General features: G+C 34.3%; 6 protein-coding genes across 11 annotated transcripts; 4 read left to right on the forward strand and 2 right to left on the reverse strand.

The window, feature by feature from the left end:
- Nucleotides 1–3,641: 3,641 nt before the first annotated feature.
- On the forward strand, nt 3,642–6,861 carry LOC120336770 (retinoblastoma-like protein 1). Its single transcript, XM_039404530.2, has one exon. The coding sequence runs from the start codon at nt 3,704–3,706 to the stop codon at nt 6,593–6,595; it is 2,892 nt and encodes a 963-aa protein (XP_039260464.2). The 5' UTR covers nt 3,642–3,703; the 3' UTR covers nt 6,596–6,861.
- A 12,403-nt stretch (nt 6,862–19,264) lies between these two features.
- Nucleotides 19,265–38,202, forward strand: LOC120336778 (sprouty-related, EVH1 domain-containing protein 2-like). Of its 2 annotated transcripts, none has more exons than XM_039404541.2 (7): nt 19,265–21,204; nt 25,249–25,411; nt 28,285–28,453; nt 32,337–32,401; nt 32,874–33,098; nt 34,103–34,396; nt 35,306–38,202. In XM_039404541.2, exons 1-7 carry the CDS (start codon nt 21,161–21,163, stop codon nt 36,461–36,463), a joined length of 2,118 nt encoding a protein of 705 aa, XP_039260475.2. In that variant the 5' UTR covers nt 19,265–21,160; the 3' UTR covers nt 36,464–38,202. The 2 variants fall into 2 exon arrangements, with proteins under 2 accessions (XP_039260475.2, XP_039260476.2); XM_039404542.2 differs by having other exon boundaries at nt 32,340–32,401.
- A 4,084-nt stretch (nt 38,203–42,286) lies between these two features.
- Nucleotides 42,287–57,911, forward strand: LOC120336781 (alpha-(1,6)-fucosyltransferase-like). Its single transcript, XM_039404545.2, has 10 exons — nt 42,287–42,546; nt 44,489–44,593; nt 45,079–45,224; nt 47,006–47,225; nt 49,126–49,234; nt 51,347–51,581; nt 52,478–52,724; nt 54,083–54,277; nt 55,106–55,256; nt 56,299–57,911. The coding sequence occupies exons 1-10, from the start codon at nt 42,431–42,433 to the stop codon at nt 56,647–56,649; spliced, it is 1,875 nt and encodes a 624-aa protein (XP_039260479.2). The 5' UTR covers nt 42,287–42,430; the 3' UTR covers nt 56,650–57,911.
- Nucleotides 57,912–58,237: 326 nt separating this feature from the next.
- On the reverse strand, nt 58,238–62,371 carry LOC120336802 (uncharacterized). Its single transcript, XM_039404570.2, has 3 exons — nt 61,533–62,371; nt 61,108–61,355; nt 58,238–60,476 (listed from the first exon to the last, which is right to left on the reverse strand). Exons 1-3 carry the CDS (start codon nt 62,248–62,250, stop codon nt 60,213–60,215), a joined length of 1,230 nt encoding a protein of 409 aa, XP_039260504.2. The 5' UTR covers nt 62,251–62,371; the 3' UTR covers nt 58,238–60,212.
- Nucleotides 62,372–68,120: 5,749 nt separating this feature from the next.
- On the forward strand, nt 68,121–69,923 carry LOC120336804 (uncharacterized). The gene has a single exon (XM_039404572.2). It carries the CDS (start codon nt 68,381–68,383, stop codon nt 69,476–69,478), a length of 1,098 nt encoding a protein of 365 aa, XP_039260506.2. The 5' UTR covers nt 68,121–68,380; the 3' UTR covers nt 69,479–69,923.
- Nucleotides 69,924–74,104: 4,181 nt separating this feature from the next.
- LOC120336786 (protein kinase C alpha type-like) lies at nt 74,105–110,534 on the reverse strand. Of its 5 annotated transcripts, none has more exons than XM_078109898.1 (19): nt 110,397–110,534; nt 106,650–106,813; nt 102,079–102,110; nt 99,686–99,768; nt 97,420–97,434; nt 94,272–94,383; nt 93,756–93,884; nt 92,544–92,715; nt 92,086–92,192; nt 91,353–91,480; nt 90,680–90,829; nt 90,074–90,247; nt 89,730–89,821; nt 88,392–88,454; nt 87,816–87,954; nt 86,593–86,673; nt 85,744–85,851; nt 85,090–85,230; nt 74,105–75,725 (listed from the first exon to the last, which is right to left on the reverse strand). In XM_078109898.1, exons 2-19 carry the CDS (start codon nt 106,790–106,792, stop codon nt 75,573–75,575), a joined length of 2,022 nt encoding a protein of 673 aa, XP_077966024.1. In that variant the 5' UTR covers nt 106,793–106,813; nt 110,397–110,534; the 3' UTR covers nt 74,105–75,572. The 5 variants fall into 5 exon arrangements, with proteins under 5 accessions (XP_077966024.1, XP_077966025.1, XP_077966021.1 ...); XM_078109895.1 differs by lacking the exon at nt 74,105–75,725 and adding an exon at nt 80,960–84,002; XM_078109896.1 differs by lacking the exons at nt 74,105–75,725; nt 110,397–110,534 and adding exons at nt 80,960–84,002; nt 107,893–108,008.
- Nucleotides 110,535–122,925: the final 12,391 nt, after the last annotated feature.

The following is a 122,925-nucleotide window of genomic DNA, read 5'->3' on the forward strand; positions in this document are numbered from 1 at the left end:
GATATAAAACAGTAACGGTATGTGACTCCAACATCCGCTTTGTCGAGGGGGGGGGGGTCACAAGGTAAACTAGAGCAGGACCCAGCAACAAAAACTTCAAGTGGACGCGGGAATCTTTCTTCTTTTTTTTTTTTGAATTTTTTTGCTTTCTGAATTTTTTATTTTTTTTTTCACGAGCCGCGTGTTGGGAATCACCGGCTTAGTAACCTATCAAAGTAAAATGTAGGACATACTAAGCTACCAATTATGGTGGTCGATTACCATTTGAAATTCAACGCACTAAACCTACATTAAATGGCTTGGCAAATGATGTAAATAAGATGCCATTTTTGTCTTCATTTTACACTCACTGCAGCTATAAATTTGTTCCTAATATCTTTCATCATAAATGCAGTCAACCTTATTGGCACGTTGCCTCGACTTAGGCTCAAATCATCTAATTGGCATAGTTGAGCCGTATAAAGCTTGAACATTTGCAAGATCGCAAACAATAGATTGAATCTGGTAATCACGACGTATGTGAGGCGCGAAAGAGAATAGGACAGTGGGTAAATGATTGGTAAGTCGAGGAAAGTAGGGCAGTGGGTCGAGCATGGGAAGGCTGAGTGGGATAGGGCAGTGGGTCGGGGTTAGGACGGCTGAAAGGGAAAAGGCAGTTGGTTGAGGATGGGAGGGCTGAGAAGGTTAGGGTAGTGGGTCGAGGTTAGGAAGCCTCAGAGGGAAAAGGCATTGTGTCGAGGATGGGAAGGCTGAGGCGGATAAGGCAGTGGGAGCATTCGAAGGACGAGCTGAGGGAGTTGCGGCGGTGAGTTGGCCCCGTGGTCAGTAACCTACCCGATTCCTGGACTGGAGAATTTTGTTCAAATTTGGCTTGCTGTAAACTAGGATGACCTCTACGATGAAATCGCTTTAATTCAAGAGAGTTTAATGTAACAGAACCCGTCTCATATTAGTTATTCCAAGTATTCGCACTGGGTGGTCTTGACTTGGATGATCGTATCGTCATCACCTAGTCATCTACCGAAAACTGTAATAGGTGTTGTTTTATTATTATTTTTTGTATCGTCGCTATGTTTTCTGCTTCGACGAAAAAAATGAATTCTCTCTCTCTCCTGTCGTACAGCCAAATGCTTCGATACCGAAAATCCGACAAGACAAGAATTTGACTCCGAACACTGCTATCTCATATTTTCCCGCGAAACAATGACACGGGATGTGTGGCGCAAGATTTTCAGTATTTTGCACTGGAGCATGTAGGCGTAGCGATGCTTTTATATCACAGAGGTTTTTATTTTATTGTTAGGCTTTGTTTGGTACGGTCTGACGAAATATGGACAAATTAAATTTGGCAAAAAAATAAAAAAGGTACGGTCTGACGGTAGGTTTTTGATAACGATGAAACGAGCTTGCGAAATAGAAACTAGTCTAACTTGTGTGGATGTTAAAACTTGATTGTTATATGAAAAATTGCAAGTTATTGTGGGATATCGGTACACAGGTACACATATTTTACGGTACCGTACCTGTACCAAATAAAACAAAATCCAGAAACCAGAGATCGATTACCGGTACCGGTACTAGAATAAGAAATGCCAGAATCTCGTACCGGTACTGCATTCGATTCAGGCATTGCCAGTATTTTAGGGAGGTAAAGAAAATATTAAGTCACTTAATTCCATTAATTATGTTAAAGAATACAAAATACTTAAATGGAACATTGAAACCAACAGCATTCAAGCACCAGACTGGATTCCATGGCAGAAGCACTCCCGGGGGCGCTAGCGCTCCACAAAAATGCACGCGAGCGAATTCAATTTTGCACGCCGAAAATTTGCAATTGCTCACCAATGTAAATCGGTTTAAATAGTTTTTAAATCAATAATCTAGTAATATAAAGATGCCAAAAAATTATAACTTTACAATTGTCGACTAATACTTGCTTGCAAGATTTGGCCTGATCGAAAAATGCGAAGCAAAAATCACCATATCGTGTTGAATGATAGGAATCCCGTGAGAAAAATCGCCTCCTCACCGACGCTGGCCAGTTATGGCTCTGATTCAGCGTATTTTTAATACAATAATTTTACACGGATGTACTGAACACTACCGGTATCTAAAGTCGCACAAACACTCTCAAAATTAGTGACAAGATATAGAAATGATGTTTTGGGGGTCAAAGGTCAAACGTCCATTTTTGCTATGATCCAACTTATTTTTACGCGGATGTATTGAGAGGTATCTTAGTTCGAAATCAGTTTAGCGGGCGCAGTTGTTTTGCACGCCGTGAACTATAATTGCACGCCAGAAATTCTTATTTGCACGCGGGAATTTCTGATTGCACGCCCGATTTCTCGTTCGAAAAGGCCATGAAATCCAGACTGGTTCAAGCATTACATCAATCTGAAATTAAAGATTCCGAAAAGGCTTTGGTGTAGTAGTGTAAGCATTTCTCTTAATACAACCAGATGCTTTAATACAATTGAAAGCGTTTCTATGGATGCTGCTAGATTTTTCTACCCAATTCAATCTATTTTTTTGTATACTTGGTATTATTTTTTTAAAAAAACTTTATTATTTAGATGATGGGCTCTGGGGTGAATGATTTTTCTTTTCAGGCTTTCGTAGGTGGAATACTAGATTTCCTTGACTACATTCTGATTTCAGTACAATTCTACCACACCTTAACCAGTTACCCAGTAAAACAAAAAGCAATCAATGGCACCTATACAATAAGATTCTAATCAATCATGCTTCAATGTTGACCACAAGCTGCAAACAAAACCCTTCATATTACTGTATTATGTTGGTATGGAATTGTTATCAGTGTTGTTGAGTAGTTTTTCTACATGGATTTCCATACACTAACATTGAACTGCTTCATCTGTTAACTTTCCACGGCCCAAATTCTAGATTAAAGTAGTATTTATAAATTCAGCCAATTTTGTTATATCTGGGTAAGCACTAGCAGGAACATGCTTCCCATTGCATAGTGGCTGTGATAATTGAAACTTTTATTAAATTTTATTTTGCGAAATGCTATTAACAAAGGAAATATCTAAAGTTATCACAATATATTTTTTTCATTCCGATAAAACTTCTGTATTAAATATCAGGAATGCCATTTTACTGTTCCAGGATTTAATATACAAATGACACATGTGTGTAGTGTTGATAATATGAAAACTAGAAAAATTATCAAATGTGTGTCAAAATCAGTATATCTGAACTGAAAAAATCAAAATACAGAAATATTAAATTATATTTTGGTTGAAATTAAAACCATCTTGAATTGAACTTCTGACTTTATCTTATTAAAATATGAGGCGGATGATAAAGCAACTTGATCATTTGGTGAACCTTTTGTCTGGTTCCTATTCATGTTATATACAGTATATATGGGTATAGTTGGCCTGATATTTGTTTCAGATTCACGGATTTGGTGCTAAGGGAAGCCGTAGCTGACCAGCAGTTACATGTCTAGCCTACAGTGGCAAGTACTCCGACAACCCTCTTGCATGTAATTATCTATCTCAGGATGTGAGTCCATGGAACATAATCAGAAGTGAGATGATGGTGAACTTGTTTTAATGCCTAGCAGCTAGCATCATGGGCCAATTAAACACTTCAATTTTATAATATAATAATATTCATATTTTCAGTATTGTACTTAATTTTTAATCAAGCCTGATATTGGCATTTGGCCATGTCTAGCGAGGAAGAGAATGATGCGGCCTGTGACCTCGACCAACGGTACATGGAGCTCTGCCTTGCTGTTAATATGGATAAGCCAACCATGGAGCAGGCACTTCAAGATTTTCAAAATACAAGCAAAAACTATACACTTGAGGGTGACGGTCTTCACTGGCTTGTATGTGCACTTTATGTGAAAAGTAGAGAAAGCATTGTCCCAACTGTGTCAGGAATGAATAGTAAAGGAAATTTTGTTTCGTTGAATAAGTTGCTAAAAGCTGCAGGCCTCAGTTTTGTATGCTTTTTGCGCAAAATGGAAAAGTGGTTGGAAATGAATACAAGCATCGCATCTGATTTTCGTGAGCGAATTGCTTCCCTGGAAAGAAGCTTTTGTGTCAATACGCCAATCTTCAAAAAATTTCTTCCTTTGTTCCAAACTGTGTTCTTAGATCCATTTGACCCTCAAAACACTCCAACTAAACATAAAAGTAGGAGACCTAGAAAGGTTCAATGCACTACAAGCGATATCTTCAAATTTTGTTGGACAACTTTCATTCATGCCAAAGCCACTCAATACAGAGCAATCACTGAAGACCTTGTGAGTTCTTTCCAACTTCTACTCAGTGTTATTAATTTCTGCTTTGCAAATGCCTTGCAGTGTAATCATAGGGCCAAACTTCTGAACCCTGATTTCGCTGGTTTGCCTGAGAATTGGGATAAACCAGATTTCAAACCACCCACCACACCACCTGATATTATTGGATTGTTAGTAGATAATCAAGCAGCTTCTGGTCTATCGAGAATGCAAGCTGATAACTTTTCATTTGCGGCTCGGGTAATTAACAGACATCAGTTTACTTCATATGTTCGATCCCTTCTGAATCCTGAAGGGGATGTTCTGTCAGGTGACGCAGACACATTGTCGAACTTGTTTTTGCCGCAAAATTTTGAAAAGAATAAAAAAGCAATTGACATGTGCTATGAGGAGTATATTCTAACTGAAGGAGATTTTGATGAACGTATATTTTTGTGCGATGATGTTGAGCAGGAGCTCGGAACTCCGATAAAACAAAGAAAGCTTGAATTGAAAGCACAATCAGTGGCTGTTGATAACATGTCGCCTATCAAAATTTCTTTACAAAGACCAGAAAGTGATATTACTATCAAGCCAAATACTCCCCTAACGAATAGAATGCTTTTAGCTGGTCGAGAATTAGGTAACACTACACCAGTGTCTAGAGCGGTACAAAGTGTCGCTAAACTTCAATTATTGTTGCATGGTCAAGAATTTGAGTTTTCTGCCATTTTCATCAAGGAGATCCTCCACAATTCTTCAGAGGTGTCAGATTCCATTTCTAGTCGATTGCAGGATATGGGTGTAAAATTTCTGGATGCTTATTGCAAACCTTATAAGGATCAGCCAGGTGGTGCCAGAGATTTTGGTGAGACAAGACTTCATATGATAAAAACCCTCTATTTTAAATCACTTCAAAATATTATTTGGCAAGAAAAAAAGCGCATGGAAGGAAGAAAGAATGGTGGAAGCTGTGAGCAACTACTATCACGTGATGATTTCCATTTACTTTTGTTTGGTTGTTGTGTGGAGGTTGTTCTCTTTTCTTATCATTCAACTCGAGTGTTCCCATGGGTTCTCGAGGCCACTAACACCAAAGCATATTACTTTTACAAAGTTATTGAGTTGATGATTCGTGCAGAAGAAGGTCTTTCAAGAGAAGTTGTCAAACATCTGAATCATATAGAAGAGAAAATATTAGAAAGCATGGCGTGGCAAAGTGATTCTCCTCTTTGGGAAGCAATTGAAAATTTATCTAATGTCCCATCATGTGAAGAAGTAAACTATCCCCATCAAGTAACTCCTGTTGCAGGCATCGCTGCCACAATGAAGGTTCATCCTCGTGTTCGTCAAGTAGCTGATCAAACTAACGCATTATCTAATTCCAATAAATCAGAGAGCAATTTCATATCTAATACAATGGTACATGACAGATTTAGCTCACCAGTTCCAGGGAGCGTAAAAAGATGTTTGTTCCAGTCTGATGAGGGAAATATATTAAACGCTGCTGTTCGTACTCCAACTGTAGTAGAAAATGCAGATAATCAAAAGCCGAAGCGCACTGGTTCTCTTGCCCTTTTCTTTAGAAAAGTCTATCATATGGCCGGTATCAGAGTAAAGGATTTATGTGACAAATTAAATATTCCAGTCGGATTACAAGCGAAAGTGTGGACAACATTTGAACAATCACTTATACGGTGCACTTTTCTCATGCGTAATCGTCACATGGACCAACTTATCATGTGTGCTGTATATGTGCTTGCCAAAGTCACACAACATGACCAATCGTTCCAGGAGATAATGAGGTGTTATCGTAGTCAGCCACAAGCTAGCAGTCACGTTTATCGAAATGTTCTTATTCACGAGGCAAACCCAGATGATGAAAACGGATCTGATATAGAAGTTCGGGATGATTTAATTCAATTCTACAATAAGATTTATGTTCCTGCCTTGAAAGATTTTGTTAAAAAATTTAGTACATCTTCCAATGCCAACATGGAAGCTCCTCCGCTTTCTCCAATGCCAACTTCTCGATGTGTTGTCAAATCTCCTAGAAAAGTTGTCGGGAGTTATCAAATATATATCTCCCCTCACAAGATATGTGGTGAGACATCTCTAATGTCAACAAGTCCTGCTTTGGAGTATAGCTTTCAACGAAGCCCATCAACAAATCTTCGTGATTTCAATGCAATGATAAGTCGACATAAGCCGATTCAACGCAAGCGTACTTTGGATTTCTCAAAGGTTGATGATTTTAACACCGATGCGGGAAACCACGCTCTTGCATCCAAATTGCAGAAGGTTCACGATGATCGAACAAAGCTCAAATGATGATCTACAATTATTTTAATTGATATTATGAAATTTTTTGGATTTTAAAATGACTTTTAAGCCCAAATGGCTTCCATCATGTTTTAATTAAAGGTTATAAATGGATTTTAATAAATAGATGTACATATTTTCCTCTCCCGTATTTGATGCAACATTTTTATTCCCTTTTACGAAGTGATTATTGCTCATTGTTTTTGAAGGAAAATAACTGGTTAACCTAAATTGAGTATTTTTGTCTTACGAATAGAATATTCCTTTCTGTGATAGATATTGAATCATATTGAAGTCTTTCGGAGTCCGATTGTAATCACAGAATGGGAATCAAAGTTTGCTTATTCATCAAAGCTATGATAAGTAGAAAGAAGGTATTGTGGCTCAACCTTGGCATTCAGCAGACTGTTATCAATTTTGCATGGGTGACTTTAGTTTCAGTGAACCATGAAAACATGCCCCATCAAGTTCATGCATCTGAAAACTAATAACTAGCTAACTAATCCCATACCCAGCGTGGAATGGTAACCGGACGAGAGGCTATGGTTCGCCATATGATTAGGCGATCTTATCGGCTTTCCTATCCTCTCTATGTTTGGGTCCATTTATCAAATTCAACTGGCTCGGGTCATCTGAATGAAATGAGCCGTACTCTGCTAACTGCCAGTGGGGTTAGGGACCTATAATGTTTACCCAACACTGCCGATACGGGATAATCCTTTACAATAAAAGTTAAACTGATAGAAACGCTTCATCTGGATTTTACACATTAGGCTACAGAGGTCCCAACTGGGGTTCTCAGTAATGTATTCTTATGCTTTTGGCACTAACACCTCGAGGGACATTTGAAATAATATAATAAAAACAAGTCTTTGCATAAAAACCGAATGTGATTGGCAGTGCACGACATGTCTAAATGACCTAAATTAAATCCTCTGTCCCACGTCCCCACCTCATCCAGGGTGTAATTATCTGGGTAGACTATGTCGAACCCGAAAGATTGTGGTTATTACAAATAAAAAGAAGCTTGTTACATATCATGGGACATCAGTGGGGCCTTGTTCAGAAGGCGGGAACGCGCATCTTGTAAAAAAAAATAGGCGACGCAATAATACCGCACCTCTAACTACTCTACGTGGGTTCGCAGGTTCGAATCCCATGCAGGAATGGTTATGTGCGAAAGGATTACTGGACTCCTCGCCGTCGTTGGGTGGTTCACGTAACCGCTGGTCGGTTACGGCTTCCTCCACCACCAAGTCCATGCTTCCGAAAACAAACAATGCAGTAAAACTAATCCCATACCCGACTTGGAATGGTAACCGGACGAGAGGCCGTGGTTCGCCATATGGATAAGCCGTCTTATCGGCTTTCCTCTCCCCCGGGATAAATATGTAAATCCTATCCTATACCCCTCTACAGAAGGAGCCATTGAAATATTTTTGATTTCACTTATTCGTATCCCACGTTCAAGACCCGCTTTGTTTTTGTCTCTAAGATTTCGATCGCGCCCGATTGCTCTCCGATGAAGCTCTTCAGTAGAAAAGAACTGAAATTTTAACTCTCTTCATGATCTCAAGTTCATCTTACCGAAAACACAGACCCAACTGAATTAAATTGTGGCGCATCAAGCAAAAGATGAGTTCCTCTCTATGTTTAAGCTCTCTTGATATAGACACAGGGCCGGATTATGGCCTTTAACCACTTAAGACTGTGGAGTTCTATATATAATAATAGGAATTTAACTGGTGTTCCGTGTTATTTGAAGTTGTATGAGTAAGTTTTAGTAATCATTATTGATTGAAAGACAAATTATTTAGGCTACTTAATATGATATATTTTTAAAATAGTTCTCATACTTACAAACATTTATATAGAGGTTTAAGATGATACTTGGGAAAGAAAATAAAACAAAATTCATTCCATTAAACAACGGGGCACTATTGAAATCTCGGCTATAAAAATATCTGGGGTGCCGCCTTTTCCTGGGTACCCGCAGCACGTGTTTATTTGGCTCATTCGTTATTTCAGTCTTGGCTACAACATCCTTGCATTATTATACGCCTAAAAATCCGTCCCCATAATATAGCAAGGCTAAATAGAGCTAGTCTCGCGTTGTAACCCAAACTAATACCTTCACTGAAATCGAATATTGACAGTATTAAAGTTACGGATAAATGCTAAATAATAAACGACTGACGCTTTTTAACAGTATTGGATTTACGGCAAAATGCAATTCAAACGTTAAACGGCGCCCTTTTAACATATTGTGGTTGCGGTTAAATGTCATTTAAACGGTTGAAGACTGACGCTTTTTAACAATATTGAAGTTATAGTGATATGCAATTTAAACCTTCAACGACTAGCGCCCTTTTAACAGTATTGAAGTTACGGTAAAATGCTAGTTGAAAGTTCAAAGACTGACGCATTTTAACTACGGTGAAATGCAGTTTGAATGTTAAACAACTGTCGCTTTCAAACAGTATTTGGATACTTTTATCTTATATTTTTACCTTTATCCTATCTTTTCGTCTTTATCTAGTGATCTTCATTTGTTCGGGGGTAAATCCACAAATTGAATCTGATTTATTCAATCTGTCAAAAGTTTTTACAACTTTTCCCGTTTCCTCTTTGTATGATGTCATTCTATTACCCAATTGTTTTTTGTTAAATCTTCGACAAATCGGAAATAAAACTGATATGTATGAGGTCAAAAATACATTAATATAAAAAAATACTACGCCGCGAGTAAAAAATAATACCCAATACCCCTAACAAATCGATCCTATGCCACTTACAATATTAACGATATACATATATATATATATTTTTTTTATAAATAAAAACATCACATTATCACAACACATTTATATAGACACAATAGCACAAATACAATTGCATTTTAAAAAACGAGCACATAATAGATTTCCACTTCTTGTTATGGATTGACAGTTTACCATTTTTAGTTGCAATAGTCTTTTCACAGTTTATAATATTTTTTATCACATATAAAAATTGGCAAAATTGAGGCCTTCCATTACGCAGTTTACATTTGTATATAAAATATCTGGCACATAATAAAACACAGTTTATACCCTGGTTTTGCCCTACCCTCAATAACATTTCTCTATGTGTCAAATTGAAGTTTAATCCATACTTAACGGTTAGCCAAGCGTTAACTATTTTTCAAAATTGCTGCACAACTCCACAGAGATAAAATAAATGTAACACAGTTTCAACATGCATATTACAAAATGTACATTTTGGACTTTGTGTTTTACCTACGGTTTTACTTATTTTATATAGCAGGTCCTTAGTGGGCACTGCTCGCAAGACAAATTTGACATGGAATGAACGAAGTCTGGATTCAATAGAGCAAAAAAAAACGATATATATATATGTACCCGATATTTATAATTTTAGATGTGAAATTCTCGTTCTCGTCAATGGTTGACAAAGTATTATTGCGGTATATGTTTCACACAACTTGGTTCAAGATTACTTCACAGTTCACACACCAAGATCGGCAATCGGAAAGATCAGAATTTTTGGCCGTATACTGATATTTAGGAATTCTGCAAGATAAATATTGTTTGAGCTATGTTCGATAGGTTTTGATGATATGTTCCCGGCATACAATTTTTTAGAACTTGACTTCATTACGTGTTTTTATTATATTACTCCAAAATATGTGGCCGGTCATTGGAAAGTACAGAACTTTCTAGTGTCATACAGAATACACTGAATTTTCTGCTAAAATCAGGCAATTCGTTCCAACTTTCCCCTGTCGTGCCCACTGGGCGTCTTATTATATCTATGAATTTCTGGCAACGCTCTTTTACCGTTTCAAAAATGAGACATGTCTGCTGAGAGTTAACTTTTGTTACGCCGGCGACCTGCTTGGTTTTTGAATAAGAGTTATCAGCGTTTTCGAGGGCTCAAATGTGAATTCTTAATCCGTTTTTAAGATTAATAATAGAATAAAATATGGGTGTATGTTATTGGATAAGGTACGTTCCAACTTTCCCCTGTCGTGCCCACTGGGCGTCTTATTATATCTATGAATTTCTGGCAATGATCTTTTACCGTTTCAAAAATGAGACATGTCTGCTGAGAGTTAACTTTTGTTACGCCGGCGACCTGCTTGGTTTTTGAATAAGAGTTATCAGCGTTTTCGAGGGCTCAAATGTGAATTCTTAATCCGTTTTTAAGATTAATAATAGAATAAAATATGGGTGTATGTTATTGGATAAGGTAATGGTGGCGTGTGGCTCTCTTTGGCTCTGAATTGGACAAATTAAGCTAACGGCAGAACGGTGAAAATGCAATGACTGGAAAATTCATTTGAAAAATCTAATTTTATCTTTGAATTGTAGGCTATGTAAGCGCTTGTTTGACATTTCCCAATACTGTAATATCTGAATGTATCAGCTACATCTGTACCCTTGGATAATTGCTAAATTATACTTTTTATTGTCTGGGATTGTTCATGAAAAATATAACATGGTTTGCTATAGCTGTATAGTGAGGAAATATCCAATCTGATTCTGTGATTACTCATTTATCTGTTTATGCAATTTGTTGCTGAGATTGAAAAAAGACATCTACTGCTGGTTGCCCCAACAATTTGAATGTTTATATAAACTAGGGGTCTAGAGAAGTACGCGGCAGAAGTGTGTAGATAATGGAATAACGCCAAACAAAAATGCTCTAATGTGATGTTAAATACACCCAAATACAAGTTTCTATTATTTTTAATTAGAAGTCCAGCGTTGTAGTACCCTCGCTCAGCTCGCCAAACCCTATTCGACATGGGGTATACCGGCTCAGTGTAAAATCGACTGGGTTTAATCTAATCTCAAATGAATTTGTCAGGAATTTCATTATGGGCTTTTTTGAAAAAACATAAAAATTTCACATCAGATTTCTGTTAGGCGATGATCAAGCAATATACGTCGCTAGACTACATATTATATATAATGAATGGAATAAAGTAAAAAGTTATTTCTGTCTGTTTTAAAACTTTGGTCCTGTTTTAGTGAGTTGTTGCAAATTAGGATGCATTGTTATGCATCATGATCGGCGGTACGGCGCACTCTGCTAAGCGATAGGAATGCACTCGACACTGCACCTCTGATTAAACCTACCCTGCGTGTGTTTGCAAGTTCAATCCCATGGGGGGTAATTATGTGCAAGAGGATTGCTGGACTCCTCGCCGTCGTAGGGTGGTTCACATAACCGCTGATCGGTTACCGCTTTCTCCACCCTCAAGTTCATGTGCCTGAAACAATAAATGGTGACCTAATCCCATTTCCCCACTAATCCCATTCAACATAAACTGGTGACCAGATGAGGGTTCGTGGTTCGCCATGTGATTGAGCAATCTTGTCGGTTTTACTCTCGCGTGGGATGAACATGTGAATTCTATCCTACTGGACTAATAACAGTCACTCTTGAAATCTATGATACTTTATATTTGTTCATATAGAACAAAGAAATTGCTTTCAATGTGCCACATATTTGATTATTTCAACAATTTGATTATTTGGACAATTATTTTCGTCGACTCTGTTAGTGTGTATTGGCCCTTATAATTAAACCATCTGTCAAATGGTACCTATCATTTTCATTTGTGCAACAACCTTTTCCCCTACTCTTTCTTCTACACCCATGGCTATTGCGACCTTACCCGTCCTTAAACATCTAAGTTATTGAGTGATTCAGTATGTTATATTTGTTAGAAATTTGTTTAATTGGTGGAATTCTTTCACAACAAGACTCAGCCTGTTAAGCGTGGTAGAGCACTAATTGTAAAGCTGACAATCGTCATGAGAGTATTGCTATATGAATTTAAATGGATGTCACTTTGATCCTATAGTAAAGGAATCTGTAATTCAAAGTTTTTTCTATGGTTATGTATGTTACTTTCTCAAATTTTAAAGTTTGGTCAATTGTGCATGTACATGAGGATTTCATTGAGAATCTTAAAACCAAACTTTCTTGAACATATTGATGACATAAACATGAAACACTTGATTTATCAACCACAATTCAAAGGGATTTCGTTTTAGTGCGATATGCTTTTTTCTGGAATTATTGCTTATTGAACACGAACTCGTTGTTTTTGTTGACTTATTGATTGGTGCGAAAAAAACTTGCTTTCCTCCATAACTAATAGGTCAATCGTTTTGAATTTTTAGTACTTAAGATGGAATTATTCACCAGACTTTTATGTATTATTTTTATAATTCAAGTTCCCTCTGAGCCTTATGTAATGAGGGTCTATGATCAGCTATGTCATAGCTGTCCTTCATTTTGTGAGTTCTCAGTTACATTTCAGTGTGAGGCTTTGCTGCTATTAGTTATTAAATGATTAAATCTTCATGTTAATATATATGAACACCACTCTATTGTTTGTAAGTAGAAAATAGCACAAGGATGGAAGTTTTTGTAGTTCTTTTGTATATACATAGTTATTGGGTTCTGTCATAATTGATTGAAATATTGATGAATTTTATATTAAGGATAGAAATATTGTCTAATCAATTTTTTTTCTCGTTCACATTTTATTATCAATTCTACTGGATTGTTCAAACAGTAGATTGTATTACCGTTTTAAATGTTGTTCGTACACATAGGTTTGTTAGTACACATTTCAAATATATAGGCGAAGTTTTTGTACTTATAAAGAGAGTAAGCAAAGTATATATTTAGAAAAAGTTCAATTTGCATCATGGGAATAACCTTTGAAATACTAATGTTTAAATAAATTTCATACAATAAAATTGTCAATATACAAGTTTTTTTGTTAAAACCATTCATATGTCGGTATTTATTAATGTATCAAATATTTCAAATCTAACAGCAATTTCTTGTCCACGAAATAACATACCGTATTTGTTAATTGTTTTGGACACCTGGTTTATAGTAAATTTGAACTATAGAGTTATATTTTCTGGGTTGAACTATGACATTAGATAAGCATATTTTTTCATGTATTATTATTGAACCGCCATTTTACTGTTGTTAAGGCTATGTGGCACAATGTTTGTAATCAATGAATCTTTTTTCAACTAGCAGGAAACATGTCATTGATATGATCACACGACATCCTGTAGCGTGGCACAGCATGCTGCTTGTGTTTCTTATTTTGATAGTTACATGCTAGTAGTACATGCATTGTGCTCTGTACTGTCTGTAGTAAATTATGTTTACCACATTACGATACTTTGAGATCCAATTTTCAAATGAACTACAATCAAAATATTTTTCCTCAGATCAAAGCATGTTCATATCGTTTTACAAAACAATTTAAGATTATCATTCAAAATATGTATGATTTCTGTTGCACGCTTGTCCTGATTTTTTATGAAAATTTTTTATGAAAATTGGTAAGAAGATTTTTAATTGTGTGATTACTGGAATGAATACATCAATCTGACTATGGTGGTACCGGTAAAAATCGATGCCTATATCTTGGGAAGTGATAGAGTTCAATGCATGCAGATACAGAACAGATACACCTATTCTCGAAACCTATTATATGGAATATAGGGTGATCAGCTCATGCTTGTTTCTGTTATTGGATATGATAGTAGTACGTAGTATGTGTACCAGATTAGGGTTAGGCCATAATTTTATTCCAATATCTTTATTTTAGTTCTATTACGAGTTCGGGGACTAGCCAAGTGACTCCCGTAGTTTTTGTACATGAAATCATGGCCTAACCCTAACCGGGTACACATACTAGGTACGTTCCGGTGTCCGCCATCTTGGTTTACATACTACTGGAGTACCAATGTTTTTCATAATGGATTCTGAAGAGTAACCTTTAAACCAAATAATGAAATGTATGGCTCAATAATGTTTATTTTAGGTGATCCATGAGGCACTCCATCATAAAAATGATAGTTTTGAGTATTAATTTGTCATATTTAAATCTATTTCATCCGCCAATCAAGCATTTCAATGGAAAACTCTGATTGATGCTTGTTAATAGATAATGCTATTTTTAAACATATTTTTGTTATATCTATTTCCCTTTTTATAGATACTAGTAAAAAGAACCCGGCCTAACCCTAACCTGGTACACATACTATGTTCCAGTGTCCGCCATCTTGGTTCACATACCTCAGGAGTACCCAATAGTCTGCTTTAGGGCATCTGTGTTAGCCAAGTAATATATCCCTGCCAATAGGTTTCAGTCGCTTTACACAACTTGATGTAAATCAGGCAAACAAAATTAGTTACCTCCATATTGAAACATATACTTTTGGAGCGCCGGAACTTGTACTACAGATGAAAAATGTAGTGCATTAAGGATGTGTGCTAGGAATATGGTTTAGAAACCCTTGAATGTTTTAGTAAGTTTACCGGCCTATGTTGAGATTAAAACACATACTATGGGTGCATCAAATGCATTTTTGAACGAAACAGGGGTACAACATGCATGTTTCAATCAGCATGATAGCATGTGTGGCTGCATTATCTATGTCTAATTAGTCATCAATTAACACAGAAATATAACCATTAACAAAAGTTGTATTATATTGGGAAAATATTTCTATGGGTATATAACATTGCTGGTATTGTTTTCAGATGAACTTTTTCAAGTATTCTAATTTGATTTATTGGATATGAGCCAGAATACATGTGTTGTATATTATCTAGTTTGATTTGCACCCAATTATAAAATTTTCCTCAGATTAATTTACCTAATTCTGCCGGTTTTTTCCTTGTAATATCTTTTCAAATCTGCTGTGTATTAGTGTAATTCATTATTCCAAATACTCTGCCGGAATTATTTTTTATCCAGAATATTTAATGTAATCAGAACTAGCCTAAGAGGAAAATGTCATCAATCAATATATCTCCAGGGAGATTGAATTTTAGAATGCCAAAATGTGAAAAAATGGTTTATTTACTCTTCACAATAATTTATGACCATAGTGAATGTAATACTAATGTTGTCCACAACAGTAACAGTGTCAGTTCACAGTTAGTGGGATGATACGCAAAAGTAAACAATATGATAATTGATGCTGGAGCACTTTACTGTACTACTTTCTGATATATATTTGGATATCCATTTTTTAAATCAGTGTTGAGAAAATTAAAGTATTTGCGAAATGTCTTCTTGTCATTTACTTAGAATTGCGAAATCTAATCGGCAGCAAATGACTCAATAATGAGTAATCGAAATATTTCATCACATATAAAATTTGTATTTTAATTTAACGTGGTATGTGAATGAATATTATTATGTCAGATCACTCACAATATCTTGAGGTTTCGCAGTTCACCCTTACACATATTTTAGAGCAGTAATACTTTCTTTTTAAATATCAATAATGAATTGAGCTGTCTGAGCATACTCCTTTGAAAATATGCTTGTTTTTTCGGCAGCCCAACCATATAGTTCATGGCTTTTAAGTAAAAATTGGACTGTACTAAAATTTGTAATAATGACTTATTTGGACCTCATTGAAAGGAACTTGACTAAAGTCACAAAAAAAATGATTAAACTTCATTGCATTGTAACAGTAGCCAGTGAAATCATCATTATTCTGACGTCGTTCAGGCTTTACGATGTATTTTACTGGTTATTAATGCGAGCAACAATAAAATTTGGTCGGCCTTATGTTTTGACACAAAACCGCTCGCCGTTCCGAGTGGCTGCTTCGTTACACACAATATTTTTGTGAATGAATCAGACCGAAGAAGAACGCTCTCGTATTCTCTCCGCGAATCGGAATGTATGATCAAAATCGTGCATAAAAGAACGCCTGGGCGATGTCTATTTGTTTTGTATCGGAAATGGTCCGACATTTTTTCTAAACGCGACATCCACTCTCCTTCAGCCACCGCTCGGTCGCCGCCTGTTAATAAGGGACGAACCCGCATCCTGCGTTGTGGTATTTGGAATATATTAGGCTTCCTCGATTTTGCTAAGGCATGTGTTAGTATAGCGGAAAGCCTGCCTATTTTACAATTGCCTAGGGAAGCTCTGTATTGCCGTAATGTACCACCTCGTAAAGTATTTATTATAATTATTTCCTTGAAACTTTGCGGGTCTTGGAATCGATTGTATGCTCCCATAGAGTGGGGAACTGTTAATTTCTCAGGTTTTTAAGCAGAAAACAGTACTTTAATTTAAAAATGTTTTCCAGAAGTTTATATAAAGTTGGAAATTGTAGCTTTTTTATTCCTTTGTTGGTATGCCAAGACTGTCTGTCACCCAACAGGCTCGCCGTGTGACAGATTAGGCAGGCGATGCAGCATTGTCATTATATTTTCAAATTGGTATGTTCTGAGTTGATTATATGCCAATAGCTTGCGTTTCGCCCTTTACCGTGGTGCTTAGTGTTATCTCTGTCTATGATTTACGTCGTTACATTTTCTGCCGGTTAATTCTTCATACCGCAGCTATCTTATAGAATTCACAAAATAATTATCATGCGCGCAGCACACACCTAATATATTCTATTACTTTTTCGTACCGCAAGGACAGGATGTTTATACTGTTAAAATATAAACATAATCGGCTTTTATTGTATCTTTTTCTTATCTAAAATGGGTTTATCAACGTTGTCATTGACCTACTCAATCTTGTTTTTGTTACCGTATCGTTTTTCAGCACTTGGTCTTCGAATTTAAGTCGTAGTGCTTACTTGTTTTGAGTTAAAATGTGAAAGGTCGAGTGGAACGAATCAAGCTTACTTCCTAACGAATTGAATTTCATATATCATAAGTTGAAGTCTGTACAAACCATGTAAGTTGTTGCCCGGGGGGATCCTATATGACTGTTACAATATTTCAGCCAAATCAAAATGGCGAATTTGTGGCAAGATCGTAGGCCCCAATTGCCTCTCGTTCGCTTGTGATACAGTGCTCGTCGCAACTTTTGCTAAATGTAGATTTTTGAGTTGGCGCTCAATTATCCTATAATTTTCTATGTACCGGTAATTAACCAATAAACAAATCTAGATTGCCTGACGTAAGGTACCTTTTCGATACACTGATTCGGACCTTTCCGATTACCCTAAAATTGTGAGATTTGCTTCATTTCATTATATATTTTATTGAAATGCCTTAGGAATTTGTTGTTAAGTCTTGTGTTTACGCTACTCGTCATTCCGTAGATATTTCGATCGCTGTGACTGTGAGTTGTTTCCCCAATGAAATTTTTAAAGTGGCAGCATGTCATGCCCATGAAAAATCACCATACTTCGTTTATTGTTAAGGTACAATTTATCATGAAGTCATATATGGTCGAAATAAAATATCAATACTATTATTCTATGTACTAATATAAATTTCTGTTTGTGAATGAAAAGATAAGTGCGTGTGAATACGTGTGTGTGTGTGTGCGCGAGTAAACGAACTGCACGCGAGGGCGATCGTCATCGAACGGATGGTATTCAGCCGAGGAAATGCCTTTGCTCAGTCAAGCAGTTGTTTGCCTAAGTTTTATCGTATATGTCGCACGAGACCGTTAAATAAATTTTAGGTTTGATACTAAATACATAAAACGTCCTGGTGTTTTTGGTGATATTTGCCTATTTCATTGAAAAAAAAAACTGGAACTTTATTTCTCATGTTAGTCATAGTTTATATAATACATGTTTTCTAATATCAATAATTTAGAGTTTTTTCAAACTGAAATTCGACGCTAATTACAGTCCAGTACCTTTTTAATGTTTAATTTACATACACATTCAGACTAATTCACCTTCCTTTCTAATTGGCTTCTTCCTATTGTCAGTCCGTCTGCGGCATAATGTACACAATAGCATTAGACACGGGTTGCCTTTCTCCTTTCTCGAAACGCCTTATCTAATACCTATTATACCAATCATCCTCGCGTTATTATCATAGGAAGTTTCTTTATATAGGTTGATTATATCGTATAGCAGACTGATTATCTCTTGGTGAGAAAACAGGATAATAGTTCGAAAGACAATAGGAAAACCATGCAGTGACAAAATTTGGTCAGAACTCGGAACCTCACATTAACAGGCTTTTAAAGTCTAACGTATAAAAGAGTACGGTAAAAATGTTAGCTGCTAAAATGTTAGGCAGATTAATTGTTAGATTGAAATTGACTATATCTGGTATGCCTTTTATAACGTTATGCATATTCAAGATTTTTATTAAATACAGAACAAGCCTTTTTAGATTCTCCGGTTACGCTAGGTTTTAATACTCCTTTCATGTGTTCCACTACATATTCCGTAAAATTGTCATCATTCAGTATTTATCAGGTAAAGAAATCGCAATTTTATTATAATTTAATCGTTCGACTGAATCGCAACCTCGACAGTGTGGTTAGTATTCGCAAGTCGCATTTTTTCTGAGCGGTATTTTAAGCTTAAACGGCGTTCAATTTAGTTTTCTAAAGAAACTAATAAAACTAACTTTTTTTTTCGTTTGCATGATACGGAATGTGTGATCATTATAGTCAAAATAAAATACAACCCGGGATTTGATTCTTCCGTGCTCAGATGGACCTTTTGAGCTTTGCAATGCAACATTTTTATGTATATGAATGTCTTTAAATTGTTATAATATAACAGTTGTTCGCGTTTGAATATGCTCATAATCAGTAGTAACATTTCTCAAATTCTTTGCAAATGTTCTTTATTTATCGGAGAATACCTACGTCGCCTTTTTTTAATTGAAGCACTCTAGGCCTAGTCATGCCTGGTACTATCCAATGGTTTCTAAATGTTACTTGTGAACGGAGATGTGAGAATCGATTCCACCACGCAGGAGTCAATCAAATATGGAAATATTTCTTCGAAAATTTTAAACAAAACGTTTTATGTGAAAACATCAGTATCGGTGAAAATACCACTGCCAAAGACATTTATTCAAGGGTATCTCCATAAAAAATATTTATGAACTTTATGAACAAAATGTCAAAATATATTCAATTTTTTTGGAATGAGAATCAAAATGTTTCATCTGGAACATACTTATCGAAAGAAGATAATCTCCACGGTTACTTATGAGTATAATTCACGGCAACGGATTCAAATTCTTGATTCCATTAAAATGTGATCTCAATTTTGAATCAGAGGATAAGACAGTGCATGAGAATCATCGCGTCTTTTCACCATTTATTGGTAATTTGCGATAAATTTATCGGATTGTTTCAGCCGTGTGACGTCATTTTGAGACTGGACAAAGCTCGCAAATCATATTGATTTAGAAAGATGTGTTTGATTTAATTTTTTATAGCAGACGCAAGTTAGGCCAGTGTTGCGTGCTGTATTTTTATTAAATTTGGGTACTTTCACGACGTGTCTCATTTTTTGTTGGCTGTAGATGTTTTCTTAAAGACGCATGGGAGGCAGCGGAAATGATTTAATTAGATTGTATTTGCGTTGTGAGAAACGGAGATCCATCTGATAGCGTGACGGCAACAATGGCAAAAGGCTGAGAATCGCTGCTTTATGTTGTGTAGCATCGGTACTGATACAAGTCGCACTAAATTCCTGATTGGGACGTGTTTTATGTGACAGTATGGTTATTGTAAAATAAGATAAGGTGTGTGATAATTTTAAACTGCCGACAACTTTGGCGACACCTTTTTATAATTTGTTATCTTTCATGTCAATGTTACTGTTATATTGAAATGACTGAGAAATGAAAAATAAGTCAAAATCAACGTTTTATAAGTGATTCCTCAACTGTATATCCATATAAGATGTACCGACCGATATATTATCGCCCAACAAACTGCACACTGTTGGCCAAAACCAAAACTTGCTTCGCCATATGACTGTATAAAATCAATTCTCATGGCATACCTTGGTACCAAATTTTCCTTATTCGCACCTCAACTTAAGATGATATATGAATATTTGGAATCTAATATTTTATTCCTTTACTATGGGTCTTTGATTTTGTATATGTCTGTGTCGTATTTGAGGTGAGGCATCTGTTTATATGCTATGTTTTGTAAAGGGTGTTGACTCAGCCCTCAGTTATTCCGCATGCTGCCAACATAACGGGGGTCCGTACGGTTTACCCGACTTATTCCGTAACTAAACTTTCATAAATCAGTTTTTAAAGTCAACGTAGCCATTCTCAAAACTATTTTTTAAGCAGGAATTAGGTTCACGCCAAGTGCAACTCATCAATTTTTTAACGATTTTCAAAATGACATGTACTAACGCTAAATAATCCTTCGCCATTTTCTTTTTGTGTTAGAACTTAACGCAAATTTAACTCCACTCCAACAACATCAGCGTGAAAATCGGACTTCAATTTTTCATCGAATAAAAATTCAAAGAAAACTTGCATATACAACGAACGGACTACCACAGTCATTTGGGATTTATCAGGAATTACTTTCACCATCCGTTTTCGTCCATCCTCTCGTGTAGCGGATCATTAGTATTCATGTGGACCATCACGGGAGAAAGTATCTCTTAATTTCATAAGACCTTTTTCTCTCGTTGTCCGGAAACGCTCATTCACATGCAACCACGTTTGTTCGTTTTACTGTAGTCGTATTCAACCGACGAACTGCATTAGCAACTGTGTCATGAATCTATTGCCGTTGCTGCCATGGAAAGAAAGAAAGAAGCCGATTTATGTCGCATCGATTGGTGGTGAGTTTTATTAACTTAATTTGAAATATCATTGTATTTTCTAGTACGGTATGCGGATTCACTGGGATTTGATACCACGCAATATTTCAATGATTTGATTAAACTAAAAAATAAATTTATATTTATAAGTAGTACCATTACTGTAATGACAGCAGCAGCGCTGGGACTAGCATTGGCAAACTTGGTAAAATTGGCCTTACACCCGAAGTGTTGCAGCCAAATTTCAGCTTTATTTCGGATGCGGATTTCAACTTTACAAACGTTTTTCAATCGATCATAAATTTTTTTTTATATTTTTATGACATGAAATAGTTTCAATAAGTCCCATGTAGGGTTTATATTACGCAATTCGCTCTGAGTTAGATCTATCTTTTAGTTCCGAGGTAATGTATCACTCATTAAATGATTCATCAAATTTGACAATTAAAACAGTGTCTATTTGTTACATTCTGGTTAATTTTCAATTATCAATAACCGTATACTGTTATTCGCTAAATTATGTTTTCTCGATTAAACTTTTGAACAAAGGAACGCATCCGTTATTAAGAATTCGCCATGTCACGTTTTTTTGATCAAGCAATAAACAGGTCATTTTAAAATTTTGAAAACGGAAGTTGCCCACTCTTAGACTAACAAAGGTTGTGTGATTAGCTGTTATTCTTTGACGTTGATATAAATCATTAACTCACACGCCCTCATCTCCGTGGTTAACGCCATTTTCCTCCCACAATATATGGCCAAGGATGGATAGCGCTTGGGGATGCTCTCCGCCCGCCATGATGTAACAATTCCAGGTCAATAAAATAGTGATTAAATAGATCAACTATTTAAGACAAATTCAATCGTCATTTCTTTGTTTTATTTTTTTTTTCTTATTTATGCTCACTTTGCGGTCTTGTGCGTGCGATGTTGAATGAATCAACGTGCACTTTTGAAGGGAAGGTGTTACTTACTATAAAATACAACATTCGTTGCATTGGTGTACTTTTCCAGAGGAATTACGAAAAAGCGTGATTGCAGCGAAAAATATTTGCAACCACGTTCTCTAGTCGATTACTTTACCGATCTTATGCCAGATTCTGCTATTCTGGACTTCTCCACTTTCTCCGCCTAGAATAGTATTCCTGAATTTGTTTTACTCCGGATGTCTCTGTCAGCTCTTCTTATGCAACCGCATTGATCTGAAATACACTCTAGTCCTGTTGCATTTGCTATACGCTTAGTCGACGGCGACATGACTTTGATAAATATTTGATAGCTTATTTCTAACTTTTAGATTACCGGTTCTAAACTTCGTCCTGAGTCAATACTGCTTCTAAGCATACGAATGCGACCTCGATTCGACAGAACTTTCACTAAGAAATGATTAACCCTCATTTTTTGTACAAATGCAACAGAGAAATTGACCCCAACGACTTAGTTAACAATACTATAATATCGATTTCTTTGTTCCCTTGAAATACTGTTCAAACAGTTGTCAAGTTGACCTGTTGCTTCATACTATATGACATTTTTGTTTGAAGTTTTGTGTTTTCTGTTTTTTCTAAAACAAGTTATGCAATATTTATTTCTCTTCGATTTATCGCAGTAAACTTCAGGTCCATCATTCAAGTGTTGTACACCAACGTATTGCAATTACAACATATAATCCCGCTTTGTGTCGTTTCTCATCACAATATAAAAAAAATAATTATTGTATATATGTTAGTTATGTATAGAATTATGCAACTTTGCATATTTTTAACATTTCTTTTTTGTATTTCCATTCTGTCGTATAATGACTTCGCGACTAATTTAATTTAAAAATATCTAAAATTGCATAATTTCCGTCCAATGCTTATACCACTTCCGTTTTGGTTTTGATGGTTAATACCATTTTTGAAAACCCTCACATTATATACATTTTATAACTCAATTCCATTCATTACATTTTTGTTCATATTTCATGTTATATAATGTGAGGCTTTCCAGGCCGGGAGGGTTTCCGCCCAATGGTCTCATTTAATTGATTTTGAGGAGGATAATTTACTTTGTGTATATCTAATGTTCCCCTGAATATAGAACACTAAACGGAAACAGTTTTATCGTTGTTGAGGGAGGATTGGAAAGATCCCCAAAAAAGCAATGGGAGGTATATATTGGAAAAGGTTGAGAACCACTGTTATAATATTGCTACATTGCCACTATGTTGCGTTATGCGTTATTAAAATGCCCTAATCTTGTATTTGTCGGCTTATTGAAATACGTTTTCATCCTATATTAGATTTCGAATTTTAACAAAATTATGACTTAAATTACAAACAATAATTTTGTTACCCTGGCGGCTTGTCTGCTAAATATCTATTGTATGAATGAATTTTGTTTAGTTACATTTCCGATTTAAGTCTGATTGATATGACTTGTGTGTGAACGTGGGACCTATTGGCGAGCCCTGAATAAAACATCAATCTGATTCACCCCCTTAACCGCTAGTTGACAACCTTTCGGGTGCATCGGACCATTCAGACGTGCTCATGTTTCTTAAGCTGTGCAACTGATATTCTATACCAGTGGAAAAATAACTTATTCGGAACGCTGGTTTAACGACGATGTCAACTGCAAGGTTTTGAGACTTCCTTTACCTTCTGTTACGCCTTGTGCTTGTCAATGATATTTACGATTTCCTTCTTTGGACATAAAAGGGGAATTTTGTTCCTGTTAAAATTCATGTCATTCGGCTTTGGGGCATTTATATCTCAAGCAGTTTTAATTATATCACAACTGCTAATACTCAATATGAGTCGCCTATAATAATAAAATAATGTTGGCTCGGAACCGTGCTTCTATGTCTATGACGTCGTTCTATTTTTTGAACAAAGTTTATTTGCAGTGTTTTGGGTATATCAAGAAAGTTTCCTGCAACCACCAAACTGTGGCTTATCGAGTTACCCATGTTACTCCTACATAGTGACTTAGTGTTGCCGAGGTTATGGCTCAAATATTTTCGAAAATATCCAAAATTGTCATTATGTCATGTATTATTTGTGGGCTTATTTCTCCTTCGTATTAATAGAATAATTAAATTTAAAAATTTAGACTTCAACGTAGACCTTGTTTCTTAATATATTCTGACAACCAGAAATAAGCCGAGTTGCTTTGCTGGAATTACAAACACGTAACCAGGTAATTGGCTGACAAATTTGTAGAAAGAACTTCGCGTATTATTCTCATTAAAAGTCTGCGAAAATTGACGCCCACGCGCTCTTGAATTTGGAAAATATAATTATGATCGTCGTTCACCTCACACTTCAACAAAAAGGGCGTAACAAATTTCGTCGACAATTCATACAAAAATTTATTCGGGTTGTCGAACTTTCGTTTTAGGTATTGTTCATTGCAATACAAGTGAGTTTCGAATTACTTGAAGGACATCCTCGTGCTTAATGCCGCTCTTCTCATAAATCTGCCGCGCAACAGCGATACTCGCTTATGACACTATCGCATTTCATCTTGAAAGACAAGAAAAATCCTAAAAAACAATAAAATGCAATCTGATTCTGGCGGAACTGTGTAATGATATGGTATAAATTCTAAAATTTCACGTTTTATTTTGTAAGAAAGACAAGTTGTGTGCACTGAAATAAAGTGCATTGTAACACTGTAACTGAATATTTAAAAACAACCCACTTCAAATAGTGAAAGATGCTCAGTATTGGCGTAGTTAGTGGGATTCATTGCTCCAATTTTTATTATCACTGTATTAAAATTAGCAATTGACACTCCAATTTTGTATTTGAAAAAATTGATGTTTCCGGAAACTATTATTTCAAACGATCGGCGCCGTTATGTATTTTATCACTGAAACATATCCCGTGCAAATAGAATGGACATGCAAGCCAATATGGCAGTTAGTTGGGAATCGCCTATCGCTTTCGTTTTATTTCTGTTATCTTATATTCCTTCGGCAAAATGCACGAATTAACTAAATAGCAAAACAAACAGACTATATTATATGTATTAAACTGCTGTTAAATGTGACTAATCTGTTTTCGCATTTCATTCTAGCGACAGACCAATCGTCAGAGTACTTGGTACAGTTATGACGAGAGACGACACGTTGGGCGGGTGGGTTCCATATTTGAATGGAGGTCAGAGTAAAGTAGGAATTCATGAAAGTGTAGACGGAAGAAGATATCGAATCTATGGATGGAGGGTCAACGATAAGAAGGTTTGTAACGTACTCACTTTTTTACCTTTCTTTTTAATGATTTTTAATTATTTTTCTTTATTACGGCTCTTGTACCGCTCGACTTATGAGTAACGGGGAATGTATTAAATTATCTCCAAATATCAGATAACCTTCTATTTTCATGGAAGAGAGTTGCCAAAAGACGCTAACTGTAAGTTTTTCCGACATGGATATCTCAAAAAAAGGGAATTTTCGCCTTGGCTAAAGACGTTTTCCTGTTTTTGAAGAGTTCTGTTGTTTCAGAGAGAATCGATCAATAATCAATATTCCATTTAAATTAAATTTACCAAAGGTTCCATAAACTAAAGTCCAATGCAATTTTTAGAGCAACATGATCCAAATTTTTATAAGTACCGGAATTGTTTCAAATGTCAAAACTTGAAGTTCATTACAGAGTTTTTTCATTATGTTGATTGTATTGTTGAGTTTATTTTACTTGTGAGTCAATTTTAAATTGAAATATTACACCCTGAGCAGGATGTTTCTATCTGAGTGAGTGTGTGCGGCCTTGCACCGAACAAATTTTCTTAGAAGAAAAAACATGTTATAAATTGAAATACGGACAGGATCTGAGTGAATGTACGTGGCCTCGATTTGAGCATATTCTCTAAGAAAAATAATGAATTTTGATTTGAAACATTACACCGTTAGCAGGATGTTTGTATCTGAGTAAATGCGCGTGACCGTGATTTGAGCAAATTTCTCAAACTAATCAATTTGAATTGAAACAAACACACTGAGCAGGATGTTCTTATCGGAGTGAGTGTGTGTGGCCTCGCATTGAACAAATTTTCTCAGAAGAAAAATCTATTTTGAATTGAAACATTACACCGTGAGCAGGATGTTTGTATCTGAGTGAGTGCACCTTGCTCACAGCAAATTTAAAAAATGATGTTTTTCAAACAAGCAGAAGAGTCCCCTGAGTGAATGCGCGTGACCTTGTTTTAAGCTAATTTTCCTAAAAACAAGTCAATTTTAAATTGAAACAAACACCCTGAGTCGGATGTTTCTTCTTTCGGCAGAATTGTGAATTAGGATTTCTGACAAATCAATCATAAATTGTACTGAACTACGATCATAACAGCTCTGTGGAAAAATTGTTATTTTTAATCTTTTTTAATAACCAGCGACCCAGATCGATTTGTTGACCAAAGATTTTCAAAACGAAATCTCGCGCAAAATTTTAATTATTCACAACATTTCTAGATCCTTGACGGCCGTTGCTCTAGCTTGTATTTGATACCATAGTTTTATATCTCGTTGGCTTGCATGTTAGGCCATGCATAATTCGCTCTTAACAAGTCTTTCTTATTAGTTAAGCCCCTGTTGAAAGATATATCTCTGTTCCTTAGACTTGTATTTGTTTGTTTATAATATCCCTGTCACCTTCAAATGAACTTAATTCATTTTGTCGTTATTCAATCATCAGGTTTTCATTCCAGTGCGCCTTAGAAGTATATGAAAGGTTCTGTAAGCCGGTTTTACGATATTGCTCAATGTACTCCGGCAGTGTTCCCCTAATTTAATTAGAAACGTTACAATCTTGAACTCTACTCAAACTCTTTGAGAACAAAGGATAAAAAGTAACATTGCTAAGTGAGATCATAGAATTTTGATTCGGCCTGATGCTGCCAAGACGGCCCGCACTTCCACAGGAAGAAATTAACGTTGGGAACACTGAGCCAGTTCGTTAACGTGTTATTAGGTATTTCCTGTTTGTGTTATTTGAATAGGCGACTTTCCTTTGCTGTACAACATAAATTGAGTTCGTAGGGATGACTCACCACGAAGCGGTAGTAATATTCCCAGAATAATATAATGGAATGCCGTAAATTCACAGGTAGACCACATATAAATGGTATTTTTATCTCTTCATTTGGTTCGACGGCATAGGAAATTCGATTTTTTTAATTTTGTTGAAAATGTCATACTAATCCCTAATAATTGGATACTCCTCTAAAAACAGAATAAACTTATTTATTTCTACGAAAATGGAGAAAATTTATTGAACACTTGAACTTCTGTTTGTGTATGATTGTACTCAAAAGTTTCAATAATCTTGAGCGGTTTGCACCATAAAAGTTATGTTCTCACTTGAATACGTTTCATGCGTCCTGTTTTTTGGAGTCACTCTGTACTGCTGGCCAACATATCAAACTTGGAAAATTCTCGTCCAATCTTTTTGCCCTTAATAAATGATATTCAGGATGACAAAGAATAGATCTGTGATCATCACGGTTTCTGTCGTTTCAGATACGAAATATGTAGGTTCCGTATTTGGAAAAAAAAATTTGCTGATACTATTTCCCGAAATTAAAGTTTTATTATTTTCTGATAACATGGATAGATCACCATCTGAATAAAAATTTGCCCCAAATATTGCTCATTATCTGACGAAAATTTTCTATTCCGACACGTATTATTAATGGTGATAGCAGCATCAGTGAGACGGCGTGAATGAATTTGTGCTCTTATGCTAGTCTTACCAGTACCGATCTGAATTGCCGTGGGCTTGATATGCAACAGAGTTCCACGAAAGTCACATAGGTCACTCACAGTACTGCTGTTGGATACCGTCGTGTATCGTGTCCATATATTTGACCATTGCGCTCTTGTTTGCGCAATGGATGACAATAATAGATTATAAATTATGTTTATGCCTGCTCAAGCTACGTTGTACTGGTGCTGATTTTTTCGGCCTGAATGTATGTAGCATTTTATCCCTGAAATCTCTATCAGACTTTCTATCGAATTATTGGTCATTGCGGCGAATGAATTACCGTGAATATTTATCTGTAAACTTTGCGAAAAAATTTAAGAGGAAAATATCTTTACGTTTACTTTCTTTACAGGTGACATTAGATTGTTTCATTCAACGTCATATGGTGTTCCACGAAACAATCGGAACTTTTCATCATTGGAAGATTGGTGACAGTAAAATGGGGTTGACCTTTTATACTCCTGCGGAAGCAAGGTCATTCAATAGGGGAGTTCGAGTTGCACTAGAAAAGTTGGCAAGAGGTGAGTTCATTTTCCTTATTAAAGCGCCGCGGTGTCAGCGACGAATGACAAATAAGCTTTTGAAAGTCTTAGCGGTTTCTGGCGACTTACCAAATGGGAGATAGAATTGAGAGATGTAAGGCGACTCATGTATCAGATCTGAACTTGATAACTTTATTTTGAATAATTCACTACGAAAAACCTGTCCCATTAAATACCAAGCCCTCTTTAGAAATGAATGTATGCGACACTTTCATCTATTATCGTGAAAATACATACAATTATTCATTATAATTTATCACTATTTTGGGTTTGGATTCGCGAGGAATACAAAACGTCTTAGTCTTAGTGTGTGTATATAAGTAAATAATATTAGTAATATTAAACACAAATGCAAAGTATGCAAAATTAGTCTTGACTAGGTAGTTAACATCTATAAGTCTGTCCAGACAGCTTTCCTATGATCAGCCGGATATCTCACGATACTTGTCACGCAATCGTTGTTTTATTTGTATCGCAATGACTTGTGTAATTATGAACTCCCTAGTTAATATTTCCACGCCATCGAGTCATAGATAAATATCATTCGACACTTATCTATGATTGTTTCCGCATTTCCGTCCAAACATGCAATTTACACTATCGATTGTTGTGTTCTCTCTTCTCAAGTGGCGGCTTGGTGTTGAAATCGCTCTGCATGTCGCGGACACTTTCTCATTACTCGTTTTGTGGACCAACTCGACTCGGGTTGGCGATGGTTTATCTGAATTATCGCGCGTCCTTCCGCTCTGGTTTTGTTTGCGGCGAAAGGCTGGATTAAGCCCAGAACGATTCTAGCTTAGAACGTGGTTTTTTCATTTATATATTTCATATTCACCGCAGTTACAATACTGCTGTCACGTGTTCGTAAACACTGTTTGTGAGTGTCCGTATTTAATCGAAAAAGTCGGTGTTACGCAATATACCGCCATTTTAAACTTCCCTACTTTTTACTGAGAATAATTAACATAGCTTTTGACATAATGATACCAAGGAAAAAAAATTTCAAGGTCTGAAGCCATTAAAGCCACTTATTTGATTGATTATATCCCTTGGGCATAAAAGTATTCACAATCGTGTATAAAAATGTAATCAGCTGACTTCCAAGCTATGCTTTTTTTTATTCATACTAACTATTACTAGATGTGGTGATATACACGAAAAGAATTATATGCGTTTGTGTCGCATACATCACTATACATACAGACAACTTCAAATTCCAAAGCAATTCGTTGAAATTTTCAATCCTGCGAAAGCCAGGGAGCCTAAATCTCAGTCCTTCACATTCCCGACAAAATATGGTGATTCTATTTGAGAATAACGTCATATTCAAATAGCAATATACGACGCCGTCTTGTCCCATCTGAGTTCATCGGCGCTCCCTCGCCAAATTGTAGCGGTATTTACACCAGATCAAAATCTTGCACTAATTGTAGCAGTCAGAAAAATACTTCGCGCGGTAAATTTTAGAAATCAAATTTTAAAATTCGTTCATCTGAATTGAGGGAAAATTTTATATTATTGGCCCGTGGCTTGATCGAAAGATTTTGTAAATAATGATTCTAATAACATAAAAACAAAACTCAATAAACGAGAAAGCGATCGGAATTAACATTAATCATTTGGCGATATTAGCAATTGAGTTAAAATATTTACCCGGTAACATAATGTGAGCGATTTTATACCAGAATAATCACAATGAAAGTAATGTGTTTACTAAATGTACACAATAAAACGGTAATTTTCAGATCCTTTTAAAAATAATGGGCCGCTCCGTCTATCAATAGTGTAGATATTACTATTGAGTAAATAAAAAATATTTCCGGCTGCGTCGTTTTCATTACCTTGTCCGCGTCATGGCAATATAAAGTGATCGAGCTTTGGGAGTTTCGATTTGCTTGATCAAATGTTGACGTTGTAAAGTTCACCGGAGACTTGAAAAATATAATTTATTGTGCAAACTGGTATTGAGAAATGACCGATGAAAGCACTGGTAATACGCACTTTATTTTCAGCCGGTCAGGCCTTTTTTTTTCGAAAAACTCAATCATCAATTTTTATAATCACGAAAAATAGTTGATCGATAAACACTTACTATTGCAGTTTACATGTCATAGGAAGAAATCGACAACTTTAATGACATGCACTTCAAAATGCCTAATGACCCCCAACAGCTATATTTGAATGTGAAGTCCATGTTAAAAGTTCCTTCAAAATATGAATCAAACGTTTGTGCATAACATGTGAATCACACCGTTCAAAAAAACAAAACATCTTTGCCATTGCAAACGACCGTTACAACTTGTCAACTAATCAATTTAGAATGTTTTTAATGAAAAATAAAATACGTTAACTCAATTATTTAGATTAAACCGGATGTTATCATATTTGTTTGAGGTCATTTGTCATGGAACATGGAATTGATTCAATCACTACTGAGATATGTTTTGTTATTACGAAAAAATATAACATTTGCATAAATTATGTCTGTAGTAGATTGGCACTGGTGATGTTTTTTTTCTAAAAACTTGTAATTTGCATTACAGCTGTTTCCAGGCAAGGAAATGGCTGTGCCAACTGCCAATACTGCAGTTAATTAACGTCCGAGTTTCATTCAAAGCTCATTACATTCTTTATGTAATCACAATGGTCGAATTATAAATTGATCATCATTCATCAGTAATGTACTTGTATTGCTTGTAAATTTTAAGCATTAAATATTTCTTGTGATATCATCATGATATGACAATATAAAAACTAAATTTTTATTGACGAATATACAAATTGACTGTATTGACATTTGCATAGACTGTGCTCATGTATTGATAGAATAACTTTTCTTGAACTGTATGATATATTTGAGAAGACTAGAAATTATGACTACCATCAAATTATCCATCAACGAAAATTAAACTTTGAATACTCCTATATGGGTAAAAAAAACCTGAGTTTACAAAAATTAAACAATTATTTCTTATTGATAATGGCCTGCATGGTATAAATACACACAATTTGTTATACCCTAAATCAGTGGCGCAGCCAGGGGGGATCGGGGTCGAAACCCCCCTTTTGAATTTTTTTGAAAACTGAAAAAGTCGCCGATAACGCGTGCAATTGCCTTCTGCTAAAATCGCCGATTGTTTTCATCAGCGTGGCGTGTTATTTAGGCCGTAAACGCCCCAACATTGGTGTTTATTCTCTCCAAATCACAAATTTTTCCCAAATTGTGCGACGGTAACAATGATAAATATTTTCTTTTTGTTCTCGCACGGGATTGTGAAAACTGAAAAAGTCGCCAATAACGCGTGCAATTGCCTTCTGCTAAAATTGCCGATCGTTTTTATCAGCGTGTTATTTAGGCCGTAAACGGCTTTACATTGGTTAATTATTTTATTTTTGTACTTGTACGGAATTGTGAATTCGGTGAGAGTTATTATACGTTCATCGGCGGCGAGATTAATCTGAAGTATGTTCAATCAATTCAGTCAGTGTTAAAAGTACATCCCAAATTTGTCGAATACGCAAAATAGAAAAATACTTATCAAAACAATATATTATCGGGCAATTTACCACACATTTGTATGTCCGCGGCTTGTGTTGTTCCAGAGTGGCTTTTGTTTTGTTGACGCAACCGTAGGTTAAATTGAAGACAATTAAATTAATAAAGCAAGACATTTTAAATATGCCGGTATCGGTCATAAATTGATTACTTTGCACAAGAGGAAAATCATTTTTTGTTAAAAATGTCGGCGTCATCGCGGTGACTATTATTGACGGCACTAGGAATTTCCGATTTCGAAACCCCCCCTTTTGAAAATCCTGGCTGCGCTTGCCCTAAATATTAATCGAATTAAATTTTTTTCAGTAGCTGAATACACAAACAGCAGTGCCAGTAGTACATGCAGTCGACTGTCTGATGATCATCAGTCGGTAAGTTGTTGTTCTTTCAAAAAATTTGTACCTTGGAACCTTATAGTTCAACTCCTTATTCTGTGCTCAACTCCTTTTCCCATTTTTTAATTTCTTCATTACCCCAATTGTGCATAACAACTCCGTTTCCGTTTGTTGTTCAATCTATAATGAATCATTAGGTAGTGGTATGTACAACTCGCACTCTGGATTTTTACAGTTTGAATAGTTAGAGGTAAAATTTCACCCTTCACGGTTCACGGTTGTGAAGCGCTGAGAAGGTCAGTCTTTTTTAATTGGTGATTTTTTGGTTGACTATACCCATTTACTGACTTAGAACATTTTGAAATTACTTGAACGACGCTTGATATATAATATAACACATGAATGTAAGAGAAGCTGGTAGTAATTTTGCGTTAAACGGTCCTTGGGCAATCCTGTCAAAATGTGTGTTGATGCTTTAAATTAAACTAGGAGTTTATTTTTTACTCAGTCTTGCACTTCGTCTGCTTCATCCACTGGATCGTCATCACCGTGTGAAAAATCAAATTGTACAAGAACTTCTCGGACATCTTGTGAAAGTAAAAAGAAGTTGTCCACATCATCTAATTCTTCATCCTCATCGAGACACGGAAATCGTAAGCATTCTCCGAGTGTAAAACAAGGGAGATCACGCCGTGCCACTCATAATTCAACATCATCAAATACCTCCACACAGGTAGGATAATATCAGTAATCTTTTTCTTTATTGGCATACCTTTTTTTGAGAAATTTAGTTTATTTTCTGATTATATACAGTTCGTCTAGAATATTACTCAAAGCAGCACTATAGGAGAGGAGAAAAGCTCGTTTAAACGTGAATCTGCATGAAAACACCGAAATACTAAGATATGCAGTTAAATTCCTGCTTGTGAAAACAGGCAGCATGAAACTTAAACCGATTTACGTCAACATGACCAGGAAACAATTCTCGAAAGTGAATTCAATAAAGCATTAGTTCGAAGGAACCCATAGCCATAGCCAAAGTTACTATAATAACCCTACCAACAGAATTAAGCACCCGAGAGAACATAAATTATGACCGCTACACATTGACAGCTTGTTGGTTAGGATCAGTCTCCTGTAACTGATGACATCACTGATCGTGCTCAGCCATCTGGGAAAAGACTAGTTGCCACAAAATGACAGTTATACTCATAATATAAACCAGGGTTTTGCAACATTTTTGTCGGTGGGCCATATAACCAGCTTCAGGCATCTAGTCGGGCCACACAAAAACTCAAGTTATTCCATGCATGCAACGAATTAAGCAATAATTCTTACAATGCCAAATATTATTTATTCACAATTTTAGTGGAACATTTTAAATTTTGAGTTCTTACATGATTTTTTATCGACAGTAGCATGCCAGAGCGACAAGAGCAAAAAAAACATTTTATTTTCTTACCCATGTGAGCACCTTTTTAAACATAAACTGTCGGATTAGATAGGATAATCTGAGTGTTGACAAGGGCCCACACTAAATGGCTTGGCGTTTAGTTCGCGGGCGGCCTGTTGCACACCCCCTACTATAAGCAAATTAGAATTTTTTTATATTTGAAGTATTTATACACCTTCGCTAAAAATAAGCGAATAATGTGATAACATGACTGTTATTCCAAATGCTTTGACCATTAGGCTATTATGCCCACTAAGCTTACTATAAATATTTCTCAATTTCAGAATCGTGCCATCCATACCCACCATATACCGTCAGTACCAGCCGTAGCTGCAACTCCAGCGTTGTCTTTATTGTCATTTTGTGACACCCCGTCTCCAGTTGATCTAGGACAGCCGCATTTCAGATATCCACTTCCTCAACAGCAGCCATACAAACCGAACCTGACATTTTTAAACAGGATTATTGCGAAGGATAGCTCGCATTTTGAGCTTTCTGCTCTTTCTCATTCATCACCTCAAACACCATCGAATACAACGTGCAAGGAACCTGAAGTGCCAACTATGCCGCCAAAATTGGTAAATAAATCATTTATTTGTTATTGTTCGGGGAAACACAAATTAGTTTTTTCAAGTAATATAAATTAGTAGAATTTTATGTTCTGAAACTTTGAATCTATTTGTCCAAAGATTTTGACTTGCGGGCATAGGATTTTAGTTTAAAGTGCTTGATCATTTAGGGGCGCTCCAGAAGTGTGTGTACCTATATAATGGTAACTAATTTTGTTCTCCTACTTCACATCAAGTTGTGTAAAGGGACTGAAACTTATGGGCAGGGGGTATATTCACTTTGCCAACACAAACAGTCCCCGAACTCGTAATAGAGCTAAAATGAGGAAAATCTGAATAAAATTATGGCCTAACCCTAACCTGGTAGACACACTACGGGAGTACCCATTTAGGTATTTGAAAAATTTGATTGTGTTTGATAGATATTATCTTATGGTTATTTACTCATCCTTTTTTTACTCTTAAAATTATGACATATTGTACCAAATACATGATTGTCTAAATCATTAAATTGTTCAAAATTATAAATCATATTAGATATGTATTAATGCGAGACTTCCTGATTTCCATATTTGTGTTTGCATTTCTGTTTTTTGTTTTTATTTTGTACTATTTTCCTTAACGCAAGATAGATGTTAATGTTCCATTATAACATCTTTTGAAGAACTTAATTTTATATTTGCTGCAAGAATTAAAATAGAGCCTTAAACCTGTTATGAAGATAAAAGCAAGCAAGAGTAGTTTGTTTTTGCTGTAGCACTGTTTACCACTGCCCCACCACCAATAACAATTTTGATGCCGCTCATGAATTAAAAACTGAGCATCTGATGCTTTCTATTTTTCTCAATGCCCCTTTTTCTATGCTATTAAAGTCCTTATCTTAAGAATTAGTCTATCAAAGCAAACCTTTGAATTTAGGTACATCGGTTTGGAAACGAAGATTGTGATCCTGTTGATGACCAAAGTAAGAATAACGAGAGGGCGATCTCATCAATTCACTCTCCTCCAAGTCTAAACAATCAACCTCACCAGCATGAGTCTTCTCGATCACGAAACAGACGAGTGCCTTCAAATGAAGGCCGCCAAAGGGCACACCATTATGGCAGACCCCGGCACACAAAAACACCTTATCTGGACAATGCCAATCGTTTGCGTGACTTGAAACCAACAGAGCCTAATTCCTATGTGCTTTTTTCTTCTTCTAAACCTGCCACTTCCCACAGTTCACAGCATATTACAGGTAGAAGTCTCACCACAATCGGTGCATCTTTGCCTGGTATACGTCCAGAGTACAAGGCTTTGGGACAAATGACTTTAGTTGATGGTTTTCAGTATCACCCAATTCTTTCACCGGCAACTACCAGTCCACAATTTCAGCATCCGCAAACAGGTGCACTTTCTATTATGGCATCTACAATGGATGAGGCACCATTTTATAATCGTACTGATATGTATTTCACCTCGAACATTGACAGCATAAAAGACGATGCCATTATTTATGAGCCAGGCAGTAGTCTGATTTCCAGCCCAAATAAGTCTAAAATTAAAGACTGTTATTATGATGAAAGCATGAGTGATTTTCAACCACACTCTAGCTGTTCTCTGTGCTGTTGTCCTGGTATAAAATTGAGACCAAGGCGACGTAGTAGTTCCAGTCATAATCGTATTAATGAAGACTTGGCAGAAAGATCGAGATGTACGCGCTGTCGAGAAATGTTTAATCATGAAAGCAACAAACCTGGATCGTGCAAGTACGCACCAGATAAATGCCTCGAAAACATTAATAAAGTCACTTGTATGTGCTGTGTGAGCTCTTTATTCTATCACTGTTGCCGTGATGATGAAGGCGATTATGACGAACAGCCATGCACATGCACTAGCAGAGATCGAGGTAGATCAAAAACTCTGCGACGTTGGTCAGCGCTCGCTGCTTTAAGTGTTATTTTTCCATGTCTGTGCCTTTATCCACCATTGCGAGCATGTCATAGTTGCGGCGTTGCTTTTCATTGTTGTGGCGGCAAACATCAAGCATCCTATTCAAGCACAAAAAGCACTGATAAACAGCCTAAACGATGACCGGACTCTATATCACCATATACATTGTCCTGCTCGATGGACCTGGTTGCATGCAATGCACAACTAAAGCAACCAAACTCAGGGATGCTTATTAGTTAGAATGCTCACTTTTTTCAAATTGCATAATTTTTAATGGCATGTATGGTAGAAACAATTTTTTGCGATCTTTGATTATGTATTGAGAAATTGTTGGCACATAAATCATGAAAACTTTCATTAACATTTATACTGTCGATTTTCAATGGGTTTGCTACGAGCAAAATTTAATAATTCATGTCACCTTGAAAGGAAAACCTTACATCAATGGATATGTGAAAGTTAATCTTTTATGTCACCTTTATGTAAAACTTCAAAAAGCAAATACTAAACGATTATTGTTATATTGAAGCATACATCATAATAATTAGTGAGTTAACAAATGTATTGTAATCATCATTTTTATGAAGTACTCAAAATTTGATTGTTTTTCAAATACAGAGAAGAGTGCTATAATATCTGTCAAAGTTATTTATGAAAAGGCGTGATTAGCACTATTATCATACTTTGTCTGAAATTCTTTAATGTATGGTTATAAATATATTGTGCTACCAAATATAATTTAAAATAATACATAATACAAATTTTATTTTCTCAAATTATTGTGGTTCTTGGTTTTTATTTTTTTCCTACCTAGTTTGATAAATACATCATAAACCAATTATTTATTTCTGATTTGATGAAGCTTATTTCGTCAGCCCTATCGTATGCTCACAACTTTCCAGCAGAGTAATAGCCACTGTCATTGTGCCCACATGAGATATTGTACTTTTCGAAAAGCTGCTGCCAGTTTTCAGTAAAACATTACTTATTTTGTAGCACTTTTTGTGCAACGTTCTCATTAGAATTGCTAATTTAGTTTAATTAGAAAGTGGCATAGTAAATCTTCAAATACAAAGCAGGGAATTATTGTGCCATAGGATAGAAAATAAAATTGATAGGCAATAATAGAAAATGCGAAGGAATCAACGCCACTGAATTTTTGTGTGATCAATCTTTTGTTGTGATTGATATATCAAATATAGGAAGCTACACTCGTACAGGAACTTTTTTATTTTTTCATCACAATCTTGCTGAGTTCTGGTCTAGATGTTGATTTTACTTCAAACTTTCAGTAATTTTTCTTTTTATTGGTACACCGCAACAAATATAATAAAGTGGTACTCGTTGTGATGTCAAAAGTTATATCTCAAAAGCATTTACCATTTAGCTGTATGGTACAAATATAGCCTTGTCCATTCTCTTATAATAAAGAAAAGGTGTTTTACATTGTTGCTTTCATGTGATAAGTTTCAATTTTTACTTTTTTTTTTTATATATATATCGCAGCACTAGAAATGTTTTCATTTTGTAACTACATAAGGAAAGGCTGCTCATTGCGTGATCATCACTATGTTATGTTGATTTTGTTTTATCAAGGATTTTACCTTTTTTCACTGGCTCACACATGTTCAATTTTTCTGATGCTGATGCCTATCAGCGCGTGGTTAATTACTGTTAAAACTGAAATAATATGATCCCTTTAACTGCTTTGTGGAAAGTAATCAAGTCCCTATTTATAGCTAAAACCCAACGGCATTTTCCACCTAAGTTTTTCAACGTCTAAACGTTTTACTGTTTTTATTTTCATTTTTTTTACCTTTTTCGCACCAGACTTATGGATATGTTTTATTTCATGAAAGTAAACAAAAGTGACCATCGGATTATTGGTTTTGTGTTCATTTTGTCTAGCCTCAGATAGTGTTTATTGTCGCCGGCTGTTATTGTTATGTTAGAAAAAGTCCAGAATAATTTTTCTCTTGATTCATGGTAGCGTTAGTTATTCTTCCCACACATTGCTATACTCATTTTCTCAGGGTCTGAATTTCAGACTTAATGATGGTAATCGAAAGTAAAATTTTCTGCAAAATTTTACAGTCTATTGAGGAAGGTTTTGTAATTAGAGATGTTTCGATACCACTTTTGTCACCGATATCGATCCGATACCAGCTAAAAACCCCGATACCGATATTCAAAACAGTCGATAGGCCGATATTTCGATACTATGTAATTTTTACCTCAAGTGAACATGACAGACGAGCTAAAACAATACTCTTTGAGCATTATTCATAGTGCATGTCATTTCAGATTAAAAAAGTAGATATCGGTATATCGCATAATAAGAAATTGATATTTGGGATCCAGTGCTTAATTGATTTATATGCATCTCCGTGTTCAAAACTCAGGGTTTGGCTACTTTGGGTGGTAAAATAAATTAGTGTTTACCTATCCTATCAAACTGATACATTGGATTACATGCGCAGGATTTTGTGCCAATATAAAAACATATTTTGTATTTCACACATCGGAAAAGTCCACTAATATTCGATTGCTATATTTCCTTATAATAATCAGGTAATATTAAAAATGTCAATATAAAAACTTGGCAGTAAAATATCCAAACAAGTTGATATCTGTTTGCAAAACATGCTTCGCAGTTAAAACGCATTGTGACTCAACAAACGCATTCTAAGGCAGGATGACTCTAGAAGGGGGATAGAAATTTCAATAGTATCGTATATTCGAGCATGGGAATCAGGCATCAGTTGAAATGACAAAACGAAAGTTCATCGAAAATTACATTCAGTATGGATTCACATCTTTTCCGAAAACTCTGAAGTAAAAGGACAGTGTGTTTTATGCTATTAAGTTCTTGAGCATCATTCATTGAGACCATCAAAACTCGGAATTTTATCTGAAAACAGGGTTTTCCACATCGGTGTAAATCAAAACAAAGGCTCGGAACCCACCAAAAATTATTATATTAGTTGATAATGTTCAGCAGCAAGTAACCCACTAATAGTCACTTGAATCATTCGGAAATTTCTTTTCTAGCATAAAAAAACTTAGTGGGCCGCAGAACTTTTGTGCAACAAAAAGTGGGCCATGAACGAAAAAAGGTTGAGAACCACTGTTCTAGATCATATTAAAAAGCTAAATATATCGGTCTACATTTAGCCGATACCGATATTGCCGATACATCGGTGCATCTATACCTCGTATAGGCCAAAGTTTTCGATATCAGAAGTTGTTTTTTCGGTTCAATTACTCAAACCCACGTACATTTGAACCCACGACAAACCCATGGGTTTCAGCACCCGCATATAGATCGAACCCATGGTATACACATGGGTTCAAATGTACGGTCACCGTTTTTCCTACGGAATATCAGAGCTGGAGTCGAAGTCCCAAGAGTCTGCATCAACGTGTTTTCACCCCGGTGTCAAATGTTAATTTTCCCAACCCTAGAGCCTTGCTTGGAAAAAACTAAAATGCCACACGATTTGTTTACATCAGGGGTGTGCAAACTGCGGCCCAGCCGCAAAAGAAAATTGTGCGGCTCGCAGAAAAATGCCAATTTCAAAATATGTGCCCGCAAAACGAGCTTTTAGTTTATTTAATCTGGAACGTGCGAGTAATTTTAATCTCCTTGCTTCGCGAAGCCAGAACCAGTACCTGAGTAAAACTGTCGTATCAGCGAAATAAGCTAGCAAGATCCTGTTGGAAAATACACAATGTTATAAAAGTATCATTCTCACTGAATTCGTTTAAAGTCGGCGTGACAATAAATTAAATAGCAATTTTTTTCAGAAATTTTTTGCGTTTCAAAGGATTCACAGTGGTCAAAATTGGACCAATGACCAATTGTTTAATGTCATTGATTGGACTAACGATGTAAAAATGGGCATTGGATAATATGTTTGTCTTTTGTTTTTTTTCATCAACCTTAATGTATAATTTTTCCATGCAAATGTTTATTTTCTGGAAGTGGGATCAAATCAAATTTGGATGGGAACTAATCAACTATTAATTCGATGAATTGGCATAAAAATAAACAAATAAATTATCTTGCAAATTTGTTTTAATTATCCGTATCTTGTATGGTACCAGCGGAGGTCGGAGTGTGCGTAAGCTGATATTTCATAACAGTGCAGCTGAGGGAAATTTTTCTTTTTCAATGCAATGAGCCCCGTACATTATGAAAAACCATACAGCCATATATGTGCAGATGTGGCCTCAGCTGTAGGTATAGTTCAGTTGTATATCTATCGTATGTTAGACGGAGGTTAGGAATGACATAGGCAAGACCGGGACTACACGAGACCCGAATAGTAGCATCAGAAACTGTAAAATACAAAAAATACTTGCGTTTTTCACTCAATTTCTCACTCCTGTTATGCTATTCAGTTATTTTTTGAGTAAAGCTGCAAAGGCAGAAACCTGACAGGTGATTATTCCATAATCCATTGGAGTATTTGGTTGTATTAAGAAATTTTGTTTTTGGTTGAGGTTTAGCTGTCAAGTTAACGTAATGACCAACAACTAATGTTCTGCAACGGGATTCGATTTGAAGGGGCTACTTGACCGGAATTACAATTGGAATTTACTAACTTGGGGAAAAGTCGAGCTGATAACATAACTCTTGAAGGCGTACGACAAACATCTTTTCGTGCCGGCATGTCATTCTGTATTTACTGTTGGTTTGTATCGCCTAATATCAAGATAAACAAAGCCCATCCACCAGAATTAAAAGTATTTGGATAAAAGATTGGATTTAAAGTTGAATTGTGGACGATCTGTTATGGGTGTTTTGCGAGGATTGGGTTCTTTGATGAATCTAGTTGTGGATGATAGAACAGAGCTCAGAAAATACTGCACCTGTTGGAATGATGGTTGTGCGTGGAAATTCGATATTAATGTTGCAACCGATTTAACAATCTTTTCAAGACATTTAAATTTGGCATATATATGCAGATATTCCGTATAGGATTGTATAAATTATTATTACTGTAGCTTGAGTGCTTCAAAAGTAAAACAGCCCGAAGGTTCAATACATTCGCGTATCTTTTGTTTCTTTATTTCTGGCCCAACCCTTGTTTAACTAGGTTTGTGTTTTTTGTCATTTTTTTTTTTTGTGTGTGTGTGCTGGTGGGCGGGCACTTGATATTTTTCATGTTTTAAACTTTTTTGAAGGTTTTGCTCGTTCTCCAGAATTCTCCATTTATATTTTGTATGTATTATGGAGTTTTCAAAATAAAATCTATCTATCTATCTATCTATACCCCTGGTACATGCAGACATGTGTCTGTGCTGCAGTGCAAATTAGGAAATGAATACGTAGGTACCGGTACCGAAATAAAAGCGATCAAGACTCAGAGGAAGGTGTTCAGTATAATCAGGCCCGTTTGTACAGGTTAGAGGTTACCGTACTGTATATAACTAAAAGTCCATTTCGACTCCATAATCAGCATTAAAGATGATACTGTGATAGCATAACTCTGTAACTGATGAAAACAAAGTAAATAAAACTGATTACAGAATCAAGAGAGAGAAAAAAAAAACTTAATTGAATCCAGCGGGGGAAATTAACAAGCAAGCTTCCTCCACCATCAAGTCCAAGCACAGAAGCATCTGTTACCTAAACTATTCCTACCTATCATGGACTGTAACTGCACGGGATGCTGTTGTTTGCCATATGACAGTATGATTAAGAAGTCTTATTGGTTTTCCTCTCCCCTGGGAGAAATATGAAAATCCAATCTATGTCTGTAGTAAATAAAATGTAATAGATATGTAAATAGACGGGATAAATATGTGAATCCTATCCTATCCTAGTCTGATAGTGGTGCACTTAGCATTACATCTTAACATCCTTAAACTGTGTCTAATGAGAAAAGTATCTGAATGGACAGTTTTGGATTATATACTAATATATGTCAGTATCTGCATATGATTTACAAATTATGTTACTTCATTTCATTCTAGTATCGTAGTTGAAACGCCAGTGTGGTGTTGCTCGGATATTCGAATATAGAAATATGAACTGAAAAGTTTGCCAGTCCAATAATATCAGAATATGAAACTGCACAGAAAGAGTTTTTGATTATTCCAATGCTTCTAGTTCAATGTGCAATGATGGCCTCTCCTTCAATGTATAGAGTTTTCTTTCTGTCCACTGTCGTGATTTGGATGTTTGCCACCATGTATGTACTCCGTGTTGGAACTGGGTAAATATGATCTAACTTTTTCATATATTTTCAACATAATACAGTAAATAGTATTTGTTTGTTTTTTATAAATTGAAGGTTTCTGAAGATGATTATTTTTGGAAGATATGAGTATGTCCAGCGCTGTAAACTCTAAAACATTTACACCTACTTCGTAACCATTTTGAAAACAACTCCCAATTCCTGGTTGATTGACATTGCACTTATTTTTTGTTTATTGAAAAAGGTTTAGTCGTCCTAATGCTATTTTAGTCTCCAGCTGGAATTTTGATTTCTACTTACAGAGCTGCGAATACGATACTTGACTCCGTAGCCCTAGTTATGTCAATGATCAATGCATGTGTATCATGCAATTTTGAGCTACTATATTTGCTTCGTAACCAAAAGAAACATCTGAAACATAAATGAATACAAAAAATATGATGTATGAATTGAATAGAAAAAAATTTAAACTGATTAAAAAAGGGAAAAGATTACTAAAAGGATTGCTAAGAACTGGTTTGCAAAAGCGGAATCGTAAGAGATAAAGAGTACGGTTTGATTTTGAGATTTTGATCAAGTTTTAATATAATATTGTTTTCACAAGAATGTGGTCGATATTGGACAACATTAAAAATTGTCTGATCAAAGGTCAGGACAAAATAAATATTCTCATTTTTTCTTGTTATTCTGAACTTTTCCCAGCTTATGTCAAAAAATAGCTAAAACAGAAAATTTCCAAATATACTAATTCTGGGATCACATTCAATTGACATTAATGAACCTATTTGAGTTTTTATTAAATATTGAGCAAAAAACATGACAAAAAAAATAACAAATCAATAGTGCAGACATTTTTACAAGAAATTCTAATTATGTCAAAAAATATATTGATTAGGTTACTGAAACATATCAATAAAGCTGTGAATTATAAACATTAATCTTTTGGTTGACTGCTTCTACAATTTATTTTAGTAATGGTTTTTAAAATTCACATGAATAATGTATATTCTTAGAAAATTACTCATTCAAGTCTTGTATATCTTGATATAACAGCATTATTATTTTACTTTGTCTGGTCTTTCACCTGAATTGACAACTCATTTCACAACAATCTTCAAATTTGGTTATGAAATATTGCCCACTTACTTGCAGAGATACTTCAATTGAAAAATAGTAAAATTTGACATCAATTTAATTGGCATTAGGTGGGACTTCAATAAAAATGCAAATTTCAATTCAAAGCCTAGCTGTGTTTGGTGTCGATTTTGATGAGAAAAAATTTACTCAAACAACCAAGACACTATTTCTTTGGGTTATTATTGCAAATGTTGCTGTTTTTTTAAACAAAAGATCTTGAAAAACAGTAATGCAAATGTGAAAATTCATATATTACTAAGCTACAATATCAGATATTGCAATATGATACTTAAATTCATGAATTTAAATACAATGTTTAAATAACCTCATTAAATTGATATGAACAGACCGGTCCTGTCTTCAAATGAGCTAAGATAGATATAAGAGAATCCTTGTTCATTACATATGTAATTGAAAAATTACAAGATTGGTAAACAGAACCAAGTATAAGGCCAATGTCAGTTGGCTAATGCGAATCTAATTGATGATTCAGGAAGCAATTTGTGTGCATTCTTGAAAGTTTATTTCTCAGCTAAATTGTTCGACCTGGGGTTAGAATGTTGGCTTTAACCCTATTGCAGGTCAAATTCCATGTCCATTATCTCACCCAAAGTGTAATAAATTGGGTGAACAAATTGGAAAGATTCTTGTCCCTTCAAAAAATAGTATCGGTACCTATTACGTATCATTGGTTGCTTATACAAGCCTTGTTCGGAGTAAAAGAGTGAACAGTTTTTCTATGTCAAGTAACTGTCATTATTTACCAATTACCATAGTGATTTATTGTATGTTACTTATTTTGTTTGCAATGATATGTTTTCAGAACAACTGCAATCAAAGATTCACCTAATGCTGTTGAATCGTTTGAAGTTATGGAAGAACTTGAAAAACAAAATATACAGTTGAAAGAAATTGCTGAAAAAATGAGGTTGGATTTTTATATATTGTATTTTTTTTTTTTGGCAGCTTCATTTTTCATACACGTATTTTATTTAAGCGATCTGAGCTTGGTAGAATAAACATAATATCATTTCATTCAATTCCTAGCCTATCCTGACTGTTATTTCATTTTATTTTATAGTTCAGATAACGGACATTTCACTAACTTTAATTTGATAATTTGTTTCCATTGCGTGACTGGTTGGTTCCATTGCATGAATGCATGAATAAAAAAATCACAAATGTTTTGTATCCATGTTGAAAATGCACAAAATCAAATGTATAGGCTAATGTAAGTATATTATCTGTCTGAGGATGTCTGGCTTCAGTCAGACGAAACATTACATGTATATATGCGTATAGTATGATTGTGTGATCATTCCATAATAAATTGTTTAGTACAATCTATTCTATTTTTGAAAAGCTTTGCGCAAACATTCATTTCTCCTTCCTGATCAACATTCTCTATTTCAGAGTCATTGAAATGAGAAAACTTAGTCAACCAAACTCTGAAGAAGAGGGAAATGATTTATTAGGAGTTGTCCAGTCGCAACTTATTGCTTGTAATAAGAAGAACCAAGAATTGTCCACTGAAATCAAAGCTGTACACTTGAAAAATGGTATGCTATTGCCTAATGTATTACTGATCTTCCTTTGGTCTCAGTATTTAAGAATTGTTATTACATGTGAATTTTATATGGTCACGTATGATTATCTCAACTCATTTAACAGTGGATATTTTATTAGGTGTTTTGCTTTTCTGATGAGCCATCCACTGATACATGGTGAAACTACAATTTTGGAAATCTTATGTTTGTCATATTTAATATAGTCTACCCTATTTGTTACACCCATGATGAGCATTGGACTCAAACGTAGTTAGGTTGAGATTTTTCTTTGTTAAAGATGAAAGCCTGCTTCATTTAGCCCAAGGCCCCATTTATTTTTGAGAAATTGAAATTTTGTTTCTTTCAAAATCAGCTTGTAGCTATTATGCTGCATTTTATAGCTAAAGTGTGAAACATACCTACCTATATATCTTATATAACTATTGAAAATTTAATGCGTGCGGTTAATTTTCAGGATACCTGTCGTATCCGTTTCCTATAAAATGAAAAGCGTTGGTGTTGTATTTAAAAGTTCCATACAATATATGTAATGCAATAATATTAAAAGCATAAGAACAGAGATTTTGTATCAATGTGAAACATATGCTCTAGCTAGGGAGTCAAAAGCAATGATTTCCGAAATGAATCGAATATTATTAATTTTTTAATATAATAATTCTTGAATGGAATATTTTATGATTTCTGTGCCATATCTGTTGTTTCAAAAACAAGCATTTTTAACATCTGATAACAGTAGAAAACTAAAATAGCATTTATTTTCAACTTTTATTCATCATGAAAATCGATCCCTACCAGTATTTGGCAATTTATGCAAATTACTTTGTCAACTAAGACCCAATTTGGCAAAAATCGCAATATTTGCAACAACAACTTAACGAAAAATAGTTTCACGGTTGTTTGAGTAAATTTTTTCTTAACAAAATATACCAATTCAGAACATTTCAATCAATTTATGATAGAGGATTCTCCTTCCAACATACAAGCTCAGGACTCAGGGATGGCCGAAACCAAACAATCTACCATTCCAAATACATTATGAAATTATATTTTCGAATATGGATATTGTTGGGAACTTTGGATTTGTTTTCTAGTTTACAATTTCAGAAATTAAGCTTATTTGGTCATACTTTTAGACTTAAATTGCTCAAAATTTCGATTCCTTTTCACACCGCTGATCAGACTTCATTAAAACATGACAATCCACCTATCTATTTTGTGATCTTGCAATGGCACATGTTGGTTTATATATTCAAGGTGTGACTTTAAGTGATATAGGATATAAGCTCCCATTAGTTTTCCTTTACTTTATATGGCAAATTTTAAATTATGCATAAACATAATCTTTAATGGTGAAATGTCTCAAATTCAATTTCTATTGATTATACGGTATCTCATGAATCATAGATCAAGTGGAAAATAGAAAATTTGTTGTAAATTTAGTTCAATATTTTGGCGTACCGTATCAGTAAGAAACAAAAGATAGAGATTAGCGTGAATGGAATAGTTGAGAGGGATAAGCGCTTGAGTTAAGAACAAAGGATAATGATGTGGATAAATGGAAAAATAGTTTGGCTTACTGCACCAGTAAAAAACAAAAGATTAAAAATAAAATAAAGGTTTGGTTAAAATAATTTTCATTTGGGAGTGCTTTGTATGTATTTTTAGACTAGTTGAAATTTCACAATCTCATCTTTTTCGACTTCTCGTAATATTAGGTTTAATAATACAACCAAATATTCATCGGTCTTTATTTATGTTTTTTTTATTTGTAGCAAATACAAAGTCATTGCCTGAGCGAATAGAGCAAAAATCTGACGCAAATGATGAAAAGAATTCGATTGACTCTTTGACACGTTCCACTTTTAATCAGATCACAGAACTTTGGTATTTTATTCAATCAAGTTTAAATAATTTGAAAAATGACAAATCTTTGTCAGAAGAAAGATCCAATCAAATTTCTGAAGTCATCAACGATATTAGATCACGAAAAAGGTAAAATTTTGTATTTTATTTGTTCTTTTCATATTTTTCATAATCACAGTAATTAATTATATATCTGAAGTCAATTTTCACTTATTCCAGAATATTCTAATATTGACTTTTCCCAATGCAAAAATGTCAGTGTGAGGCTATCTAGATCAGGGATGGGCAATTAGGTACTTTTCTGAGTGGGCCAGTTACAGATAATACAATTGGTTACTGGGGCGGAGCCTCAAAATGGATAGAAAACACTTTATTTACAACATCTAGTCAAATAGCTATAGGTTAAAGTTTATATAATAACAAGAAGCACAATGTAACAATCAGGGTCATTATGACGTTATTTTCATCGATATTTTCAACGAAAATCGTAGTTCAGCAGACACAAGTGGGCCGGATGAAACATTTCAGAGGGCCGTAAATGTAATTTGCCCACTCCTGATCTAGATCAACTTGAATGCTTTCAAGTTTCAACTATTTTTAAAGCTTGGAAAAATGGTTTTAGCTTAAGAACATTTGTCATTGATCTGTATTTTAAAATAGGGCAGTGGAAAATGAGATTTAATGGAAGTTAGCCAGGAAGAGTGCTAACTCAATTAGGATGGTTTTTTGTACAAAACCAATTTGCTTTTTAAAGGCTTTCACCAAACATTGTTGAATTTTTATAGATAACTTAATAGATTTGTAGCAAGCAACAGTCGTTTCCACTTTTTATGCCTTAATTGTACATACCAGTTCAGTTATCTGCAAGTCACTGCGACTATTATGGCTTTAACTAAAATATGCAAAATTTGATTGACTGACACAATTTCACAAAATGACATCAATGATGAAGTCAAATAACTTTCATAAAATGCATTTTTCATAGTTAAATAAATAAAAACAAGTCTTTTATTAGTCATAGTTTTTTAGACATTTTGAAGATGAAAATCGGGGTATTGTACAGATATTAAGCATTTGAAATTTTTACAGAAAATTGAAGTTTGATGAGATCTTTTGAAAATTTTTTGATCCTTATTTGAAAAATCAGTTTTCGACCTCATAAATATATGTGGAGCAGGAAGCATTATTAGTATATCATCATTAGAGTTTCCGATTCACGCCATATCTCTATCGTGTGACTAAGAAGAGTTGCATGGCATAGTATAGCAACATCTCCTTTGTCTATATTCTGACTACAACAATCATATTCAGGATCGACAGAATTTCTGTTCTAATGTGAATTTACCCATAATGCATGATGTGAAGTGAGATTCTGCCATTTTAACCTTAATAAGGAGTAGGCGTAGAATTTGTTTGCAATCTTTCAAGCTTTTTGTTTTCCTAACAATCTGCCTGCTGTCAATTTTATGATTATTATGCAAATTGAATTTCCTTAACATATGCTATTGACTCAACTACTGTTTGATTATACTTATAAGTAATAGTCAAATTTATTTGGACTGTGTATATATAATAATTCTTTTTGAGGTATTTATTGCCATTCTATGGTGACTGCAATATTATGGCTTTTTAATTTATTAACAGATACCATGCTAGATTATGCTAATTATCAATATTAATCAAGTATTAATTATAATCGTGAAATATTACATTGTCGAATATTGCGAAAGGTGATTGATTTTTTGTCCAATTTTATTTGACAATTTTCCAAATATTACCGTAACTTTAAAATCAATTCCAGCAATTTTTTGAATGACATTTAAATTGTTATAATCAATAGGTTAAAGTCTACCATTGTTTTTACGAGTTATCTTAAAACAGTTTTTTTTTGGAATGCTTGGTTGCAATTCTGATTATGATAATGGGATTGAACTTGGTCTCTGCGGTGTGAAAAAGGTTTGTCAACCCCTGGTGTATGTCATCATGTCTAACAGCAATTAAATTATTGATGTTGTTTTCATCACCACAGTGCTGCACTTGTTGAAGTTGAATTATTGCAAGATTTGCAGAAAGAAGTGAGAGAAAGAGAGATGCAAAAGCTCGGAGAGTTGGTGCAAAGAAGATTTCATTATTTACAGGTTAGATGAATCATGATAAAAGGCATTTACAAGTTTGGAACGAGGATAAAATATATCTAATCACAGATATTCATAGTACATTTCATTTGCTAAACTTTGTTGATATAGTTATGCTTTGAATGCTTTTGGAAGTAAAACAATCAAGATACCTTCCAAATAGAGTATAAACCAATCACTTCATTTAGTTTGCTAGAGTCAAATAGAGAAACTAAAGCAAGAATAGAAAAGTAAAAGAAATCAAAACTTAATAAAAAATACAAATATTTTGTTTGTAATATGATGCTTCAAGTGTGAGCATTTGCTTATTGCAAATATCCTTCAATCGCAAGTAACTTGATATGGCATTATATCTATTTCCTCCCAGGGGCCCTCAAATATTCACTGTAATTTATAGATCAAGCGTTTGCTATAAATCTATCTATTCCCATATACAGTACAGTGATACTTCAATAGTCAAAAAAAATGCGTTCAGGATTGGTGTTAGAGTATCGGAGCTTTTTGCCATAAGAAACAATGGTAATTATTTAAATATGTTCTATAAATTCCAAAATATTAATAAAACAAGTACCAAACAACAATAATTGCTGTCACCTGCGCAAAATTTGCTTCATCATTTAATTATCTTTCAAAATGTCGAAATGGACTTCGCCGTGCCTTACTGAAGGCGAGTTTAGAGACTCGAAACACCATTCTCATATTTTGCAATAATTTTTTTTTGCAACTCGATAGTTGTTCTCACCTCTTCCCTTTTCATTGGAGTCATTATCAATATCAAAACGGAAAGAAAAAGCAGTGAATCGCAAAAATTTCTTAACAACAAACGTTCGAGTTACAAGTCTTTTGACTACTGACTACTGAGGTATCACTGTAGTCGAAAATAATGATACCAGACTTCCCTTTCGTATTCATGAAAGTGGGATGAGATTTTCATATGCATCATATGTAAGAAATAAGACTGTTTAATCACACTGCGAACCACTTTCTCTGGTCTGGTTACCTGTCCACATCTAGTATGGAAATAGTTAAGCAGTTGTTTCAGGCTCATGGACTAGGAACACTTTGTTTAGCAAATTACAAACTGCTATGAATGCCAGTATGCCACTCAATATTACTTCTGTGCAAAAAATATATTGATTTGAAAATCTAAACACGCTGTATATGCAGCAGCCCAATAGCCCTGTATGGAGGAGGTTTTCAAATTCCAACTCTGTTTACCTATGCTTCTTTCTGCTATAGAAAATCACCATGAATTTTTGTCTTGAAATAGGCAATCTACAATTCTAGATCAGTGATGTAGAGAATCCTTGCTGTTTGTGTAGATGTATTGAAATGTTTAAATGGTAATATGCAAAAGCGTGCTTGTAGTTGGAAAATCTAACATGCTAATCTGTTTGTGCTAAATTGAATTGTATTTTACTCTAATGATACTCATAAAAAAATTAATCTTTAAAATTTTCTCTTTGGCTTTCTGAAACATATCTGGATTATATTTTTTGGGACTAATTTGTTAATTGATATATATGAGTTATGGAGACTATTTTCTCAATTTAACCCCATCTTGCATGCTCTCCGCTTGTTGGGAACTTTTTTCTGACAAAGCAATAATACAGTAGTCCATGTTAGCATGAACATTCGTGGATATGCAAAATCTTCTCTATCTTTGGCGTATGAAATTCTAAAATAACTACACTACTGGTACTTGGCATCGCAATTGTATACTACTTTCTATAGATTCATGCAAACATTACTTCATGTATCACACAGTTTTGTAATATTATAAAAAGAAGTTGTTTTAGAAAAGCAATATGCAAGTTTTGGCAGCCAAAAAGCGAAAATTGTCGAAGGTTTTCCACTTCTGCGTGTTTAGATTTCTACATCTTGGGTTTTTCTACTATTTTTTGTTTTTACAGCAGCATACTGATCATTACATTTCATAACGGTGATGTTGCCAGTAAAATTCAATCCCAGTATCTTGTTACTAGTTTAATTTAGAATATGTTTTAATGTTGTTTGAAGCGTTATTCCTTGTATTTGTCTCTCTTTAGTACAATTTTATCTCACTCATGATACTCCTATGCATCTTTGTAATTGTAATAAATGTATATATTTCAGAATCCAAAAAACTGTGACGCAGCAAAAAAACTAGTCTGTAATTTAAACAAAGGCTGTGGTTTTGGCTGTCAATTACACCATGTTACTTATTGCTTTCTCGTTGCAATCGGAACTCAACGTACTTTTGTTTTGGATTCCAAAAACTGGAGATATTCACATGAAGGCTGGGAATCTGTGTTTAAACCTCTCAGCGAAACATGCACTCGAGCATCTGGGAATCCTACTTTGTGGAATGGTTGGTGATTCTCTGAACTTTGATATGAACAAGTGATACGGAATTTTTAAAGAAAATATAATTTAAATTTGTACAATTACTGATTGTTTGGTTCAACATTATTTACAATTATTGGTCGTAAAATACTCATAGTGGGCACCATGGCCCATCGTATAAAGTAAACCTTATACTCGCTATGTTGGCTGTTGGCTAAACATCTAGGGTTCAAATCTGATACCTCCTAGGATACCTTGCTTGGATTACTAGATGTCAGTGTCCGTTTTGTAGGTGGCCCCATATCAGTTTGATGGGCAGTTTCACAAAAAAGGGAAAAACTACAAAGAAAACAAAAAATAAACATTTTCATGTTAATAAATAACGACTCATTGGCAAAAAAACAGCATCATCCATTGCCACGATAATTAAAATTGAACTATAGTGATTCAAATGAAAATAAATTTTTTATGAACTTAGTAATTTCCAATTGGTTTATGGCTCACCTGAATATGTTTCTGTGGCCCAATATTCATTGCCGCAACAATCAAAACTTAACTATGGTGACAGTGATAGGTTGGGCTAAGGTAATTAGCATTTTCATTTTTACGAAAGTGAAGTTTTTTTGTTTTTATTCTATTTTTGAGTATTTGAGCAGTTGAAGAAACTATTAATTACTGATAACAATTTTTTTCAAAATAGAAAGTATATTTGTTAGCTTTTGTTAAAACGTTGAGACAAAACAAGGTTTCATTTCAGAAACAAAGGACATACGTCATACGTCTCATTTATCACTAGTAACACTTATATATATGGATTCGAAATAGGAAGTAAACACAGAGAAAGGACTTGCTTGTAGTTTAATACACAATTTTCTGCTGCTCTGGTATTTACATGTTAATCACTGTAGGTAATTTATACAGGTGAAGAACAATCAAAAAATGTGAAAGATTTGACTTTGCCAATTGTTGATGGAATGATGAGAAGACCTCCATATTTACCTCTTAATGTACCAGAAGATCTTTATTCTAAATTGGTGCAATTTCATGGTGATCCTGCTGTCTGGTGGTTAGGTCAAGTTGTTTCTTATCTTATGAGACCTCAACAATGGCTAGAAAAGTCCATAGCAGAGTTTGAAAAAGCAATCGGATTCAGTCATCCTATTGTAGGGTAAGTTAGCAGTATGTCTCAAATTTGATTCACTATTTTATTACTTATTATTTTTTTTACTCGCCAGGTTCATTGATTGAATTAGAATATTGGAATATTGGAATTGAAATATATTGCATCTCACTAAATATACTTCTCTTAAATTGATTTTAAAGTGAAATGGAGGAGGTACATTCATATATTACAAGTTATGTGTTACACATTATTCACGCCACCCAGTGTGGAACCAGGGAGAAGCTCTGGAAAGTTGTCGAACATTGTCCCAGGGTTGCGAATTAAAGTGGCCAAGCCCACAGTTTTTTGAAAAAATTCAAAATCTGAATATTAGGCAATGAAATACTTTCAGACAGAGCTAATATAATTTATTTTATATACCTCTAATATGGCATGCCGTAGTAGTATTCAGTGGCAAACATTGCTCGCAAGAATCCTCCAAATTCCTTTTCAAAATGCATTTCTATCACATTGCTGAGAAGAAGTGATTTTGTTTTTTCCGCTTAACATTCGAAACTCGACAGCCGATACAATACAAAGCAAATTCCATTTGTTGTTGGCGTATGTACTGTTTAATTACCGTAATTTCATTTCCATCCATATGGCAATGATAGGAAGCAAAGTTTTACTGACGCAATAATTTTTATTTATGTTTGGGATTTTAATTAAAATTATTGATTCAATTAAACAAGAATATTCAATAATCAAGTGATTATTTTTAATCAATATTTTAAATTAGTTTATTCCATTCCATCAGACATTTGGTTTACTTATCATATTTTACCCATTGCTGTCACAGTGTGTTTCATACAACAGCTGACTAATTAAGGTTATCTTCACTAACCTCTTTCAAGCATAAGAGCGAAGCGAGCAATAAATCAAGCGTTTACATATGATTGTTTTACCTTCATCATTGATCTTTTTTCCTTCTCCGGATAAATATTAAAATCCTATCCTATGATTAGCTCGTATTTATAGCAAATTCAAAAAACATCATGGTTTGGTACTTGCATCTGCTTATAATGCAATTACAACATTTTGACTATGTATCATAAAGATAGGGTAGACGTTTCATGCATTGTACTCATTTGAGTAAATCTCTTGCCACTTCACCTCTGGCTTCCCTGCGTAAGTTAGTTAGTTTGAATCCTGTGGGGATAAATATTTGCCAAAGGGTTACTGGACTCCTCTCAACCACAGCTGTTCAATTACAGCTTCCTCTACTATCAAGTCCCTATGGTCAGAAACAAATAACTGGTTCAGTATTTCCATACCCGACGAGAGACTTTCCCATATGGTTAAGCCATCTTATCAACTTTTTTCTCTCACAGAGTATGAAAAACTCTATCCATTTATTAATTCAGAATTCATATACGACGGACAGATAAAGTAGGATCAGAGGCTGCGTTTCATTCTGTCGCTGAGTATATGACACATGTTGTTGACTGGTATGAAAAAATAAATATGAAACGACAGAGACAACAAAAACCACCACTTGATAATAAACTGGTCTATGTTGCCTCTGATGATACTAACGTTCTTGAGGAAGCAAGAAGGCTGTAAGTCATGTTTTGACACTCTTATTTGTGTTTTATGATACCTATATTAATTCTTTCGTTTTGGGTAGAATATTGAATAGGATGCAATTTGAGTTTAATCTTTAGTCAAACATGAATTAATGAAGTATGAAGTAATTTTATTACTCTCGCACAATTTAATACTCATTTTGTGGGCGCTCCAGAAGTATGTGTATCAATATGAAGGTAACTAATTTTGTTCGCTTACTTTACTTCAAGTTGTGTAAACAGACTGAAGCAAGCCTATGGGCAGAGAGTATATTTACTTGGCTAACACAGACAGTCCCCGAACTTGTTATAGAACTAAAATTGGAATAAAATTATGGCCCAACCCTAACCTGGTACACATACTATGGGAGTACCTACCATTTTGTGTCAGAGTCCCTTAATAAATTAATTACCAATATTAAACTTAAGTCTTGAGTAGATTTCCAAAAATCTTGAGTAAGTTTTGGGTGCTGTTTAGTGGCAGATGACAAAATAACTCGACAGGTAGTTTATACTTTTTACTAGTGGTCTCAACGAAAAAATAATTGACCTCTACTTTAATAGCTTTAAGAAAATAAGGGAAGGCTTCTCAAACCTTAATGTCTTCTCCATCCTTAATGTCTTGTCACCTGTTAGTAGAATTTACCCCCACTTCTCAAAAAGTAATGCCAGACCAGATGGTCATTTTGTAATGAGAGGGCATTCTTTTGTTAAATGGCTACATTTGATCATTACTTTCCTGCAAAAGTTCAGGTTCAAGGGAACGGTAGCTAAGATCGAGTCTGTTATTGTTAATAATTCTATAATCTTCATGTTTTTTAGATATCCTGATTTCAAGTTTCTCGGGGATACTGAGATTTCTAAGAATGCAGGAACATCATTAAGATATTCTAAAACTGGTCTTGTTGGTGTTTTAACTGATATTATTCTTTTATCAAAGTGCGATTACATTGTGGGAACTTTTTCTTCTCAGGTAAATCTGATTTTTCTATTTCATTTTATCAATAATATGAGTTTGAAAATTTCTTATTGTACATGAGGTGGACCTATAAATGGTTTTGCTGGATTGTCGTCGTTTCAAGGTACCAATTATTAGACCTTCAATTTGAATATTCTCAGTACTTGGAGGTGGAAGGAGTCACAAGAAGGCTTCTCTCCTCTCTGAGCCCGATATTTCACCCTAAACTTTACTGATATTATCATAATTACGGGCACATTTTCATATGACATTCAGCATACCATCATATGACATTCTCTACAATTCATTCAACAGTTATTGCAATTGTGGATGCAATATTCGACCTCATGTTCGTATATTTGAACATTGTTTCCTTTTTTTATCTTCAACCAATAGTAGACCTTTCATGTAAGATGCTTGTCTTGTGCCTTGCTCAAAGTGCAGATGTGAAACAAGTAGGAAGTCCTGGATCATGCCCATGCATCTGAAACTTATGACCAGTTAATTATTCCCCTTTTTTATCGGTGTAAATTATTGTTTTATTGAACATAAGCAATAATTAACATAAACAGTTCAATTGTCACCACAAATAACAGAATATAAAGTCAGACATAAGACACATGTTGTCTCTGCTATACCAAAGTACTGAATGACCTCTGGAGACCAGCATGGCAGTATTTATACCCAGGAAGCATGCTTCAGTGGTTTTACCCACAATGCCATACCACCATGCTGGGCTATCATTGGTTAGTTAAAGTGGGAAATAGAATCAAAACACAGGTATCCCAGGATGACAATCACCTGGACAAAATGTAAATGAGAACACAAGTTAACACCCATACATGGCAATATGGCATGAAATTGTACCTGGAGGAGAGGCGGTGGTTTGCCATATGATTAAGTCATCCTATCGACTTTTCCTCTCCCTGGATAAATATGAAAATAAGGGATATTGCTATCTCCCTCATCTTTTAGTAGTGGGGTACTCTATCCTCGGTCCCATACTTTGTGAGTTTATAATCTCCAATATCTCACTATGTTTCTATCTATTGTACAGGTTTCTAGAGTAGCTTATGAATTGATGCAGACGTTACATCCTGATGCCGCTTCATATGCTCATTCTTTGGACGATGTGTTTTATTTCGGTGGCCAAGGAGCACATTCACAAAAAGTTATTTATGACCATGACGCCAAACCTGGCTCCGATGAAATTTCATTGCATGCAGGTGATTTTGTTGGTGTGGCTGGTAATCATTGGGATGGTTTCTCTAAAGGTGTAAATCGAAGAACTAATGCAGTAGGATTGTATCCATCTTATAAAGTAGTTGAAGTTATAACTAAATCTAAGTTTCCAACGTACGATGAAGCAAGTATAGGATTTTTCAATCGAACAAAAGGTACTAACTAATGTGTCTCACATCACATTTTTTGTAATGCAGCATGCAGTCATAGATTTTTGTATTGACAAGATTTTTTTTTGGTAGATTTGTAAGTTCATATTTAATTGTAATTCCAGTAACATGGATTAACTTGGGCTGCTCAGCAATTAAGTTTAATATGTGTACTGCGCTTTTACTTAATATAGTCTTATTCAAGTAACCTTCTGGCAAATTATGAAGTGTCAGAGAGAGAACAGTGATGTCTGGGGAAATTGACACTAAATTCTATACAAGACTCACTCAGGACATTTACACTTGACCCTGACTTCGAGTTTCGGTTGAGGGAAGTTTCTATTCCTGCTCCAAAATATATATCGAGCAAATTTTGACCACAGAAAGTGAGTCCACCGAACTCAACAAACCCAAATTTTGGCTTGGATGACAATTCAGGATCAATATGCTATATGGGTTATCTAAGCATCTTGTGTTACCACTTAAAATTGTCTGTATAATATTGGGTTAGTGTAATGAAGTGGCTCTACCATGAAAATTTTTTTTATTAGTTGTCTTTTGAGAATATTTATCCCACTCAAAATTTTTTTTTGTCGGGTTTTTCGTCGAAAATTTGGACCTTGGACAAACATTGGCAGCCGGAAATTCTGGCTTTATTTTCTCCTTCAGCTCCGACATCAGAAAATATGATCCTTCGACTTCACAGCCCAAGTCAGCATCAGCAATCATAGAGATAGATGATTCATAAAATGTTTCCTTTAGCTCACATATTTGTGAATTTTGAAACTTCTGAAACATCCTTTACCCCGATTTTTTCATTTTTTTGTATTTTCCAAATATTTGTAGTTATAAAAGCAATGCTGCCTTGAATCTTTGCTAACCTGACTCAAAGTCAGAATTAATTTTGAATTTGAGAAACTGTGTATATCTGTATCTATATATATTTGTATTTATACTATTTGTTTTTATAATTGGAAAATTCACGTGCTTTGCTATTTTATCATTTTGTGCAAATATGTATTGCAAGATCTGCCTTATGTGTGGAAAGTACTTGTTTTTCATCATGAATCATAAAATGATTTTTTTTAAATCTTCATAGTCCATTATTTCTTTTACATTCTCAACACTTTTTACACAATTTTCGCACTGAATTTTTATTCGTTTTGTTATATCGAATGATATCATGTTTTTAACGAAATAACTTCAAAATCATTCTTATTCAATTTGTTTTCTTCTGTACTACTTCAAGGCAAATCTTTTTTTTTATATTTTAGTCAATTCATAATCACTCACTACACAATGTTCCTTATTATTAGTGTACTTAAATAGGTTGAAATATATATTGTTTACACTTAGATCATATTACTCGACCTGCCTTTTTGTTTTCTATTTGTGCGCAAGTGTGTACTAAACCTGGATTTAGGGTTCGTGGGTTTCAGGAGTATTTGTAAAATGGCGGTTCCACCATGACGCGTTGTGCTAAACATTAGGAATGCACTTGTCATCGCACCAGTGCACCACCAATGTCTCTGCCATGATTTGGAGGTTGGATTAGGGGGGGGGGGGGATAAGTTTTGTGCGACCAAAATTGCTGATCTTGTTACATGATTATTTCCACCGCAAACCAAGTAATCGCATCTATAATGATTTAAGTATTTCCCACCGGGCTTGAACTTTTAATCGGACTGATGGTCGTGGTACTGGCATACGGAGGTACGTGTTAAAGTGTGCATTGACCATGCTAATGTCGACTATAAACTGGTATTAGAGGTCGCTTTTGATACCATCATGTTTTAGTCATCTTAACTTGTTTATTGAGCCTTATAGCTTAATCAAAACAGGTTGTGTGCCATCTTGGTGCACATACCTCGGGAGCGCCGTTTTTAGCATCTTAACTAGTTTCTAGATGCCTTATTCAAAACGTCGGATTTCAAGCTTTCTGTAATTGTCTGCTGCGAATACCCAGTCAAGATGGTATATTTTGCGTTACTCTATTAAAGTTTAATTTATTATAGTTGTCTAAAAATACTTGCTCATTTGATTCTAATGCGCCGTACCGATAAATACATTATCACACGTCACAATTAGAACACAAAAAGTGATTGGAGTTTTTTTAGGCGAGATTGATGCTTGGTGTGATTTTAGATACAGTTGGTGCATTTCATGTCAGGCATGCATGGCGCCTATTACATGTACTGACATGCGAACGAAATACTTGAGTGACGCCGTCGGAACGAGCAGGGCGCTATAATACGAATCACAATCACCAAAAAGCGTTTGTCTTGATGAGACCACTCGACGGGCGACGTTACACTTGACGTCGTCTAGTCTGGTCGGAGCGTCAGTATTGAAAAAATGTCTGTAATGAAACTGTGCAATAATTTTAAAACGTATTAGAATGGCAACAAATTTCAAAATGTCTGGAGTAATTTTCAACAGTGAATAAAAATAAACTATAAGTGAGCGCGCCGGGTCGCAGGAATGTACCAATTTTTAACCACACCAGAAATTGATGCAAACCTCTTTGGCGCTGAATTATTTCGTTAATTCTCTGCCAAAATCAATTGCACTAGCCTAGGATCTACTTTGTCTCTATATCAACGACAAATTAAACATACTCTCGGTGTAGTATGTAATAAAACCTACTTAGATGTTCGACAGTTTAAATTAATTGAAAGATAGAGATTGAAGTTTAAACTTGATTACATTCGGCTGTGAGTCACTGAGAGTTTGGTGCAATTTCAGTCCACATACTCAGTGTTTCACAAATAGCCTACCAAACTACGATTGAAATCATGCGATTAAATGCCTTCACAGATGTGAGCAATGTTTTCATAGGGGAAACTGGATCCAAATAACTGATTAGGTGGTATTCGTGCTAATGAACCATTGGAACTTCGCTGAAACAGCGCCGTAATTACCAATACAATGATTAGGCTAAATGATCAAATGAAATAATAGACTGTTAATTTCCGTTTGCTTCCCTGTGGCCTATATTTGCCACAAATTGTATGTAGGAGATAGGAGTAGGGCGGATGATTCTCAAACAATATGCATGTATACTTGAAATATTATTCACTTTATTTCATATCGTTGTTTTCGCTATGAATGGCACGCTGTTTGCCCACGACAACAGTAACATTAAGTATATATTTATATACCAAATTTAATCTCTAACGTTACATGATTGTACTATACAGTTGGCCATTTTCATTGGTCATATTTTGTGGTAAGCAACAAACTTCCTTGTCCGGCCGAGAAACTGCATTGTTTTCCGAATACAACATTTTTCTACACGGTATATTGAATTGAATTTAAATTTTATTTCCAATAAATAATGAACTGTTATGAATAAAGTATCAATATGCAATGATAATATTATATAGAAAGCGGGAAATAGGCAATTGCAACGAAAAGTTAAAAATATGAATAAATGAAGGCAAAATGGCAAAAAAAAAAAAAAAATGGAAACTTTACTTTTACCTGTATGGTTAACCATACTTCGATTGCTTAGTAATAAATAATAAAAAACGATAGATAGGTTTGAATTCAGAAAGTATTACAAGAAAAATTAATTTGATCAGCGTGATGCAGCCATCATGTCTGTTGACGTTCTGCGTTTAAAATAATCGAATATAGCAGTCCTAAGATGCTGATCGGGTGGCCCGTACGTTGGAGCAAGTTGGATTCCATAACCAGGAATATGGACAGGCTTGTTGGAATATCTTGCAATTGAGAATCCACATTTTTTCACAACTTCGTCTTCTTCAGAACCATTTCCACGTCGTTTCTCTTTTGTTCTTCTGTTTTGGAACCATGTTTTGATTTGGCACTCCGTGAGATTCTGTAGAAAAATGATAGAAAAAATTATATATAAATATAAATAAAGGTTTATTTTACAAAAAACTACAATTCTACAAATAACTTCACTCTTGCTATAGCATCCTTCAGTTAAATGCATACGGGCCACCAACGCAAAAACATAGGAAAATAAGTGGTTTGTCCCACATTAATTCAATCATTACCCTACAATCTTTACCTTAATTGTACATATCATGTTATTTCAAGTTTATAAGCAATATTTTTCTTTTGTGAAACGCACTCAATTTGGCGACAGTTTTACCAGACGGACGCCAATAAAATTACGATCCATGGAAGCATGGCGCTTACAGCACTTGGAATAACATTATCTTATTAAAACAAACTAATTAATAAGCGCCACCATTATGAAACATGGAAGGAGAGAACAAAACTAAATTGCCGACAATATGGCGCGTAAGGTGCTTCAATACAAAGCGAGAAAGACATCGTATGTTTAGTGACAATTTACAACTTTATAATTGTCGCTTAGAAAGTTTCGGCTTGAGACTGCAGGATGTCGCGATAAACTTGTTAACGTGCCCAAGTTATTCGAACATTAATTAAGTTGTATTTGGTGGTAATTACCGCTAATAAAATAATACCAAATAACTTACCACTTTTTGAGAAATATATGCTCTTTCCATCCGACTAAGATAAGGTTTTAGGGCGAATGTTTTTTCCAACTCCAAAATTTGAAATCCAGTGAAAAGTCGACGTCCAACACGCTTGGATTTCCCTTGGCATTTTCCTTCGACTTTAGTCAAACAGTTTTCAGATTTTGATTTGTTTTCTGTATCCGAATGATTTTCCTGACTTGATAGGTCTCTGTCGTTTGGGGAGCACATAGGTGACGTCGAATGATCTGCAAAAGCAAGTTCAGTTTTAAGGATTGATTACTTCAGTTATACGATAAATACTATGGCAAGTTACATTCATTTACAGACGACGAATTCCTGATTCTCAACAGTACCAGCCCGCTTCAAATTATCAATGAATAAAGAATGTAAATTTTAAACACAATTTAACATATTCGACTTACCAGAATCAGAAGTTGCAGTGATCTTTATTTGGCGTCTGTCTTCACTGTCTGATTCTGAGGAAGAAATTTTTTGTCCTGGAGTTGATGGATGGGTGTACATTCTCTGGGACATTTGGTTTTCACTTGTTTTGGGATACTGGCCTTCCAAAATCTTGGGCGCACAATGATACGGAGAAGGTAATATTCCATGAGTTATTGCTGGAGAATGCAATAGATTAGCATCGTGAAGATATGGTAGTTGGTATGGGTAATGATGTGGGTGATGATGGACCCGATGATGCTTTAATATCTCCGATGGATAAGGCAAATATCGGGATGCAAATAGGTTTTTCTGTATCGCTTTGAGACTGTGCATCTTAGATACAAAATCATCTTCCACTTGACAATGATCGGCATCTTTTGAAGGTACGACGTGAGCATTCGGTGGTGACTGGAGCAAAGATTTTGTTTTATCCGATAAAATTTTCTTTTCTTGATTTACTTTGGAGTGAAGATTCATTTTGTTGCACTCAGGAGATTTCTCACATGTTGGCGGTTTCCATTCGATTGTGTAGGAACGCGGACTCATACATTCTTCCTTTTTAGGCGTGGAGCAAGTAAATCCCCCTTTGTTTGATATATCCTGTACCGGCAGAGTTGCATTCTCAGACTGCTGCTTATTTTGAGTTGTGCTCGTTGTGTTACCGAGTATAACATCGATTGAAAAGCTCAACTGCATTTCGGCTAATTGGTAGAATATATCAATATTGAACTTATGATATATATTACGGCTCTGATCAAAATAGTTTTACTGTTTCTCACGCTATCGCTTTCGTATCACTAATGAAGACGGAATGCTTATTTATCTCTTTTATACCGAATTCGGGACGATTTTCAAGTGACGTTAATGAGTTGGCGGCAGGTACCGTCGCATCTTTATCGCCAGACAAGTGAAAAGCAAACAATAACAATATGGCGATGTAACAATAGAAGAGTGAAAGAGATGAAAATGTAATATGTCGGCACTTATTCAAAGTACATTGCCGCGACTAAATTGCTTAATATCACGAATTACAATAATATTAATTAATTAAATGCGAAAAAGTTAACTCAATCAAAAACTCTACTTTCAAGTTCGTGAATTTGAAACCTTAAAATATTTGCCTTATCTTGCGGTTTCTTGAACTTCTGATCTGTCTAATTAATTTCCCATTCAGCATAGTTAACATAAGATCCCACATTTTTGTTGCCAGTCGTTATACGGAATTTGTTTTTAGTTGTTTGAAAATCCTCTTTTTTTAAAATAATCGTCGTAGGTTGTACAGGTGAAACCTAGAGTTTTATTCATTTGGCATTATTAAACCCTATAGATTTGACATATAACATCAATTTTCCCCAAACGTTAATATTGCAATATCACTGAAAAAGCTCTGAAAATCCGCCCTAATTCAACCTGTATCAAAGTTAGACTGTAATAACGGGTATTACTGCTCGATAACCGGCATTGGTTTTTCGCGTCTCCCTTCTGTTTGAAATATGCCATTTTCACGTTCTTCCCCTAGTTTTTGTTTGCCTCAAGTGTGTTTTCATTTTGATGAAAAATAAACTACTGACCGAGTATCAAGATAAAGGTTACGACAAACAAAGAACTTTTGAAAGTTTCAGTACCAGTAGGTGGATGCCAGTGATCAGGGAGACTCATAGAGATCATGGGAGAATTTAATATAAAGTACTGCTATCTATATCATTATTTACTGTTTCATATAGCAAATTATATGATAGCCGATTACGGCTTTCCATTTTCTTCACTAGTCAAGTAGTCTGCTATTTAAGTTGTTTATAAAACATGAAATACTTCGTTGCAGTCACTATGACGCCGTATATTATTATTCTTGTAAATTTCAAGTATAGAGATTTGTAGTATGTATTGCAGCAGTGATTAAAAGAAGCCAATGAAATGTTGGTTATTCGAAGGGATAAGCTAACGTTTTGCATTACAGCCTGTCGCCAATCATTGTTTGAGCGTTTACATTTCAACATACTTTGATGAAGCTTAAACAAACAAAATTGAACTGCATATGTTTGTTTTGCCGCGTGTTACAACTAATTTAAACTTGTTGTGACACCTATAATGAATCGGCTTATTGATCTAATAAAAACCTGTCGCAGAACAATTAATTCAGGTTCTTGTTTGTTTGTCGCATTTCGCGCCTCATAGTCTCTTCTCTGTTTGATGAGCCGAGTCGGATGTGAGGCACCAGCAACAGATAAGGTGTGAAAAAATGCGATAAGATGAAGGAACATCAAGGTTATACAGTCCATGTAAACAATGATGCGAGAAAATAAATTTGTTTTGCAAGCGGCTGACGATGAAACTAGTTATTATAAAACATTCGAGAGACAATTACCGACAGGATGTATAAACAAAACCTTTCATAACTCGGTTATACATTACTGCACCAAAGGCTTTTGTTTGATCCGACATTTTGGCGGCTCGCATTTAAAATGTCCGACGTGACTTATTATGACATTTTAATTTATAAACCACAACTAGCATAATTGATGGAATTGTAGATCTCTGGCGCCTACACCTTTACTCGTGGAATTCTACTGAGTCTGGATAGTCATGGAGTTGTTTTAATGTAGAATACACGAATAGTTAACTAGACTATCTACATTCCAAAGTTTCAAATTAGTGAAGAATCAGAATAATAGCACGAAAACAATTGTTGTTTCTATCGTTACACTATAGGACAAATATTATTCTTAAAGCTAAGATGTCCAGACGAGGTGTTTGGAATTATTGGACACGAAGCGCACTCGTTTTTGTTATATCGATATAAAATGTCTTCCAATGAAATGGAGATATTTTATAGCAGATCTTAAACACCGTCAAACTTCTTTATTGATAACGTATCAATGATAAATCTTTCAATAATCAATATTGATTTTAGAAATAAAATTTAAGGTCATTTTCAAGTTTACTAAACTATGGTATTATCCTCTTAGTCTTCGCATTACGTTTAACGTACTTTACTATCTGAACTAAATCACTTCTTGGTCGATGCCAATTCCTTTAGCCGCATGAGGGGGTTTTGATCAGTCTGAGTGGCCAATTTCATAGTAAAAGTTGTAACACAAAATACAAACATATAAAAAAAAAACTGTATACATACACCCTAAATCCAAAGTTATATGAATCTGATGTTTTTGTATCAGTCAATACATTTAAGATGATGTAGGTACAGCGTTCATGCCAGAGGAATTTGCTCAGATGGGATTCCCCTTGAAATTAGTTGACCGCATATATCTATCGGCTTACCGTATATATGAAACAAAAACCGGGACAGTGTGAATTGGGCCAACTCTGGTTCGATTTCGAGGCTTGGTAATATTTAACTCATATGCGTATTAGTAATATGCAAAACATTACAAAACGTGCACTTTCTTAATTTCTTTCCGACATTTTGGATAAGTTAATGACAGTACAGCTAACGTTAGATGTAAAATTAACGTATTGAACCATATAATGATTATGATATAACAATATAGTTCACTCTCTCTCACACTGAACTAGGGAAGTGAATCGCAAATCAACAAATGGGCTGCCCCCGTTGAATAAAACAATTTTGTAAAAAATATTTATGACTGCCATACTGCTTGACCGGGGCATTTAATTATGTTAGGTAAAACAGCTTCGGAACAAAATCGGGACTGTCCAGGCTAAACCGGGACGTATGGAGGGCCGACATACAGCACATCATTCATGATCAACTCTTTTTACTGGAAGGATCCCACGGCACATTTTTATCAAATATTTTTATCGCGGAAAAGGAGAAAATAGGCCGCGGATTTAAGCTGTTTTGGAATTGATGAAAAACTCGCGCTTGCTACAAACCCTTCTCTTGGTTTTGTCCATTTCCCGATCTTGCCGTCTTCATTGTGCGTGTTTTTTACTTTTTATATTCGTGTTCTGTGTTGTAGACGAAAGATAGAAATAAAATTGTATTGTTTTGTATACCTTGGTTGGTATTGTGTAATTTTGATCTTCACACATGCAGCACTTGCATTACGACGGTGTCTGTCGAAATCGGTTTTGTTACTCAGTTCCATAAACATGAAAGGGTAAGTATGGTTATGTCATGAACCCCGGAATAGCATTTCGCGAACCAGGTATATATATATATATACCTCTGGCCTTGTTACAATTTTTATCTTCGCGGTGATGGTACGTTTTTGTAATAACTCGTGACTTGACGGATCATTGACAAACATGATTCACTTTGTGAACCCTGGGCTGATGGCTAATTATCCATTGGCATAAAGTTAAATGTTTCCCGATTTTGCTGTTTTTTCCGTATTGGTGTTTGGTGCGTGAACTCTTCCACATTCATTGCAAGTATGAAGTTTATATTTTATTTGAACCCAAGTACTTACCGCGCGGAACTTTCTGCAGAGTTTTTTCAACTTAGGTGTCTTTTTTAATATCAATTGCGGAATGTCTTTCCATATTGTGGCGGGAATTTCCAATGGTATCAAATATTATCGTCCCTGAGCGTTAACTTAATCAAAATTGTTCACTCCTCACAAAACTCTTTTACTGCGGCCACCCTGTCACGACACGCACTCCAGCCGCAACCAAGGTCTGCCCTTAGCCACAGACATCAGGTTTTGCGATTATTGGCGCCACTGTTTATATATATTTCCCCCGCTGTTCACACCTTCACAGCGCCCTTAGTCTCCAGAAAGCAGAACGGGTGTAATTACGAGTACGACAAAAACTTCTACGGTTCATTCAAACAAAAATCATTCCGCATCCATCTAGATGTGTCCATTTTCGCTGGCCTGACCATGCTGAAGGCAAGTAAAATTTTCAGTTAGCGTTGCGCCGTAAACCGTAAAGTGCCGTTACCGCTGTTTTGACATCATCACGTATCTGTGCGTCAGAGTGAGCTGGTGTCCCATGTTAGAGACAGAAAAAGAGAATTTGATTGCGCAACAATGGCGCATTTGTTTATATAATGAAGAATGACGCTAATTACAAAATGAATCAGCAATTTAGTAAAATAAGAACGACGTATTGTTTTAAATCAATATTTTAATTGGGATTATCAACCAGTAAAATACTTGATTTTTTTTTAGAATAGAGTATTTATGCTAAGCGATAAACAACTGTTACCACCGTATGAAATAAGAAAAAATAAACCGAATACATGGATCACAACAAATAAAATTCGGTATCTTTATGATTTGTAATCCCAAGTAGAATTGGCTTATTTCAACCTAGAGAGGTACAATTTTAAATGTTTAAAAGTTTATCAAAGACAAAAAGGAATGTCCCTAATGAAATTCCGTTTGGTATATATTTAGCAGTATGGACCGAGTCAAAAATATTTCAATAACACTGAGCGTCTATTTTTATATGCAGGTGGTGGTCTGAGTCACAGCGTGTCACGCCGAATCCGTCACGAAATAAATGGCGATAGTGATAGTTGCGTTTTCCCGAAATACACAATGCATACTTGTGAGGTGCTGGTAATACGTTTGGATATTGAAATAATGGTGTATCCAACATACATTACTGTTTAAAAAAAGGTTATTGTACGGACTATATTATTTCCTTCCACGGATTAAATAACGTTACACGCACGGTCAACTTGTAATTTACTATATATATATATGGAGGCGTACTAATTTTGTCATGTAATGTATCACGGTGTTAAACATCTCCCAGGGCATATTTATTGCTTGTTCTCATCGTCAGTATATTTGACGCATGGTTCCGGCTGAAACAGGCTATTCTATCTAGATTTTTTGCATTTCCCTTGCTTTCTGGTAACTGACATCAGGAAGTTCTGTGTTTACGTAGAACTGAAAATCATGAGTCAAGATTTAGAAATATTCAATGTACGAACGGTGTCCAGAGTGTCTCAGATGTGTTGGCGATTATCGGAGGGTCTAGTTTCAGAGCTTCGTTCGTCGCCTATACAAAAATGAATTGGGTTGTGATAAAATGTCTCAGGATCAGGGCTTTTAAACGTGAATTTATACTACCGTGTTTAGTGACAAGAGCTCAGTATTAGTGCGAGTGTTTTTATGGCATCTAACTATTTGATCTGCTAACACAGCCTTGAGAATTCTTCGCTGCAAAAAGTAAATTGATTTGAACAGAATAGAAGTAACGTATTACTTCTATTGGTGATCATATTTCCGCCTCGAAGAAGAAACTCCGTTTGGTTACTGGGCTTTTAATATTTGATTATTTCTAATAATATTTGAGTCAGTATAAAAAAATGAACAATGTTATTTTTAAGAATATGAGAACGACGTCACGCGCTTATACGTGCGAAGACTATGCGAGCGATACCTGCGCTATAACGCATTTCATTACGTCTCTTTAATGCTTTAGCTATAAGGAAGTTTTTAAAATGACTCACGTAAATCGTTCTTGCTTATATAAAAAAGCCCATTCAGATAATGAAGTAGATTCCGTTTCACAAAGGTGGAAGATAACCGTTAGGCAATGTGAAGAGATTTTTATCACATCAGCTTGATGACATCCGGACCATCGTTGAGTTAGTAATATTGGTAAAATTAACAAGAATTTAGTAGTTCTCTGGTTTAGTGACGCGCCCAATATGAGACTACAGACTATTTATTTTTGATGTATGTTTTGTAATAAAATTATGGAGAATATTAATTAAAACGAAACGATGTATTTATTGTCAGATTCCACTTAATTTCGAGTTGCAGTGCCATCTCTCCCATTTTTCATATTGTATGACGCAGTAAACAGGTAGTAGCTCAATTTCCTTTAGTGTTCATTATCATTTTATTATATTTTCAGATAAATTATCTTGAAAATTTCAATGAGTAGAATTTTGGACAGTATGCAAAGAACAACTGTTACGGCGGAGCTTGGGAGTGCTAAAGAACTGAACACATTTCAAACAAACAATTTTTACGGAAATCAATCGGACGATTACAACTGCTTGATATTTCCACAAGAACTAGTTATCATCAGTCAAGTTGCGTCTCTGTTTGTTGGAGTTATATCTATCTATGTGGTCTTTTCATTATCTTTGCACCATTTTCGAGCTAAGCGTAATCACAGAAAAGCGGGATGGATCAGTCGAAGAACGTCAACTGTTAATCCAGACCAAGAAAAAAATGGAAAATTGTTCAAGAAAATTATGAATTTACAGATGATAAACGCGGCGTTTTGTATAGCAGTTAGATGCGCTTTAGATTTTGGTATTCTGCAAGCTGGTCATATTCGAAATCCGGAGTACGTTACATTTTCGAGAATCGAAATTTTGTTAAACATTGCTGCCTTATCAAGCATGTACCTGGTTTTATGGCTTCGACAATGGTCTTTCTATAACCATCCCGCTATGAACGAGGGGAAATTTAAGAAATTGCGAATCATTTGTATTCTACTTCTTTTCGTCATGATAGCGACCGGTGTATGGAACGCAGTAGCGTTTCTTCTTGAAAGGGATATAAAAATCGATGAAATGGGATGCATACAAACAGACACGAGTGGAAATACAATGATCAAATTTTATATCCTCGGAGCATGTACTCTTTTCTATCAGATCGTTCTGTTAACGTTATTTGCATATCCTCTTGCACTACATGCCAGAAAAAACATATCATCAGAATGCTCAAGAAGAAGGTCGGTTATGCGAGTAATTCGACGAGTATTTATCGCCACATTATTGTGCTGTTTTACTGATCTCTTGGCTACTGTATTATCAGTAGTTTTGGAAAATGCTTATCCAGATTCGTCATTTATTGTGTATAATTTTAATGTCGCAGGTAATTTTCTTTGTTTAATGTATACATTCAGTGACTGGAGACTTAGATTATTTTATCCATTTATCATGTGCAAACGAACTGTACCTGCATCATGGAAAGAATCTATGACCATGAACTCTAATGCAAGCATCAGTCAAACTACCTGATGTATACATTTCTGGTTTAATGTATTTTACTAACGATAGCCTTTCGCTACTAAGGATAATTTTAAATTTGGCAATACTGTAGAAATACTGTAAAATATGCTCCCTTCTCAACTTCAAAATTATTGATGATCGCATGCATACTACGAATCAAATATAAAAAAAATCGGAGTCCATAATTTCATTTAGCATTGATACAATCTTGAGGCACATACTTTTATTTCAGCCACATTGAGTCAGGAATGGAAGTTTCCTAACGACATCACATTTTGTTGTAGATAATTTGATAATATGCAAGGACCAAGTGGAAAATTACGTTACAAATATTTCATTGCCTATTTATATTCAGTTGTTTTAAGTGTTTAGTCTTATTTAAATATCGAGATATTTATATGCACCATATGAATTATTATTAAATTTATCCGTTTTTGTGTTAGCTGATCAATGATGGATAAATGGGTTATGAACTTTTGGGTATAAGGGGCTTAAAGAGAATTGTAATACTTAGCTTAGTGCAAATGCCAAACCCCGAATGAACGCTTCGGCTGATCTATCCTTGAATATGTTTCTATCCCTCAATAATGTTTATTCAAATCTTTATATGCAAAATAAATCATGGTTAACATCCTTTCGGGGGCCGTATATGTACATACCATGACTTATTCCGCATTGTAATAATTCCATCATAGGGCATATCTCTAGAATGACACATAGAGAATGATCTAAAAACGAACCTATAATACCACAGAATGGTTTCGCATATGCAAAACACATTCGTCATATATGAGATATGGATTTGGTGTCATTACCTACATTTTAGTAATCGAATACAATTTCATATGTGTGGGAACATAGCCAATGTGCAGAAAAGAAACTAAAAACCAAACCAGCTAAAAACCAAACGCTTGGTTCATGCAAGGTCAATTTGTCATGCATTTGTGTACCACGTAAAACGCCACGGAGATGAGTTTTATTTTTGTTTCAATTTTCGGTTTCTATTTTCTAACTCAAAGTTCACCACTTATACATATTACATACTCGGTTTGTTTTTGTCGGATGTTGTCTCCAGAAATAAATACTGAAATTTATGAATCTCGAAATAGTAACAGACAACGAAAGTGTTGACCTTAAATGCTGACGCATAACATGCAAAACACAATAATATTACGTCACAAGAGGGGAACTTGGACAGTATAGCCTAAATTATTCTGAGTCGCCTTCCTGGCGCTCCGGAACATTGCGTACTAATGTGGAGGTAACTAATTTTGTTCGATAAAGGGACTGAAACCTATGGGCAGGGGGATGGATATTCACTTGGCTAACACAGACAGTCCCCCAACTCGTAATAATAATAAACTAAAATAAGGAAAATTGGAATAAAATTATGGCCTAACCCTAACCTGGATACTACGGGAGTATCTTCGTTTTTGGTTGGCATTGTTCAATATAAAATTTAATAAAAGCTTTGTGAAACTCGAAAAAGTAACAGAAAACGAAAGTGGTGACCTTCAGTGCTAACTCATACCAAGCAGAACTCACCACAATACTATGTATTACGTTACAAGGGGGAATAGAAAGTATTCCGAGTCGTATTTTTTGTTTGGCTTTGTTCAAAATAACATTTTATAAATGAACTGAAAACAAACTTCAGTCTAGAATGTCAGTCTAACGTCAGAGGAAATATTACGGTGGTTAGCTATTGCAATTATTGTACACAGGAAGCTCACAAAAGATCAAGCGGTAATTCATTGCTTGGTTAATTATAGTACATTAACTCTTGCACGTATGAGTCCATAGTCGTATATAAGGTGTTTTGTTAGAACTAACATTATGTATTTTTCAACTAGGATTTGATTGAAAATAAGAATTCATATTTATAATTATCTCTAGATGGATCAACAACTCTCCCAGAGAACCGGCTCGTGCGACATCACATATAGGCTACAGGTGTTGTGTTTTGATTTAAGATTGAAAGTCGATTTCAAGGTGCAGCCAAAATTACTTGCATGCTTCTGAATTGTTTTTGGAAAAACATGACCTTTGTAAACATGTCAAGAATCCGCGAAAATTCCCCGTCTATTCAGTATAAGGTTTATTCTTCTACTACCGATAGAATTCACATGACGTCTACTCCAATACACCGATTCTCAACCCGGGGTCATGACCCACCTCAGGGCCACGGAAACATTTTCAAGTGGTCTATTACTCTACCTATTGAAAATTGTTAGAGTTGACAAATTAGTGGAACCATTGTAGTAGCAATAAATGGTGATGCTGTTCTTGCTACTGAGTGGCAATTCTCATTTTAATTATAAAAATGGAGGTGTCTAGCTTAACGAAAAGTTTTGTTTTGATTTTGTGTGGTTTTTCCCTTGCATAAGAAAGGTAATGGACCACAGTATAAAGTGGGCCACAGAAGAAAAAAGGCTGAGAAGTGATTTTTAGTATTTCAAAAGAAAATTAGACAGAGATAAGGAAAGAGAGATGACCTTTCGCTTTTTGGACACGTAGTGGACATAACGATCGTTTCAATATTATGTTGTTGTTGGACACGTAGTGGACATAACGATCGTTTCAATATTATGTTGTTGTTGTTCTTGTTATCCTTGTTGTTGTTCTTGTTCTTTGACACGTTTTTAAAAAGTCGCTTTTCTCTTCGAATACTGGACCAATTGCTTTGAAATTTTCAGTGGTTGAAGATAAAATTTTTCTCCAGAAGGCTATTACTTTTTTTTTCGCTATGACGTCATCAAAATTATTGCCATTGGGTGGCGCTACGTGTCCATATATTTGAGCATAGCTCTCTTGTTGTTCTTGTTATCCTTGTTGTTGTTCTTGTTCTTTGACACGTTTTTAAAAAGTCGCTTTTCTCTTCGAATACTGGACCAATTGCTTTGAAATTTTCAGTGGTTGAAGATAAAATTTTTCTCCAGAAGGCTATTACTTTTTTTTTCGCTATGACGTCATCAAAATTATTGCCATTGGGTGGCGCTACGTGTCCATATATTTGAGCATAGCTCTCTTGTATTCTTCAGGCACACATGATTAAAAACTTTCGATTGCAGTGGCAAGCGCTGGCCCTCAGTATAGTTCGTTGTATGAATATTATAATTTTTGATATCGTAATACAGGGCTGTGTACAGCAGCGCAATCTATGCCTAATCGGTTCTTGGTAGGCTTTCTCTACGCTTGAATAATATCCTTGAAGGTGGGTAATCACACAGACATTTTTGTGGCAAATTTAATTCTATATAATTTTTGTCGTTTACCGCTTGCATAAAGAGGTCTTCGTTTGCGAGAAGTCAACCTTGCCGAAATCGAACGCAAATTAGTATGTCCCGTTGATGACGTAGTAGTGAGAACTCGTCGGCGTAATTTAACATTAGGTCAAAGGCAATTGCAGCGTTCTGTGTACTTGTATTGAACCGTATGCTAGTTTTATTGGGCGGTGCATTTGGCAATTGCTGCAGTGGTCCAAATACATACTGATATCTTCAAATAATATCTTTGCAATAACAGAAATTACAGTCGATTTTATTTGAATAGTAAGCGTCGAAAATTCTGAATAAATTTAAAGAAGCAAATTCATCAAAAAAAAAAAAAAGTCTGTGATAATCCACCATTAAGAGTTCATTTATTGCTAACTTTGCCATATACTCGTATATGAGAAGCACCATCCGACCTAGAATGTACTCATCTCAGCACGACAATATATAAATATGAACAAAAAGTGTTTGATCTATCGTATACATATCCATGGCATCATTTAAACCCGTTTATGTCTTAATAAAAATGGAGTGCATAACTGGGTAAAAAATCTAACAGGGTAGTTGATTTTGATCGATAACCAGTTCAGGCTAACGACCGGACATGTAGACAAGAAGCGATAAACAAATGACTAATATTGTCACCGCAATGACGGCAAACTGTCAGCTTTAATGTTTGAAAAGAATGGAGGGAATGTAATGGGAAATGTTAAAATAGTTGTACCGAATTTCATATGCAGCTGTAACCGTTAATTATTAAAACCACCAACATATTCGATGAAATATTGGAACCGTAGATTCATAGACAATTTGAAAACAAAAGTACGAGTCATGTAGCAAATTCTTTCATTTTTTAAATACTGAAAATATAAAAGTAATTGCTACAGTAGTTGATGAGAAAAGCGACCTCAAACTAAATTTTATCATAACGATCCATGAGTTAGTTTCCTGTCCAAACTAAACGCATGTTAGTGATATGCGCCAATTTATTATGTAGGCTATTTCCTGAAATTCGAGTCGCTGCTCAAAAACAGGGTGAGTCTTTATTGGATGATGTAATATGTGACGAAACATATTTCCGCAAAGGTTTCATTAAAATTGATTAACAATATTTAAAGACTCAAAATAACTTGAGCCGTCTCGACGGATTTACTTGAATCGACCTCGACAAATCGACAGAGGGGCTTGGTATTATATTTCAAGACAATGCTGGTTTAGTCTCTTTAGGGGAGAAACGTTTCGCTATTGAACACTCCGTCAATTTTAAGTATGAATTATGTTAAGAAAGTATAGTTTCGAACTAATATTAGCAAGACCTTTTACTGCATCACTAGATGAGGATAATACATACAAATAACTTGAATGATTTTTGTTCATTTTATTCTCGCGTATGTTAACTTTTACCTCGATTAAGCTAAACAATAGATACAGATAGTTTGTTAACAATAAGATATAACGTGCGAGGTACTCAACGCTTATAATCACATTAAAAGTAATAAATAATACACTGCACAATAAATTTAATAAACTCCATAATCTCAGCTAGCCAATCCAAAATACATCCATCGGGTTTCACAGTGCCCCCAGCGGAAAATCAAATAGAAAAGGACAAGACCGCGATGATCTAAAATAGGTAAGTAATATGAATGAGTATGCGACATGATCGTAACATTGAATTACAAATGAACATTGATAAGATTTAGACATTTCACAGCACATTAGAATATACTACATTATAGAAGAAGAAAAAACAAATAAGGTTAAGGTATATATCTTCATTTCTATTTCAATTTAATCGACATTCATCATCATTTCAAAATTTGAAAAATTGTTGCCATATTATATTCAAAAAGCAATAGTTTGGAGCGCTCTGAAGATATATATACATAAACATAGCGATCTACTTTTCCATGTAGATTCACGGTGCATATAGTTGTTTTAAATTTCTAATTTAAAATACTACTATTCCTGAATACATATTTAAGAATTGTTTTTATGTTTATATCGTTGAATATTCCGAGAACGTAAATCGACAATCATTATTTACTCCTCCCAATTTAAATTATAATCATTTTAAATCGGGTACATTGTAAAGTCATGATGACATTATTTGCAGCAAACAAAAGTGAAAAAAAAATAACAGACAACAGTGATGGGATTCAAAATTTTGCATCGAACTCACTAGAACAGGTTCCCTTATTTCAGAAAATGTATATATCTCACGGGCCAAGAAAACTGTTTGCTGACTATTACAACATTCAAACCCCCTCAATCGCACCACTTGGTATATATAACTAAAATGCCAATACGCTAGTGTCAAAAATGAGGTTAGAATGCATGAAATCAAACATTATTACTCAAAAGATTTTGGGGAAAGAAACAAAGTATATCAACTATTTTTCCTTTTCTGATAAACTATAAATCAAAATGAGATAATAATATAAAGACAAATGGGGACATTTCACAAAAAGTAAGGGCTTTAAATTGTCAATAGTTATCAAGTAGAAATTCGACAAAACTGGAAACATTTTATATATCATTCTGTTCCGGATACATATACGATGACATACAGCAGTTATTCTTTTTCCTTGGCTTGATCATTTGCATGTTACAAAGTTTGGTCAAATTCGGTAATACACCAATACATTCATAATAAACGTATGTTGTCTGTTAGGCTATATCGACAACAGGACAACATTAAAATATGCATTCTTGGCCTGCTTTACCATAGTCCTCCTTTGAAGATTCTCTCAACATAAATAATAACATAACATTTTTATATTTTCCTTTTAAAGGCTATAAATCATTCGTCTATTTCTTTCTTTCTTCAACTATGACTTTTCATTGTAATCTTTGTTGACGTAACTGAAGCCATCAAAATCACTCTGATCCATGTTCATGATGAAAAGTTTGTCACAAGGTGTCAGTGCTAGTTTTTCTCTGGTGAACGCACGATCGAAATTGTTGGTGTCTTTGGGATTACCCTAAAATAGGATGGAAAACTATTAAATCTTGAACATTGGATTCAATAAACTTGACAGTCGTCTACGATTCCTCAAACGATGCATAACTTTATCAAAATTACCAATCCAATACAGATGTTTCCATTATAATATTAAATATAATATCAATTTGTAGGAGAAAAGACGATAAAAGCAGAATCACGTATGTATGCTCTTCAACAAATAACATTGATACGTTCACAGAGCACAAATGACACACGAAAATGACGAACGACGTCACTGAGAAAATGTATATATCACAATTATTTTATGGGCATACTTTTTCTGAAATAGTCTGTCAGCCTTCATCATGATCCATTCGGAAAAGAATGAAACGAGTGTCGGCGAAATTACAGGTTGGATACATTTTCTAGTTTGAGCATCGCCAATGCAATTGAATTCACTCAATCCGCGATTGAATACAGCAGCTTGTTACAAGTAACGAATATACGGTAGTTGCTGAGGACTTCAGCCAATATACTGCTATAAGAATGTAATCTCAGGCCAGTATGCTTTTCAGAACATCTCAACCACATTTGCTCTGTTGTCCACCATCCTTAAATCATCGCATTCTTCTACGTTAGTTTCCACATTTTATTATGATTCACTTACGCTATCATGCGTGTTGCGCGTACATGTGATTTCGAATTATGGAGCAAATTGTTCTGAAAGCTAATTACATTGTGATATTTGACATTATTTTTGTAGAATTTCAAGATAACACATATCATTAATTGTGCATGTGCATGCAAGTGTCATTCACAATGTTTTACTTCACAGGGCGGAGTTTGATTTTGAAAGCGCCATAAGCTTTGCCACATTTGTTGCAGCTTTGTAGGTAAACTTTATTTCTTGGCAAGAATGCAAGATGATCTTATTTCAATTCCTTTCCACTTAAACGCTCGACTTATATGCGTGATGACTCTGAGATTTGTAAAATTTGTATGTATCACCCCGGACTGATGAACGAAATATCATGAGGAAATGTTAGCAAATTTCAAAAGTTAGTTAGTTTTCTACAAACTTTTTAAAAAATAAAGGAGACCTAATTCCAGTGGCTTCACATGTCCGCCTGTCAGTATGCTAACGTCCAGTAGAGCATGTGTTTGAATTTTCGTTACTATTACCACCAAAACGCTCGGCTTGAAAGTAGGCTTGCACGTAATTGACAAAAATCAATTCCGTAATTACGGCCAAATCGATTACGTAATGACCCCGTAATTTCGATATTTTTTTCACACATTTAAACTTATCATAACAACCAATTGAATTCACTTCTATTCCGAATGGGACATCGAAGTTTGGTTTTCATATTCCCGGCAGTACTACACGCCGGCGGCAGGTGTTAAAGACAAATATCAAGGAGTAAATTCAAATTAATTTTATTCTGATTTTTATCTTTTGTGTTAGCTTTGATTTTCCTTTATCACATTTATCACCCAATTTCATGCGATCAATTTTATCATTACCAACACTGGTATAGGGATATTTATGAAACGATAGTTGACTTTTTTTAAATCGTATTAGCGTATTAATAGGACTTTCGTATTAAATAAAAAATTTCGGGTTTCTAATTTATTAATCAGACTTGTTATTTCAGCGTTTTTATACAATATCCGACTTTACTACTTAGTTAGCATTTTGCCGACTTATTGACGATATTCCGATTACCATGCTTCATTTTACATTAAATCATTTCGCGGCCTAAATATTATAACATTATTTGCGATAATTCAGATCAAATACTAATATTTGCGCATAATTTAAATACCGTACTTATATGACATGCCTTCTCTGGAAATACAAAGTTATATCATATCGCAAAACAATGCATTTTGTGACATTTATTTTGCACTCACGAAAATATTAATTTATTTTTCTAACTCAAGTCGACAATCCTATCGGCCAAGATTGACACAAGTTTGGTCGAATGCTGGCGGTATTCGAGACGATGATAAATCAAAATAAGTTGCCGCATTTGGTAAAGACATTTAATCATATTTGGCCGAAATATTGCGAGGCATTGTGAAAAACATATTGAGCGAGGCCAAGTCTGGACAGATATATAACGATAAAACCGGTAACAGAACATCAAGATTCTGTAATAGAAAATGGTTCTCGCGCAGAATAAACACGGGAAATCCCGTCGTTTCTCTGCCGGCTCAATCGCTTTTCTGATGCCGAATAGACTAAGTTGCGTTGGTTCATTACGCAATTTCTCTTCCGTCGTCATATTGCTGTTTGATAAGCGCGACATTAATTATCACGGCATTATCTACGGTTAATATGTACATTGGCCATGCTAGATGAGTTGATAATAGATTAGTAAATGGCAACGCGTTATGCCTTCCCCACCTGCGTGACAAGAGAGAGAAAAACGGCTGGGAATACCGGAACTCTAACTTCTTCTACTTACTAAACTTTAATTTTTTACAATCGACGGAATTGACTGCTCTGAAAAGAGCTCGTTTCAATTGCCAAAGCGCTCGACCAATAATTACGACTTTACGTAATTCGTAACCTCCCTTCCGTAACTCGAAATAATTACGTAATTCCGTAAATTACGTGCAAGCCTACTTGAAAGCCGTGCAGCCTGGGAGCGTCCTTTCATTGCATAGACCAGTGGTCGGCAACCACCGGGCCGCGGCCCAACGCCGGTCCGCAGAAAGATGACACAAAAACGGACAATTCCCTAATAACACCACTGCAATCGAACCACGGCTTAAAAATATAGCAACCAACAGCATACAGACAAACACAAAGCATCTGAGCTGCATGTCTGACTTCACAATTGCCATTTCAGTATGTTGCAATAATGTTGCGCCAATTGCATCCTTCCCGTCTGTATAGGAAAGTCTCACATCACTCCGAATGAAAAGGATCTCTTAAACCAGGGGTCTCCATCACGCGGCCCGCAGATCACAATTGTGAATCTTTAATTATGCTTATGTGCAGTTAAAGCAAAACTTGATTATTATAACCTTTTTTAAAGTAGTAAACCACAGTGATGAAGAACATTTATTCAGTAGTCAATGTTTTACTGGTAAGTGTCCGAAAAAAGGCTCCAACGTTAATTGTAGACTCACGTCGCACACTTGCGAAGTGTGGTAGTACTTATATTTGCGAGCAGTGTTTTTATACAATGAAAGTTTACGAATCGGCCCTACCCGACACACGCCAACGCAAAACAAGGCCAAACATCGAGTCTCTCACCGCTACAAAACGGCGATAAATATCCAGCACCAGAAAATGAATATGTTTCGCGTCTCGTTTGGTGTAAGATTCAAGTGTAATTCAACAAATATATTCAGATTTCTTTTATTTTTTCGTGTATTAATTTTGTCCCTAATTTGTTGGTCTGTGGCCCGCGTCGTCAATAAAGTTCAAAAAGTGGCCCATAAAATATTTTGAGTCGTAGACCCCTTCATTAAACAAAATGATTCCTACCAACAACGTGACTTCTGCTGGCTCGCATCTCACCGGTCATCCCCAGTCGGTGCTAATTCTAGACTTTTTGACAACCATAAAGTTAGCACATCTTGTAATAAAATTCGTTACAGCTAAATAGGGTTGCTAACCGTCCTTTATTTCAAAGGACAATCCTTTAATTAAGCTTTTTGGTTCTTGTCCTTTTTAGCATTTAGGAAAAGATGCTAATTTTCCTTTATTCTTTCCAACGTCGTTTTGCCCGATAGTTATAGTACTGTGTTTGATATTGTTCCGCCCTTGAAAAATCGCCTCCATTTATGCATTTTGCAAGCTTTTGGTTATTCTTTTTAATTCCGCTTTAGCCCGGCTCAAATAGACAAAGAAATAACAATTTTATAAACATTGTTTGGGTCAATGTTAATAAACATCTAAATGAAAAACACATGAAGATTGTTTGAATAAATCTTTTTAGCTTGTATATAATTTTTATTTCATTGTTCTTTCCTGCAAGTTACAAAATAAATAATGACGGTAATCTATGTCCTTTATCGAAACTTTTCATAGTTGTCAACCATACGGCTAAACAAGCATCAATAATGTCAAACAACAATCAATACCCACACATAGCTACAGAAGCTTTACAGGCATTGTTAGCTTTCCGACGTCGTATTTATACGAGACCGGGTTTTCAATATTGACAAATACAAAAAAATATCGGAGTAGGCTGGATGTGAGAAATACGTTACGTGCATCATTGTCGACAACATCTCAAAATCGTGAACAGTTAATGGCCAGCAAACAAATATATATATCGCATTAAATGGCATCACCTTTGTTTTTGAATCTATTGTCAACATGAAGTTTCTAACGCGTGTAATTTATTACAAGCTCGTTTGTATAAAGGTGGTCCGCCAAAATTTTGGTCCGGTTTTACCGGTCCGCCACTTAAAAAAGGTTGCCGACCACTGGCATAGACTATGTCGCACATACGAAGGTGAGAAGGGAATCCCCCTGGAATACGACATAATCATTCCAAAACGACTTCAGGAAGGAGTTTCCGACATTGTCATTTCATAAACACCAACTAAACCAACGAAATAACCGAGAGGGTCGTTGGGCCCTGGATTACGACATAGTCCCCTTTATAATAGGCATTTATATCGGGATAAAGATAAGCTACGTAATGATTAATTCGTATATGCGGCCTTCCTCTTCTCTGGATAAAACGTCATAAACGTAAATTGTTACGCTCCTGGCACATATAGCATTGTGATAAGCGTCGTTCCGTTGTATTCAAGATGAAATGTGACTCGCATGATTCCAAGCTACCAGGGAGACCAAGGCTGTGCAGTCGAAGAATTTTAGTTCAGACTCGGGACTAAGAAAAATTTGAATCCAGGTTGTAAATCATTTTAACTGGAAATAATTTCTTCGAACTTCGACTTCTTCGAACACTATTTTGACAACGAAGACTCTGGCTTGTCTTCTTTAATAGAGTGTTAAGAACACTTGATACATTAAATGATGAGTTTTTGTAGAAGATTAATCATTATCATTATAACTATGAGGTTCCAGGAATTCAAAATTTTGACTTGGCCAGTTCGAAAATAAGACTCTGGCTTCAACCCCAGAGACAACATGCCAAACTAAGACTTCTGGCTTTACAGTCTTGGCCGAGACTCGCATTTCCTAGTGGACTGGAATTATTGAAAACATATCACAGCTGAATTATAGCAATTCTGTCCCAAGTAACAGCATCCCAAGTGCCAAAAAGAAAACACTTCGAGCCCAATTTCCGTTTGTATTAAACTATTGGATATTTTAAAATTTCAATTTCGAAGTCGATATTCAAATAAAGTAGATTACTGTTAGATGTAAAAGGTCTGTGTGACTCCTTTGGTAGACTAGAATATAGAAAACACATGCACATTGAATCCTATATAGAAAACATTCTGACTATAGTCTTATCCAATGGATTTTAGTGTACAATTAAGTAATACATACAAACAACAATATGGAAAATAATGAAAGCAACTTCTATGAATAAAATCAACACAAATTATTTTATAAGGTTTACATTAATAAGATCTAGAAATAAATGATGGAAGTTAATTACAATACATTAGAATATTATTATATATATAACAGACTACATAACAAGATTGCATCTTTCTTAATTGAGGAATGATTGACTGCGGATATTAGATCTACAAGGCTTTTAAAATACTAGACAACATTACTGATGGCTTGATATTATATATTATTTGAAAGATGGAGGGTTGCAACAAATCAAATATGTAAAAGTATACTATAACACGATATTTTGATGGCAATTCCTTATTTTTTACGAGCCTGTTTGCTCCAAACAAGTCCCTTTCAGGCACTCAATGATATCTAACGGTATGTACGGAGCTACTTATTATATCGAACGACCTAAATTTTTCCCGTTTGGCACCGTCTATCCAATTTATGAACCTTGGGTGAGGTTGGGGTACGGGATTCGAACCAGATGTGTAATCAGCGATGCTAACACAGTCTACTAAACAAACATTGCATTTACACAGAAAATTTGTAACACTACATATTCTAAAATTGATATCAAAATTTACGGTATTCAGTCTCATAGACATGATTCAAAATAATTATAATATTTCATTATAATATTGTGCTTGGAAAAAAAACTGATCGAAAAATATGAAAGTCAAATTTTGGATTGAATGAGTTAGAAGTATTTCAATTCATAGATGCAAAATTCCATTTCAGCCAATATAAAAATAATATTATTTTGGATACCATGAACAATTTAGTCAAATATACACCTTTACCTGAAAGAAATCTTTATCTGTAAGAATATTTCACTAATTTAATTTACAAGTATATAATGAAATACAATGACAGCGAATTTCTTTGAGCTAGAGTATTTTAAACTTGCCTAAACAACTATATCTGAACCCTAACTTCTGCATTGGTTCTTTATTTTAACACTATTCAAAAACATGATTGTATACTAAAATGAAAACATATCACACTGCATGTAGACTTTGCTTGGGAGTTAGAAAAATACCAACAATAAAAATATAAGCTCATATTGCAGTGGTAATATAGACTTAGAAACTATGGCTGAAAAACAACTCTGATGTAATAAATTTATTACATGCAATGAGATTTCCGAAACGAGCAGGAAATATCTTAAGTGTGGTTGTTGGAAGTGATTCCTTCTCACACATTAGCAGAAAAAAATTATACATTGCTCTTTGAATCTATGATATACATATTATTGATTACTATAAAATATGGAATGTATACATAACCTTATCTAAAAGTACATTAGAAATAGATGTTTTTGAACGTGCATTAGATGAATTTGAGAATAAAATGGCTCTTTCAAAATTTCATTTACAGGTGTAATGCATCCTTGCAGTTTTAAACAAATTACGAAATCACTGACACAATAATTGAAACTATGATTTAGAAATTGATTGGAAAACTCGATAACATGATTATTGAAACGTGGAATACTCGGAAGTATTGGGGACATGACAATGAATTCATTATCCGTGATGCTGAGCCAAGTCACCATTTATGAATAACTCAGAGTTACTCGATAGAATGACTGATACTTGTCATCAACTAACCGCCAGTGAGACTTAACTCATTGATTGGCTCAACTCAAGATTTTGATGATCTGTGACTCTGGGTTTAATGGCTTTTACCCAATACTGACCATCATTGATGGATACATTTATTGAAATATGACAAATTTCAACATTTTTACTCGTGAATACTGCTACACTAGTCATGGGGATACTTTCAGGGCAATTTATCTAATCTCACTTCAGAGCCAGCAATCATTAGAAATGTACAAAAATTATGAGCCATCACAAACAGCAATGACTACGATGTTATTATTGAAAGGGAGATTGTTCAATTTATCAAATATAGATGAGACACTGTATGGTTACGCTTAGACTTCGTATTTTTTTGTAATGCATCTAATGGCGCATCGTGCGCAACACATACTGATTTTGAGTGTAAGCAATAAAACACTACTTGATCCATACATTAGGCATGCTGGCTTGTAAGGCCCGCAACCGAAAAGGTTCGTCTTATGGCCCGTAAAATACAATAGTATAAATTCCCGCCCTTCCCAAAAAACCTAACTTAAGTGCTAGATTTTAACTCAAATGGTCAAATTATCAATTTCATAATGAGCCACCGTTTTTGACTATACGATGTTCTATTGATTCAGTAGAGTAATTATCAACACTCAATTCAACTCAATTTGTAATTTCTAGGTTCTACTTCCATTTGTACATGTCATTATCATTCAATTTTAGATTGATTAGGCGTGATTACATATAATTTGGTGCCACAAATTGTATAAATATTCTGAGGGTATACTCGGATATTTTAAACATTGAAGTTTATAAGTTTAGTAGGTAGAGCACAGTCGCAGTATCTATTTTTGTTCTTGAGTATTCAATACAGTTTTGCACAACGAGAAACCATTTAATTAATTTTAAAATCATCAAAATAATTAAAAAAATATTACTACATTTCTCTCAGCGTGAGTGATTTAAAACTCATACAACAGTATCTTTCTCATCATACATGCATAATGACAATTTTTATAGTTCAAACATTGTTACGTAATTGAGATAATTACGATACAAGATCGTTGCGCGTTTTCGGGACAAAAACGTCGTTTAAGTAACTGAATCCGCTAAATTCTCCTTGATCCATATTTTTTATGAAAAGCGGATCAATCGGAGTCAACGTCGGCTTAGCGCGAGTGAAAAACTTGTCAAAGTTTTCAGCGATATTTCCAGTCTACAAAAGTACGTCATAAAATATAAAAACGTGTAGATGAAGACACATATAACATACATGATCATAGGACAATACAACAGTAATGAAATTACGACAAAAATATATCAAAACATGCAAAAATGTCACATAAACGTTAATATTTTTCCAGTGATCCGATGAAATGTGGCGATCATTTTTGTTGAGCAGTGTTTTGTTGTGTTCCCGAGGACAAAATGGACATAAACGTAGCATTGGCAAGCAGCAGATGATGCACAGTGAGAACAAGATGATGAGCATGAGCAAAATAGAAAATATATCAATGAGATTCAGTCACAATTTGCTCGTAGCGTTCTAATACAATATCATGTTGATAGTGAAAATTTGAACACATATACTTAATTATGGGCCTGGTAAATTTTTACATTTCAAGATTTTTATATGACATTTCTATATTTATATTTTTATAAAGACTCAAACAAGGTTCTGAACAAAGGGCCATCGATAAGAAAGGATCAAAATCTCTCACATCATTGCACAAATGTCAAAATTCTTTGAAAGCCAAAATCAAACAATCGACACAATCATCACAATACTTATTTATTCAGGTATAATTACTGATGAATGAAGTTTTACCTACAAACATCCATCTTATCATGATTAATCAAAATCGAGTTAGTATTGAAACTACCTACTACAGAATTATCATATCATTTCAAAAATGCTTTTTCTCTCCATATTTATCCAATATTATATCAATCTATATTTAAGGTAAAAGGCAATCTAGCGATAAAGATAATGCATTCTTCTGGAAAATCCTTGAAAATATCTCGATTAGCAATAACATTAAAACACTGACACTAAAGCATCTAATTCCCCAATATCCAATATGATATGCACCAACATATTTTGCTCAATTTCTTATTATAACTACATGTTCTATTTTAAACATGTATGAGAATGTAGGAAGAAAACACTACACACAAACCAGGCACTTAGAGTTTGATTCCACACCATGCAAAATGTATTCACTCATTCAAACCAAGACCAATAATATTATTTTAGGCTTCGAGACAAGGGAACAGAACAATGAATAAAAATTAGAACTTACGATTTTAGGTTTGAATGGAGGTTGAATCTCAAGAGCAGCAATCTTGTCCCATTTCGTCATGCGGAAGAAAGCATGATCAGTGATTTCTCTTTGTCCGCCTTCTCCGCATCCTAGTCGTTTGCTCGGATGCTTCTGGAGCAACTGTAGAATTCAATAGTTTAGTTCAATTTATTTTACACAAGCTGGACACAGTGTTGGAGAAACACAAACTGAGTATTAATTCGACCCACCATTTTCAGGGACAATGTGACTCGAGTCACCTCTGAAGTGACAAGACTCATCTGAACAAAATTGCTCTATTCATACTCGACTAACCAGCCAAGCGGGAAGAAAGTAGAGCCATTAAATCAAACTCGAGTTACCACTGAATTACCAGAGCACACTTGAACTAGGTTAACCAGCATAGGTAAGAAACTAGAGGGCAGAAGCAATGACATGATTTGAGTCAAGGTGATGTTACCAACAAAGCTAAGACTCACAACTACCGATGGTTGCCTTCAATAACTCAGGTCGAGTCATTTCACTCAAGTTGAGTAATATTGAAACTGACTGAAGATGTGTATAAAACAATTCGTTTTCAATCTGTGTGAATTACTCTTTATATGCAATACAATGAATATGGTACAGATCTAAGAAATAAAATAGAAATCTTACCCCTTTACACATTCCTACAGCTTCTTTGGACATAGATCTAGGATAAGAAACACTGTGTTCCATGATAGATTGAAACAATTCATCCTCGTCTTCTCCATCAAAAGGAGGCTTTACAAAAATAAAATGAAAATTTAAAAATGAAATCATGTTCTTTCAAATAAATTTGTAATCAAATACGATCAAGTGCTCAGAATATTTGATTTATCAAGTTAAAATTCAAGTTTCTGTCTCCAGGGAGTTAGAAAAAGTACAACTTCACAGTCCTGGTTTTACCACTCTAAACAGAAAGTAAATCCAGTCCAGAATCATAGTCCCTAGTCAATACAAAATTATTATCAAGGTTTATTAAGGTTGAGTTATTACTATACTATTATTAAGGATAAGGAGCAATAAACACAATATTTACCAATTCGAGTAAATTATTCGGAAATTCAGTGATTGCTATTGATAACTCATTCCAAATAGAAATGATAATTTGATCTTCAATCATACCATTTTGACCTAATGAATTAGTTTAAACCAACTCAATTACAGGCTTTAGCGTGTATTTGGAGAAAAGCTAAAAACATGAAGGGTAACTAAAACGATATTGACAAATGTAGATGGAGGGCATTTTTTGGTTTCAAAATTTGTCTTTTTATGCAAAGTAAAAGCATCTGCTGATACACACTATTTTTGAAAATGACCAAAATATTTCTGGTTCAGCATTGACTATTAATTTATTACTCCCTGGGTATCGTGATGGGCATGAGATTTGAACACGAGATCCTGTGATACCAACTTTGTTAGTTCCAAGTTTTAAACTACTAGGCCAGCGCATTATTGCAAATCATACAAAGTAATGTTTACCTGTCCAGCAAGCATTTCATACAGCAAAACTCCATATGCCCACCAATCCACAGATTTTCCATATGGTTGATAAACTATGATCTAAAAATGGTGTGTGATAACAAGATTACTCTAGAGCGGGGTTTCCCGAATTGGGGTCCGCGGGTCTGTGATGACTGCACAGGGGGTCCGCAATGATGTGAATAGAGTCTGGTCGATCTTTAATGAATGATTTCAATCAAAATATCATTGTATATTTTTGGTTGATACGAGAAGAATATCCATCGTCGTCAGAATAGGCAGTATAATGACAAAATATAGGTCGAAACAGGCCGTCGTGTTAGACCTACAATTGCGCTTGTCTAAAATTGTGCCGTGAAAAGCGACCACATCTATCACAATAATGTCATTTGTGTTGTAAATCAAACATTATCCTTATACGTTGGTTGGGCACAGAATTTGATACGGCATAGAAAGGACTCGAAAAGTTTGGGAAACCCTGTTCTAGAGAAATATAAATTTCTGCTATATTGTACTTTGCATCGATGGGTATCCGTTTGCACCAATGTACACTGCATCCTTGACACCCATTTTAGTTGTATATCGTTCAGAATCATTTGATTTCAGCAACCGAAAATGCTAAGCAGCAAAATGATAGCGATTGGTGTAAATGCACGAGACAAATGCGGAATATGAGTGGAAGCGAAATGGTCAACGTGCAAAAAGTACAATGTATGTAAAATGTATGTGGGGTATGCTAGTACAGCACACACCAGGGAAGAGCTTCCCAAACCTGGGCCACAGGAGGGCCATGATACAAAGCCACAAATCATAATGTTTGCAACTATGGCACTAGAGTGAAATAGTACATAATGCTATGTGCTGAAAGCTATGTGGTAAACAAGTTGCAAAACTAGTTGATAATCTACTGGACTAAATTTATTTGCATAGGATAGTATTTTTATATTTATTCCAGGGTAACTACATCCTCTGGTCCGGTTACCAGTTCATGACGTTTATGAAACTAGTCAACCAGTTTAAGTGATTCGCCACAAAATTAGGCTGTCTTGTCAGCCTTCCTCGCCCCAGGAATAAATTTGAAATCGTATAAAAATTTTGAAATTTCTATTAAAATCTATCTGAGAGGGTGGTTGGTGAATTAATCGTGAGAGTGATAATACCAGTATGAAATTCAACTGCACCAATGCATGCACAAATAACTAACTGCAAACAACGAATAGTACCTCTGGTGCTATATAATCAGGAGTTCCGCAGAACGTGCATGTGGTGTTTCCATCTTTAATGTTTTCTTTACACATGCCAAAATCAGCGATCTTTATGTGACCAGCAGCATCAAGCATCACATTGTCAAGCTTCAAATCTCTGTGCATCGAATATTTGTAATATCACAACATACAAGCAAGACCTCGAAAATTGTCATAAATTTTAACTATTCTATTCGTAACCATGCATCATGCTTTGAGATGTTGTTTGTTATTGAATATGCAGTGGAATCATGAACCAACACCATATCCCTGCTACAGCATGTGGGAGAGGTCAGCGTACTTCATATGACTGTCTTGCCTTGAGTTACCGGTAAGTGTCAGATATGATTGGGTAAAATCGATCATTCATATTATAAGGCTTTAATTAAACATTGAAACACTATTTTATATGAAACAATTGAAGTGATTAGTGACTACATTTAACTTGTAATTAATATGTAGTTGCAAGACTTTTTTCTGCTAAACCATGTATTAATAAAAACAAGAAATATCTATATTTTTATCAAATTGGGCAAAATGAAGGATTTTTTTTACCTATAAACAATTCCTCTATCGTGCAAAAAGAAAAGGCCAAGAGCAATTTCAGCAGCATAGAACCTGAAATGAATGAAAAAATATATAGATGAAATATTAAAACAGAGAAAAGAAACATCAAACAAATAGAAATAAAAAAGTTTAGACTATTGTAATCTTTTTACGAAGCGCTCTCGCACATTCACAATTACAAGATGGTGTATAAGAAGCAACTGTTAAGTAAGAAGCTAGTTTCTTAGAAATGGAATATTTTTGGTTCTGCATCGCCTACCAAACAAAATTACACCATAGGTGAGGTGGAGGGCATGGGCATGGGATTGAACCAGAAATCTTTAATATGTGAGGACAGAATGCTTCATATCAGAGGCTAATCAATTTTCCTTCAACTTGGATAATCAAATTCAACTTCAATAAATAAATGAATTTTTTATTCATCAAAAACAAATTAAAATGCTTTATATAGACAATCCAGACTCGGAGAAATTTATTTGTCCTCAAAAAAGTACAGGGGGGTCCTTGGGTTACGACAATCGCGATGTTTCAAGGTTACAAACGCGCACTCCATAACGCTGTTTCGAGGTTACGAACGCACTTTACAAACATATACAGATATAAAAGATATACTGTACTGTAATATCAAAGCCTATAAACTGGATCATTGTGATCAAGAAAATTAGTGCTCTGGGCTCATTGGTTTTTGTTATTTACATCGTGAATGACGTGACCAATTGCAAACTATTACGATTATGAACGAATAATCATCAAGCTTCAGTCACATGGTACAGTACAGTACTGTACACAGTTTCAGTGATACTGTACGTCATTTTGGTTGTTTAAACCGTTTTTTTCGTAACTTGTTTGATTGTTTTTTTTTTACTTTTGCCCTTTGCTATAGACTCAAAGCAAAAAAAAGATGATAAGATACTGTACAGTGTTTGCTTTTATTCACATGATGTGGAATTGTTTTCTGTTTTTCTAATAAAGTTCTTATTCGCATTATTTGTACATTTTATTAGTGTACAGTACCATACTTTACAATACAGTACGATGAGTATAGAGTAATTCATGCACTGTACCACTGTACAGTATAATGTTCCGACTTACACTGAAATTCGGGTTACCCCGAGTCTCAGGAACGGAACTGCGTCGTAGGTCGAGGACTCCCTGTAATTAACTCAGTCATAGCTCTGTTGAATATATATTCATACAACAGTACCAAATTTCAACCACCCTCTGATCTGAATGAGGCAGATACCGTTATGCATGGTAGGAGGGTCTGAATCTTTACTATTCAATGCATAAGTTATACATGATCATCATATATAATAAAGTTCTTACACAGCTTGAGGTTCTTTGAATTTTCCTACTTGTTGTATGTGAAACATCAGATCACCACCGTTGATATATTCCATAACAAAATACAGACGATCCTAGAAGAATTAAAAATGATGATTTAGAACTTGCAAATGAACAGGAAAGCAATGGATGTTTCCCCTAGCAACGACTTCCTTCAGGAGTCTAAAAGACGATAACAATCGTAAAACTAGCTAAGACAGATTTCCACACACGATCGGCTATGAAGCCAGAGCTAGAGCGCCGAAGCTCAAGTTTGAAGCCAGATATTTCAAACCAGCTTCGCCAGCCCCATATTGACCATGGGGTACAATAAAAACTCAACATACCACAGTTTGAAAGCAGGAATGAAGTTGAGTGAGGAATGGAGGTTTTTGACTCAGTGCGAGCACTCTCTTTTCTATCATAGTACATTCAACATCGTCATCTTGTACGATAACATCTTTCTTCAGTACTTTTATAGCGTAGATTTCTTCCGTATCTTTCTTTTCCGCAAGAAGAACCTGGACAGAGAATGGGAAAGTTCCATCAACATTATATCAGAAGCTAATTTTCAAGATGATAGCGCCATTTGTAGCATACTTATAGTCTGAGGTCTACCACCCCCACCTGGCACCAGCCTGAATAAAAGGAAGCAAATGGAGCTCCTAAATCAGATTCCTCCTCGGCCTAAACTAGTTAACAAATATTGGGGGGATGGAGAAATTTATAAGAGTCATTCCGACAGAAAAAAACAGCAATTTCTACAATATTTTGAATACAGTGCAAGAGAACATCGTTTTATTGGATTTCCAAATTTTTACAGTGTAAGAAGTTAATTGGACTGACCATCAAATTATTACCATTCGAATGGTGATAATGATAAATATTTTCAAGTGAAATTGTTCTGAAATGACTATACTATACAATACAATGTCACCGATATTCATTCATACCTTTCCAAAACTTCCGCGTCCAAGTACATGCAAGAAATTGAAATCTGTTGGTTTCATTTGCTTGACAATTGCTCCACCAGAAGAGGTTTGTTGCTTCTCTTGCTTTCTCCTCTCATTTTCCCTTTCCTTTGCTTCTTGAATGCGAACTTCCTACAAAAACAAAGATATTCATTGATTGACAACTTCAAGCTAGATTCATTTATTTATCGAGTTTAACATTATGTCTGATTGTTAGTTTGAGATTTGCTCTTTACTTATTTTCAGAGTTAAATTACGCTTCAACAACAACATTATAACTTTGAACCCAGCATGACCTACACAATCGCTGTTGTCGAATAAGCGTGTAATTATTTAATTAACTTTTCAATTGTTTCCCACTAAACTGTAGGATTTAATTATTCCTCACTCAACTGCAGGATACTCATTGATTGGCAGATTTTATTTGACTTCCATATTGTTCTTTGAGTATCCATAATTGTATTTTTCACTATTGTAAGCAAACTCAACATTGTGATAACTATTATTTTTATGGATGGCTTTTCTTGTCACAGTTCAAATACCCTTGTCTGAAGAAGTCCGACCTCAGTCAGACGAAACGTTACAGAAATATATTTGTGTTAGTGTGCAGCAAGACTCTTGAATCACTTAGAATAAAAACAGAATAGAATCTTACTTCAAACATTTTTGTAATCTTTTTAACTTCTTCTTCTTTTTCATCATCAATTATTGGTACATTGTAAAATTCACCTTCTTGTTGAGTAAGAAGTTTAAACCATCCATCTATCGGATTCTTCATCAGTTCTAAATGAATTTCAACATTTACTAATGGGCGGGGTGGGCCAAAAGAAGGGGTATGAAAAACAATGACATTTAATGGGGTGCCAGTAACCCCACTTCAGGTGGCAAACCAGAGGAAAATTTACAATCAACTACAACTTTCGGTCAAGAAAATTTCTGAATCTAATCTAGGCAAATTAAATTATGATAACAAAAACTTTGCCATACACAATTCATCTTTAATGGACTGTTAAGAGCAATCAGTAAACTGTAGAATGTTTTGACTTCTTTTATCAATTTTAAGGTCTGAAATTCTGAAAAATTTTGAATAAATAGGAATTATACTTGAACCGCATAGTATCCCAAAATAAGTTCTAGTCTAGACTGAAGAGTAAGTTGTGCAAAGCAATAAAACACCTTGCGATCACACCTCTTGATTACTCTGCATTGATTCAACCAATAAAATCTTGTGGAGGATAATAACCTATGAGAAGATTGGTCGCAAGGCATCGCAAGGAAACAAATACCCAGTTAATCATACGCATACCTGACCATGGACTGGTAACTGGATTAGAGGCCAGTGTTCACAATGTGATATTGACTCCCTTAAAAGACGAAAATATCCATACCTGATATCCCGAATGACAACGACCCCATAAAATCATTACTCGATGCCAAATCCCAGTCCCAAACTTCAACTAAAAGTCTCCGATCCTTATCTGTGTCTCGTAATGTACTGAAAAACAAGAAATCAATGCTCAAATATAAGGACACAAATCAGTAGCGATACAGCCTGAGAGCAGCGAGTTTGCTTTCCGGATATATTGACAGACAGGAGGATTTAAAACAATACAATCAAATTTTGATGATAAAAACCCTGACTATGAAGCCTTTTTTCAATGACTATTAAGAATGCTTAATTCACTTAATTCTTTTTGAGCCTTTTTCTGTATCATACATAGCAATTAGAAAGTTCAGACAACCCCCCCCCCCCCCCCCCCTCCTGGCCACATCTCTGTGAGAACATGCCAAACTTATATTTCTACACCCCAGGATTCCATCTCTTGACATTTGAGTATATACTCACAAAACTAATGTTTCATTCCACTCAGGATTGAGATTTTTTTCTACAATAGTTGTTTTCCTTTTCCAACTGTTGTTTTTCATATCTTTCTTCTGTGGTGGGATCAACTTGATTTTCACGTATGGATCAGACAGTCCATTAGGATCCATTGGAGCAAGATTTTTTGCAGCTTGAACTAAATAAAAAAACATACTATAACATTGAAAATAATTGGAAAGACTTGTGCTAATAGTCATATCAACTCAAAATGTAATAATTCCTGCTAGTGTTGTCAAGAAAATTGTAGAATCAAGGACAATATACCCTATCTACTGAGTGTACGCCACCACTCAAACGAGTGGTTAGTGGTAAAGGAATTGAACGTAATTAACAATGTTGGTATTGCAGTTTGAAAATCTCGGTTTCAAATACCATGCTGACCACCTCACATTACGAGGTACTCCCGTAGTATGTGTACCATGTTAGGGTTAGGCCATAATTTTTTTTCTTATTTCCCTCATTTTGGATCTATTACGAGTTCGGGGACTGTCTGTGTTAACTAAGTGAATATACCCCCTGACCATAGGTTTCAGTCCCTTTAAACAACTTGATGTAAAAAAGGTGAACAAAATTAGTTACCTATATATTGGTACACATACTTGTGGAGCGCCCATTACGACGTAACGGGAAGCTATTTTTAAGCAAATAATTAACAGCTCCTTAGATATCAGTAGCTGCTTGCACAGAGCCTTGTTGAGAGTGGAAAGCCATAAAAAATGCTCTTCTGTCCAAACAGTGCGCATATTTTTTAACCAATGAACTTGAGTTCATATTTTCACCTTCCAATAAGTTCTGCATATTTCAAAGTCGAGCAAAACTTTTTGCAAGATAGGAGAGAATATCCCCTTACATGAACGATGCAGCGAGTCAATAAATAGGACTGCAAGAAAAGATACACCTCATTCATAATAGATGAGATTTTAAGCACAAAATAAAAGTGAGATAAAAAAGAAATAGGTAATGGATTACAAGTAAACCTCGGTGAACCTATAGGTTGGTAGAAATAGAGAAATGTGTACAACATCATTTAGGAGGATTTAAGGTTCTTTTTGTCAGTAATAAACATCAACTATTGTAAGTCAATAGCTTTAAATAGCTTATCTTATTGAAATATATTTTTTTTAAAAATACTGTAAAATAAATATTTTTTAACGATTTTCATTATTATTATTATACCTGTAACAGCTAGTTTTCCGTCACCAATCTCAGCTTTTAGTTGAATTCTCCCTCTTTTTTCAGTGTGATCACGTCCACATAATGCAGGCACAAAGTTAATGCATCTCTTGTGGACATTCATGTTACATGCTAAAATAGAGATTAAGAAAAAAGTGACGAAAATTATTCAGATGGAAATAATCAAAGTGACATAAGAAAAAAATATCTCAGATATAAATGTCAACAAAAAATATTAAATTTCAACTGGGCCTAAAACCTGACAAAATAAAGCATGCTGGATTTTTCATATGTCATTATTGGTATCTATTATTTATGAAGGCTACCATCGAATCGTATACACCCGGGTTCCAAAACTGTGATACTAGTCCGCACGAACAAACAGCCCACAAAAGTTAAATCATTGAAAGACTATATATTAAATAGCCACAATTGAAGAATAGTAAGTTAGCAACTTGGTCAATCAAGAAATAGAAAAGTTAAAAAAAACTTGTTAATTAAGTAGAATTACAAACTTACAAACACATTTCATTCCCTGACGAACTAATCCATAAAGTAATGATCCACAATGATCACAGAACGTTGGACTTGTGTAGCTGGCAATCTTGAATTTGTGTTGAGAACTGGGACACTGAAAAAAAGGGTAACTATTTAGTATGAAATACTCAAAAATTATTATTTTTTATATGACATTTTCACACCTTTAAATAAAAAGGTACTGTACATATGGGCATTGATGTGTGAAGGGCTACTATTTTTAGGCCAGTTTAATTTCAAATGGCTGACAAAGACTTTCAGACTAAACAAGATGTTCAGATACAAGGGTAAGAAGCAACAAGTTTGCAGTAAAGATCGACAGACAAGCAATATGAGTCCCATGGTACTTAAGAGGAAATTTCAAAACAAAAATAGAAGTAATAGTCTTCTACCGATTTATCCTATGTTTAATGAGGTCTAAAATATTTGAAATCGATTGATCCATCAATTGTGGGGAGAAGCAATATCTTCCTATCAGTCCATTCCATGTCCAATTAATGAAACCACAGTACCACACATATAGAGTTAGATATTATGAAGAAAATTTTTCTTTGAATCATGATCTTCCGATTCTTAATAGAGCTTCTAATAACTGATTGCAATATGGCCGAGAAAGTTGAAAGATTTTTTTTTAAGAAAGATTGCAAAATCACACCATTGAAGAAGAATATGATTAGAATAAATAAATTTTGATGATGAATTTCATATTCAACATTGTTTGATTTCAGATTGTATCAAGTATGAGTAAAAATGCTTTGAAATCATAGATGTACGGTATTTAATTTACAATTTTCTAATTTGAATCGTGAAAAAGAATTCTATGGTTTACTTCCATCATAAAGGTCAAATGAGTAAAACCTGTCAAGAAAGGTCTTTAGTAAAGGTCGTAATTACAAGATGTTAGTACCGCATGCCACAAGATATTTGGAAAAAAACAATGCCTCATTCTCCACTAAGATGCTTTAAATGTCAATTGTGCTACATGAGAGTGTGTGAGGAAATGACACAATGTGCCTTATATTGTGTATATAGTATGGATTGCCTTTCATAAATGTGTTTTGGATGGTACTACTTCCGTCACAAAAATGTAATCTTACCTTATATGCGATAAACAGTAAGTAGCTGCTAATAATCACTATATGGCTTAATTAGCGACCATATACTATATAATTGTTTACAATATCATACCTTGGTGGTAAAAACCAAGGGTTTCTTTCATGACAAAACGACAAATGTTGAATTTCAAAAAAAATTATATGAAGAAATTACAAGAAATAGATGCTTTTCAAGCTGGTTTTCTAATTAAAGTTTGAAGGGATATTACCTATAAGAATTTCAAGAAAAAGTTGCAGAAGTTTGAAAATCAAAAATAGGTTATCCTAGTTTAAAACAGCTATTTTCAGGTTTTGTCTTTTTTGGTTGAAGCACTTCACAAATTTTGTTTACCATCGAACCAATGGCAACAATACAAGACTAAAAAATTACTAAAAGTAGATGTTTGACATTTACATAAAATCTGTAGATAAGTGGTGGCGGCGTGGTGTGTAAATGTGTAATAACTATAAAATAACAATAAAATATTACAGTTCACTATACAGAGTGTTGAAAAAACTCATATTTTTTTGAATTTCAAAGGAAATTTATCGATACCATATAAGTTTGTTAGTCTCCTCAAGTGTTTTAAATGGAGTAAAAAAAAATTTGAACAAACACATCAAAATAAAACAAACCTGGTTAAGATATTATAAAAACTGACTTCATGACAAAATTAAAATTATAATAGGACTTTATGAACACTCCGTAACTTCTAAACTTGTAAAACAAAGAAAATAAAAATAAAATGTTCATCCCAACATGTTGTATGTCATGTATATAAGCATGAAGCAAAGATAGGAGATATAAATACCCTATTTGGCTCTTTCTCTATTCAACATGAACCAATTCGGAAACCAAAAAATCAATGTTAATAATTTTAGGATGAGGAAATGAGACAACCACATAGAACATAGTGAGTGCGATGATACACAGTTATATATAATAATTAGTTTTGAATAGAGAATCGACAAAATAAATGACGACGTCATATATTTCAAAAAACTTTCTAATAATATTGGTACTTGCGGATATAATACACAAACTAGGTCACCTGTTGTAATAATATCTACCAGTATATATATTTGGATACAGAGTGTACTGATAGTTTTCTCATTATGTTGTTGTTGTTCTTATTAGTGGTTTTTTTCTTCTTTTTGTTATGAAAAAAAAATCGCTGTTCTCATTAACTACTGGACTAATTGCTTTGAAATTTTCAGGGGTTGAAGATTGTATTTTTCGCTAGAAGGAAATTACTTTCATTTATTTAAAACTTTTTGTGCTCAATGTGATTCATAATTTTGTGTGATGACCTCTTAGAAATTCTTAAAAATTATCTGAAATTATTTGTTCTGATATCTCTCTCGTGGTGCTACGCAAGAGTCACAAATTTTTTGAGTGTACCAAGTAGTCATTAAATATATTTATAAGGAGGGAACACTCTCTCCAAGTAAATTGAAAATGAATATTTAATCTTAATTATATCTCTGAACAAGAATGTTTATCGTAATGAGCACCATGACATTTGAAATCAATCTTTATTGATTTCTTGATTCAAATTATGTATAAATGACTGTTGCTGAAGAATTAGAAAAAAAAACTATGTTGAAATAATATTAGACTTGGATATATCTTGCAAGTCCGCCAAGTCCAAATTACAGCGCTCCAGAAGTATGTGTACCAATATGGCGGGAGCTAATTTTGTTCACCTACTTTACAATAAGTTGTGTAAAGGGACTGAAGGCTATGGGCAGGGGGTATATCCATTTGGCTAACACAGACATGTAAATCAGAATAAAATCATGGTGTAACCTAACCCTAACCTGGTACACATACTACAGGAGTACCAAATTACAATTGAATAACTAAGATATAGTTGATGAAACCCATAAGTAGTGCTGTGAAAAACTAATTGAATAATCTCATTAATTGAAATTAATTATAATCAATGTTTTAAATAATTTTATTAAAAATAATTAAGAATCATTTTGAGCAATTGAATTCTCACAGTATGTCAAAAAAGATCTTCATATCTCACTTGAGTTTTTGGATTCTGTGGAAAATAGAAAAACAGTAATCATTTCCAAATTCAAACTTTGAGCCGCTGATACCTATATACTATTTACAGAATTTACGTATTTATACCGGTAGAAGAAAACTGATAAGACAGCTGGGATTAGTATGCCAGTTATTTTTTTATGTCCAGATTCATGATTCGATGGTGGAAAAAGCTGTAACCAACCAGCTGTTATGAACTTATGTGAACCACCCTAAGGCGGCGAGGAGTCCAGCAATCCTCTCTAACATACCAATAATTATCCACCATTTAAGCTGCGAACCCATGTAGGGTAATCAAAGGTGTGGTAGCAAGCATATTCCTAACACTTAGCACGATGCGCCACGCCGCCGTGAGCTATTATTTTTAAAAAGAATCTTTACAATCTGACATTGCTTACCAAATTCAATACACCCGAAGTGAAATAGTTTTTCAAAAAATATTCAATATTGAAGATGTTTACAAATTCACAACTTTTAGAACAGATAACAAAGGGAATTAACAATGCTTTGAATATTGATCCGAAAAACTTAAAATATTTTTATACAGCATATTTATCCTTTTGCTCTGAACAAGACTGTGAACTAGTTTCCATTGCTTGATGGAGAGCTACTGGGGTTAGGTAAGAACAGAATCTTTCTCATTCCAAATTGCCTATTTAGTTTATTACACCCTTACATAAGGTGGTGGGTATGGGATTTGAAATCAAGATTTTTAATTTGAGATGCCATCATGGTTAAGTTATAACGCTTTAACTACTAGGCCACCCCAAATATAAAATATTCTTTCATTATTGAATAAAGTTTTTACAATAACACAAATCATGTTAGATTTTCGATTATGAAATCGAGGTCAACATTACTCTCTATATAGAATATGTTTGATAAATCGCCAATAAAAATTTACCATGAGTCAAAAGCTTGTCAACAAAAGTAGTTCTGATCAAAACTGATAACTTATGCAGGAGTACAAAAATAAAAGTTGATCAATAAAAAAAATCATTCAAAAAGTTAATTACTATTTTGTGAGTGAGAACCACAGCGTGGAAATCTGATTTTAATCTAAGAAGAGCAATGATTCCCTTGACAATTAAAGGAAAAAAACATATGGAAGGCAAATTTTACATGGACCGTGGATAATATGTCACACGTTAGATTATACCAGATACAAGATTCATCGAATATAATATAAATTAGTGGTTCTCATACAGTGGGCAATTTTTTGAAAGGGTGTGAAGCTGATTAAAATAAAAGTATTTATTATATTTGATCTGTCTGCCTTATTTGGGATATTTACATTTCGAAACTTTTCATTTATTTCATTATTTACAGTCCATCAACGTTTCTTCAATATTTTTTTTTGAATTAACATACTTTCTCCTTACTATCTGTTATTTGTAGCACATATTTAGCTAGTTAGTTTTGAGGTGGAGCGCGAGACTTGACCCATTCTAAAAAGGGGGCGTGGCTTGAAAAGTTGGAGAACCACTGATATGAATGGTCAGTTGTGTCTCCTCTAAAGCTTACACCAGTAGTTATCAAACTTTCATGATTCATAACCTAATTCGAAAGACTGTTAACAGTTATGAGCCCGTGCTCTATACAAAAAATACCTACCTAGTTTTGTTTTAAAGAGTTTATATTTCTATCAGTTTTTTTTTGCTTATTTCATTATTTTTGCCACGTTTGACACTAAAAAGCCAATAAACGAAAGCAAAAGAATAAATGCATTACAGACCATTTACTTTTAATTACTGTAGTCATTGGAATGATACCTGGTGAGGGCTTTTGCTCATGGCCCCTAGAAAACCAATCCGAGGCCACCAAGGAGGGCAGAGGACGGCTCTATTTGAAAACTCTAGTTGATGACGTAAAACAAAAAAGAAGACAGTCAATTCTTTTGGCTGACAACATGGTAGAATGCACATCGATATATAAAAAGTTTTTACAATTTCGCTCGGAACCTGAAACTGCACAAGCAGCATCGCATGTAAGTAACTACTATACTATAAAAAGAACCAACATCTTTACGGATCGAGATTGCCAACCCAATTTAAAACACACTATGTGGTGGGCATGAGATTTGAACATGAGTATAGAAATTAAACCTAAGTCTTATTTAATTCAAAGATCTCAAAGAGCATAAAATATAGGGCTGTAACTTGTAAAATATCAAAAATAAAAACTTTCCGCAAGAAATAAGGACCGTTTCTGTTGCAAACATATGCCTGTTCTATGATGATACTCACATCAGCCTGTGGCCCTTTGTCTTTTCCCGGACACACAAAGGATACAAACTCATGGCATCGTTTGTGAACGACAAATCTGCACACTGGAAAGATAAAAATGTAGAAAATTATTCCCAACGTTGATGGAAGTGCAAAAAATTTATTATTTAAATAATGGTATTTTAACTTTAGTACAAACTTGCAAACACATTAAAAGTAATTATGATCAGTAGAGATAGGAAAATACTGCAAGAAAGGTGAAAAGCATTTCACTATAAGAATTTTTTTTTTCAGGTCTTTTTTTTTCAAAATGTTCAACAGATGTGATCAGTATGTTGTGTAATAGTCATGTCAACAGGCACATTCACACAAATATTGTTTGTTAATTGTCATTGGGAAAAAACAAACAAAGGTGTGATGTACGAAAATGTTCAAACATTTAATGAATAAACATTGTTCTAAGTGTTCTGTGTAACAAAACCAGATCGTCGATCAAATCCACAGGATTGCTAGGACATCAAGAATACACTTTTCCAACAAGGAAAAAAGAGTATACCGAATATCTCAATGGATATGAATCAATAAAACAATGATTCATTTAATATGTAGAAATGGAAGAGGATGCTCTCGTATATATATAGACACAAAAGTCAACTGACTAATATTGTCATCGCTCACCGCAATGTCAGCAAAATTTTCATCTAATCGTTATTAAAAGATTTGTAGAGAATACAGAAGGCCGCATGGATGTGTGAATTATAAATAACTATAATATAATATAACTTTTGAATTATAAATGCTAACAAAATTTGAAAATAAAAAGTAATAATCAAATAACGACATCTTCCATTTTCAAATACTGAAAATTCAAATTGCTATTTTAGCCACGAAAAAAAAAGAATTTTACTGACAACAACAGGAAATTACAACGATTTTGCAAAACAAACTAAATGTCTATTTTCAGCCCAATATTTAATATATAACAAGGGAGGTAACCAAAATATATGTCACAAAATAAAAAGGAATCGCAATAATAAATTTTATTATTATTATATCATTATCATATTAGACAAACTAGAGTTTATTTTGAGCCCACTAATTAATATATAACAAGGGAGGTAACCAAAATATGTTTCACAAAATAAAAAGGAATCGCAAATGATAAATTGCATCATCTATGAAAAGAATCTGTGAGCATCTGTACCAGTCAGTTTACTTTTTTTGTTGTTCTCAAGTTAGCAAAGGTTAAAAATTTTGATTTAGTCATTAGTGGCAGTGCGACTGACCTTTTACTTAATGAAACCTATTGCACTTTACCACAAATTGCCCTACTCTCTCTGTTGAGTCAGATTTGATAACAAGGACAAATACCACACCAGCGGTTTGAATTAAAATATTGCCATTTATTTTACAATTTAATAATGAATAGACCAAACAATTCCTGTGGGAGATACTTGTCACGATGTATAACATTCATTGCCGGCATGTAAAATGTCAATGCATAAAGTCATCACATTACGCTATAACGCGTAGAGCGGCATTTCCGAACTAGGGAGTAATTTTATTGGTATGTGGAAAAAAAGTTACTTTGTTTTTGATAATATTTTGATTTATTCACAATTTTTGTAATGCATATTTATACACACGGATCATAGCTTTAAGTGAACAAATGGTTTCGCTCAATCTTTTCAGACTATTTAAAACGTTAAGGAGTTTTACAAATATACCATTATATAAACGCTTCTTTAAATTATCTATGTAATGTCATTAGTACAATAACAATATTCCTCATTAAAATTATAGGTCTGCGATGCTTCCCTCGTTATGTGGTACTAACGCATATTTCACTGGCTATTATCATTTGGATGAATTATAATGGTTAAATTTAAAAGAAACGATCTCTATACATTCGGTATTGTTTGCGAACATTAATAATTTAATATAACTGAGAGTACCTCTATGTAACAATAATAAATATTCTCTAATATATTAGGTAGTTGATGCATCCATTCAATGTGTTTTTCTACTTACTTTACTCATTCTTCGAGTTCATTATTGTTATTTAACCATAATATATACTATAGATCTTCCGAATTTAAAAAAAGTTAACGATAATGTGATGTTATACCAAATAGAATCAGATTCTGAAATATTTGAATCGGAACATTCCGATTACGGAATTCGATTCAAAAATAAAATATTCGAAACTTACAACCCTACTTATGATCCATTAAAGATTGAAAATGAAAACGAATTTCAATGAATAGGAGGGGGGAATGAAGAAATTTAAAATAGGCAAAGGCAAACAATTTCACGAAAAAGGTCAGGAAATACAGGCATTTAAAATTGTTCTTATGAAGAGCCAAAGCCATAGAAACTTCAATATTGTATTTTATATTCAATACAAAACATACCTTGGCATTGATATCCTTGTTTTCCAAATCCCCTGAAAAAGAGTAAAAATAATCGTTAAACAGTAGTTGGTTATACAGGATATGAACCTGTCACTTCCTCCAATTTAGAGTGAAAGATTTTGAAAAAAACGGTTGAATCTTGCATTGAAATCATACGGCGGGAAACATAATTTTGATGTATTTGTTTAAAAACGCCATACCTACACTTACAGATAACAGTTAAGTGTAGTTTCATGAAACTCATAATTGACAAAACGAATATGTTTCAGTGCGTCAATTAAATGGAGTATGTACGGTATTTTTTTTATTAATCTTGTACATTGTTTATTTTATTTACGATCACGTATTGAGTGCACCATAGTGACAACTGACAAGAGAAAATTTCATTTCAAAATTGTCAGAATTGAACTCAGGACTGATCGTCTTTCATTGACCTTCCATTTAACCAATCAATCCGATCCAATAATAACTGATATAGGATATTTTTGAGGAGGGGTGTCGTCCATATCCAAATCCTATTCTATTTGTATTTTTCTCATAAAAGTTATTTAGGTATAGAACCAATGTTAATAATTGCACAATTAAACAAAAAAAAACAGGACTTAAACTAATTTTGACAAGTCATAAATTCATATAAACAGAATTTGATACCTTAACCTAATGAATAGATTTATTTCAGGGAGAATCTAGTCGATTAACATTTTACACGAAATAAAAAATATTATAGGTAGGGTTGCCACTTCTGGATACATTTTTTTTCGAATCGAATCTCGAATCAAAACTTTTCGAATCGAATCTTTCCGAATCTGATTCCATTAAGCTTTTTTTTTTTTATTACATGCGTATGTTTGGCCAAACTCACAAAAAAGCTCAAATCTAGAAGAAAAAAATTTGAAAATGGAATAGGCTATATAGCAAGGGTGATGAGGGTTTTTCAGTGAATAAGCCACACTTATTTTCATCATGATAAAAAAGATGTAGGTCATAGATATCACTAATAAATGCATTGATGAAAAACTTGCTGTTGCAACTTATCTGTGAGTCTTACAATACTGAGTTATTGTGTTATACTTGTATCAGGGCTGAGGCAATTTGATGGAATTCATATGAGAAAATAAGCAGGGAACAGTTGTACTGTTATGTCGTAAACACAGTAACAGCACTGCTTTCCCTTGTCCCACACCAGTATATGTGACCGTGGTATTTCCCTTCTTGTTATATTGAATTAGGGACGGCCTTATTACCGATTCTTTATCTTCAAAATCTTAGTACAATATTTTATATTTATGCTAGCAGCATAGAGTAATACGACAAAAACATTCTAATTGCATCTGAATTACTATAAATGGGAAATGCTTACAAGAATATGATTGAAGACGATAAAATTAACCACGATTAAATTAAATTAATTTCGATAAAAACAATCGTTCATCCGACTATGATTGCGAACAAAAATTTCCATAGATATTAGAGACAGTATTATTTGTGGCAAACAGCGTTATTGGCTAACTCGGGCTTCATTATTAATGTGGACTACGTTTAATTTCGTAATTCAGAAAGTCCAAATGTGCATAATGGACGCCCCGCTGACTAGCGATAATTGGTTGACGCTTTATCTCGATCAAACATGGTCGCTGGGGCTAAAGTAAGACGACATTCGCACCGTATGCTCGGTCTGGTATGAAATCTGCCACGTGTTGATGTAAAACAGTGCACAAGTTGCCATTCCTCAAGTATTATTTACTCCCACCTGTCCGTTATGACATTTGCTCGAAATAATCCGAAATGTTTTATCCGCTTGTATCGCGCTAACAAAATTAAAAGTAAATACTACTTTTTTTGGTAACAGCTGAAAAAAGACGTGTATGTACTATTACATTATGTCCCCCTGATTTCGTTTACCGCCACTCGAGTGGAAGCCTGACAAACGCAAACAAAATAAAAATATATTTTAGGATGAGATACATGATTGTAAATTAACATTGCCGGCCGATGAACTCATTCAGCAATAGTTCTCTTCAAATGTACGCGAAATATTGCTCTCAGAACAAAGTTTAAATTAAATTTCAATCAAAATTAAACATTATCTAGACGTCGGTAGCCGATTCTTTATCCAATGATGCCAGGGCGTACAATAACTTAGTGGCAGCGCAGGTGTGCTGTTGAAAATTTTCATCAAAATTGTCACGAATTTTCAGGTATACGATCCATTTGAATTCGCGCATAATGGAAACTTCGGCTATTTAGTGGAAAACTGAACTCGCAGTTTGCTGGTAATTACGCCACACATCATCTCGAGTGATGCGTAAAAGAGTGTGTTGTGTCGAACTTGAAACAAATGACGGCAGACAAGTAAAAAAGTCAATCACGAAAAATTCATTTTCATTTATTTACGTCCCGTAATTTGTTGCTATTTGGAGTGCCGCATAAACGCATTCGGCAGTTTAAACGCCACCGAAAACAACGATTAACAAATATTCAATGTTTTTCTTTCGGTCCCGTAATTTGGTGTTATTTGGAGTGCTGCATAAACGCATTCGGTAGTTTTACCACCGCCGAAAACAACGATTAACACACGTTCAATGTTTTTTTTTCGGTCCCGTAATTTGGCGTTATTTGGAGTGCCGCATAAACACACTCTGGCAGATTTAAAGCCGCCGAAAACGACGATTTAACAAACGTTCAATGTTTTTTTTTCGCTAAATCGCTCTCTTTTTCCGAATCGCGTAAATCTGATTCGAATCGATTCGGAAAAGATGCGATTCGAATCGATCCGATTCGTGAATCCGAAAGTGGCATCCCTAATTATAGGCATAAATTCTGATAAATTAGGCCAAATACCCTATGTCGCATAATATTACAGCAAGAATGATAAATCAGTGTGACTGGTGGGCTGATAAAACAAATACCAGTATATAAGAAAACATCATCACAATTTGTACCGGGCTGAGGTAAGAAAAATTGTACACATTAATATTAAAAGTTGGGGTTACGTGAAACTATCTACCTTTTCTTGCTCTATATGCCTTTGCGCTGGTGGCTCCGTATTCGTATAACGCGAGGATGCTGTAGCAAGAGTGAAAATGACTATTCTATTGACACTAACACAAATAATAATTTCGCATTTGTGTTAGTGCGCAGCAAGACTTTTGAATTAAAATAAAATTATCTTTTTAAAAATAGAATTATATAGCAGTTACCTATTCATAGTTCAAGCAATATGCATAAGTCTAGGTGAGTGAGAAAATAAATGGTATTTATCAAAAAAATTAACATTTTAATAAAAACATGTGATAAATTTGTTTTTTAGAATCAAAAGTTTTTATCCTTATCAGAAAATCATTGTTACTAACAAAAAATTTATTTTAGTCATTACAATTTGAGCTTGTGCAATTACAATTACAAGCTTGTGGGTTCCTACTGTACCAATTGGTGTGTACTTCCTACTGTATCGACAAATGTGTGTATTCAAATGGAGCGACTGTTTATTAATTGCCAATGCAATGAGTATTGTTGTCATATTCGTGACCTGAGCATTTCCCTTTTTTTTCACTTGCGTGTTTAAATTTAAATAAAATACACGATAAGACCATATCCTCATATGCAATATATATTTCAATATTTTCCGTTCGATGGAAATAATTTGTGTTTTTTCCCAAAGCACAACCAAAATAACTTGTTAAATTTGTCACGTTTCAATTCTCATATTAACTTGTGTTATTTATTGGTAAATATTAGATATTGCCAAAAACGTATATAGGGAAATGTAGTTTACATAGAAAAGTATGCTAAAATTATCGAACTCAGAGTACTAAAATCAATGAGACAATGTTTTTCTTGGTGATATGGAACAAACCTCATTAACGGAATATTCTGTGACTAAATTAAATATATTTACTGCTGGCAGATTCACAGAATTTTTCCTGGTGACATAGAACAAACCTCATTAGCGGAATACTATGTAGCTAAATTAAATATATTTACTGCTGGCAGATTGACAGAATTTAATAACTAGAAAATAACGAGAAAATATAAAAAATCACATCCCCAGTCGAGATTTAGAAACACAATTATTAATTTGCATATATTTCCTATTTCTATTAGTGAATGAGCAGGCATGACTCTTAAGGAAATTGACAATGAACGATTCATGCAATATTATGGTCTCTGTGGAAAATATTGCCCAGTGCACATTTTAGTATAATATATATTGACACAATCGTGTTTAGGATAGACCAGGTTTAGGCCAGCATAAAATAGAAAAAATAGGCGATTCTGCTGGCAATGCACGGTCTGGTGAAAATGTAAGACATAAATGACCCATTTAGAGCAGATCATGGAGAAAAAAATTGCAGGATCTTCTTACAAAATGCCTTTTTAAATGAAGATTGTTCACACATATCGGACATATCACTCTGAAAAAGGCTCTGTACAAACAGCAAATAATTCCTTCTGGTTCCGCATTTCATACTCAATTTAATACACTCTAGGTGAGATTGGCATGAAATTTGATGGTTAATTCCAACACTCTTAAACAGAACTTAGGCTAGCCAGATGAAAAAGATACTTACCAGATGAAATCTGTGCAATGGCTGCAAAATGTAAATTGCTTGAAAAATCTTGGGATAAATTCATGTCCTTTGATCTTGTGAATCTTCTGTCTCAGAGCACCTTTGCGGGCAAACCCTTTCAAATGTTCCTCATTTTCTGACATGATTGCAATCAGTGACTACACCTAAATCAATATAAAATGTTGACCAATTACTACTAATTCTCTCAAGTATGTTCCTTGTGTAACTGTTTTGCCAATGAGCAATATATTTCAGCATAGCAATCAATATCAAAATATTTGGGAAGAGATCAGACATATTGCTATATAAGCAAGGAAGTAGAAAGCTTTGACCAATAACAAAAATAATACAACTATAAAACAGTTGGGAATTGTTTTTATCAGTAAAAAATTAGTAAGAATATCTAAAGATCTACAGGGAATTTATATGTATCAGCAACGCACTAAATTTTAAAAATCGGCAATTAATAAAGAATCATGAACGTTTTGGCTAATGTACAGAAGAACATGGATGTATAAATCAATTTAAATTTATATAAAGTCTTGATGATAGGAGTGATATAAAATATTTTCAAATGAGAAGTATGATGCTGCCTAGTTGGTATCTAAATCATATACAGGCCTATTTAGCTTAGGGAGTTGTGAAACATGGTTCAAAACAATGTCAATTGTCAATCTTATGAATTTTCAGCAGTAAAAGTAAATCTCTAGAAAGATATGATATGTACAAGTTTCTACGTTGAGAATGATCTAATTTAGAATGTATTTAATAATCTATATTTGAAAATATATTTCAAATATTTGCGCTGTACTCTTCCATGCGGCTCTCTGTGATTTTTCATCAGTAGGGATTCTGACTTTAAAACTTGCACTCACTCAATTGCAAATGCACTCACTCAACTGACTCACATAACTTTTGATTCACATCTCTTATTCTTTCTACATTTCTTTATTCATATATTCATATATCTCAAACTGCTAAAACTTCACTCACGAACTATATACCAAACTTATACGAATAGTCTTCTCACAATGTTCACTTTTGCATTGAAAAATGTAGCAAATCTGCTATGTATACCAAGCATTATGTTTTAAACCTTTCAGTTATAGACTCAGTAAATATTGACCGTTGGTATTCTAATAGAAAACATTGATTCTATGTTCAGATCAATGAATCCAATCATTTGGCGACTAGGAGTTTAGGTATAATAACAAGTAAATTTAAAAATTGTTTAAATGCATACCACTGAGTTGATTTATTATTAAAGACTTTCCTATTTATTTCCGTATATTGGATTGCTTCAACTATCAAACATTTCAACATAAAAACTCCATTTGAACCAGTCATTTCCCTATTTCAGATCTTGCGTGCATTTGAACAGATATTGATTTTTCCACACCCTACCATGAATAATTGAGCAACTCTGGGTTCGAGTGTCACTGTTATAAATTTGATCATTTTCAAATGTCTTGGGTAAAAGGGAAAACCAATCTATATTACACAATCAATATTGCCAATATTATGTTTAAGTATTAAAAACAGTAAATGAGCTAAAACATAATATTGAACACATTCCCAATACACTATTATCTAGTGACAGCCTTTGTGCATTAAAAATGCATGTACTAACTCGGTAAGATTTCACAAGAGATTACTGCTTTATCATGCTAAGTTGGTGAATTTAGATCAAAGGTACAGCAATCATACTTATTTGACATTGAATATACCAGAAACTAAATTCTAAGTCTGGACAACAAGTCTTTATCCCACTGACGCACAGTGTCGATCCTGTCACTTAAAATTCAATGTTATGGCTTGAGTTAATGATTTGTTGGGAATGACTTCTACTTTGATTATTATTGAATTAACCATTTATTGAGCAGAAAACCTAATACCATGAATAATATGTTGCCACATGAAATTAATAAAACTGATATATGTGGAAAGTATTAGCCAGCTAGATAAGTATTAAATATTGATTAATATTTTGTTACACCCATGCTCCATGCACCCCTTACTTTGAAAATTGAATTCATTCATGAACGTGTGTATTGTACACAGAAAAAACGATACTTGAAACAAATACTTGCATATATACATAATTCCCATCTATCTTCGATATTGTAATAATATAACTTACCATTGTTATAAAAACATTTTACATTCAATCATTTAGATTTGGCGTCGTCAAATCAATAAAACAAATTACTCAGCTCAAAAATGTGATCAGTTTTCATGAAAAAAAATAAATAAAAATAGCTTCGTATTTGTTTTGCATACAATAAAATAGTTAGCTAAATGATAGTTTTGCATGCGCATTGGTAATATGGCCACCTAGTAGTCAAATTATAATCAACTCCTACAAACAGTTCATAAAAATATGACAGTATTTGTGTATTGAGGTCTGGTATTTTTATAACCAATGTCTGGGTCATTGATAAACTAATGCACATTTGTAGCAAAAAATTAATGGTATGGTTTGTGAATTTCAACTCCTAAGGTTTATGAAGTTTGAATTGACACCTTGTTATTATGGAAAAACATTGGATCTATATGAAATGTAGCACTATTACAGTAATATTAAAAAGGACATATACTATTTATGCTCAGATGTACAAGTAGGAATCTATAACAATATTTTGTCTGGTGTGAGACAATTTTTCAATCACAAAAATGCTAGTAAATACTGGATTTCATTACAAAACTATAATTGTGATAAATTGATAGCCAAACCAGTGAATCCTAAATATAATAATTTATGTAAAACATACATGACACACTTTTATTAATACCATCAGCACACCGGTATTCTTGGATTAACTATACCATAATATATTTTTCCTCTTCATTTAAAATAGAATAAACGAATTTTTGGTACAATATCGGGTCCCAGAGGTAAGTAAATCTTACCAATACTAAATTTTCAAAACGCATTCAATCCTCAAATCTATCTTGCCTAATAAAATAATTTTTTAAATTATACATGGCCAATATACTGCTCAACACGATCTTCTTGAAGCAAGAAGAAAAATGTTAAAATATCCTATGAGGATGTACGATCTTCTACACTCTATGCCTTCATAATGTAAGCTTTCAATATAGCTGGTCAAGTCAGAGTCAGAAATACGCTTCTCCAGCCTACATTAAAAAAATATTCTGAATATACTAAAACACTAGACCACATATGTTATTTACACAATCTTCATATTCCGAATGCTAACAAGTCATTATCTCTTGAAAAATTACAAAAATATTCGAAACAGAAAGTAGCAAATACTTCTCGAACCAACGCAATTAGTAGTCTCACACATTCTTTCAACAATCTTCTACAATTATAAATATTTTTTTAAATTTGAATTGCTAATCTGATCTGACAAGATTTACAATATACCTATTGTTGCATGCGGGAGAACATGCTTTTTTCGCTCTTCCGTATAATGTTATTTCACTCAAGTATCCTTGTGACATGCGTTGTATATTTATTTCAAGTAGTAAGCAAACAAGGAAGAAGAAAACCGGGATCATTACACGAAATCCTAGAAACCACTAATTTCTGACTAGTAGGTTTCCAACCTATCGAAAACATGATTCACTACGCCCTGATTGCATTAATAATAATGTTTCTTTGTTTCAATGAGCGAATATTTTTCCAAGCAGTATTAGTTTCCAATGACAATTATTATTCTAAATATATTAATAATAAAAGAATTATTAACCAATTATTAATTATCAAGCAATATACATTACCTTCTCTGCAAGTGACTGGATTGTGTGACTTCAGTAACACACTCTAGTCTTTACTTTGAATTCATGTAGCTTAATTAATATTTATTATTATTAATAATTATTCAAATTTTGAACAATATATATTACTGCATTCTGTAAAATGAAATAAACTATTAAAAAATATAGCAAATATCTGAAAAGATATTGTTATTGAGGCAAACATCATCATAAAGAGAAAAATATTATTAGGGCCATGTCTGGAGCGAAAGACGTGTGTGTCGTATAAAAAGTAGTTATCATGTCACAAAATATTTATACAGTTAAGTTACATGGTTAAATATTTAAATAGTTAGATAACTAACTTTCAGAAAGTATGTTTTGAAACTGAATTTCTGCGATAAAAATGATAAATTAACATTTTAGCTAATCATTACCAAAATAGGAAGATTATTGACTATAGTGAAACTACATATCTAAAATGTAAACAATCGTTGATAAATATGTCAACACTAACATTACAAAATCAGGTTTTTGGAAACCACAAAGATTTAAAATATAACTGGATTAAAAATGCCTAAAGCTATCTAACCCAAAAATATAGACATAATGGGATTAAACTTAGTGGATGAGAAAATCTAAAAATATATAGTAAATTCCTTTGAAATAAAAAAAAGTTGAAAATTAACATCAGAAATATATAAGAGTGTTCCAGAACTTATCCAGAGAATTGTTTTTACCGTCATAAAAAAATAAATGAAAAAAATTGTTGAAAATTATTTTCAAATTTGTTCGAGTTCTCTTTTGAACCAATTCATGGCGTAAATGCATTATGTATGATCAGAGATCACAATCTGAAAATTGAAATAAAGTCATAAAGAAGAGATTATATGAAAGTGACCCGATGGAGAGACACCAGAATGTGATAAATACCCAAAATGTGATTTGGTATCTCCAAACGCAAACCATTGAATGTCACAAACTAAATGACAGAAAGTCTGGTCTCAGGTCATTTCATTTATAATTGAATCCCTGGTTGAATCTCTTTTAATAAAATTGTCAATATTTTAAATATAAATATCACATTGAGATAAATGAAGATAACATTGAAATTATTCACTAAAATTCACTTTTGTTATATAATATGAAAGAGTAATCTAGTAAATATTACCGTATATATATATACAGTAAATATTCATAAAATAACCTTTACACCAACAGCGTTATAAAGCACGTGAGTCATATTAAACTAACACAATGCTCATTTTCCTTAGTATGGTATCATGGCTGCATCCTTCCTGCTTTGTGAGCTCTGGTCATTGGTAATCATGTCACTATACAGAAATAGCATTACTAAAGTATTGGAACAATAGGTAGTAGGCGTGCAAATAACATACTGAAACATGCAAACCAAAATCAATTTAATAAAGTTTATTCCACATTATGTTTTTATCATAAATTCATTTTCAATTTTGCTATGAACAATTACGTCCGAAACAAATTGAATATTTCCAATAAGTTATGTCAATCGAATTTTAGAAGGCATAAATTCGTGTAGATGAAAAAAAAGTTGTATTTTCACTTTTTCGTACTGTAATAGCATAATAAACGAGAGTGCCCAAACACAGACTTTATTTACTATTTTATCAGATGATTCAGAATAGTATGTTATTGTGATATATAGTATATATTGTATATACTACAAATACAAATGCCTTTGTTATACATACTCTTTTAAATGCACTGCAAATTATTGTAATAACCATTAAGTCTGTACAATGACACTAACATTTTGAGCCAATACCTACCTAATTTGATGTTCCAAAGTCAAGAATAATGGTCAGATGAATTATGTTATTTATTCACGAATAAAAGGTATTCTTATTGCAATTACTATAAATCGTCATTGGTATGACTGAAACACCACTCATAATTCTCCCATTGCATTTATTTTAATAACCCGTTGATTAATATTCAGAATATACATGTCAGATATTTATTACTATAATTAAGTGAGATTTTCATATTATTAACCAACATTCCAATCTTTTGAGCAATTTTAACCGAGGACGTTCAAAACAAATCAAATTGTTTGAAAAAAAATTAATTAAAAATTTTAAATTGATTTTAAAAACAATCTCCTTAGAAAAGATATCATTTTATATCAATGTTTATATTAATTATTAAGACAACTACTATTATGTATGTTGATCATATTTTAATATTCGATTCGATATTCGTTATTCGAATATTTTGCCCAACCCTAATCATTGATTTAATTTAGAATAAATTAAATACCACGTATTCAGAAACACATTTTCCGATATATAAATTGAAATAGCGAATTATTTTAATTTTTCAGCATCAGTGAATTTTAAAATATACTTCAATCTTATGAAACACAGCACATACCACAAAAACATACCAGTATACAAATTAGCTATGTCTTCCTGTTCAGTAGCTATTACACTGTTTTATTTAAAGAATAAATAAAAGCCGGGGTCACATACATACATAACATAGGCAATGGATTCCATAGGGATCATTACATATGCCAAACCAATCAAGACTGAATATGATTGCGGTAGAGAAACCAATAATTTAAGTAACCAGATACATACATAGCATGTAAGTCATTAAACAAGTTTATATATTTTATGGACTATGCTTGGTGCAGTTCAATTTATCAAAATTAAAAATAAGGAAGACTTTCCTGGTCAGCATCATCCAGTGCTGAGAAACACGAAACACCATTGTTTAATTTGGACCAATTGTTAAACATAGAGAAACTAGAGGAACTAAGAGAAAGATCTCATCAATGACCTTTCATTCCAGTCACCCGCTGTTATTTAATCAAGTATTCACTGATTTCATTGATTATTTGACATGCGTAACTCCCATACTTTTAGTCTGATTGTTAAAATAGGCATGTACCTGCTTTTCTTGATATAGTTGAACTATGCATGTCTGAAGAAGTCTGACTTTGGTCAGACGAAACGTTACAGAAATATATTTGTGTTAGTGTGCAGCAAGACTCTTGAATCACTTTAAACATAAAGGGTGTTCATTAGGACTTTAAATTTTAAACCACAAAGAGAATTTACCAATAGCCTGTTGCCCTCGTTGTGCATTAAAAATGAAATAAAATGAATTAAAATTATTAAATAAAATTATGAAATGCTGATTAAAATAAAACCCGGTTAGGATAAATATTGAAAACTGGCTTCTCAAAACAAAATTGAAATTGTAACAACATTTGTAACATTCAATGAGCGGATTCTAAAATTCATAGCTAAAAAAGCAAATTCGTAGAGTTACCACTCTCATTCAAAACAGAGCGTATCCATATTATATAAATTATTTTGTTGAATCACGTAGATAAGTAAAGGTTACTACTTCTTTGTTTTAAGTTTTAAGAAGTCTTATTGAATTATGAGTTTATTATTCAATTAAATATCAGAACAATAACAATGTAAAAAAGGAGTTCCATCATATAAGTTATAAACATAATATATTGATTTTTTTTTAATTTTACAGAAAACAGAAGGATGATTGAATCATGTATTATTACTCTTGAAAATATGGTCTCAAATTAAAATTGTTTTATGCCAGAAATAATTTTTCTGCATTATTCCATATCCTGATAACTAATACAATATCAAACACAAGAATTTGTCCAAAATTTCAGTCACATATCCAAGCATGCCTAATGTGGCTCCTTTGGCAATGACATTTGTAATAAAATATGGTTATTACGGTAAGTCAATCAATTATCAGATAATATTATATTTATCCAAATTATATATATCATGTTTCCGGTGCACAAATATTTGGTTACAGCCAAAAATATATAAATTTGAACTATTATTAGACCATAGCAAGTCTTCCTAAATTACTTTACTCAAGTTCTAGTTTTTTAATGGCATTGATACTTAATCGCCTTGATGTTCTTATGGATATAGCAATAGAAAGCTCACGTAAAAACTTCAAAGTTTAAGTTTAAAAACTGAATACTACAGTTGTAATTAAAATTGGCATTGAGACTAGATAAATGAACAGAGGATTGACAAATCTGTGAGTTCAATAAGTAGATCAATAAACCAATAAAATCAATTACCATAAGGACAGTAATTTAAACTTCACGGTACCAAAATGGAAAAACAGACAGTGAATATGAATATTGTCAGATTGTGACAACGAAAGAACATTAGCGTGGTTCCTGACCAATTCTCTAGACAAATCTTAATAACATTTATCAATAAGTCAAACAAACTAATGACCTGTGGTTGCATAATGAAATTCAATATCTCATCGAGTACTATTTTTACAAATCCCCATTGTTCCCCATGTTCTCTTTTAATTATAATGAAACAGGCAAACAGCAAACTTTTTTTGAAGTATCGTATTCCATACGACTTTGAACTTAAAAGCAAAGTAATAGCCTAGCAACTTAAACCATCTTTATTACCGAAAAATTAAAAACGATTGGTCCATTATTTGTGGAAAAAAGCGATTTTCCCAGCAACAAGAATTAAGAAAAATGATCCAAGGTACACTTGTGTCGAATAAAACAAAATATTCATGGTAATAAATCACCCTCACTGCTACCTATTTTAGCAACTAAAATTATAAAAAGCTTGACATGAGTATTTCTAAGAAACTCTCCAATGAATTTGCCACTCAAAAAAATTCGGTATAACATAAAATATGTCCCTTATATACATATAAGATATAATACACTGGCAGAAAAAACCTACCGTATAACATAAATGATGGCATATTCTTGCAAATTGTATACTTGATTTATGATCTCACTTTTATTTGGCAAGAGCATTCTAGTTTAACAATCAATTATCAGAATAGATATGATGGCCATATACAAAGTAGGCCTCATCACCCTGTATATATTTTTATACAACATTGATTCACGGTTCTCACTCTGAATCAGGATTTAATTGGGCTTTTCAGGCCACAGAATCACAATATTGTGAGCTCAATACACTGGGATATCTAACTCTTGGTTGTCATAGTAGTCTGTTCATAAAAATGAGATTATGGATGAAAAAAATGGAATAATCTAGCATTCCAATACATTGTAAAATAATATATTTGAACATGGAATATCTTATAAATTATAGCCTATTCTAGATTTAGTCATGTTAAACTAGGAATGAATGGAAGATCACGTGAAAAATCACACTGCCCCCTATAAACCCCTTAGTAAGGCCAAAATTCTTGAATCACTTGATAAATTTATTGAATTTAAATTTGCAAATAAATGTAAGTTAAAATAAACAGTGATTCAATTATTTTCCTGCTTTTTATACCTTTTACAAATTAAATTAGGACGTTTTTAATCATGTCGCGAGACTTTAAATGACACTTTTATGAATAATTACAATAATCAATCCTTTGATACATTCAATATGATTAATTCTGAATATACTTAAATACAGGGCATGTTTTGGACATTGCTGCATCCTGCATAGGTGTCTTATAACTCAAAAAAAATTTAAATACCCAATATATGATTTATTGTGCTTACTGCTTGCTGTACAAATTTTGCATGGATTATCAAACATAGCCAAAATGTTTGGGCAGTTGGTTTTTTTTACAAAATTTACATTGTGACAATGTTAGCATGATCAGGATAAATTGGCATTATCAGAGGACAATCAACTTCACAATAGACATAACAATGCTTTAAATATATCAGGATAACATCCATATATAATATTACTTATTCATCGCTTCAGTACTATCTCGTTCAGGATCCTTGTGGCAACTGCCTAATATGGATCTGAAACAGGAAGTAGACAAGAAAAAAGAACCTGCAGATCAATACACAATATCCTAGTATACTCAAAAAAACATACGTCTACAAATATGCGTCGTGCATCTCAAAAGTATAACTCATCCAGAAAACTTTTCATAAAATTTTTAACATTTTGAATCACCAACCGAATAAGAAAATTTGCAAAGATGTTATACAAAATATAATAAATATTTTCAAAAACAAATTAACGCACCCCAACGATTTTGGAAATAAAGAATATGGTCGAAATTCACAACACCAACTAACATCATTTCAAGGAGCTGTACAACAAACACTCCATAATTTTATTGACTACTTACGAATTTAGGATAGAATGGGTAAATCACAAAGCGTGCATTTCGTGGTCTGGTACAACAGTATTGAGGGTATAGTTTGACAAAATGAACCAGCTTTCTCCCTCTGTAACGAAGCCGGTATTTAAATAAAACTATGCCAAATCAAGGTGAATCTGCAATTAATCAAAATTATTCCTGTATTCATAATCTCTACCCCCTAATAATTCTGAAATCTGAAAAATAGCTACTTCTGTACTTGTTCTGATTCCTGGTTTGATTCACATTTCTCTATTTCGAATCCAGAAATCATAATCCTAATGCTACTAGTACTGTAGTACCATCCTATAACTTTTTTTTTATTTAAATGCAACAAGAATACAAAAAATAGACAGAGAATAAGGAAAATACCTAGCTTGTATATTGCAGTATTGGGTTGTCCTATTTGCCACCTACGGTATGTCTCATAGGCCTACATATAGGCTATATGATATAGCATACATCTCATGTACAAATTATAAAATTGCAATAGCTTTCACAGGATATTACTGTATTAAGCATACCGTCCTATAATTTGTTTTTTTACATTTTGTGTTTGCCAAATTCAAATCCACTGCCAATTCGGATTTATGAATATGATAGTTTGTTTATTGGTTGGTTATTTATTGGTTTATCCAAATATATTATTTCAATGTTCGAATTTGATCCAGATTAGTTTTTATTTTCCAAGAAAAAAACGTTTGCATAGAAAATACAGAAAAACAAAAGATTATACATGCACACAACAACAACAACCGTCCTATAACAGTACAACTAGTTTATAATTAGGTTAAAACTATGTGTAGATGTAGGCTAATGTTCGAATAGAAAACGTCACAATGCTAGTGTTTAGCAAATTTTAAGTAGCCGTGCAAAGTAAAAGTTTGGACATAAACGTCAATAATTTATATTATCCTAAAATTCACGCATAGACAAAACACGAGTTCTACAACTACAGAACTAAAAAAGACAAAACGAACGATCTATTCAAAGCTTCTATCAATAAATTAATCCAATAGGCTATCTGAATGTAAAAAAATTATGCGGGCGACGTTTCATCGCTTATATCGTTATTATTATTTTCGCGATACCACCCTGGTCTCTAGCGCCCACTTACTTAGCATTGTGGAAGATTTATGGTAAGAGAATAATTGAATATATATCATAATACTATTTCCAAATGTTTAAAATTCGCTTACGTAAGAAAATTTGACGTGGGCCGACAAAACAATACAGATGTACATTCCCTCGGTGCTAGTCAACACCAAACCCCATATATAACCAGGTCAAAACCATAGCATTCTTTCCCTGTGAACGTTCCCCCGACTCTTGTCTGCAGAAAGATTCTCCACATACTTTAGTATTGCAAAATTTTCATCGCTGATTTTGAGGGTGTTTTGAAGAATTTGCGTTTACAAATTGGCTCACATGTTCAAAACTATCATTTTTATTCAAAACAATAAACCACGTGCCGCTTATAGATAATGATAGTTAACTTAGGCTAGTATATCGAAGCGCTCGATGTATCAATTTTTTGGAAACTCAACCCCAAAAACTGACGAATAACACGCTATCTATCTAACTAACTATCAAAAAGAGGCAATGTTTGCAACCACGCTTGAACATATGTGAAAGAAGTGTCTGATCGGCGATAACAATTCCAATTGTTACGTCATTGTTAACTTATTGCTAATTCGTAATTATTACGGTAATAAACAAGGAACTCGATTCTCGGGGAAACATCCATAGGCATGCGGGTCCATCAGCGCAAGACAATCTAATAGAGCCTCCAAATGTACTTGTGTGTTGCGACGCCCATCCGTTACCCAGTTGGAAATATAAAAGCTTGAAAGAGTAAACTATAGGCAAGCACGTAAGTTTATTTGAATTAATCTGTGTTTGAATAACAAATACAACAACAAACATCAGAAATAGCAATGCAATAAAAAGAATATTCCATTCAATTCAAGAGTCTTGCTGCACACGAACACAAATATATTTCTGTAACGTTTCGTCTGACCGAGGTCAGACTTCTTCAGACAAGCATTTTACAACTATAACAAGAAACGCAATTGCATGCACATAAATATTGGTTTCAAATGTTGGGTCTGTTTGCGATAGAGAGATATAAATAAAATTGGGACAGTGCCAGAACAATAGGAAAGCTAAATTTGATTTAAAATCAATGGATACCCCACAGTGTAGTGAGTGACAATTAAAAAGAAAATTAAACAATTCTATGCTGTTATTCCGTAACTCCGACTGTGGTATCGCCTAAGTTCATTTAGCAATAAAAAGAAGCGATGAAATAATTATCTATTTATTCCAGACACTTGAAACGTCCACATAAAATGACGAATAAATGGAAAAAGGCTACCAATTATTCAACGATGACAAGGACAAGTAAATAGCGTAAAACGCCTACAAACAACAGACGGACAGACAATACCAAATATAAAAAAACACAGAACGACGGAACAAGCTCACATCTGATGTAAACCACACTTGTTACGCAGAGGCCAATTACACCTTACGATTATACAACGAACAATTAATTATTTCATGCTAATCGAGTATTCGCACGTCACATAGTAAAATGTAAATTGATTAAAAAAGCGTTCTAGATAACAATGTTGAATCGAATATCAACCTAATTAAATCGTCGTCCGAAGCACACGGTCTCACTTTAAACGCTAACACACAATACTTATTAAAAGCAGAAACACCAGAATCAAGAACACTCATATCGGATTAGAAAATTTATAGGTCTAAATCCCCCAATCAGCCACGCCCCTTTGGAAAAACCTCGCATCTCCAGTAACAACTTCCTAATTGCGAATCTTTACAGTGAGAAGTAGTCAATGGGAAGTTACAGATTTACTTGTGTTTACTGTAATACTGATTTCATTTGCGTCTTCACTGCATAAAAATTGATGCGTTTGATGACATATTATAAATGTAGGCAATTTTGCAATGCTGTTTTGTTGTTAAACTATGGTTGTTCTTGTTTTGGATTCCCCTATACTCAATTTTTGCACCATAGTGATTAAAGCAACACTTATCGAAAATGTGCATCTTACGTTTGTGGGAACAAGTTGAAATGAGATTGGATGATCATTTCCATACAAAACCAGAATATTTGTGCGATACCAAACTCATTTTCTAAGCGTTTTTCATGGCCTCGTCTCATGGCCCAATTGAAGCTTCAGCAGTTCATTGATTTGAATTTTAACAACTTTTTTTATACCTATCTTCCCCCTTCGTCCTTTACCTATTCGCTCATTTGGCCAGGTGCATCTCCGCTTGAAAACCCTATATCCTCGCCTCACGCAGGGTGTAATATATTATGTAGGCAATGCCGAACCGAAAAGATTCCGTTCTTTCCGAATATTTGTAGCCACTCACATATCGTTAGATATTAGTGACTCCTTGTAAAGTGCCTTGCTCAGAGCAAAATTCATAGATAAATGTCGTATAAAAAGAGTGTCTTGGCAGGTTATGATTCCTGAGGGATACGTAGGCGAACTCAGAACAGACACCCTTAAAACAATGTCATCAAGTTTTTTGTGGGCTACTCTAAGTATATATGGCAAAAATTGCACTACTCTGTCTAGTATTAGTGATTATTCCAGTGTCTCCGCCCCTCCTCTTTTTTGACACATTTTTGATACCCTTGGCCCAATTTAAGCTTCTGATTCCTCCCTGACTTCGCACAAAACTCCATTTGCATTTGCGATACGTACAATTGGTACTATGGCTATTGTAATTTTTATTTTGAGGTACAATTCCACACTGTAATTCCCAACTCAAGTGTACTTGTATTTAAATATATATATAGAATATGGCATAGTTATTAGTGTACATCAGCGATTCCAAAACCGCGGGTCAATTACGGCCCGCGTAACGACTTAAAATGGCCCGCCAAACTTGATTGAAATATTTAAACGGTTGAACTGTAACTGCAAATGAACACTAATACGTTTAACACTTTTTGTGTTTACCCTCTTTGCATTTTAAATACCGCCAACTGTTATACCATTATCACAGTTTAAGCACGTGTATTTCGTAGCAATTCAATTACACCGATATCTTTGGTATACGTATCAGCATTAGAGTACATACGACAGTATTGTATCAGCCGTATATTAACAAGGATATCACAAAACGAAAACTACACACTGAAAACAGACGTTTTTTAGATGAATGGCAGCGTTTATATTTCTTTATTGAATAGAATCAATCTTCAGCGATTTGTCTTCCTGGCCAACAGAATATTCCAGTTCTGAGGGAATACAAAATTAGCCTCATTATGAGACGAAGCATTCTTCGGATTATGATTAGTTGACGCGCGTATTTCAAAATTTAATTCATTGCTAAATTCATACAAACGTCAAACAAACATGTTTAAAGAAATACCAAATGAAAGTGAATCTACGTTATTGGCAAGTGATATTGTAGCCCGCAACATCGCTAAAAGGAATCGCCCGTTTGTTGAATGGGAATTTTTCCGCGAATGTATGCTGCAAGTTGGAAGTCATTTCTCCTGATATAAAAAGTAACTTTTCCAGCATCAGTCATCCTAACAACACAATTATGAACCTAACAAATCAAAACTTCGGTTCAGACTGACAGACAATCTTTTGAATGCGTTTTTTTATATATGCAAACTTGGGATGTTTTTTGTGTAACAAAACAAGCCACAAGTAGCCATTTCTACGGGGCCACATGCTAGTTCAGCAAGTAACTTCATTAGTCACTATCAGTTGCAAAGTTATTGTTGAAAGCCGTGCTTGGTATTTATTCCTCGGGTATTCTAGAACCTAACTATTATAATTATTAATTTTATTACATAACAACTGCGATGCTAGGTGTATCTAAAATCAATCTTGCAAATTGTTTTAGTGCCTATGTTTCAAATTTTCTCGGGGCGCTTGAGCGCGCCCTGAACCCCAGCCGTGCCGTCACGCCCTTTTTGCCGCTCTCCTTTTCGGGCCCGTGAATATTCTTCTGCTTCCATTTTTGGTCCGCGATCAATCAACTTTCGGAACCACCCGATGCAGATCGTTAGCCAAATACATACTCAATTTTTATGATTTCCAAAATATTTATCACCTCCTAAATTTTAAACACCCCCTAAAATGAAAAAAAAAGCTGGTAAACATACTGGTGGCGTATCTACGTAAAATGGCTCTCATGGCAAAATTGCCTCCCTGATCTTTATTTGACCATTTCTATTACCATAACAGTTGTTGTTGGAATAAAATCCTTGTACGTTATTATTTAAATGAACATACGAGTTTCCTTCATTTCCAATTTTTAGTTAGCTTAATAAAGCGGACCTCCTGAAATATGCGCATCAAGATGGCGAACAACCTGAACTCCGGTTGTTTAACAGCGAAATGTTCAGGTTGTGCGACATCTTAGTACGCATACTTCGGGAGTACCAACTTTTCGCTCTTTTTGCACAAGTATCCAAACAGTGCCCATGACAGTCATGGCTGTCATACCCTGTATACGTTACTGACACTAATACAAAATAAGTGAAAAATATGAGTAATCCAGTGGCGGCGCGTGGTCATTTTGACAACCGGGGCAAGCTACTGCGGGACCAAGTCACCCCCATCTACGGGGACAGGATGAGCGCTGTAAGTTCTCCCATCATTTTATGAGTATAAAAACCATTCCATCGGTAACAACCAATCGGCAAAAGCGACAATTTTTAACGATAAGAAAGTGTCTTTAAAACCGGTCCAAGTCAAGGGATTAATAAATATAGACATAGTTTATTTTGAAACCTCTTTCAAAAGGGAAGGCAATATTTACCCAGATAAATACAATGACATATTAACAGAAACTTCGGGAAAGCAGACAAAACCTAAAATAAGGTTTAAAACGTTACTATGAAGAAAGGAAAGTTAATGCAAAGATAAGGACATGCGTCGCTCACTCATAGATATATATGCTGCTAGACTTCTACTGCTTGAACATATATGCAACACGCCGCGGTTTCTTGGAAGCAAAATGCCACGTCTCTGTGAATGGATAAAACAGCCAAGGAATTTAATCTATCTTGCTTCATTGTGTTTCTGAGATACGTTTTAATACGCTTCAGCGTGCTGAATGTTCGCTCTGCGTCGGCGGAAGAAATAGGCGTCGTCAAAATGATGTCCAGAAATTTTGCAGACGCCGCAAAGGTAGTTACTAGAGTGTTATCTATGAGGAACCCATAGAGCGCGCAAGTTGATGTGATGTTCAAAAAAGTTTAATTGGTGTATATACATCGCAATTCATTTTCCAATTTACCCACGTTTATCATGGGGTAAAATTTGGAGACAGTAGCTAACAAATGGATGGGAAATTGACGTGCAAATTTTGAAAAATTTTTGAGGTTCATCAAAGAGAACGC

Source organism: Styela clava, chromosome 2 (assembly GCF_964204865.1).
Source record: "Styela clava chromosome 2, kaStyClav1.hap1.2, whole genome shotgun sequence".
Taxonomy (NCBI): domain Eukaryota; kingdom Metazoa; phylum Chordata; class Ascidiacea; order Stolidobranchia; family Styelidae; genus Styela; species Styela clava.

Coding starts and splice junctions, on each gene's coding strand:
- LOC120336778 (XM_039404541.2), top strand. CDS start 21,161: ATGGAAAGAAAGAAAGAAGCCGATTTATGTCGCATCGATTGGTG. Junction 32,402..32,873: donor TGTCTGATGATCATCAGTCG/GTAAGTTGTTGT, acceptor TTTTTTACTCAG/TCTTGCACTTCGTCTGCTTC. Junction 34,397..35,305: donor CAACTATGCCGCCAAAATTG/GTAAATAAATCA, acceptor CTTTGAATTTAG/GTACATCGGTTTGGAAACGA.
- LOC120336804 (XM_039404572.2), top strand. CDS start 68,381: ATGAGTAGAATTTTGGACAGTATGCAAAGAACAACTGTTACGGCGGAG.
- LOC120336770 (XM_039404530.2), top strand. CDS start 3,704: ATGTCTAGCGAGGAAGAGAATGATGCGGCCTGTGACCTCGACCAACGG.
- LOC120336781 (XM_039404545.2), top strand. CDS start 42,431: ATGCTTCTAGTTCAATGTGCAATGATGGCCTCTCCTTCAATGTATAGA. Junction 45,225..47,005: donor AGCTGTACACTTGAAAAATG/GTATGCTATTGC, acceptor TTTTATTTGTAG/CAAATACAAAGTCATTGCCT. Junction 47,226..49,125: donor GATATTAGATCACGAAAAAG/GTAAAATTTTGT, acceptor TCATCACCACAG/TGCTGCACTTGTTGAAGTTG.
- LOC120336802 (XM_039404570.2), bottom strand. CDS start 62,250: ATGCAGTTGAGCTTTTCAATCGATGTTATACTCGGTAACACAACGAGC. Junction 61,356..61,532: donor CACTGCAACTTCTGATTCTG/GTAAGTCGAATA, acceptor TTGCTTTTGCAG/ATCATTCGACGTCACCTATG. Junction 60,477..61,107: donor CATATATTTCTCAAAAAGTG/GTAAGTTATTTG, acceptor ATTTTTCTACAG/AATCTCACGGAGTGCCAAAT.
- LOC120336786 (XM_078109895.1), bottom strand. CDS start 106,792: ATGTCAGAAAATGAGGAACATTTGAAAGGGTTTGCCCGCAAAGGTGCT. Junction 88,455..89,729: donor TTCAAAGAACCTCAAGCTGT/GTAAGAACTTTA, acceptor CATTCATTTCAG/GTTCTATGCTGCTGAAATTG. Junction 85,852..86,592: donor ATGAAATGCTTGCTGGACAG/GTAAACATTACT, acceptor ATTTTTGTAAAG/CCTCCTTTTGATGGAGAAGA.